We start from the raw sequence: 125638 nt of genomic DNA, 5'->3' as shown, positions 1-125638 counted from the left end.
CATCGGCAATGTTTCCAAGAAAAATAACAGAAGAAAATGATACGAGACAAATCATATTCCTCTGCTTGGTCACAAAATCAATCAGATCCCTGAGCTGGTTTTCTATGGAGGGCTTCCTACACTGGCATTCTCACCACACCATCGGCATCCTATGTTGATATGGGTCTCCTCACACTTCTTCTCTGTTATCCTACTTCACCTTCCCCCCCTTCCATCTTGACCCTCCCTTCTTTATCACACCCCATATCAACCCGGCGTTCCAGACTATCCCGTATCACACTCCTGTTGCTAAGTGATTCTGCTGGATTTGAATGGAATGGTTCCCTCATTGGAGGGGTGGGTAGAGCTCTCGGCTAGCAGGCTGTTGGCCCAGCGTTCGACTCTCCGGCTGGCCAATGAAGAATTAGAGGAATTTATTTCTGGTGATAGAAATTCATTTCTCGTCATAATGTGGTTCAGATTCCACAATAAGCTGTAGGTCCTGTTGCTAGGTAACCAGTTGGTTCTTAGCCACGTAAAATAAATCTAATCCTTCGGGTCAGCCCTAGGAGAGCTGTTAATCAGCTCAGTGGTCTGGTTAAACTAAGATATACTTTTTTTTTAATGGAATGGAATACAGAATTTAGGCCAAAGGCCAAGCACTGGGACCTATGAGGTCATTCAGCACTGAAAGGGAAGTTGAAAGTAGAAGGGCTTGAAAGGTGTAACAGGTGGAAAACCTCGCAGATGCACTATGCAGCAACAAAAATGGAAGAGAGACTATGAATGGAGGTACAGTAAAAGGAATGAAAGGGGTTGCTGCTAGGGGCCGAAGGGACGTTGCAAAGAACCTTAAGTAATGCTTACGGGGGTGTTGGATTTGAATACAAAGCAGTTTAGTACCTTGACATAATTTCAACTTAAATTTAATTCCCGATAAGAATGTGGCCCATTTCCCTCAATGGATGAATAAAAAGCACTTCATTTCTTTTTGCTCATAACTCTTTCCCTTCTTTCAGCACGTCCACGGGGAGTGGGTTCCCTACATCATTCTGTTTGCCATTGGAGTCATCGGTTTCATCTGTGGGTCTCTCTTACCCGAGACTCTAAATGCCGACCTGCCACAGTCACTCATGGATGCCAACAATTTCCTGCCATCTGAGAAGTTCTTCTCCTACAAAGGAAAGCGCCTGTGGTCAAAGAAGGTGAAGGTTTCTTCACAAAATGGACAAGAGCTTGGACAAGATAATCCTGTGTCAGTGGACAATGATGTAAACAGCAAAGTTCATTAGACTACATAATGACTCCATTGTATATCACAAGTTGATAAAATATCATTCTCATCTTTTGTACAGTTCAGTTATTGAATATAAAAGCATTATACAGAGCATATCACATCTCCAAAAATAATAAAAGTTATATGCCTCAACACTTCTGACTTTCCAATTATAAGAAAGCATAGTGAGCTGTCCTCATTATCAGTTCATTGACGTTATAAGAACACTGACCTTCAATGGTGGCAAAGAAAGAAGCCACGTGAAATGAAACAAACATCTAATACAGATATGAATGAAATAAATGAATGGAATAAATATATTCACTAATATTAAGCCGCAACTACTGTTTGATGTTAGTTTCACTATAACTTTGGAGTAAGTTACACTCAAGGGTAATTATAATTGATAAATGCTTTTACGCATATATATATATATATATATATATATATATATATATATATATATATATATATATATATATATATATATGTGTGTGTGTGTGTGTGTGTGTGTGTGTGTGTGTGTGTGTGTGTGTGTGTGTGTGTGTGTGTGTGTGTGTGTATCACATGAGAACATATATACAGTGGTGCCTTAGCATTCAGACTTCATCCATTCCAGAAGGCTGTCCGAATGCCGACCAGCCCGATTACTGAGCAAATTTTTCCAATATGGAATAATGTTAACTGGATTATTCCATCCCAGACTCTAAAAAATACTAATACTGAAGTAATTTAATCTTGGAATCAAAATAAAACAAACAAAAAAACATAAAATAAATGTAAATTTATTCTCACTTTGCCTGTGCTTAAAAGAGGTGATGGCATATGTGGGAGGTGATGAAGAAGGTGAAGAGGAGGAAAGATATAACTATCTTGCCTCTTCACAAATGATGGTCTCATAAACACTATCACCGACTAACTGTTTTTGGCTTAGCCAATATTAACAACAATTTCTCAAACTCTTCAATGGTCTGAGACCTTTATTTTGTAACAGTTTTCACTCCCTTCGGAACATCAGCTCAATTGATGGCCTTTTTATATGTAATATTGAAGAATTGCAAATTTTGTCATACAAAGCTCCTTAACCAGATCAATGATGTAGAGACCACTTTCAGCTGTTGCTAAGTTTCTTTTTAAGCTCTATCAGCTGTCATCTATGTACTTTTCTTTCTGGTTTGCTGTCAGCTCTAACTTTCTTAGGCACCAGGAAGACTTATTGATATAAGAATTACCAGAAACGAAACAATACAAAGAAACATGAGAGAGCTTAGCGGAGTTGTGCACTGAGTGACAGCTACTGGTGAACAGTAGTTGCTGACCATTTAACCTTTCCTTTGTTTCAGCTTGAAACCATAAACACTTGGCACACTTAATCCAATACATTTTCTAGCTGGTCATGTTTGTTCATCTGAAAACCAAGCAAATGGATGAAAATAGAGTAATTCTTTACTATGTCATAATGTCAAAATACCGAATTATTCAGTACTGAGGTTCTACCATGTATATATATTAAATATATATATGTATATATATATATATATATATATATATATATATATATATATATATATATATATATATATATATATATATATAATATGCAGTGCTCCCCCTTTTACGTGGGGATAGGCCCAGAACCCACTGCAGAAATGCAAAAAACGAGGAAATGCAAAAATCCCCTCTAAAAATGCTTATAACTGACTTACAACTGCCAAATACCCTGTACCCCTTGAACTAAAATGCTTATAACTGCCTATTTTAACAGTTCACTGTCTAATTTAATAGTTCAAAAAAAAATATATTTAACAACATTTCAAACAAAAATACACCCCAAACCATCATCCCAAAGCACCCAAAGTCATCTTTACATCACCCTCCTACAATTGTTACTCTTAAGTATATACACCCCAAAAATGCTTATGATTGCCTATTTTAACAATTCATCACCCAAGTTAACAGTTCAAACAAAAATACTGTATACCTCAGATTATCATCCTAGAACACCCCAATATCATTTCAAAGTCATCTTACAACATTACATGCCCACCTACAACTGTTACTCTTAAGTATCCCCTATAATTCAGACATGTTTTATTTTGCCTAACGTAACTTTGCGCATCGTCTACTGCACTGCGCACAATGTACGCACATTTCAATGATATTTTGCTGCGCTGTAAGATGATTTTGAAATGATATTTATTGCACAGTAGGCATTTTAGGATAGTACTAATTTACAGGTATAGAGCATATCTAAAATAAGTGGGTAGTTAAGAACGACGGAACACGTCCCTCCAAACAGAACGCGAGGTTTTGTTACGTCACATTAGTATTTTCGTGATTACGTACAAATACATTTACAATAAAAAAAAATGATTTAGTATAGTAAGTTCTCGGTTTACGCCATACTCGACCTAGTTGTTTTGTGGTTAGTCCTCACCATCTCCCATAAATTTATTTTAAAAATCTTGTTCCGTCATTCTCTCTCTCTCTAAGTATACATATCCTTTAATGAAAATACACAGTAAAATATCAGTAAAGCATTATTTCACTTACAGAATCCATTTATACTGTTATTATATTGATCTAATCACCTTAAAAATATTTAAAATCCGAATTTCATACATAGGCTATTCAAAACCACCAGTAGCAAGTTCTCCGACAACAGAATCTCAGTTCTCTCTCTCTCTCTACCGTACAACAGTACTGTACCGTACATATCCTTTAATGAAATATCAATTACTGCACCATACACATAAAAAAATACAAAAATAAACAAACCCAGGAAGTTCACTACAAGTGAGTGCATACATACATACATGTTGCCATATTTTTTACTTTGTCTGGTCTATTGTATCGTATTTCATTAAAAGTTTAGTTGACTGTGATCATCACACATGTTATAACAGTACACAAGAGAATATTTTTCACTGTTAATGTTTCATCTCTAATCACCGTAAAAATATTTAAAATCCAAATTTCATACTATGCAACACATTCTTACTCTCCTCCCAGCTATAGTTTAACAGTACCTGTAAAGGCTCATCACCAGCTTGTTACTGTGCTTGGACTACAATGTAAACATATCAGTTCTCTCTCTCTCTTTCTCAGTATATATATCCTTTAATGAAAAAACTGCAAAATATTAACAATGTTATTTCACTTGCAGAAACCATTTATACGGTGCTCAGACTTTGATGCAAATGCCTGTTTCTCTCTCTCTCTTTCTCTCTCAATATACATATCCTTTAATGAAAAAATACAGTAATTAGTGGATACCCAGTATTGCTCTACAAAAAAAAGCAAATTAGTGATAACTTTAGAGATATGGTCCACAGAAAAATTTGCGAATTGATGAAAGTTCCCGCGTAAAATTGAAAGATATGTTCCACAATAATCCACAACAAAGTAAAGCGTGAAAAGGTGAAGCACGTAAAGTGGGGGTCCACTGTATATATATATTGCAGGAAAGCATATACTTTCCTGTGAGTGCTTCTATATTATATTTATACAGGCAGTCCCCGGTTTACGGTGGTGGTTACATTCCCAATGGCGTGCCATAACCTGAAAAACGCCATAAACTGGAACATCATAATAATAATGGGAATAAATGGCACTTCACTGTAAAACCTGGTACAGTACTGTAAAACTGCTTACGGCGCCATGAGCCAAGCGCCATAAAGTTGGAACGCCATGAACCGAGACTGCCATAACCCGGGGACTGCCTGTGTATATACATGTATATATTATATATACACAGAGAGACGAGCTGTGAGCGAGAGAGTACGCTGTGTTCGGCCGGAACGGTGTCCTTTGTCCCCCTACCCCCTTTGCGCTCCTTCGTCTATATTAATTAGTGAATTGGGAAGACTGCTAGTATCAAGACTTCTGAGTGTCCGTTGTATGCGCAAACAACTCGACATCCACGGTAAGTCCGATTCTTGTTCAAGCTTCGTCGATTGACTAATAACTTTTTTTCTGTATTTCCAATTTTTTCTTGTTTCATTCTCCAGCCACCACTTACGGTAGATGCTTTTACGAAGTCTAGATTAAGCCAATTTATTATATGGTTTAGCTTCATCCCATTTATTCCAGTAAGAGTAACTAGGACTTAGGGTAAGCAAGTCATTTTAATTCTTTATGCATTCTTTATGTTTAGAATCCATTGTTTGGAAGAGCCGTTGTGTTTCACCACCATCTTAACGCGTAGAGATTGTCTGCGTCCGAAGTTGGCGACGTTTATCGTAAAGTCTTTATTCATTGCATATTCTTTGTTGAGGTTAATTCCCCTTAACTGGCGACCTTTAGTGTTACACGACTGTCCTTGAGGTTAATTCGCAGCTTCATCGACAGGTTAGGCGTGTTCTTGGCTTGCAGGGCCGTATAAAAATTACGTAAATCAAGTAATAAACTTATCAGCCAAGATGCACTGTAACAATATATATATATATATATATATATATATATATATGTATATATATATATATATATATATATATATATATATATATATATATATATATATATATATATATATATATATATATATATATATATAATATATATATATACATACATATATACTGTATATATATATATATACATATAGTATATACATATACAGTAATACCTCACTTACGCAAGGTTAGGTTCAAGAACCCCTCATGTAAGGCAAGGATTTGCCTAAGTTTGGTACGGTTGTAAAGTTCCACTGAGCGGGTCTTCTATGACGGCGACCCGTTTTCTATGCCGCTCCTATGATAATGGATCACGCAGGATCAGCCATACTCAATCATTCAAACTTATCTATGTAAATGTATACCTGTTACTAACTTATTTTGCATATGTTTCTTTTGCTCATGTGTCAGAGTGTTGTCAATTTGATCACTGTCCATTTTTGCAGCTCACAGTGCATTTATTCATTGTATTTATTGTCAAGAGTAATTGACCTCAGGTCACCCTGGTTCTCATTGTATTCCTCGACGTGACGTCAGTCCGCTGCTATATAAACCACCTGTGTCCTCAATAAACTAGCAGTAACTTTTCTCCTACTCATTCTTTAGTACCTCTTAAATGGTCACTAGAAATGCTGATACATACAGTAAATGCTTAGTCCTACAGTTTAAACCCTAAATATGACAAAATCATGCTCCCAAAGCACTTTAATTTCATTTAAAAGTTAGTTTAATGCCATACTGTAATTCATATTTCATTACAGTACTGAGAGAGAGAGAGAGAGAGAGAGAGAGAGAGAGAGAGAGAGAGAGAGAGAGAGAGAGAGAGTTATTATTCTTACATTAGATATCAAAAGATGGAAATTCGTGATTTATGAAGTAGAGAGAGAGAGAGAGAGAGAGAGAGAGAGAGAGAGAGAGAGAGAGAGAGAGAGAGAGAGAGAGAGAGATTTCAGTATCCCTTGTAGGGTACATATTTTATTTGATTATCGAGTGGGCAACACATTTGACCACTGAATGGGCAACATTTTCTACCCTTCGCAGTCAATATGTCAAGATAATTTGACTGGGAATCGATATTATTCTTTTAAAATTTTACATATTTTACCTATAGAAATGCATAACTGTTGTAATTATAGCATGGAAAATATGAAAAAATCAACAAAAAGTACTGTAATGTCACATTTATCTATAAAACTACAGTATACAAAACAAACATATATGTCACACATACATAAAAATCACTCTCTTATCTCAGTGAGAGAGAGAGACAGAGAGAGAGAGAGAACAAAATATAACTTATACGTCAAAGCAAATATTAAAGTACCAGAGAGACAAAGAGAGAAGTTTATGTTGACAGCTGTGTTGTGATTTTAGTATCATACAATATTTATGTACAAAAATAAAAATAATAGAAATTTTTCATACCAATTTTACACATAAAAGCACGAAAACTTGTAAATTACAAAAAAAATTAAACATAACTACTACTGCAGGGTTTCTCGAGGATTTTGCAAATATCGCATCTGTGAAAAAATCGCATATGCCAACTAGTTAGGTTCCAATGAAAAGTTTGTGTGTCTATGAATTCGCGTAACTCAGAGCGTGTAAGATCAAGGTATTACTTTATATGAATTTCAAAAAATATTTTTAAAACTACTCTCCAATGGTTGGCAATGCTGTGTGGGTCTAAGGAAATGTTGGTAACACTGCTTACACTCATAAACAGGCTGAGAAAGGGTTTGGGGATGTGGGAGGCCAAGAAAAGTTTCCAGGGTGGAGAGGGGGGAGTCAGATTGCGTGGCACTATGGGAGGGGAGTGGTTGGCAACGTTGTGCTGGGGGAGTGAAGCAGTAGTAAGGCTGTTTACAGGAAGGGTTGTTGGGGATATGGTGGGTGGCCGGGGAAGGAGTTTACTGGGCTGGTAGGGAGAAGGGTGAGAATGCTGTGCAGAATGGGCGGAGAGGGATAGGCAAGCATTTGATTTCACTAAAGGTTTTTTATGTTTTAAGTTTTTTACGTTTATAATTTTCCATATTTTATTAAAGGATTTCACAGTACTGTACTGTAACTTGCATTGAAATAATCATGCACAATGCAAAAGAGAGAGAGAGAGAGAGAGAGAGAGAGAGAGAGAGAGAGAGAAACAACTGTTACCTAGATAAGAAACACCCTACTGTACACACGTACAGCCTATTACTCATTTATGTTTTTCACATTTTTTTAAAAGATATTACTATACTGTAACAAAATAATCATGCACAATACAGAGAGAGAGAGAACAAACAATACCGCAATAAGAAACACCCTACTTTACACATTTATGTTTTTCACACTTTATTCAAGGATATAAATATACTGTACTGTACGTTGTAGAAAAACAATCATGCCCAATGCAACATAAAAACAGAGAGTGCAAGAAAACAACTGATACCTCACTAGGAAACACCCTACTATACTTAGTTACACCCTATTACATCCTGTAGTACATTTATGTTTTTCCATATTTTATTAAAGGATATTTCTGTAATGTGACTTATGAGCAGGGATCAAAGAAAGTCAATTTGAACGGTAGCATTATGTAACTTATCTGAAGTATATTTCATCCGTCATGTATTTATTTTTAGAACAATTCTGAAGTCCTATGTAGTGCATGTACCTCTATCATGAACATTTAAATAATTTTCCATAAAAATATCAGGCAACATTACATTATTAGAATTGAATTTTTCTAATGTTATATATTGCATGATACCTCCCAGGGGTGATATGAAATTGTCATTACAGTTTATTTACCATAATGTGGGCTTTTAATCATATAGTGTATGTTCTACTGTATATTTCTTATGATAATCTGAAGTGATTTGCAATATTTATTAAGGAGCATGCAATGCATTGTTAAATTACTTAATAATCAGGATTTAGTTATAATATTGGTATATAATATTATTATCATTAAGTAGTTAAACCAGACCAGGGCTAACATATTTAGTTCTCAGAGAGCTGGCCTGTATACTGTATATGGATGAGAACATGCTCCCTCCATTACTAAAACTTAACTCTCCTTGGGTATTTCATAAATATAAAACAGGTATAAAATACAGACAAGTACATGTTTGATTATCAATATATCTCCAATACTGACAAGTGAATGTTTGATTATAAAAATATCTCCTTAAATAGTTTTCTAGCAGGCAAGTCACCTGCATCATTACCCACTGAATATTTACTCTCACAGTATAAGGATAATGGTGGCTCTGTTTTCAACCTGTTGTGAGCTACTTGGAGATAAAGCTTCAGTGCATATCCAAAGTCTATTGTTAGGATCCGTACCTACTGTCTTCAGGCCAAGTTTGCAGCAGGTCTGTGATCTTGAGTCACATAATCTATACAGCAGTTGCAAGACATGAATGTTAACTGAATGAACAAAAATGTTTCAAACGGGGAAAACATAATATACATAAAATTTAAGCAAAGTTTGAAATGGCAACAATTACTCATGAGAGAATGTGACTTAGAAACAGATAAAAGTTTGGTAGTTCACAACATACTCTACTCCAGATTTCAGAAATAGTACTGCTCAATAAAATGAGCCTAACAATCCAAAACATCTCTAAAGTAATGGAATACCAGAAATGTGATTCACATGCAACAGATACAGAACAGTTACTTCAAAAATACCAAAATGCTACACTACGATACACATCATATATCAGACTGCTATACAAAGGATGCCACTGGCTACCATATGGGTACACTGAAGATTCACAATGAATCCCAAACTGCTTAACAAAAGATACCTCAGCTCTGCCAGCTGATTTAAATATATTTGTTTGATATTATGATTCCACTTGCTACAAAAAGTTTAACCATGAAATACTAATGTACACATCATAACATTTTCCAAACTCTTGTAATGTGCAAGCATGTATTAATTTCTGTTTTCACAAAACTGTTACTGTTAATACAGATTTGTAACATCATCTACTATAGCTGCCAAAATAATAAAAGGGATACCACTGTACACAGTATTAATCTTTTATATTGCTTCCACTGTAGAGTGAAGTGCAAACCTTAATCATATCCCAAAGTTTTGCTCTGTTTATTTATAAGACACTCTTAATCACCTGTAATCAAGTACTTTCTGCTTCAACCAAAATATGTCAACTCTTTTTCTTATTGTCCTTACAATACTGAATCTACTACTATCCATACAAAATTCACTATATTAATGATGAGGAAGATGCCTTAGATTTTGTTGCAAAAGTTTGCTGACCATTGCAATTCCTTACAATTACTTGTACTCAGAATTCACCCAGCATGAGGACCAGCACTTATGAAGTTTACAATAACCAATAACTCATTTGACTGAAGTGAAAGGTTTAGTCAGCAAAAGCACTTGTATGACACTTTACCTAGATTTTGCTTGAAGCAGCAACCTGAATTATCATCTTTAAATAACACGAAATCTTTTGCTTATGACGGCTGTAGCAGCTGAGGGTATCAAAATTCAATGAAAATCTAAGGCCTTCATTTGGTTTTTATTCATTCATCACCTGTTTACTGTATTTGTAAACTTTGTATACATAATTTGTTTTAAGCACTTATGTATAACCAGTAGTTTATCTTTTATATCTTCATTTCCAAAACTGCTTTTACAAAAATTTTCCATATTTTTTCAGAAATGCAGGCTATGTGAGAATGGATTAAAGCATTTTCTGCTTATGGGGTTCAGTCTTTATTACTATACCAACTGAAAGGGAAAATTTCATAGCCTACATACTGTACTATCATTTGATCCTTCCAACTTTTCACATGTATTGGTTAAAATTTAAAATATCCAAAGACGATATATGTAAATAAATCTCACTAACATTGCTTCTTTAGATTCTTTTGGGTTACTCCAAAACGAAAGAAACCTACTGTTTATACAAAATAATATTCTGCAGAGTCAAAAGAGTACAAATGAGACTCGTCTGGAAACCCAGAGGACCACCACTGAATCAATAATAGAATCTTAAAGGGATTATGCAACAAGTATTAGCACAGCTTTACTACCCTGCAGCAGTTGAACCAGTTCAGCAAATCATTTTCATGTCATCTGGGCTGGCTTGATTGATTGTTCTTAATTGAAAGGTGAAAACTAATGCACAAAAAATCAACTTGGAGACCTATTTAGGAGACAAAAATATCTTTACTACTGCAAAGTGTACAATGTTAGCAGGCATCACTATCTAGGGACTGTAGCAACATAACATGAGAATGTATTGTCACTCATACCTTGGTTTTTTTTTTGTAATTATAAAATCTAGAAAAATTTTTTCTTAATAATGTAACATGTGACTGTATAGTCATTCATGCCTAAGTTTTCTTTTGTAATTATAAAAACCAGAAAAACATGAAAATACATTTAAAGATTCCAAGCATTTAGAAATGGCAAGAGAACTCTCAAATGTACTAGAAGGATTTATTTCTCTACTGTCTCATATTATGATTTTTGTACTTTCATCTCTTTTTGCAGTTGAGGGTGCTTATCCCTCTTTTCAATCACCTGCTGAACTAGCACGCTGCCATTTGTGGCAGATGGCACAACTATAGTTACTTTATGCCAAGCAGTGACCATATCAGCATACTGCTATTTTTGGCAGCTGGCACAATTATAGTTACTTTATGTTAACTGGTGACCATATTAGCAATGTCCTCAATCTTTTGGCTATGCTACAGCCTCTGTACCATGTTCTATCCCTACAGGGTTATATTTCTTTGCTTACAAATAAAACCAGGTGGCCTTTCTTGTCCTTCCATTTAGCTCTCCTTTACTTATTAATCTATTATCATTATCTACTTGTTATTGCAACTGATATTTTTTATTTTTAATATGAGCTCATTGCTGTTGTTTAGGATTAAGCCAGCCTTGTGCTGGCACAGGCTCTTGCTCCTGGAGCAGCCCGTAAATGGGTAATATGAGCTCATTTTCAACACTTCTCAATATTCTTTTCTTTATGGTTTCTACATGTAAAGACAATCTTGCAACGAACACTTTCCAGAAAATGAAGGTTGCTCTATTAATAAAACAGAAATACATTACACAATTTATATATTTTGTCTATTATACAATGGAACAGAAATAAGTAAGAGGCTTCTAGGAATAGAAAATGTAGAAAATAAACATCACTCAAAACGAATGACATTGGCTATTCATCATCATCATCACTGCATCCTCTGCTGCATGACGTGATGGGCTTCAAAGTCATTCATTTTAAGTAGTTTTATATCTATTTCTTTTATTATTGAGAAGTTGCTTACTTCTCTTTTGCTTTTAAGGAAAAAAGATAAACTGATTAGCATTTGTTGAAACAAGAACCAATCTTCCTTTTATATGAGATAAAAAAGTAACAGAAGTATTAAAAGAATGAATTACTGAAACATTAAAATCCTCTATACAAATACACTGGATCTGGAAAAACAAAGTAAAACAGTCTTGGCTTTCTTACATTAAAACTCCTGAGTTTCTAACAAGCAACTAAGGTATAAAAGCTAACTTTTCTTCATAAAGTCATCAGTTCAACATGCAACATTAAAAGAGCTTTTTGTAATGTGCCTTTTTTACATAAAAAGGATCAACAAATTGTGAATATGATAAAGAGAAATAAAATATGACCATCTAAAATAATCATCATAATAATTTCTTTAATATAAAGAAAGTAACATTACGACTATTTCCTGATAAAATTTAAATGGCAGGCATTACTTAGCAACAGTGAAAAATGACATTTCTACACATTAAAATACTGGTAAAAGAAAAACACAACAACACCCACTGACAAAACTCCAACAGTGATGGCAAGAGGCCTAAACACCAGAGCTTTCTTTGTTATCCACTTTTCACTTGCTATTTGTTTTTCTTTCATTTTCTGAACCTTTTTGGCAATAGCTTCTTTCTCTGCCTGTCTTTTACGTCGTCTCAGTTCTGTTTTGCTGATCCCTGGACTACATCTACCTGAAGTTTTATCTGTTCCTTCATCTGGAGCATTAGCATTTGAAGGATTTTGTGAGGATAACTGATAATTTTCATTTACGTTACTATCCATACAATAAAATGGTGACTTCTCTGTTGTGCTCTTCTCTAAAAGCACAGATTTAGACACATCACCTTTTTTGGAGAATTCATTGAAGATTACTGAGGAATCTTCACTCAAAGCTGAATCACAGAGTACCTGATTTACTGAATCAAAAGACACCCCAGAATCTTCCGATGCAAAACTTTCTTTCTCTGATGGATATACTGATTCATTCAGGTTCCCAAGCTTCTCTGAGAAAGGTATCAAATTGTCTTGTTCCTGTAATTTTACATTTTCTTTCACTTCTCCTGGAGATTCTATACACATTTCAGAACTAATGTTAGCATATACTTCAATCTCATTATATGTAGAATCCTTATGCATTGGTTTGGTGAATAAATGCACTGAAACATCTGAGCAGCTACAAGCTTCTTCCCCACTGTCTGGGACAACTACAGGTTCTTTATTAACTGAATGCTGTGGTAATTTATCTACATCATCTTGATCAGGTACTGAAACTTTGGTGTCAAGAGGAAATTCTGTTGAAATCTCTTCTGCCTCTTTTGGATGCACCATGGAATTATTGTCAACAACCCAATCAGGTTCATCTGCTGGATCCAGGGTGATATCTTTTTCATCACATGCTTCAGCAACTGTATCAGATCCACGAGTTAACAATACTTCAGGAAGTGCCAACACTGGGTCTTCTTCCTCTTTCCCAAGCTCCACTGGCAAAGAGCTGAAATCACCATCTTGGAGGTCCTGTACAAGCTTATAAACTTAATATACGGTAAAATTTTTATATTCAAGACATATTATAAATTTATAATTCCCTTCATATTCAATCTGCTAAAGAAATAATGTATAGAAGGTTAGAAAAAGGGCTCTAAGATGCTATCATAATCTGACATGATACCTGGAATGCAGGTAATCAATGAATGCCAGTGATACACAAAATTTCTAAAATCAATATCAATACTTAGGGCTGTGATACAGGCCACACAAAAGTTAGTAAAAGCACAAGTTATTTTTCTAAGTGTTATATATTGGTGAAATGAGAAAGTTCTACACTAGTGCCATGAACAAACTTCTACCACTTCCATACTTAACCTAACAGTAGTGACTTACAATCAAGATTTCCTTCAGAGGTATGAACAAAACATTCTCAACACAAACTTTCTCAGTGAAATTAAATTTAACATACAAGACTGAATTAAATTTACCAAACTACACTAGTCTATGTCCATTATTACAATCTGCTCTACTCTTCTTGATAAACATTCATTGCAACATGTAATGGCTTTTTCAAACAATATACCATTTACCTCTACACGCATTGTACATATACTCTACATTTCTACATGAAAGGAAACTTTAAGAACATCTGATAAATGAGGTGAATTTCTCATAATACATCATTTTTAAATACTAAGTTATTACAAACTCATTACTCAAGTAGTTTTACTCTGTATAGAATGCATCCAGGAAAACTAATTTGAAAAGTAAAAGAAAGATCTTCTCAATGTATGTACCAGCCAATGCCATCAGGCCACAACTTGACAGCACTACCAACTCTTGTGTGTGCCTTACGCAAAGTACAGATGTACTGCTATTAATACAGCACAATTAAATATTTTGTGCCACTTATGGTTTACCATTTCTTCTTCTCTTATTACCTTTTTGCTCTTATCCTGTTTATCTGATGACTGGTACAGTATTTATTGAGTTATTTGATTCGGTTTACCTTTTGGTCAGCATAGTGGAGTTTTGTCTCAATGAATTACTTACTGTCTGTTCAGTTTTCCATGTACTGTACTGCAGTTTTTTTTTTCTGAAAATTTCAGTAATATTGGTTTTGTTCAATAACCTTTCTTTGCCAATTTTGCTTTCATATTCATAAAATTCTAGCTAAGAGGTTTTCTCTCTTGCTGAGTGTTATTGCTGCATAGAGTGACCCTTACCCTTGCCTTGCTCTTATTAGGATCCTGTCTGCTTACGCCAGTAATGTTTGCTCAACAGATCTCCTTCGACAGAAATGGTTACCTTTGGTTCTCTCCTTTCAGTCACAGTTAATTACATATTACTAAATTCATGATTTGGAGTTAAGTACATTGTACTGTTTAGTTATTCATTTATGCAGTTTCACTACTTTTTCACTATGCTTCAATGTACTTGTAATGGCATAATTTATTTAGCATTTTTATTTTAAAGCAACCTTTATATAGAGGACAGTAGTGCGATCCTGAATTGACATGCAATATATACAGTGACATGCCATTTAGTCAATAATAGGTATGGGCAGCAATGTGCCTACTATTGACACTGTTCTACTTTGAATGTTGTCTGCTGGATTTGGCTTGTCACTGTGACTGGCAAGCCTTAGTTATCTTCATATGAAACTTCCACCTCCTCTATGTCCCTTTCTTCATAGCAAGCCTTACCCTCTATCAATGGCTATAGTATTTTTGCCTGAGAAGCCCCAACAGATGTCTCCCTCTCCCACTAGTTTCCTGACTACTCTCCAAGGAGAGACTTACCCATTGCTTTGCCTGTTGCACTGCTGGCTCTGCCTTAATGTCACCAGTTCAACTGCCTCCTCAACCTTCTGTTCAAGCTGGGCCAACCATACCTATTGCAGATGAAGGTTTCATCTGCATTGAGGGGTCAGTTTCTTGCTACATTCAATTCTTTGATAAAGTAGTTGTTTGGAGCCTCTTGCATCACCAATGCCACCTCCATCCTTTTCCAGCTTCTTTGCCTGTCATGCTGCTGGATTCTGTCCATCTTCCCATCACTGAACCTTTCCCTGAAGCTGCTTTTTGCCTTAACTTTTTCCTATGCAATCTTCTAGGTATCTTTCTTGTGCTTTAATGTCTACTTTATAAGATGCCATGTATGCTAGTGTTTCTGTATACCCCACGGCTTGTGTACAGCGTTCCTGGATCTTTGACTGCTGTGTTTCCAGCTATGCCTGCCTGTACCTCTGAGCCCATGACCAAGACTGCTGCAACACTCTCAACCTCAGCTCTTCCCCCAGCATCTGCGGATCCATTGGCTCCTCTATATTCTATTTCAGTGTATCCTGTTCATGCGTACCCAACAGCTGCAACTCTCACCCCTACTTCAGGAGTTTTATGAACCTCAGTGTGTAACTACCTTGACATCTTTGACCTATACTACGTAAGTACCAAATGTCTCAGAGTGACTCTGTTCCTGCTTTTCATTCTGTGTTTCTACTTACAGGCACTTCTGCTCTGTCTTCTTCCATTCTCCTCTCTTGCATTTCTGAATCTTCACCTGTGCATGTCCTCCCTACTTGGCGAGAGATTCTGCTGCCTAATGAACCTCACTGGGTGACTCTTATGATGTGCACCCCTGCCAAAGGATATTCTCAAGTTTCAGCATGAAGTCTTATCTCCCAAACCTTTGATCATTGCTGTTAAGCTGTGCCAGGATCCAAAGAATGTTTGTAATTGTCCTCTCAAGCACAACAGTAGCTTCCGTTCTCGATTTTCAGTCAGGGATTTGGTCCCATGTCCAGCCACCAACAATTGTCCTCCGGGGTCTTCCTGTCTCTCCACCAGTTCACTGCTTGCTGCTCATGACCAAAACTTGTGTAGGGGACCTATCATCTTGCTGAATATTTCTTGGATGGTTATCTCTCTCTCATTCAAAGTCGTCTTCTCCATCTGTTTCAGTCACTAATTCAGTTTGTCTGCTTATCCTGGGCAACTCTGGAAATGGTTACACTGCTAAGACACCCAGTTCTCTTCAAACCACAAGATTAGGCTCTCCTCAAAACCCAAGACATTGTTTTGATGGCAAAGGACTAGAATGAGAAGACTGCAGAGGCCTTTGGACACTCAAGGACAATTCATCCTTTGTATAAATCATCAACTGGGTTTGTGGCATTTTCATCATCAATAGCTCTGCTAGGAATAAAAGTACAGTTTCTGAAGCTGCCTTAAGACCACTGAGCTTTTGTTGGTGAACTCTCTTGACTCCATCCAAAAGAACATTATGCACATGGCTGGAAGCATTTCCAGTACAGCTTATGACAGACCTATCAGCCTGGAAACCATCTGGAAACCTGATGTTCTACCAAATCCAAAACTGCATATCTCAGGCTCTTCTTCTCTAACTACTCAAAGTTATAGCTAGGGACAGCCGCACATCCTTCAGATACTACTCTACTTGCTGGACTGCCAATGAAATGGACCCTTGCCAGCATTTTTGTAGAGAGACCATTGTGGTCTTGAACTTGCAGGAGTGTGTGTTCAGCACTACAGGTCTGTGTTGTCCTCAATTCTCAATATGCTGAGGACACAGCCTTGGCCTGCCTCCTGATCTTCTCCCTAGGTAATGCAGCCATGTTTAATTTTTGTTATGCATATTGCATTTTAGCAAAAATCATGATGAGGAAGAGAGATGTTGTCCTGCAAGATCTCTTCACATTGCTGTCAGCAGTTAAACTTTGTTCAATCCTGAACTTTGTTTACTCTGTCTTGGATCCCATGGCTCCTGATCTCTCCCTCAATGACTTGGTCCATGGGCTCGGGGACAGGGTGCATTGTATGGGCCTGCATTATTACTGATACCTGGATGACTTGCTAGTTCTGGTTTCTTCAAGTGAGGGGCTGCAGGGCATCTTAAAGTTCTGGATTTGAGCAGTTCCTTGAATGTGAAAGTAGATCTAGAGATATCAGACCTGTCTCCAACCATCTCCATCCATGCAAGTGGTTTGCCTGGCCATGAATATGTCTCTATTGTATGCCTCACTCTTGGATTTAACACTTAAAGTGTTCTGTCCAGTTCAGGCAAAGTGTTACATTTGAACTACAGGTCCTTGGTGGGTCTCTTGTTTACCTCAGATGTAAGAGTCAAGACTCACTCTTCTAGCAGATAGTCCTCTCCTGCATTCCTTTGCTATACCTGTCCTGCCCTCTTATGCTCAAGAGAACACTCATGGCTCTGAGAGCTCTTCAGTCTTATCTTTATAAAACAGAATCATACAGTATTATAACGAATTACTCTGGATGTTAGAAAGGTAAGAAGAAAATGAAATTCAGATTCATGCAACATTCAACAATTAGTATTTTTGCTATGCTTTGAAAGTTACGAACTTCGAGAGAATTTCACAGGAGCAGCATCTGACATTAGAAGTTCACAAAGTAAACAATGCACCCGCCATCTATTGAGAAAAATACATACTAAACATTTGCTATGGGGGAAGGAAGTAATGAAAATAGGAATTCATCAAAGAACGAGTTAAATTGGGAAGAGGGAAATAAGTAGGAATATTTTATTAGTATGAACAGGTATTCTCAAGATTGTAAGAAGAATACATGGCAGTTAATCACGAGAATACTTGGGATAATCAGGGAAGGGGTTAAAGGAACAGGCTATTCTTCTTCCTTGTGTTCTGTTCTTTGCAAAAATTCTTACTAGAAGAATGGACTTGCAAAGCAAAATATGAACTTACGGGTGGCAACGGGGAGAGCTCAAAACGCAATTTTAACTTGTGACCCTGTCTGTTTGTGTTCTCTGGATGTTTGTAACATGAATGTTTGTCAGTAGGGTGGTGAATTTATCATAATCTTCAGCTGCTCTCCTCCCTGCTTCTTCAGGGTTACCACAGATGAGAATTTTGCCTTGCAGCCTGAAGTAGTTTCCTGATACATCTGAAGAAGGAATTTTTCTACTACTTTTCAAACTGGTATGCCTGGATGTGTTTTGCATAGACTGCAGCTTAAAATGATTGAGTTTGTATATATATGTGTTTTGTCATAAAAACATCATATCTTGTCATAGATGAAATTCTTTTAATACTGTACCAGTACTATCTTTATGCTGCTTTCCCTTTTTCATAGCACATAAACCAATCCTAAAAACACTCCTTTAACTGCTGTCCATTGCTGCAAATGAGGCTGATGCCCACAATCTTATACTGGGAACAACACCCACTTGAATAAAAACACTTTGAAGAGCAAGAGAACTTCCATGAATCCTTCAAAATACTGCATATCAAATGAGCATAAATCTATGTCTGTACATCACTAGGAACACTGAGGGTCCAGAAGTGCCATAACCAAGATATGTGCCGAGAGCTTGGTAAACAGACAGTAGCAAGTGCTGTAGCGTACAAGTAGGGAACATCATTCTACTGCAGATGCTAATTCTTAATTACCATAACTGGCTAAGGAAATGCTCATTAAATAATGATCCGCATTTTATAAAATACTAGAACGTAAAAATATTTTAATACTGTACAGAGTATGGACTTGAATACACCTCAAACATACTCATACCAAATGGTCATGTCACTGATAAAGGTATTGAAAATGCTTATGATAAAAAACATTGTAACTTTTACCATCTATCTATACACAGTCTAACCTACAAGAGGAACTCAAAACTTTAAAGTGTAGTCCTGCTGCTTCTGTAGAACTGACCTTACAGGTACCAGGCCAATACTCTATTTTATTTCTTTTATATACTAATGTAACTGCAGTAACAGAAAACAATAGAAAACAATTATGGCTAATGTAAAATTATGGTTTGTTTTGGCACATAAACGTAATGGATTTAAATATAAAATGGATCTATAACCTTAATGAATAAAATTGGAGTTTTCAAAAAATAAAATTACTTTTCATATAAACCCATGAATCATAAATAGCCTTAATTCTCACTATCAAATTTCTATAACATTTAGCTTCTGAAGTCTTGAAAAGGAAGAACAAGTAGAAAATCAATCACTGAGAGACATGCACATGTGCACCTTTGACCTACTGGTAGATACAGTAAAAGCAGCCAGCATCCTTCACGTGTAAAACTTGTTAAACAGCCAGACCAAGGGTAATGGGAGAGGGCACTTCCTTACGACTGATAATTTTGTATGGAAAATTTTTATTTAAAAAACTGCAATTGCCTCAGGAGAAACCCATTAATCATAATTAACCTGAATGACTTTGGGTGGAAGGATAGGATAAAATTATTCTCTACCACAACAAAATTCTGACAGGTCTGGAACCATTTGAGGACAAAAATGATGAGGAACAGTGTTGAAAACAACTTGAAAGTGAAGCAGTGTTTTGTATCATGAATATCTCTCAACAAGTGAGCAATAGAGGAACTATCCATCCATGAGAGAATTAGCCACCTGTAACCCCCGTATGTCCACATCTTAGCCCAGTATAAGATTGGATTATGGGCCTGGCCAGGGCTAAGAACATATGAACAGCTTGTAAAGAAGTCAGCAGCGCGAACAGCACGACAATTTGAGTAACCAAGGATGCTGAAGAGGACTCATAATAAACACCAGCTTAGTGACGATGAAGTTGAATTTGATATACAGCAGATGAAAGAGATATAGCATTTGCAGCAGCAGTTCGCTAAATCTCTGACACCACGAAAGCCAGCGCTATTGCATATAAAATGAATATAAATATTGCTAATGAAGGATTACTAAAGCTAACTGTAGAATGCTGAGCACTAACAAACTTTACCTGGCAGTCCATGACAAATTTTAGTGTGCATTTAAACCGAAATATAAATAAAAATTATATACTGTAATTAAAAAATATATATACGTTAGAATTAGAGATGCTGTAATACCTTACACCAATGGAAAATGTAAAATCATCAACTTCTACAGAAGTCAAAAGATGATAAAACATAAACCCTCCTTAAATGCTATGTAAATGTTATCCTCTTGACACATGAAACAAAGTAAATGTTTACAGCTTTAATTAAAAAAAAAAGTTACACATTTTTTTAAAGATTACCTAAAATGGAAATGAACCTCACCTAATTACTATTTATATGGTAGTTAAATGGCAAAGAAAGGTAACTGACCAGAACACAGCAGAACAGTTAACTTGGTTATGATACTGAGCAAAAAATACAATACGGAATAATTAAAATAAAAGGTCAAATTATAGACAGCAAAAAAGATACTGAAATTAAATTGGTTCATATTAATTCCAACCTTTAAATGATTGGGAGCTATTGATTCTGTTGTATCCTACTATACAAGCAAAAGATCAATGTTGGCTGTCTATCTAATACTGAGTCAAAGGTGTGCATGATCATGCTGGCTAATTTTCTAGCTACAGGTATTCTTCAAAAGTTACATGTTTCGATACTGCAAATTAAGGATAATTATGATTGACAGGTTTGTTACGAACAATATTAGTTGTATATAACACACCATAAAAATTACTTGATTTAGTTTCCAAATACAAGGCAAATAAATTATTTACCTTCAGGTTTTCACATTACAGACTGTGATGGCATCTCAGAGATCAAATTACACAAAAAAATTCATAATAAATATATGCTCTGTTTATGGCAGGGTTCTCAAGAGATCAAATTACAATTGTAAATATAAAACCAATGTGAGTAATAAATATATACAATCTATTTATTGCCATGCATATCACAGTGTAGTATAAAATTGTATTCATTATGGCAACTGATAAAGACTACACTACAAATGGATACAAAATATTTCTAATCAGAAGAACCTACTTGTGGAGTGAGAAGTTCAGTAAGAGAAACTTTATTAAGTCTATCCTCAATCCACTGGAGTCTGGTTACTTTTCTCTGCAAAAAGAAACCTCCTTTATAATCATTAATAATTTTAAGATTTAAAAATACCAAAACAGACATTCATCAATAATTACCATGTACAAGACAATAAAAAACTAACAATAATTACAGATCAAAAGGCTTCCCACTTTCACCTTAACACCTATCCACATAATACCTAGGATCTGAACAGTGTAATGGGTTTTCTTTTTAGAGTAAGGACAATCAAACAAACTAAAATACTATAATTTTTATAATCTTCTAATGAACTTTGCATTAAAAAAATTGGAAGTTCAAAAGTCTATATTAAAGATGATTTACTAGCAAAGTAAGAAATAATAATAATAATAATAATAATAATAATAATAATAATAATAATAATAATAATAATAATAATAATAATAATAATCTTCTATATATATAAAAATGGATGTATGTATGTAATGTGTGTGAGTATGTTCCACATACACTCTGAAAAGCATTGAGCAATTTCAACCAAACTTGGTATACATATGACTTGCTATCTTGAAAAGAACAGTGTGGGTAAGACATCACTGGCACCTACGTGGGTTGTGTGAGAAGGGGGTGACATGTAAAAATAACCAAAAATGACAGATATTAGTGTCTAATCCACCATTTTTGAGGTTGCTAAGATGAATACTGACACTCCCAATGCCCTTTAAGTCCAAGTTCAGCCCCGATAGGAAGGGGGAGTGAGAAGGGGTGGGAAGAGGTTGACATGTAAAAATAACCTAAAATGACAGATATTAGTGCCTAATCAATAGTTTTTGAGGTCGTCGCTGAGATGAATAGTGATATTCTCAATGCCATTTAGGACCAAGTTCAGCCCCAATAGGAATCAGGGGGTGAGAAGGGGTAAAATATCAACTGTCAAAAATGCTGGCAATGTAACTAAAGCAACTATCTTAACAGAAAGGGGAGAGAAAGAGAGAGACTGAGAGGGAGAGGAAGTGAGAGAGAGAGTAGAGGGGATGTTGAGGGAGAGAGAAGAGGGGATGCTGAGAGAGAGTGAGTTTATTGGTTGTCATTCAGAGTTTTCCTGGGCAGTGCCGGGCTGGGCAGCTAGTAATAATAATAATAAGACAGTAGAACACTGTAAAGTAATTTTCTGACTAGTTTTTCAAATTAACCCATTACCATGTGCATGATTACAGTATTGCTAAAAACATTTTAACTAGAGATGAGAATGGGGAAATTAAAGTGGAAAACAGGTATAGTGGAAGTAGTAATTTGAAAATCTTCTTTATGAAGAAAATGAACATGAATTGCAGGATGTTGGCGTAACAGAGAGAATCAATAGAGAACATATCATTTGAACAGGTTTAAAACCCTTCTGAAAGATAAAAAATAAACAAGCACCAGAGCCTTCTGGAGTAACAAGTGACCTAATAAAAGCAGCAGGAGACCCAGTCATCCATGAGCTTAATACAATAACATCCCCAACTTAACAGACCTCAACTTAGACTGTACCAAATTATGAGTTTTTTTGTATGCTACTATTTTAAATGATACATTTTTACCTAATTCTCTTAAACTGAATGGTAAGAGAAAAGTAAAAGTTAGTTTCAGTTATGAATGATAAAGAATTGCTGTCAGACGTACGATATCTTCAAAATATTCACGTGCTGGATGCAATATACAGTCTTTGATATTTTACGGACTTTGCTATTTATCAGAAACACCAGACCCCCAAAGTCTATTAAGTTGAGGTGATACTGTATAATCTATGAGAAACCAATAAAGGCAGAGATAATACCAGAAGAGTGGGAAAAATGCTTTACAGATATGGTATTAAAGGAAAAGGGGGAGACACTACAATGAGAAAATTACAGGAATAAGATTACTTGAGCAACCTAAGAAAATCATGGAAAAGGCCTTGCCAAAAAATGTTCTAAAAACTCTTGAAATTAATAAATGTAACTTTGTCTTTGCACCAGAGAGATGAAAACAAAGCAGTCTCTACAATGAGGCAACTACAGGACAAGTACCACACATGGGAAAAGGTTACACCACCTATTTTAGATCTTCAAAAGGTATTTGGCAAAGTACAAGACAAAAAATTTAATGGGCATTACAAAAGCAGAAAATATCTGAAAGAATAATTACACTGATAAAGTCACTCTACAATAACACTAAATCTAGCATGACGACCAAGGTAGGTGTATCAGGAGAATCTGAGACAAATGTTGAAGCCAGTTTATCATGGAAATGGAAGGAGCTATGGGTTTCAGGGTATGGTCATCCCCAGACCAGCTTTTTTCAGATAACCTAGTGTTAACAGCAGACTCTAAGAATTAAAGAGTTGGTTGAAATGTTTAAAAGGTGGCTCAGTGCCATGTACAATGTGCAACAGATCATGCCAAATGAAGTGCCTAGGATTAAAAAACATACTTGGAGAGATTTTAGATGTCTAAAATGTATTTCACATGTAAAAGGGGAAGAGAGGGAAGGGGAGAATCTTGTTGTCAAGAGATAGACTACTAATATAAAATTGGTGTATAAGGCCGTACTGCTCAAAGTGGCAAACCTGGGCATAGCCATGGGAAATGGAGATTCATGGTTGGAGTCTGGTGGGAAGATCCTATTACAAAAGAGGAAATGGTAGAGTTACAGTGACTGAAGGCTGGAAAAAAAGACAGAACTCAAAGACTGAGGTGATTCAAATGTGATGAGAAGGGATAAAGAACAGCTAGTCAGATAAGCAGTAGCTATGAAGTGGAATTGAGTGAAATATGAGGTTTAGGTCAAAGGCCAAGCACTGGGACCAATGGGGTCACTCAGTGAGGTGATAGCTATAGAAGTACAGTAGTAGGCTAAAGATATGTTAAAAGATACATAAAATCATAGAAAATGGGACAGATGAAGATGCAGACATAATAAGATTAAGGCAAAAAATGCACCATACATAAGACAGTAAAGAGAACTCATTACGGTTTAATACTCACCAGTGGAGCATCTACTTTAAAAGAGGCCTTGTTAAAGACAACACCCGCCTCTGTTGCTTCAATTCCATAATGTTCACAGGCTTTCTTCATATTCAAATGGTCTGAGAAAAACAGCATTTTGGCCAGGTCATCCTTTTTGTATACTTGCCCTTTACAACTGTGAGACCGACTCATGACGGAGAGTGCTTTCCTGTTAAAAGTAAGAAAAAAATTAAAGACCATGTACTTTATCATTACACCAAAAATTACAATTCTGAAATCAAACTAATGTTTACAATAAAAGGGAATGCCTTTGGTCAATCTGATATGCAAATTTCTGAAAGACTTTGTGCATATTTACCTAAATTTGATCACTAGCTTCAAAATGAAATACTGGTGAAAACTAATAAGGATCTGAATTCGTGGATGAAAGGCACAGGTACCCAGTATGTATAAGGTACCTACGGACGGTAAAGTGAAGATAAGAAAGATCTTGATTTGTATAAAGCCTTATTGATAAACAGCATTATATTGCATAAGGACTTCTACAATGATAAGGAAGATGAACCGTCATATGGACAGCAAATAATGATTTGACAACTCTAGCCTTGATAATCTCGAGAACCTAAAGATAATGATGCAAGTTTAGTCTATGGAAGACTACTCCAAAAATGTTCTGAGCTGATTCTACATAATTACTTAGGACAAATATTTCCATCCACAAGAAAATATTTCACCGAGATGATGGTCCTTTTTTGGAGAAATTTTTCTGTCCACATGTGGATAGCTAAGCATAACATGTAGTCCACTGTAAGTATGATAACATATAACAAGGTTGTATATCATTACAGAAATTCCAATGAGTTTCAGTGGCAAAGTTTAGAAAATTCTGCCCGTCTACTGGCAATCTAAAACAAAGCTTGAGTACCAGTTCTGTTGTTACTGGATTGATTTCAAAAATGCCCAACTACAAAAGCCACTAAATGGTTGGTATCTGGAGAATCAAAATGTCTGTAAATACCACTTACTGGTTTCATTTCAGAGGCACTTGAATTTCCTTTTCTAATTTCTGAATTATTTAAATTCTTGAACTATCCTGCCTTGCACTGGTAATACAGGATATCTTCCATCTATGAATTATAGAAATTATAATTCTTCAAAACAAAATTAATTTATTCAATACAAACCAAACATTTACATTAGCCCACACTTATTTCTTTAAGAGCCCCAGACATGTAATTCCATATTCAAAAGATCATGTACCAGCTGGTTACCAACACTAAACATACTCCCAATGAACATGACATTTTTATGATAAAATGATGTTTCATTATACTTACCAAAACACTGTAAAAGCTTTTATCTCTTTAAAATTGACACGTCCGAGATATAAATTTTCAAACTTTGTTTGGAACGCTGATATAATTGGCGGGAGACCCAACACCACCGGATGCCGGTGGGGGTGGTGTGTCAGGCGACATACCCATGAACCAAGGTCAGTTTCATTCTCGGTATACACAATTAGTGAAAACCTGAGATAACGTCTCCCCCTGCGGGGAGGAGGAGGCCTTTACGTTACAGTGTTTTGGTAAGTATAATGAAACATCATTTTATCATAAAAATGTCATTTTCATTATAATGACTTACCAAAACACTGTAAAAGCTGATTCCACATTTAAGGTGGAAGGGCAGGGGATGAGGTACCAGTTATTGAAAGGTTACACATAAAAAAAAAGAAAAGAAACAAACTCTAACCATGGGTATCTTAAGGATCCCTACCAACAAAAGGGCAGGAGTCACCTTACCTGGTAGATGGGCTTTTGCAGGGAGGTACTGCTGTTGGTTGAAGCTCCATCACCTGCAGAGGCATTGGGCGTAAGCACTGCTAGCTACTCTGCTCCATAACACCCGAAGTAGTCAGGGAAGTACACCACTGACTAAGACAAGGGGTGACTTTCATTTGCTCTTGCCCTGAGCAATTGGAAAGCAACCAGACTGAAAAACGGGCCTCACCGCCTAACCTAAAAACAGTTAAATACATCCCCCTTCCCTATACCCTCAGCAGCTCAACTAGAATGGAGGGTACTCCAGGTGAACTGAGCACCCCCAGCTTCCCATTAACTCAGCAACCATAAAACCACAGGGGTACGCAACTTCAACCTCCCTAAGGTAGTGAGACGCAAACACCGACTTCGACCTCCAGAAGGTGCTCTGTGTGATCTGCGAAAGTGACTTATTATGACGGAAAGCCACTGAAGTTGCTGTTGAGCGCACTTCGTGAATGTGAGACTTGACTAGGCGTGCGTCCTCTTCGTTGATGTGCCTGTGCGTCTCTAAAATGAGTTCCTTTGAAGAAAGCCAGGGCATTCTTGGATAAAGGTTTGGTTGGATCCTTCACTGAACACCACAGGTTAGAGGAACGTCCTCTGATGCTGGCCGTTCTGGCTAAGTAAGTGTTGATAGCCCTAACGGGGCACAAAGAAGCCTCCAATTCTTGAGGGCCAGCCACTTCGGAGAGGTTCTGAATGGTAAAGGACCGAGGCCACGGGTTGGAAGGGGACTCGTTCTTGGCCAGAAAATTCAAGGTGAACGAGCAAACAGCATTACCTTGTGAAAAACCCACTTCCTTGTCAATGGCCTGTATTTCACTAACCCTCTTTGCCGTTGCTAAAGTAACCAGAAAAAGGGATTTCTTAGTGAGGTCCCTAAGAGAAAGATCTTCTAAAGGTTCGTACCTTGGAGACATCAACCACCTCAAAACTAAATCTAAATTCCAGGCAAGGGCAGGTTTTGGGGTCTTAGCTGTGTCTAAGGACTTGACGAGGTCTGACAAGTCTCGGTTATTTGATAGGTCTACCCCCCTATGGTAGAAGATGGAGGACAGCATAGCTCTGTAACCCTTGATGGTTGATGGCATCAATTTTCTTGAATCTCTCAGGTAAATTGAAAAATCAGCAAGTTGAGTTATAGACGTCGAGGAAGAGGAGATACTATTTTTTCTACACCAGTTCCTAAAGACTGTCCACTTGGATTGGTATAATTTGCTAGAGGAGTCCCTTCTGCACCTCGCAATAGCCTCTGCAGCCTTGCTTGAAAACCTCACACTCTGATGAGCTTCCTGACAGTCTGAAGCCTGTCAGAGCGAGAGTGGACAATCCCTGGTGGAACTTCATTAGGTGGGGTTGTTTGAAGCGACTTCCTTTGAGGGAGAAGCCTTGGGAAGTCTATCAGGAGATCTAGCAGGTCGGGAACCACTCCTTCCTTGGCCAGAACGGGGCAACGAGGATCAGTTCGACATTCTGATGGAATTTCACTTTGTTTATCACTTGCCTGATGAGCCCGAAAGGAGGGAAGGCATAGGCAAACAGGTTCGTCCAGTCTAGGAGCATGGCGTCCACCAAGTGAGTCAGTGGGTCTGGAACTGGTGAGCAGAACACTGGGAGACGATGGTTCTTGGAGGTCGCGAAGAGATCTATTATGGGAGTGCCCCACAGATTCCACAGATCTAGGCACACTTGCGGGTGCAGGGTCCACTCCATAGGGAGAGTCTGGTTCGACGGCTGAGTTGGTCCGCCAGGGCGTTCAGCTTTCCCTGCACAAACCGAGGAACAGGGCCACCCTGTTGCTGTCCGCCCACAGAAGAAGGTCCCGGCCAGCTTTGAACAGGAGGAGGAATGGGTACCTCCTGTTTCCGGATGTAGGCTAAGAGCCGTCGAGTTGTCAGCGTGAACAGCAACTGCTTGGCCTGAGACGTGGGTCGAAAAGTCCTGGAGAGCAAGGTGAATGGCCAACAGTTCCTTGACGTTGATGTGGAGCTTCTTCTGTTCATCCGACCAAACTCCTGACATCCTGAGGTTGGCTAGATGTGCTCCCCACCCAACATTGGACGCGTCTGAGAACATCTGCAGAGATGGTTGCCTTGGGAGGAGATCTAGACCCTCCGAAAGTCTTTCCAGAGATTTCCACCAGAGAAGATGCCCCTTGACGTCGGGGAACGTTGAAGACCGTGGAGTCCGTTTGGGTCCTTCTGTCCCAAGAGCCCCTGAGGAAAAACTGTAAGGGTCTCATGTGCAGACGGCCTAATTTTACAAATTGCTCCGCTGACAACAGAGTTCCCACGAGAGCCATCCACTGACGGGCGGAGCAACTGTCCAGGAGGAGAAACTTCCCCACCAGCTGAAGGCAGGAGGAGACCCTTTTGGGAGACAGAAAAGCCTGAAAAGCTAGACTGTCCAGAGTCATCCCCAAATAAAGAATCCTCTGTGAAGGAACTAAGCTCGACTTTTCCGTGTTTATCAGAATCCCTAAGTCTCGAGCTAACCTTAGGGTTCTGTGAAGGTCCTCCATGCAGCGGTCCCTTGATGATGAACGGAGTAGCCAGTCGTCAAGGTACAAGGAGATCCGAACTCCCTCCAGGTGGAGCCAATGACCTACCGGGGTGAGAATCCTGGTGAACACTTGCGGGGCTGTAGACAGGCCGAAGCAGAGGGCCCGGAACTGGTAAACTCTGGCCTTGAAAACAAAGCAAAGATACCTCCTGGAGTCCTGATGTACTGGAATGTGGAAATAGGCATCTTCCACGTCGAGGGTCACCATCCAACCCCCTCGAGTTAGTGCCTGAAGAACTGAGCGGTTCGTTTCCATGGAAAACTTGGCTTTCACTAAGTACAGATTGAGAACACTTACGTCGAGAACTGGCCTCCAACCCCCTGATGACTTGGGGACTACAAACAAGCGGTTGCAGAAACCCGGGGTTGACACGTCCTGTACTTCTTCGATGACCGTTTTCCCTAAGAGAGACTGGACTTCTGTCTCTAGGGCCGCAAACTTGACTGAGCCTCCTGAGTATGCTGTCAAGGAAATGGGAGAATTGGAGAGAGGAGGAGATTGGGCGAATGGAAGGCGGTAGCCTAGCTGGAGCACTTGCACCACCCACTGATCTGCACCTCTGTCTCTCCATTCCTCCCAAAAGAGGCTGAGTCTGGCCCCCACCGGCGCATGGAGGACAGGGTTCCTACTTACTGGCATGACGATCTTGTGGCTTCGAGGAGAACTTGTGACCCCTGGAGTTGGAGCGGGACCTTGAGTAAGGTTTGGACCTGGAGTTACGAAACGGATGCCTGTTAAGAGGAGATACCATCTTGGTCAAAGGAGCGGGAGCAGGCCTCGGTTTAGTGGAAGACATAGACAGGATGTGTGACGACGCCCTCTTATCCATGGCTGACAGGACGTCTTTCACTACTGCTTCTGGGAAAAGGCCCTCCTTGTCAAAGGGTGCGAACATCAACGCCGTTCTCTGCAAAGAAGTCACAGCCTTAGATAAGAAAGAGCACCAAGTTTCCCTCTTCTTCAGAGTGGCCATGGCGAAGAGGGAGGAAATTTCGTCTGCCGCATCATGGATAGCAATATCGGTGCAGGAAAGGAACCCCATGATTCTCTCCAAGACGTCTTCTGCGACATTAGCCTGCTCCACCTGTTTAAAAATAGCTCCCATTGACCAATCGATAAAGCTGACAATCTCTAGGAGCTTGAAGAGGTTCTTGGAAAAATGTTCTACATCTAGGGCAAAAAGAAGGTCTTGGCTGCCTTGAATGAAATGCGTCTTGAGGGGTCCACAAAGGGGCCAAGTCCCCTTGTGCTGAAATTGCGGATCCCAGTGAAGGAGAAGCTCCTGTGCTGTAATAATTTTGCCTCCTTTTCGACAGCTTTGAAGGAGGGTGCAAAGCGACAACTTACCCGAGGACCTCTTAGCTTCCAACCACGCCTCTACCTCTTTTAATGCTTTCTTGGAGGCGGTGGAGAGTACCAATTTGGGAAGGGAAGTGGCAGGACATTGTTTTCCCAACCGTAAGCGTAGGTTTTCGAAGAAGAGGGGGCTGTCGGTTGAAAATGTTGAGGGTACGACTGCAGCGAAAGCTGAGTAGAGAAGCGTAATGGGAGGAAGGCCCCGATTCACCTGGACCTCCCTCTTCACCAGAAAGAATCGGTTCCATGCCCAGACCGTCCAGGAGTTGAGGAGAAATGACTTCTTTATCCTCAGGAATACCAAGGACTTTGCGGACTACCTTTTCTAGCTTCTCTTCCAACAGAATAGACTCCTGGGAAGGTGAGGATATAGCCAAAGGAGCAGACACTTCATGTGTAGAAGGAGGAGTAAGAGGCCCGGGCACTTGCGGCGGAACTTCCTGGAGAGGGCTAGACCTCTTGACTGCCCTAGGTGACCTGGGAGGAAGCATCTGAAATGTATCTTCTTGATCGGATCCCCACGCTGAGCAACCAGGTATAGGGCTGCCTGTCCTTTTCTTGAAGAGTTTAGTAACCCTAGGGCAGGAATTATCCGAAGATTGGCTCTTTAAGGGCCGAGAGGTCTGATCCCACTTGCCGAGGAGGGGGGGGATCCGAAGAGCTGGAATATGAAGAGGCTGAAGATGAACTGCTGCTACTCTCACCTGAAGAACTTAACCTTAGGTAGTGCCGCTTCGACTGCGACCGCCTTGACAAAGCTTCTGGGGACACCATCCTGCGATGTCGGCGATGGCGAGAAGATCGACGCGTCGATGGAGAAACACTACGCGAGCTTACACGCCCCCGAACCTCCGGGGCCTTGCGAGAATCACTTTCACGTCTCCCTGAAACTTTTCAATGCTTTGAAGGCGAGTCAAGCATACTACTTTCGCCAACAGGACTAAGGCTTTCCTGTGCCTTAGAGGACGAGCCTGCTCGTGGGCAATAATTTCTGACCTTTTCGCCAGCGCCGGACTGTCTTCTAGCCTCAGAAGGCGGCGGGACAGTTGCCTTTGCTCAAAAGATTCAGAAAAAACGAGCAGACTCGCCACCAACACCAAACACATGGCGTCATCACCGGCGCTAACGCCGGACTACGGTGCGGCGCACTAAACTTAAGACCGACTCCATGAAACCGTTCATTTGCGCTTCCATTTGATTCCTGAAAAGAACGAATTCCGATTTATCAGCCTCGAGGCTGGGCTTGGCTTTAGGGAAAACATACTGGGAAGCTGGTGAAGAAGAGGGGGGAATATGAGAGGGGGGAAAGAGCAGCGGTAGAGGAGGAAGGAACAGCCGGTAGAGGAGATGACGCCGATGCCACCACCGAAGAAGAAGATAGCCTAGCTTCCTTACACTTAAAGGCTTTCCTATCCCTATCCCTAACCAGCTTTACCTGATGGGAACTGTACGTTTGCCAAAACTCCTGACTCCATCCCATACATTCACTGCATGTGTTCTCCTGGGAACACTCTTGACCCCTACATGCTGTACACAACGAATGGCGGTCGTACTTAAGTTTAACTAGTTTGGCGGAGCACAAATTCCCTGCGCAAAACCTGGATCCCGAGAAACTTGAATCCGACATAGCTACCAATTCACAGAGCTAGGCTAGCTAGATTAATAAACAGGAAATTGAGTACTTCACCAAGGAGAGACGCCACAACAAAAAATAAAGGAGACAAAGGAAACCAAACAGTTTGAGGCAGATGGATGCGAGATGCGTTCCCAATACGCCCGAGAATGAAACTGACCTGGGTTCATGGGTATGTCGCCTGACACACCACCCCCACTGGCATCCGGTGGGGTTGGGTCTCCCGCCAATTATATCAGCGTTCCAAACAAAGTTTGAAAATTTATATCTCGGACGTGTCGATTTTAAAGAGATAAAAGCTTTTACAGTGTTTTGGTAAGTCATTATAATGAAACTCTAGGTTTAGAAGGTTATTTCATGAAGGTAAGAGCCTCTTGTGTAGTCTAGGCAATATCTGCAAGTTTTCTTAAGTGGGCAGATTGTGCATCCCATGAAAAAGCCTCAGAATTAACTGACAGAAATAGAGGATCCTGCTTAAAGCTCTTGAGACTAAGACCAGCAATGGAACCCATAGCGTGGATGGAAAGGTTGTATCAAAACTCTCTGAGCAGTATGAAACTAACAATTACATAACTGAGTCCCTGGAGTACTCTTACATGAAAAAATGGAATTTGCTTACCTTCAAATGAAGCACGTATTAGGAATCTAAGTTCTACTAAGGGTATTTTTATGTGCAGGGTTAACCATCGCTCATAAAATGGCCGCCCCCATGCCAAAAAAGTGCATATGGCTGCCCACGTAGGACATTTCTCTCACTTTGTCCTTCCTGTACCTTTCCTCCTCTGCCGCCCAAATGTCTTGTGTTCCAGGTTGCCGCGAGAGAGCTGATGCAAAGATTGGAAGGAGCTATCGGAAGCAGTGGCCTGAGGTGCTCTGGCCTCCCAAGCTCGGCCGTGTGCACCTGGGTTCGTCCCCACATGGTTATTGGCCTTACTAGTGAACGGACGGATACTTCCCAATTCGCACATTTCACAGGACTGCCAACCCTTGCTCCACGTGTTGTATCTCAATTCAGGAAAACTAGATAGAGCCTTTGGATGCCTATGGTAAGCTGCGGACAAACTCAAGTATTTTGGCGGCCTGTTTCTCCTCCTACTGAAGTATTTCTTGACTTTTGTTAACGAACACCCCTCCAAGTCTCTTCTGTGATTCTCCACGTGTATTTCTCTCTCCATTCATCAGTAAACCCTCCTTTTGTTTCCCTAGTTGATCCTTTTCTCAGCCTGCCACCCATCATTTGCATGCTAGTTGAATTTCAATTTGTGAACAGTGCGATATAAGTGAGTTTCGAATGGCTGTGCCACTCATGGGCACGTTGATAGTTCATGAATCCTTATAAATTCAATTACATGGTATCAGGGCTTCAATTCTCGCCAATCCTATAGTTAATTTGACACCATTCTCTTGCAGAGGGATGCCTTTATCCTGAGTGACCCACGAAAATCTCAATTTGCCCTTGCATTCATTGTCCCCCTTAGTCTGGACCCATCTACATGAAATGAGGAATTTCATGAGGGGAGGAGGGAGGGCTCTGTCCATAATTACTGGGTAAGTATATATAAAACCTTATTTTATCATAAGAATGTCATTTTTATATAAGTAACTTACCCAGTAATTACTTAGCTGAATCCATATGGACAAATTCTGTTCCCATGGATTAATGATTTGAGATACTAGATATGTTGCCAGCATTGGATACAATGCTTGTAGTTCCTTGTTAGTTAAGAGAGCCTGCAGTAGAGAACTGTCTCTGGTTGTTGCTCAACATAACCTGTAGCAGTGTGGCGGTAAAGCCAGGAGCGCCTCTATGTAAGTGGGAGCTTTGTAGCCAAGGAGTACTCCAATTTCTAGCAAAGCATCAGTGGAAGTTATGCAGCTCAAGTTATCCGATGGCTAGCAAAACTTTAAAAAGTGCCCCTTGCCCTGGGCACAGCACCAGTATAAACACAACCAGATAAGACTGTCACTTGCACTGAAATAAAGACCATGACCCATCCACTGACAGTGATGGGTGCTCACAAATCTCAGCACCTTACTACAAGGTGAATAGATAGTATGAGAAAACCCTATGCTTCTAACTTTCTTCGAAAAGCGAGAAGTGAAGATCAATTACACTTCCAGAAGGTCAATTGTAGAATGGACGTCAGGGGCATAGAGTGCCTCAAAGCTAATGAGGTAGAGGCTGTTCTGACGTCCTTAGCTTCCCTTAAAAGGAGGAAAATGCTCTCCTACATCTGAGAATGTCACAGAAAAGGTCGATTGTAGACTGGGCATCAGGGGCACACAGTGCCTGAAAGCTAATGAGGTAGAAGTTGTACTGATGTCTCTAGCTTTCACTAAAATTAGGCCAACAGCTCTCCAGAAACTAAGAGTGGCCTCAGAAAACAAGTCCATAAGTTCTTAGATGGAGGGGGCTAGAACACTAAAGGTCATGAAAGACCCCTGTGCTTCCAATCCTGCTCAGGTCATACCAGAAAAACTCCAACAGAAAAAGAGCTTCTTACTCTTCCCCAGATCCAAAGATGCGGGGAGAGTTGGTGCCAGATGACCAGAAGCTGGCGCCGAGCACTGGGTGTACTGACCTGATGCCAGGCTGTAGGTGGGGCCAGCAAAGCTGGTCATCAGCTAACTAATCAGTCAGGAGCTGGTGGGCGCTCCTAGAAGCTCAGAGTAGAGCTGGCACCAGGCAAGATGGAAGACAGGTGAGGAAAAAACCTCAGGCTGATGGGTGCTCCTGGGAGCCAGGAGCACAATCCCTGGCTGTCAAAATCATCCTCTCTTCCATTAAGTTATTGAGAGAGAGAGAGAGAGAGAACAGATTCAGTCATGGAAGGGTCCTCATTCTTGGTTAAAAATTCCCAGGGTAAACGAGAAACCTGCATTACTGAGTCAGATGTAGCTCAATACCCCCGTCTGCATCTCTCAAATGTCTTTGTAGCACCTCTGAAAAAACATCTTCCTGATAAACACCCGGACAGCCCAAAGCCTGATCACATGAGAGCGTACCACCCTTGATAGTGTCTCTTAAAATGAGATTGTTCGAGAAGTTACAAAAGGTGGAAGGATTCTGGGAGAGTCCACCGATTAATCTTTGTGATAAACATGATATTTTTATGATAAAATAAAGTTTTGTACATACTTACACGGCAGATATATACTTGGCTATAGTCTCCGACGTTCCCAACAGAAATTCAAATTTCAAGCGCACACGCGACAGGTAGGTCAGGTGATCTACCATACCCACCGCTGGGTGGCGGGAATAGGAACCATTCCCGTTTTCTAATCAGATTTTCTCTTCCACCTGTCTCCTGAGGGGAGGCTGGGAGGGTTATTGTCGTATATATCTGCCGGGTAAGTATGTACAAAACTTTATTTTATCATAAAAATATCATTTTTGTACATGCAACTTACCCATCAGATATATACTTAGCTGATTGGCACCCTTGGAGGAGGGCAAGAGACAGCTAATAACTAAAAACGGGAAACAACATATGTTGTAGGAAAAACAAAACCATGGTTCTTACCTGATTGGGCAGAAGACTTCATGGATACTGTCTATGAGTCTGCATGCCTCAAGAGCTTCAGCGAGGAAGTGACCTATGACTGACAGCCCTTCTGGATCATATCAATGGGGAAAGACCCACTTACATGACAGAGCCTGTTATGGATCGTGTCAATGGGGATTAACCCACTTACAAGACAGAGCCCTCTACCTGAATCATATCAATGGGGGCTATCCCTCTTACATGACAGAGCTAGGTAATAAAAACTACAAGGAGCTAACAACCAAACCCGACCACCTGACCAAGCCTAACCTTGTTAGTGATACGAGATGAAAGAGAGAGTCCCTCAACACCCTCTTCCAGCCGACCATAAAAAACACAACAAATCATTAAAAGCAACAACCAAAAAACTAGACTAAAAAGGATTAGCTTCAGCTCCTTGACCCAGCACCGAATCCGCGGATACGTAAGCTCCTAGAGAGAAGCACTTCTCATACGTAACACGAACATCTCTCAAATAATGAGAAGCAAACACTGAGTTACATCTCCAGTACGTAGAGTCCACAATAGACTGGAGGGACCAAGACTTGTGGAAAGCCAGAGAAGTAGCTATGGCTCTCACCTCATGAGCATTCACTCTTAGAAGCTGTAAATGTTCGTCTTTGCATGAAAGATGAGCCTCCTTGATAACATCCTTAATGAAGAAAGCCTGGGCGTTCTTGGAAATTGCTCTTGAAGGATCCTTGACAGAGCACCAAAGACTTTCAGTGTTACCTCCGAGCTGTTTCTTTCTCTCCAGATAATATCTAAGGCTTCTTACTGGACAGAGAGTGTGCTCTAGCTCCTGTCCTGAAATATCGGAGAGTCCCTTGACCTCAAAACTCCTAGGCCAAGGTTTTGAAGGGTTCTCGTTCTTTGCTAAGAAGAGAGGCTGAAAGGAGCAGAACGCAGAGTCCTTCTTAAAGCCGACAGAACCTTCCAAAGCCTGTAATTCGCTCAATCTTTTGGCAGAAGCAAGAGCAAAAAGAAACAACGATTTTCTGGTTAAATCCCTGAAAGAGGCAGATCGAGGAGGCTCAAATTTATCAGACATTAAGAATTTTAAGACCACGTCCAAATTCCAGCTGGGAGGTCTAGGGGACTTGTTTTTAGAAGTCTCAAAAGACCTTATAAGGTCGTGAAGGTCTTTATATCGGAGATGTTAAGACCTCTGTGTCTAAAAACTGAGGACAGCATGCTCCTATATCCCTTGATGGTGGAAACCGCCAGGTTACACTGCTCCCTTAGATAAAGAAGGAAATCCGCTATCTCCATTACAGAGGTACTGGAAGAGGACACTTTCTTAGTTCTGACACCATCTCCTAAAGACTTCCCACTTCGACTGGTAGAGGCGCAAGGTAGAAGATCTTCTGGCTCTGGCGATAGCCCTCGCAGCCTTGGCGCGAAAATCCCTTCGCTCTAACCAGTCCTTCGACAGTCTGAAGGCAGTTAGGTTTAGAGCGGGAAGGTTCTTGTGATATCTGTCGAAGTGGGGCTGTTTGAGAAGATCGCTCCTGAGAGGGGGAGCGACCTGGGAAAATCTATCATCCATTCCAGTACCTCTGTGAACCAGTCTGGATGGCCAAAAGGGAGCGATCAGGGTGAGCTTGGTGTCCTTTGAAGAAACGAACTTTCTTAACACCTCCCCTAGAATCTTGAACGGGGGAAAAGCATAGCCGTCTAGACCCTCCCAATCTAGGAGAAGGCCGTCTATTGCTACTGCTCTGGGATCCGAGATTGGGGAGCAGTAGTTCTCCAACCTCTTGTTCCAATGGGTGGTGAAGAGGTCGATATGAGGTCTCCCCCACAGGAACCACAGCCTTTCGCAAACCTCTTGATGAAGAGACCATTCCGTGGGAAGAACCTGGTCTTTCCTGCTGAGCAGATCCGCTCTCACATTCCTTTCTCCCTGAACAAATCTGGTGAGGAGAACGATGTTTCTCTCCCCGCCCATAACAGAAGGCTTTTTGCTGCAACGTACAGGAGAAGGAATGAGTCCCTCCTTGCTTCCTGATATAAGCCAGGGCTGTGGTGTTGTCTGAATTGACAAGAACTACTGAACCCTTGACCAGAAGTTCGAATCGGGCGAGAGCTAGATGAATGGCTACTAGCTCCTTCATGTTGATGTGCCAGGACCTCTGATCTGTGTCCCAGGTGCCTGACACTTCTTCCGAGCCTAGTGTTGCTCCCCAACCCGACTCCGACACGTCTGAGAACAACACTAGGCGAGGGTTCGGCAGTTGCAGAGGAATTCCTAGACCCAGTTTCTGGGGGTCTAACCACCAACGGAGATGTTCCTTTACTTTGATATGAGATCTGAAAGGAGTCCGACAACTCTGGGACTTCTGATCCCAAGATTCTTTCAGGAAGAACTGTAGAGGTCTTAGGTGAAGCCTTCCTAGAGAAACGAACTGTTCCAGCGAGGAAATGGTCCCCAGCAGACTCATCCATTCCCTCGCCTGAACATCTGTCTTTCTCTAGAAAGTCTGTCACCTTTGAAGGCAGCGTTCCCTTCTTTCCAGGGAGGGAACGCTAGAAAACCCCGAGAATCCATCCGAATCCCCAGGTAGACAATTTCCTGCTGAGGAATCATCTGAGACTTCTGAGGTTCACAAGAAGTCCTAGAGACTGGACCAGGTTTAAAGTGATCGAAAGGTCCTCCAGACAACGGTTTTTCAAATTGGACCAAATTAGCCAGTCGTCGAGACACAATTGAAATCCTCACCCCTCCAAATGCAACCAGTGAGCTACATTCCTGAGAATGGTCGTGAACACTTGGGGAGCTGTGGAAAGTCCGAAGCACAGAGCCCTGAACTGAAAGGTTCTGCCGCCTACCATGAACCTTAGGAACTTCCTGGAGGAGGGATGGATGGGAACGTGGAAGTAAGCATCCTGAAGGTCCAGGGACACCATCCAATCTCCTTGACGAAGTGACGACAGAACCGAGGACGTCGTCTCCATAGAGAACTTTTTCTTGATGACGAACGAGTTCAGGGAGCTCACATCCAAGACCGGTCTCCACCCTCCCGAAGATTTTGGCACTAGAAAAAGCCGGTTGTAAAATCCCGGGGAGTGAAGATCTTGTACCGGTTCTATGGCAGCCTTTTCTAGCATTTGTTTGACGGCTAGCAGAAGGGCTTGCCTCCGCTTGAGGATCCTTGTATCTCGCAGATAACTCCTCGGAGTTGTTGTCAAGGGAGGTTTCGAAATGAAGGGAATGAGGTAACCCTTCCTCAAGATAGAGAGGGACCATTCGTCCGCCCCCTTCTGTGCCCAGGCTTCGGCGAACTTCAGAAGTCTGGCACCTACTGGAGTCTGGAGGACTTGCTTCTCACTTGGACTTCCTGGTAGGGAGTCCTGAAGGTCTAGATCTTCTTTCAGGCCTACGCCTCCTGATAGACCTGGATCCTCGAAAGGGCTCCTGAAAGGGGGCCTTCTCCTTCTTAGCAAGTGGAGCAGTAGGTCTCATCCTCTTAGACGACTGCGCCAGCAGATCCTGAGAAGCTTTCTCAGACAAAGAACGAGAGACCTCCTTCACAGCCTCTTGCGGGAAAAGATGGCTAGACAGAGGAGCGTACAAGAGGGAAGACCTCTGGAGAGGAGAAACCGATTTGGAGAGGAAAGCACTGAAGACTGACCTCTTCTTAAGCAGGCCAGTGCCAAACAGGGAAGCAATCTCCATAGAGCCGTCCTTAACAGCCTTGTCCAAGCAAGACAACACACTGCTGAGGTCCTCCATACTGACTGAGTCCTCTTCAAGACTCCTCTTAGCTAAGGCCCCTAGAGACCAGTCCATAAAGTTAAAAACTTCCAGCACGTGGAAAAGGCCCTTGAGGAAATGATCCAATTCACAAAGTCCCCAAGAAGCCTTGGCCGAATTAAGGGAGAGTCTTCTGGAAGAATCCACAAGCGAAGAGAAGTCTGAGCCAGCCGATGAGGGGAGAGCTAACCCCATCGGTTCCTTAGTCTCGTACCACATTCCCGCTCTGCCCGAAAGCCTAGAGGGAGGCAAGGAGAAGACAGTCTTGCTTGCATCCTTCTTCAAGAGAGCCACTCTCCGAAGCCTTTAAGCCTTTCTTCATGGAGATCGTAGGACGCATTTTAACCAAAGAGGAAGATTTCGAGGCCTTGGTGCTCGAAAGCATGGAACCAGGAGAAGGAGGAGAGCCAGGCTTGAGGGAATCTCCATACTCCTGAACCAGTAAAGCTGTCAACCTCTTGTAATCAGAAGCGGTGATATCCTTAGGGGATTCGTCCTCCAATAACGCCTCCAGGCCAGAAGGAGGAGGAGAACGTCTGGAAGTAGAAGGGCACTTGCCAGAAGAAGAGCGCCTAGAAGGAGAGGAGCCTTTGTCCCCTGGAGAACGACGATCCGGAGAGAAGCGCCTGCTAGATGACTGGCGCCTGACAGGAGAAGAGGCTCGAACGGAAGAGGAGCCCTTGCTGGGAGAGGGGCGCCTAACAGAAGAGAGGGAGGCTGGAGAGGAACTTTACCAGGAGAAGAACGAGACTGACGAGCAGAGCGTTTGACTGTGGAGAAAGCATCTCCAACAGGAGAAGACCGACGACGACGAGGGCGCGGCGCTGGGTGGGAGGCGCTATCCGCCGAAGAGCGCCTAGGAGAGAAGCGCCACAAGGAGAGGAGCGCCTACCAGGAGAGGAGCGCCTAACAGGAGAGGAGCGCCTACAAGGGAGAGGCGCCTACCAGGAGAGGCCTGCGGCTGCAAGAGAGAGCGCCTACCAGGAGAGGAGAGCCTGGAAGGAGAGGAGCGCCTGCTGCTGGAGGGGCGCTTAACAGGAGAAGAATGCTTCACAGAAGACGACTTGCTGGGAGAAGAGTGTCTCTTGAGGACTTGATCGGAAGAGAGGCATCCTTCCGACGAGAAGAGCTCTTTGATAAAGAGCCAGCAAGAGCAGCGAGCTGAGCCTGGAGGCCCACCAGGATCTGCTTGGTGGACTCCTGACCACCAGAAGAAGAGGAGGGAGATCTTCGAGTTCTCTTCTTTGCAACAGGAGAACCTTCAGGGAAGCGCTCAGGGCTAGAGTCCAATGCGTCTCCTCTAGGAGCCTTCCAAGTCCCCTTCAAAGGGCGCGACTCCTCAGCCGAACTCCAACCACGCTTAGGTGAAGAAGAAGCAGAAGACAAGAAACACTTCTTCAAGATCCCTTTTCTACGGCGATCTAAGGCAGCCTGGGACGCGTCAACAGGCGCTGCCGAAGGGACGCCTGACCGTTGGGAGCGCTCTTCATCCCCCTTGCGGCTGTCGACATTCCTCCTCCACTGGGTCTGGGAGTTTGGAAGAGGTCTAGGCCTAGGAGCGATGCGGAGCCGGTCAGACGCCCCCTCCACTACACTGGGGACACTACACACATCACTATCACTTCTCACTTTCTTTTCCTCCAAAGCACGCATCTGCAACTGCATCTTGCGGATCGTAGCCTTCATTGCAGCCATCTCCGACGACAAATCCACAGGTTCGACGAAGGGTGAAGGAGCTGAAACAACTGGAGTGACAGGAGAATCTGGAAGAGTGTTAGGTTCTAATTCTACCTCCTTAGAAAGAGACCTACTTGAGCTTCTAGAAGAAGCCTTCCTAACTCTATCCTTCTCCAACTTGCGCAGACATAAGAGTTCAAAGCCTTCCATTCCAGATCAGTGAGATTCTCACATTCAACACACGTGTTCTCAATAGAGCAATCATTCCCCTACACCTCGAACACACAGTATGAGGATCTACCGAAGCTTTCGGTAGTCTCACCTACAATCAGACCTAACACACACACGAAACACAGGTGCAACACTCTGATCAGACATTCTTACAGAAAATACCAAAGCCAAAATCAAAATCAATCCACAAAAGCATATGCCAAGCCAAAGATCCAATACGTCACCAAAGGTCAGTCCAAAATAATCCTCAGCAAGCTTAAAAATGAAATTCTAAGCAGAAGGAACCAACAACAGATGTTGCCGGAACCAGCGACAGAGAAAATCTGATTAGAAAACGGGAATGGTTCCTATTCCCGCCACCCAGCGGCGGGTATGGTAGATCACCTGACCTACCTGTTGCGTGTGCCGCGAAATTTGAATTTCTGTCGGGAACGTCGGAGACTATAGCCAAGTATATATCTGACAGGTAAGTTGCATGTACAAAAATAAATTACTCAGGTAAATTATGTAGATTTTGCAATTGCAGTTATAATTATTCCATGGAAAATATGAAAAATGAATGACAGAGTAACATCCGTTTTCCATAAAATAAGTGATACTCAGTCAAGTGATCGTTCCTCTCTCTTTCTTTCTCTCTCGTGCGCAGAAAAACGATAAGTAATGTTATTATAGAATAAAAAGCTAAAACTATACAAAACAAATAAACATGCTTCTCTCTTGCAGAATAAATACTGTAATTATAGATTAAAAATCTTACACTATACAAAACAAATAAACATATATATTACCTATGTATAAAAAAATATCAGGAACACTTGCTGAAAATGATCCTCATCTTGTCTGCTAGTTTATGCAATTTTTTTTTTTTTTAGAAATTTGCGTGTTGTCAGTAAGCAAAGGACTTAAATCTGGATGACGTTTATATCAATCATCGGTAAGCGAAAGGGTTAAAAACAACTTAAAAATATGACCAAAGGTACAATTACGTGAAGCAACAGAAACAATTGACCACGAGAGTTCAAACAAATCAGCACCAACAGGCAATAAAATAGCCTGTTAATGCTAGAAGGCCATCCAAAAAATACAGAAAATATCCATCACATAACTGCAAAACCTAACACTAAAATTGCAAACTGCAAAACCTAACAAAAATGCAATATTATACAGTATGACCATCCCAGTTAGGATAATAATATATAAATTTGCCTCATGGAATGGATTTACACCTAGTTTATTGTATACAGTTTAGCACTGCTATACTTAGCAAAGACTCAAAGATTATGCTTTCTATGTTTTCCCATGCACCTACAAGGAGGGTTAGAGTTAGGAAGGGCATTTATGCCTAATTCTGAGGCCATGCAAGGGCTATGACATCAAGAGGCCTTGTATGAAAAAAATTTGTTTTCAAAAACTTAGATTTTTATAACCTTAAACATAAATACAGTTCTTTCTCTTACCTCTCAACTTCTGCAATATGTGGATGAAAAGCACACAGAAACAACGGTGGCAAAAAATTTGAAAGATGGATTACTCTGCTGTAATTGTGAGTCAGCCAAGAAGTACCCATTTCTGACACTAAGGAGACTAGAGAAGAGCACCTGAAAGAGCATTTTTCTTAATACCTATGTAATAGCTTTATAAAACTGATTTGTCTAGAAACGTTATGAAAATTAATAAAAACAGCACAAAATTTAATACTAAAATGTTATATCCTTTACAACTTGATAAATATAATACATCTTGACTGTACATTACTTATATAAGATCATAACTGAACATTTACAAGCCTCAACTGCCTTAAAATACAACATACAAATACTAAACTTTTTATGTTACACACTTAAGTGTTCTATTCATTAGTTCCTCAGTGACTTACCATACCATAAATGAACTGATCCTAAAATTTACTCCTAAAAAGAGGAAAACTTCAAATAATATTTTTATATTCATAATATTATAGCATAATAGTTTACAAGACCAATAGTCACACTTCTAATCTCACAGTCTGCAAAAGGCACTAGTTCTTGAATGACAAGGTAGATTTCAAGTACTGTACAACAGCTTTATTGAAAAAGATCAATGGTAATGGTTGATAAGTAAAAGGTACAATATTGCAGCTGGGGTCCAAAGGGGCAATGGAAAGAACCTGTAGTACTACCACAGTGTGGCACACACAGCACAATGAAGGCAGTATGCACTTAAGGTAAAGATTAATCAAGAATTGAGTTTCACATATGTTTACCATAAGTAGTACTGGTAAAAGTAACAAAGGAGTGTAAAAAGGGTGTCACCGGGGCTGCTGTATGAAGATGACCTATTAGTTAATAGCAGAACCCGAGGATGATACTGTGGAAATGTTTCAAAATGCAAGAGTGCAATGGAAAGGAGAGGGATGAAAATCAATATGAGCCAAACAAGGCTTAAGATGGATGCTTAAGGCTTTTACTAATCTACACAGCAAATTTGGACATGTACATGGAAAAAGGAGATTTTGAAAACGTGTAGGCTATAGGCTGTTAAGATTCGTGGCCAGAGTATGGGAGGAATAGCATATCAGAATTCATATACTGGCAGAGGCAGTGGTGTTCACAGGCTGGAAAAAGCCTGAGATCTCAAAGATTGAGACTGTTTAGACATATGATTGACCAAGGATGAGGAACAGATGGTCAGTAAAGCAGTAGATATGGCAGTTTGACTAGTGTGTCACTTCTCAAGACTCTTAAGTGTTTGTCCGTATATGAAAGAAGTATAAAATTTAGGCCAAAGGCCAAGTGCTGGGACCTATGAAGTCATTCAGTGCTAAGAGGGAAACTGAGAGTAAAAAGGTTTTAAAGGGACACTGCACAGACCCTTAAGTAACACCTACAGTGTAATGTGTGAGGTGCACTGAAAGTACTACCCCACTATGGGGTTCATTCCTATAGGATAACTTTACACACAGCGAGGCTGAAGAATCCCATACCTGCAGTGGAATGGAATGGAATATAAAATTTAGGCCAAAGGCCACACACTGGGACCTATGGAGTCATTCAACACTGAAAATTAAGAGTAAAGAAGGTTTTTTAAAGGTGTAACAGGACAAAAACCTCACAGTTGCACTATGGAAAATTGTTAGGGGGAAGGTGGAATGTAAGATGGAGGAAAGAGATTATGAATGGTGGTACTGTAAAAGGAATGAAAGGAGTTGTAGCTAGGGGCCGAAAGGACAGAGCACAGAAACCTTAAGGAATGCCTACAGTACACTGTAAATTATACTAAAGGTGAATTGCAGCATCCCTTCGGGCTCGGCTACATTAATTTCTGCCTTTTAATTTCACATATTCCTTACTATACCTTCCCAACTGGCTGTCTAACTTCTTTTTATCTTGCTTTCAATTTCACATCTCATTTAAGAAAGTCCTTTGGCAAGCTCAATTAAAGCTATAAATGTAACTACTAAGGGATTCAGAACCGATGAAACACGGTTTTTCAGCAACAACTTTTTATCAAAGCATCGGATAAAGCTGAAAGTTGGCAAGTGTATATTTTATAACCCTACCTAATTTTTTTGCAAGTATTATTTAGACTAAGTTCGATAGTTTTGATATTTATAGAGTAAAATGAAGTCACCGATGCTGGACAAGAAAATCACAGACAAGGATCCTAAAACAATTCGTGAACGTAAACATAATATGACAGATATAGGCTTCGCCCATCCACCAGGTAGGCGGTGAATGGATATACTTAAAGAATTTTAGGCTTCAGACAAATTCGATAATGGCCAGCAGGATATGGAATTGTCCCCGTGGTTGCAAGACTGCATTTGTGCTGGACGGCTTACCACTTTGTATTGAAGCAAGAAGAAGACCTGTGGCAAGATTTACTCTAGTGTGAATAGGTAATTATTTCTATGGTGGTAATGGTTACTTGGCAGCCTAAAAGTGCAGGCAGGAGCTGTTAGACAACACGTCATTTTGAGGAAGAGTACTTGAAATCGGACATTATCCATGAGAGCGTGGGACCAGTCATTATTGATCTCTTTAGCGATGAAAACGTGGATGATGACCTCCGAGAGTGACGATTTATCGAAGACATTTTGTAAATTAATTATGTATAGTGTTAGATGTTTTATTTGTACCTCTAAAACATATCTATTAAAACACAGTGATTATAACAATATGTTCCTCATTCAAACTGATTTCAATATATTTTCCTTTCCATGCATATCAATATAAATCGTGTTACATTTGATTGATATTGAAGCAGGTAAATAATAACTTGAGCTTGCCCTCAAAATCTTGACTCCTACCGGTACCTTTTATTTGCAGCATAAGAGTATACAAGCGCTGTTTAGGTGTTATATGATATAAATAAAAACCAAGAAAAATAACAATGGGTTACATTAACTGAAATAAAACAATGGCATTGACTTTACAACTCTAACAATTGAGGGAAATGAGGCATCATTGCTTTTCATTTAAATTCTACTTCTAGTGACCGCTCCTGACATGCTGCAAACAGAAGGCTATAGTGTCAAAACCTGAGATAAACAAAATGGATTGTCTTTTTGTATTCCCGCCCTGAATAGATGTAGATCTAACAAATGAGCTATAGACTGGTTCATTATGTGGATGAACTACTTGCACTGAATTATTTGTAAAGTAGAAACATTACGAATATCAAGAAAATGGAAGAAATCCAAGCTAACAACTTAGTCCTAACAACTGCTGTGGAAGTTGCAATGAAACCTCCACAAAATAATAATAATAATAATAATAATAATAATAATAATAATAATAATAAAATTATTGAGAATGATAGTGCTATCAAGGGGACGATGACAAATCCTGCTCGCCATCATTGATATTGCTGAAGCCTTGTATGGGTATTAAAAAGGCCAAGAGAGACAAGGTCTACCCAATTGGATGTCGTTGCCTCCTGCCTGGAGTAACTATGAAAGGCGATGACATATCTTCGAGGTACATGCTCATTGCGGCAATTCACCTGCTGATGCAATAAGGAAGTAGACAAAGCTCCACCTACATGGGATATTTGGGGAAAGTGAGCAAACCTTCCTTTCTCTTGGCCTTGGGTGCTAATATCAATTAGTGAATATGCCATCGCCAAGTAGTAGAGAGCCACAGTGAAGAGACGTTTTCCCATATGTAAACCTCTTCACTGTGGTGGAGCCTTATGACGTCATAGGTTAACGTCATTATTGTGTTCAAAACCCTTACCTGCGATTTTGATGGCTCTGGCATAGAAACCCACTTTTACTCTGGTAAGTACCAGAACTATTGAACTTAGGTAGTAAATAACACTTGCAATAATTAGGTAGGGTTATAAAATATACACTTGCCAACTTTCACCTTTATCCGATGCTTTGATAAAAAAGGTGTTCGAAAAACCGTGTTTCATCGGCTCTGAATCCCTTAGTAAGTGGTCTTATTAAACAAAATTGGGAGACTTTAGTAATGTCTAGTGTGCCTTGCAGGACACTAAACACTAAGTGGTAACCCTTATGGGTTGTACTCTATTAAACAGCACACATGGGTATAGGCTACTGCATCCTTTAAAACTTTGGAAGGGAAAGGCACAGAGTTCTGTGTTGAACAGAAATGTGAGGATCTCATTACTATTTTTTTTTTGTGAAATAGGACTAAGGACCTACCATGGGTGGTGTACATTTGATTCACAAACAGAGACTCAAATTCATTTTAGCTACTAACTACACTGGACACAAATTATTATAAACCGGAATATCACTTGGGTGTATGAATTTCACATATACAAAATAGCATAGATTATAACCTCCTCCCATGAAATTTCCCTTTGACCTAATTTTACATGTGACAAAGCATTCAGTTTCCACTTCTGAAATTTAATGTTTTAGCAAAAATAATATATTATCTAACATCCCCATACATACTAATACTGTATGTAAAAAAGTTCTATTACTATACCTAATATGCTTTGGTAATGTGAGAGCATGACTAAGTGCTTCTTCATTACCAAAATTCACAAGGATGTAAAAAGCTTCAGCTTCTTCCCGAATGCTAAAAGCTTCAATGTTTCCATAATTTTTTCTTGGTTTTGATTCTGTACCAATTTGGTTAGTGTCATTTTCAAACCCTGTTTCCTCGTTGTCTTGCAAATCTAGGTTTTGGAATTTTCCATTCAAGCCCGCAGCAGTAGCTTCTTCACTTGACTCTTTCTCATTTGTCAGAGCATCCTTCATAATCTTCTTTTCACTTTCCTCACTCTCTTCTTCAGTCCAATTTCCTTCATTTTCACACTGTGGTTCTGCAGGCTGTTCTCTCACATCAGGGGATTCCATTTCCTTATCTAAATCTCGATACAGTGCTAAAATTAATGTTAGTGTTTCCAGTAACACTTTCTTGTTCAAGTAGGGGTCAAAATCAGCAAGTTCATCTTCACACATCCTGTAATCAAGTTATATCATGGTTAATTTATTACAAAATAACAGCTGATGACATAAAATATGTTTTTTAAGTCAAACACTTTCCACATACCCGTAAATCATAAACTGTGAACAGCTCCAGTCATGCAAACCTGAAAGCTCATGCCAGAAGACCAACTGACCCAAAAGAGACAAAGTGTCATTCCTCCACATCAGCCTCCATCTCAAACAGTATGGGAAAAGGATGAGGGTTTAGTAGAAAAAATTGTTTTTACCTAAACAAAATTTGTTCTTAATAATGCCTTTATTGGACAATCTACTCTCTTATGGCTTCTGCCAGTGGAGCAATACTGGAGTACTCAAAATCAATGGAGCTTCTGTAAGTAATGGAATTGCATTGGAAGACATGATCCAAAGTACACTCATCATGTATATGTGCAATAGAGGGCAACTCAGGATGATGCACCTTTCTGAGTGTGCCAGATACATGAAGGATGAGCTGCTGAAGAGGATGAGGTTGACAAACCTGGTTCCTTCCAAAAAGGTACAACATGACATACTACAACAATCAGTTTCAATTACTTAACATCAAGGTATTTATGTGTAATGCCACATAATTAGAACCTGGTGAAGTGGTTGCTCTTAAAATAACAGAAAGACCCAAACTTTATGAGCCTGGATCTAAAGTTAAGATGTCCTCTTGTGAAATCTTCAAATACTCTCAGGGTATAACCTGCTAGAGACAATTCAAGATAAAAGTATTCCAAACTGAAATAGTCCAGCAACTTGCGAAAAGTTAAAGACAAGAAGAGGATGAGCTGAAAGATTAAGTCCCTTAGAAGTACATCCTGAAGGCTCTCACCAGGCAGAGAAGGCTATCTTCAGGAAGAACAGGAAAATGTATAGAAAAAGAACATTTATAAAAGATTTTTTTAGCTATAAAACCTGATGCAAAGGGAAGACTCATCAAAGACCAATGGCTGGAATAAAAGACTTCCCACCAACAAGGGATGGTACTCACTGAAAAGCTTAGAAGAGTTAAGGGGATCCAAGGCTAGTAAAGACTGAGCAGCAGCTATGCATAGAACCTTGCATTTAACATCAGTTACAATAACCCTAATCCCAACTCCGTCACATCTGGAGCAATCAGTATAAATGGGAGCAGTATTGATAAGATGTTAAGTATGTTTTAACATGATAACAAGCTGCTCATCTTCCTCTAATATATTGTTACTAACAAACCAAAACATTGATAAATTTCAACACTTTGCAGTTTCCTAATGGAATATCAGAATATTTGTATGGCAATACTAAGGATCTGAGCAAGTTTAATTTTCTAGCACCTCAGATGCTCTATAACCTGGTCAAAACTTTTTATTTCTGATTTCGATATCTGTTAGTGAATTTGGAATCTATGGAACCAACCCAAGTTTGGAAGTAAACTCTTTAACTTTTAACAGTATCCACTAGCATGCCATTAATTGGAAAGATCTGGGCTAATGTTATCTGGGCTATAAAAATGCAATCTGGGCAATCTTCAGATGATAAGTCTTTTGTTTTGCCCATAATAAATACACAATGGCCACTTTACACAGTGCAACATGGTGAAAATGCAGGAGGACAATAGAGCGGTCACACGTGAAATGCTATCCACAACGGCTAGCACCCTCAAACTGAACGATAATACAGTAGAACCTCGGTCCTCGACGCTAATTCGTTCCAGAAGAAGTGTCAAGATTCGATTTTGTCGAATTCAGAGTTAATTTCTCCCATAAGAAATAACTGAAAATGGATTAATCCATTCCTGACCACCAGTCATTACCCCAACCTTGCCTTTTTATACAAAAACTTTACACAAATTACAATTAAATAAGTTCAGAGTTGAATAACTTACCGTATCAGAAGCACTTTTTACATTTTTAAATGCATACTGTATCAAAAAAATTGGCCTATGACCAATGTTGCTTTTGAAACCGATGATAGACCGAAATATAGGCTAGGATAGGTAGCCTATAGGCACTACCAGAATGTACTGCAATGGGTACACATGAAAACTGTTGTTAATAATGATAACATTGAAAAACAAGCCAGATTATAACATTAAATTAATAATACAGTATTTATAAGCTGAATTACTGTATGTCTGTTATCATAAAATTAAGAAAAATTTCTGGGTTACGTCAGAACTCTGCAGCTTGTGGCAGATGTAAACAAACCACAGCGCCACCCTGGTGGTGTCCCAAAAGGGTACTACTTACATAAACATTCAATATTTGCCAAAAATTTCATACAGGGTCTATTGGAATAGTGTAATGCAAAATCACTGTAAAACATCTTCCAGTAAATATTTACTGAAAGATGTTTTACAGTGATTTTGTACACTATTCCAGTAGACTCTGTATGAAATTTACCATAAATATTGAATGTTTATGTAATTAGTATGCGATACACCACCAGGGTGGCGCTGTAGTTTGTTTACATCTGCCACAAGCTGCCGAGTTCCGACGTAATTTAGGAAATTTTTCTTAATTTCATGATAACAGACATACAGTAATTCGGCTTATAAATACTGTATTATTAATTTAATGTGATAATCTGGCTTGTTTTTCAACAGCAGCAGCAGCAGCAGCATGTGTGGGCTTTAAATGCTTTTAAATAAGCATGGGAAGAACGGCACCAACAACGCCAACTAGCGGCAGCCGCCCGAAAATGATATTTTAATGATAAAATAAGGTTTGTTCATACTTACCTGGCAGATATATATATAGCTGTATTTCTCCGAAATCCGACAGAATTTCAAAACTCGCGGCACACGCAGTGTGGCCAGGTGGTTAGTACTCATTCCCGCCGCTGGGAGGCGGGAATCGGGAACCATTCCCATTTTCTATTCAGATTTTCTAGTGCCACTGTCTCAAGAGGGGAGGCGGGAGGGCACTAAAGTATATATATCTGCCAGTTAAGTATGAACAAACCTTATTTTATCATTAAAATATCATTTTGTTCATGACACTTACCTGCCAGATATATATATAGCTGAATCCCACCGTAGGAGGTGGGAAGAGACAGAATAGGATTTAGAAACAAATAAATGTAGGCGAATGACGCCTTGGTTCCTTACCTGTTAGCATAGCTGACTTCGAGTTTATCTGTCACCCAAGCCTGCTGCTGCTAATCCAGAGTCTCCAGCAAGGTAGGGACCTATAAAGCTGGAGAGATCCAGATGACCTGTCCAAGGGGGCGTGACCACAATAGGACTAGATCATGTTACCATACAGAGAGGGAGAAGGAGCAACGACCAACCACCTGACCGCCCTATCTAAGGTAAAAGAACCTAGCATAGGCTAAAAAATTGGGATGTCCACCTCAATGGCCACCCAACAACCAGAAATAGACAACAACAAGATTAAAAATACTACCTAACCCCTAAAGGATAGGATGAGTATTGCCTTCTTCTCCCAACATAGTGTCTGCGGAAACGTACGGTCCCAGCGAAGAGCAGTCTTCAAATGTCGTCTTCACATCTCGCAAGTAATGCGGCTTAACACTGAATTACTTCTCCAGAAGGTAGCACCAAGAATATCACTCAGAGACATATTCTTTTGGAAAGCCATCGAAGTCGCGATAGCTCTAACTTCATGAGCTTTTACTTTCAGAAGTCTCATGTCACCTTCTAAGCAGGAGGAATGAGCCTCTCGAATAACACTTCTTAAAAAGAATGCTAAGGCATTCTTGGACATGGGAAGATCAGGTCTCTTCACCGAACACCACAGATTGTCCGATGAGCCTCTAGTATTCTTGGTCTTGGCTAAGTAGAACTTAAGAGCCCTGACAGGACACAAGACTCTTTCTGACTCTTGCCCAAGTATTTCCGTCAAACCTTTGATTTCAAAAGATTTGGGCCAAGGGTTTGAAGGATTCTCGTTCTTGGCTAAGAACAAAGGATTTAGGGAGCATACAGCATTAGGACCCCTAAAGCCAATATGTTTGCTAATAGCCTGCACTTCACTGATCCTCTTAGCTGTCGCCAGAGCCGTTAGGAAGACAGCTTTCCTCGTCACGTTTTTGAGGGAAGCCGAAGACAGAGGTTCAAAATCACTAGACATAAGAAACTTCAGGACAACATCCAGATTCCAAGAAGGTGTCCTGAGTTGAGGAATTTTGACAGTCTCGAAGGATCTTAAAAGATCGTGAAGATCCTTGTTATCGCACAAGTTCAGGCCTCTGTGTCTAAAAACTGCCGATAACATACTTCTATAGCCCTTAATCGTCGAGACTGCCAGTTTATTCTTATGCCTCAGATAAAAAAGGAAGTCAGCTATTTGTGGTACAGAGGTCGTGGACGAGGAAACTCCTTTACTCCTGCACCATCTTCGAAAAACAGACCACTTGTACTGGTAGACCGTGATTGAAGAAGGTCTCCTGGCATTGGCGATGGCCTTTGCCACAGATCTCGAAAAGCCTCTTGCTCTGGCCAACTTTGAGATAGTCTGAACGCAGTCAGACTCAGAGCGGAGAGGTTTTGGTGGAACCTCTTGAAATGCGGCTGTTTGAGAAGGTCCACCCTCAATGGAAGCGTTCTTGGAAAATCCACTAGGAAGGACAGGGTCTCTGGAAACCAATCCGCTGCTGGCCAGAAGGGGGCTATTAGAGTCATCCTTGCTCCTTCTGACGTTGCAAACTTCCTTATCACTTCTCCCAGGATCTTGAAGGGAGGGAAAGCGTAAAGGTCAGAGTCCTTTCCAGTCCCAGAGGAGGGCGTCTATGGCTAACGCTCCTGGGTCTAGGACAGGAGAGCAATAAAGGGGAAGTCTTGCCGTCCTGGACGTGGCAAAGAGGTCCACTAGAGGACGTCCCCAAATTCTCCACAACTCTAAACATACCTCCTTGTGAAGAGTCCACTCGGTCGGTAGCAGCTGATTTTGCCGACTGAGAAGGTCTGCTCGAATATTCTCCACTCCCGCAATGAACCTCGTGAGAATAGTGACTCTTGAGCATGAGTCCAGAGCAGGATCTCCTCGCAAGGATAAACAGGGAACGAGATCGAGTACCCCCCTGTTTTTTGAGGTACGCTAGAGCTGTGGTATTGTCCGAATTGACCTGGACAATTCTGCCTGCCACTTGGGCTTCGAAGAATTGAAGAGCCAGAAAGATAGCACCCAATTCCTTGAGGTTTATGTGCCAGGACACCTGTTCCCCTCTCCAGGTGCCTGACACTTCCTCCCCTCCTAGTGTTGCTCCCCATCCTTCCCTGGACGCGTCGGAAAACAACACTAGGTCGGGGCTCTGAAGGCGAAGAGAAACCCCTTCTGCAAGCTTCAAGGGGTCGAACCACCACTTCAGATGATCCTTGACAGAAGGAGATATCGTCAAAATCTCTTCCAGATTCTCCTTGTCCCTCCAGTTCTCCGCCAAGAAAAACTGGAGAGGTCTGAGATGGAGCCTTCCCAGGGAAACAAACTTCTCCAGCGAGGAAATGGTCCCCAGCAAACTCATCCATTCCCTCACCGAGCATGTTTCTTTCCTAGAAAGGACGAAACTTTGCTTAAGCAAAGCCGTTGCCGTTCTCGGGATGGAAAAGCTCGAAAAGCCACTGAATCCATCTGAATCCCCAGATAGACGATGGACTGCGCCGGGATCAGATGGGACTTTTCTTGGTTCACAAGAAGTCCCAAGGACTTTCCAAATTCAGTGTGAAAGTCAGGTCCTCCAGACACTTCTCCCGAGAAGAGGCTCAGATGAGCCAGTCGTCTAGGTAGAATGACACTCGAACACCCGCCAGGTGAAGCCACTCGCAACGTTTTCATGATCACCGTGAAGATCATGGGAGCGGTGCACAAACCAAGCAGAGAGCTCTGAACTGGAAGACTCGTCCCCCAGCACAAATCTCAGGTACTTCCTTGATTGAGGATGAATGGGAACATGGAAGTACGCATCTTGTAAGTCCAGAGAGACCATCCAGTCCCCTGGTCTTAAGGCCCCTAGAACCGTCTGAGGCGTTTCCATCTTGAATCTGTCCTTTGAAATAAAACGATTCAAGACACTTACATCTAGGACCGGTCTCCACTCTCCCGACTGTTTCGGGACTAAGAAAAGCCTGTTGTAGAACCCCGGAGAATCCAACTTCAGAACTTGTTCCACGGCTCTTTTTTCCAACAACTGCTCCAGGAGGTCCAAAAGAATCTGTTGCTTCTCTCGGTGGTAAGACGGCGACAGATCCCTGGGCGACGTGCAAAGGGGTGGAAACATGAGAAAGGGGATCTTGTAACCTTTCTCTAAGACAGTTAGAGACCATGCGTCCGCCCCTCGTGTTCTCCAGGCTTCCGCAAAATAAAAAGCCTGGCTCCTACCGGTGTCTGGAGGTGAAAGAAGTCACTTTTTTCCCTAGGTTTAGAGGGGCCGCTCCTCTGGTAAAACCTCTCCCTCATGGAGACGATCTAGAGGAAGAAGTTCCTCCACGAAAGGGCTTCTTCTTCCTGGATGACAACACTGAAGCAGACGAAGAAGAAGAAGGAGCTGGAGGACGCCGAGAAGAATGAGCCAACAGGTCTTGCGTGGCCTTCTCCTTAAGACTAGCGGAAATGTCCCGAATCAAGGACTGGGGAAACAGATGGTTGGACAAGGGAGCGAACAATAATTCTGCCCTTTGCGAAGGGGAGACAGACTTAGCAGTGAAGTCACAAAACAAGGCCCTCTTCTTTAAGAGGCCCTGTACCAAAGTGAGACGCCAGCTCTTCAGATCCATCCCTAACTGCCTTGTCCATACAGTTAAGGACACTAGAAAGCTCCCCAAAGTAATAGAGTCCGAGCTTCAAGCTTAAGATCCAAGGCTCCCAAGCACCAGTCCAAGAAATTAAACACCTCCATGGTGCGGAAGAGACCTTTGAGATGGTGGTCGGTCTCTGACAAGGTCCAAGAAACCTTAGCAGTAGGCAGATGAGACCACGGGAGGCGTCGACAAGACTGGTAAAATCCCTTGAGAAGAGGAAGGAACTCTAGGGCTGAGATCTTCTCCCCGTCTCATACCACATACCAGCCTTGCCTGAAAGCTTAGACGGAGGCACAGCGAAAAGAGGTCTTGCCATGGGACTTCCGTTCCTCCATCCACATGTTGACTTTCTTGAAAGCCCTCTTGGTCGCCAAAGAAGAAGTCATCTTCAAAACTAGGAGCTCTCCTAGCTTTGGAGGAAGCTAGCTGAGAAGGAGGAGAGAAGAGGAGCCGAAGGCTTAAACTTGTCCCCGAACAAGTCCTTAAGCAAGCTGGTCAAAACTTGGTAGTCCGAAGAAGAGGAAGCAGACGAGAGCTCGACTTCAGCAGGATCCGATCGGCAGAAACCTCTCCCGCCACAGCCGGAGAAGCAAACGAGTCACCCAACACTTTAGGGGAAGGCCTTGAGGTCCAATCCGAAGAAGGGATCTCCTTTTCTCAGAAGAAACAGAATGCTCCGGAACGTCCTGAAGAGCAACCGAAGGAGCGCCCAGCGGAGCGTCTTGGAGAGCGCCCTGAAGAGCGTCATCACAGGCGTCACGCCAAAAAAAACGGAAGAGCGTCCGACGGCGCCCTGAACAGAAAAGCGTCCTGAAGAGCGGCGAAGCGCCACGGGAAGAAGCTCGCGGCGTCCTGTTGACGAAGCGCCACGACGAGGAGCAAGAGAGCTAACAGGACGACAAGGCGGCCGAAACAGGAGAAGGAGACGGCGAGCGAGGAGCAGGAGAAGGGACTTCCTTGATCTCTTGACAGGCAAAGTCAAGTCCTTGCGGCGGCGAGGAGCAGAGTCTTTCTCGGCAATAAGAGAAGACAACTGTCGCTGCATCTCCAACAAAATCTTCTTAGCAGGCGAAGAATCCTGTCTGGGAGGAGAGACAATCCTATGGGGAAGACGATGGGCGAGGGGACGCCTTCTTCTTCCTCACAGGAGCAAGAAAGGTTCTCTCCATAGAGCGGCTGGGGCGCTCCGAAACATCCTCATCAGACGAAATCCTAGACTTCTTCTGCGGTGGAAAGGCATCAAAATAGCTAGCCGACGAAGAAGACTGACGAGCAGCGTCCTCTTGAACACGACTCCTCTTGAGAGGGGACGAGTCCTTACGAGAATTCCACCCCTTGGCGGGAGGACGCCTCGGAGGACGAAAAGCAGTCCCTGAGAATGCGCTACAAGCACGATCTCTGGCAGCCTGGGGCGACAACAGGAACTGCCGAAGGGACGTCAGATCGGTGGGAAGCCCCCGTAACCTTCTTGCGGCTTTCGACATGCCTTCTCCCTGAGTCCTGGGAGTCTGACAGCGGTCCAGGCCTAGAAGCATTATGGGGCCGATCTGACGCCCCCTCCACAACACTGGGGGGAGCACTACACTTCACAGCACTTTGGAGAGAAGTCACTTTGTTCTCGAGCGCACGGATAGAACTCATGATCTGCGCCAGGGCCGAACCCTCCACAGACACAATATCAGGGCCCGAAGGCAAAACCACAGGGACAGGTGCAACATCAACTACGTTGGAAATATCAGGAGAGGAAATACCTGACTCTTGCACACACTCCTGGAGGAAGACCTCCTAACCCTGTCACGCTCCAACTTATGAACGTGCACGAATCATACGACTTCCAGCTCGCATCCGATAAAGGTTCACACTCCTTTACATCGATCATCTATAAGACAAACATGCCCCTACACCTCAAACAAACAGAGTGAGGGTCTACCGAAGCTTTGGTAGCCTCACCTTACAATCACTCATACAACATACATTTGAAACTAGCAGAACTAGAACCAGACATAGTTAAAAGAGAGGTCATAAGCAAAATCCAAAACAATCCAGAAAAAGCGTGTGCCAATCCACAGTCCAAGAATCAAAACCAAAAGTCAAGAGAATACTTAAGTGGGAATAAGCAAGTTAACGAAATCCAGAGGCGGAGGTACTGTAACAGATGTTAACAGTACCGGCGACAGAGAAAAATCTGAATAGAAAATGGGAATGGTTCCCGATTCCCGCCTCCCAGCGGCGGGAATGAGTACTAACCACCTGGCCACACTGCGTGTGCCGCGAGTTTTGAAATTCTGTCGGATTTCGGAGAAATACAGCTATATATATATCTGGCAGGTAAGTGTCATGAACAAACTCTTTTTTCTACAAACATCATATGATTCATCGGGTCGGATTCGGGTTTGTTGTTTGAGCTCCGACGCAAAATTTACTCAACATTTCGTGTTGAAATCCGATTATGTCGAGTTCTAGTACAGTCGAGGACCGGGGTTCTACTGTAAATGGAAATGTCAAGCTCACTAAGGATGCACAAATGTCACACAGCTGGCGTATTAGCCTGTCTCAATTTATTCACCCTCAAAAATACCATTCTTTTTTTTGCCAGAATAATAAACCAGGTGGCATTACCTGGTTTATTATTTTGACAGTACTGTATTACATATCTTTGGTCCTTGGTCCAGGTGTGTTGAATACTGTAATGCTGTTCTAGATAAGGAAAATCCAAATAATCAAGGAATTGCTGTACTTTGGTATGTCCACTTTACAAATCTAATTGCCATTTCATCCAAACCATTATGTGTATGTGTGTGCAGGGCTTATCAAAGTATATATATTTTGGCAATACTGTTATTTATTTGGCATGGCAAATAAAAACTTAGGAAATCCCTAAAACATTCAAAACACGTCATAAGCTACTTGAACTTCAGCAATTGTTCATCATTACTGAAACTTGTGTAAATACATAATGCTCTATTTTTACTGATTAAAACAATTATATTAATAATTTCTTTCAGGGATAAGTTCACCAAAATTTGCAAAAAATAGCAAATCACAAGTTAGAGAGCAAAGTAGTAAACAAACATCTGTATGACTGCATAGGAAGTTACAACTGACATGTAATCAACAAATGAACAGACAACTTTTACACATGAATTTGATGAAAGCATATTAAAAAGTTACCATTATCCAAATTTACAATGAAACAGAGATGGAAGGAAGAATGAGAGAAATTTTTACATGACTGCTATCCTGGCTCTGTGGTATCTTGTAGGCTATCATATTGTGTCTTTGTTATTTATTGGGAGGCCAGATACCTGAATTATCCAAATAGTGGAGATGATACAGGTCAATGCCGAAATTCATCCCACAAGATCTTATTAGCTCAAAAAGGCTCCCAACATGAAAGGAATTTCTACAGCTCATTCATAACTGACCTAGGATGAACTGCCTGGATATGACTTGACACTCAAAAGTGTTAATGGACCCTTGGCCCATATAGATGAGGTCCAAAATGAAGGACATATCTGACACAAGACTTTCCCCAAGCTACACCACATCAGACACTCAAATTTTACATGGAGGCAAGCCTACTGTGCAACTTCATCATTCACACGGAACTAAGGATGACCAAAATTAGTTGTGTATTTGCAAGTCATCCAAAATAACATCAATCATGACACAAAAGCAAGAAATACTGTGGTAAAGCAGAAAAAAAAAAATTGGTTACATCAGCTAGAGTAACAGATGTCCACATATTGTTGGGGCAGCTGCTCTCTAATGTACCCTATTAACAGAAAGGTGCTAAAAGTTAGAATAAAGTAGGCGGTAAATCAACTTGTACAGAGAAGCACTGCTTATAACAGACAGTTATATGGCAGTTCCAAGGCTATGGTGTCTACCCAGAAAAAAACAAGAAAATTTCAATGTTATCAATTAAGATATATCCCAGAATATATATATAACTCTAAATTAATAAATTAATAAACACCACAATACAGCTAAAAGTGAGAGAGCCAGGCATGTTGATATCTTGTTTTCAAGGGTAGTCCTCACTTCCTAAAAAAAAAAAAAAAAAAAAGCGCTTCTCTACATACATTCTAGTCAATACTATCTTTAAAAGTACAACTGATTTGTAAATTGTATAAAAAAAAGGCAATTGTATTCATCACATTCCATTTTTGATTCATAAACCTTGTAGATGGAAAAGAACTGAGACATAGTGCTCAAATGGTTGTCTGGTCCTTGCTTTGAGCCATGCAATCAGTTCCATTAAGAAACCTAACTAGTTAGACCCTTTTTCTGGTTGCTTTGGTAACAGTGAGACGGGCCAGTGAAAATCATGCTTTGGATAAAAGTCGGCTTCTCCCAAGGGAATGCAGAGTTCTTTTTCCCTGCGATTCTTGGCTAAGAATGAGACACCGTCTAAGCCCTGGCCCCGTTCTTATTATATAATTAAAAGCATATAGAAAAGCCTTACAATCAATATCACCGCTTGAATCAGTCAAGCACAAACCCCGTAAGCCAACTAGAATTCAACACAAAAACAAGAAAAGCCCAAAATTCCATGATACTACACTTGCAAAAAATTCTTCTTAAAATTTAGTACTCAAAACAGAAAATATGAACATTCATATTCAATTTTTAAAATGTATTTACAATTTAGTAAGGCAACCTTCAAGAACAATAGCAGGTAGGGGTGGTAGGCAGTAAGCCTTTTGCTCAAATTGCTCATGTCCTAAATGGGGCATGGCATTCATGCTCTAAATAATTCTGATACTGTACTTAAATCAATAACTTTACCTGTAATGTGAGTAGACATGAAACCTTACAGAAGCAAGATGTAATTTAATACAGTCTAAATTCCTTACTCCTTGGACGCACAAATCCTGCCTTACTGCTCTTAAGCGATCACTGACAAACTGGTATATTAAAGCCCATGATACATCTGTTCGACAACAGGAGCTGCAACAAAAAGCAATACTGTATTAACATACAAATTATGGAAATTTCTTTTTAATAAAAAAATATAAATTATCATGATAAAAATGACATTTTTATATTGAAATAGAACTGTATATATACCTACCCAGTAATTACATAGCTTACAGTTTCACTCATTTGGCAGCTAAATTTTAAAATTCATGGGCTGCACTAGTTTGTTTTGGGGTAGGTGACTTGCCCTGCCCACTTTCGGGGGAAAGAGAGGAACTTAGCAAAGAGCTTCCACTTGTTTATGCCCTCGTGTCCATGCAAGGGGAGGAGGGAGAGCTCCGATCATGTAATTACTGGGTAAGTATATATAAAACTTAATTTTATTATAAAAATGTCATTTTTATATGAGTAACTTAACCCAGTAATTACATAGCTGATTCTCACATTGACAGGAGGTGGGATGCGTGGACACATCTACCCCAAAACATTAGGAAATGGTAACGAATTTGAGAATAGAAAAATTTGCTAACATTGATTCAATATTTGTTGTTTCCTTACCTGATAAGAGAGCTGCTGCAGGTAGATATTGCATCTGGTTGGCGCTCATCTTATCGTGCAGAGGCAAGGAGGTATAGCCGTGAAGCGCCTACTACTTTAGTAGGTACTTTGCAGAGAAGGACAAATTCCAATGGCTGGCAAAGAATACAAGTTGCCCCTGCCCAGGGCACAGTACCACAAAATTTAAGGACAAGTATACAGCTACCTATACTACCAAAAATAATAAAAATCACTACCTAACCATTAAAAACTGGAATGGTACCCCAAGTAAACATAACCCCAGGCTCCCCTATGACTCAACACCCTATGCAAGGTGAAGAGATAACAGGAAGGATTTACTGCTTCCTACATTTCCTCCCCCAACACCACGCCAGCAGCAGAAAACGGACCCTAGGTATTGCACTTATCATAAATTGTTTCAACATCACGCATGCGACACGAAGCGAATACTGACTTGCACTTCCAAAAAGTCGATTGTAAGATAGATGAGAAGGATAAATTACGTTTGAACGCCAACGAAGTGGCAACCACCTTATTTCATTAGCTTTAACTTTACAAGAGGGAAAAACCTCATCTGCTTCTAAGGAATGGGCTTCCAATATAAGGTCTCTGAGGATGAATGCCAGGGCATTCTTAGACAGAGGGCATGAGGGGTTCTCCACTGAACACCAAAGAATGCTTGAAGTTCCCTTCGTTACATGAAGGTAATACTTAAGCGCCCTCACAGGACAGAGAGCTCTCTCTTCTTCATCTGGACCCAATATATCAGTTAGACTTTTAATTATATAATAAGAACGGGGCCAGGGATTAGACGGTGTCTCATTCTTAGACAAGAAATGCAGGGAAAAAGAACACACTGCATTCCCTTGGGAGAAGCCGACTTTCATCCAAAGCATGAATTTCACTGGCCTGTCTCACTGTTGCCAAAGCAACCAGAAAAAGGGTCTTTTTAGTTAGGTTTCTTAATGAAACTAATTGCATGGGCTCAAAGCGAGGACCAGACAACCATCTGAGCACTATGTCTCAGTTCCAAGAGACCACAGCTGTTTCCTTTAGTTTGGCGGTATCAAAAGACTTAATGAGGTCCAACAAATCTTGGTTAGAGGACAAATCCGTCCCTCCGTGTCAGAAGACGGAGCTTAACATGGCTCTGTATCCCTTTAGAGTAGAAGTGTAAAGACTTTAAATGTTCTTAAATATAGCACAAAGTCTGCTATTTCTGCTATACAGGTCTGAGTAGAGGAGACATTGTGTCCTCTACACCAGGCCCTAAAGATCCCCACTTGGCCTGATAGACTTTGTCTGAAGATTGCCATCTACATTTAGCAGACTCTGAAGCTGCTCTTGAAAAGCGCTTCTTTCTATGCAGTCTCCTGACAGTTTGTAACCTGCCAGGGCCAGAGTACACAAGCTTTGTGAAACCGCCTGAAGTGCGGTTGTCTGAGCAGCTGCTGCTTCTGAGGCAGCAACCTCGGGAAATCCGTCAGCAGATCGATGAGGTCTGGAAACCGGCCCTTCGCTGGCCAAAATGGTGCTATTAAAATTATTGAGACATTTTGGTGAGACCAAAACTTGTTTATTACTTGTCTCACCATACTGAACAGTGGAAAGGAATAGAGTTCTATATTCGACTAGTCCTGTACCATGGCATCTGTCACACATGCTAGAGGATCCAGGACTGGCGAACAGAACAACGGGAGACAATGGTTCCTGAAAGTGACAAGAAGATCCAATACAGGTTTCCCCTACAGTTTCCAGAGGTCTAAGCATACTAAAGGGTCTAGTGTCCACTCCATGGGGAGAACCTGTTTCTGGTGGCTCAATTCGTCCCCCAGAACACTGAGTCTTCCTTGAATAAAGCGAGTCACTACTCTTGTGCTGTTCTGGTCCGTCCAGAGGAGGAGGTCTCTCACTGTTTTGTATAGGAAGAAGGTGTGAGTTTCCCCTTGCTTTTTGATGTAAGACAGGGCAGTCATGCTGTCTGAGTGGACTGCCACTGTCTTGTTGCACACCTCTGATGTGAAGGATGGAAGGCCTAGGTGTATTGCCTTTAACTCCTTGAAATTTATATGCCAGGATCTCTGCTCCTGGAACCACGTCTGGGAGACTTCTTTGCTCCCTAGAAGAGCTTCCCAACCTAGATCCGATGCATCCGAGAATTCTAGGCTGGGGTTCAGAGTGAGGAGAGACTTTCCTTCCGACAGTCTTCTTTTGCAGTCCACAAACGTAGGTCTTTCTTTATCTCGGGAGTTATAGGAAAAACGAACATGTCCAGAAGATTCTTCCTGTCCTGGCTGACCCGTTGAAAAAACTGTAGAGGTCTCATATGGAGCCTGCCTAGGGAGATGAACTGTTCTCTGGAAGACAATGAGCCCAGAAGACTCATCCATTTGTTGGCTGAGCAGTCGTTGAGAGTCAAGATCTCATTTACCGTCTTCAAACAAGACTTAATTCTCTTCGGGGCTGGGAAAGCCTGAAAACCCTGAGTCTACCCTCATCCCTAAATAATAAATCTCCTGAGAAGGAGTCAGCAGGGATTTCTGTACACTGAAGCGAAGGCCCAAGTCCTGGGCTAAGAGAAGGGTTCTCCGAAGGTCCTCCGTACACTGTTCTCTCAATCGGGACCAAAGCAGCCAATCGTCGAGGCAAAGGGATATCTTGACTCGCATCAGATGTAGCCACTTTGCGGGGAGCAAGAACTCTGGTGAAAACCTGGGAGGGAGCCAAGAGAACGAAACACAGGGCACAAAACTGGAACACCTTGCCCTTGAAAACAAAACTGAGGTACTTCCTCGAGTCCAGGTAGATAAGGATGTGGAAGTATGCATCCTGCATATCTATGGACGTTGTCCTATCTCCCTGGCGAATGGATGACATGACTGTTTGGTTTGTTTCCATTTTGAATTCTGTCTTTTGGACAAAAACATTCTGGGTGCTAACATCTAAGATGACTTGGCGACTACAAACAGTCGGTTGTAGAACGCTAGAGAATAAATGCCCTTGACCAGCTCTATTGCTAACTTCCTGATGAGGGATGAAACTTCTTGTGAGCGGGCTAAAAACCTCTTTGAGCCTGAAGAGTAAGCTTCAATGCGACAGATGTGCTGAGTAAAGGAGACTTCTGCACAAAGGGTATGGTGTAACCCTCCCTCAGGACATTGGCTATCCAAGGTCCTGCTCCCTTCTCCTCCCAACGCTCCCACAAGAGAAGGAGTCTGGCTCCAAGAATACTGAGGACATTGTTCTCACTTTGTAGAGGAAGATCTAGAGGCGGACTTCTTAATGGCACCTGGTGCAAAATGGACGTTAGAGCTTGATCTAGAGTGAGTCCTTTGCCTGCCGCTCCGAAAGGGATGCATCTGTAGAGGTGTTGCTGGCCTGGAACTAAAAGCGGCCCTCTCTTTTGGGCGTCTAGAGAACATGGTTAGAAGATCTTGGGTACTCTTCTTTTGAAGATTGAAGGCAATACTAAGAACTGTAGCTTACTGAAATAGATGAAAATGATATGAGGGAGAAAACAGGAGCGCTGATCTTTGCGAGGAAGTCTCTCCCTTATACGTGAATGAGCACCAAAGGTCTCTTTTTTTCAATATACCCATAGCATAAAGGGAGGCCAATTCTTTGGAGCCAAATCTATCAACCTGGAGAAGCCGCCTTGGGAGGAGGCAGAAACTCCCCAGGAAGGAAATTCCCATGGCATAAGACCAGTGTCTCCCTCGATAAAGTCTGGAAGAAGGAAAACTGAAGACAGCTCTACCTTGGTCCCTCTTTACAAGCCATCCTTCCACTTCACTTAGAGCCTTCTTCGCAGAAGAAGAAAGTACCATTTTAGGTAATCTCGAGGACCCAGAAGTCTGAGACTCCATCAAAAAGGCAGATGCAGGAGAGGACGGTGCTGCTGTAGAAAAGAAACTTGGGTAGGTAGCAAGCAGAAATCTCAACAATGAGGCATAAGCCAAAGAGGGAATGTCCTGGTCCACCACCTCTTCCTTGTCAGAAGATATTGGCGACAAAGACCAGTCTGCTGGAGTCTGAAGAGCCGACGGAGCCTTCTTGAACAGGCTCAAAATATTATCCAGTATGCTCTAAATAAGGTCCAAAGGAGCTGCAGGAGCCTAAAAACTAGCAGCAGGAGCCTGGATAAGAGGAGTCACTTGTGCGGAAGAAGGCTCTGGGAGCTGCACTGAAGAAACTCCAACCAAAGGAGAGGATGCTGGAGTGATGATCAATGAAGTACGATGAACAGTTGAAGTTGGACATGCGGGTGCCAATGGGTACTCTGAAACCACTAGAAGCTCAGGTGCTACAGGGTGCATGGTCATCCCAAGGTGCTCGGGTGCTAAAGAACATAAAGATACACCTGGGAGGTCGGGGGCTAACGGACACACACCCACCACTGGAAGCTCAGGCACTAACAGACGCACACCCACTACTGGAAGCTCGGGTACTACTGTACGTTCAGGAGCCACCGGGAGCTCAGGAGCCACCAGGCACTACTGGGCATTCTGGTGCTGCTGGGTGCTCAACTTCCAAAGGGAACTTTGATACTGCTGGGAGCTCAGGCGCTTGTCGACACTTCTTAGAAGAAGCAATCCTAGAGGATGAAGAGCACTTGGGCACCGTATGCAGATTCTCTGCAAAGAGATTGTCCAAAGAAAAACACTCCAGACTATCCCAGTCACTACATGTGGGGTGCTCAGGATCCTTGCTCTTCTTAAAGGCACTGGAGAAGAGTGCGACACATCCATCGCACACCTTTTCAGTGGCTGTGATTTGTCCGTAAAGCGCCACTGACGCCTAGGACCTGACTCCTCTGAATTCGACGACATACAATGTACATCCACTGAGAAACCTTTCCAATGACTCTTGGTTGCAACCTGGATACGTCAACAGGCTGAACCAATGGGGTGACTACTCGTGGGTGGACCCCATCAACCTTCCTTAGGCTACCAGCTTGACTCCTCCTACATTTCAAGGAGTATGCCAGGGACCTTTGCCTAGGAGAATCAGCTGGACGAGCAGCCACCTCCTCCACGAACGCTTCACTAGCACTGGGCGCTCTGAATCACTCTTTTTGTCTATTAGGAGTTTCACTGAAGATGCTAACTGGGCAATGGATTCCACTGTCAACTCAAATCTTTTATCAATTTTCAACTTGAGGCTGGCCTTGGGGTTGGGTTCAGAAGCGTGGGAGCCGGACAAAGGAGAGGGTGGAACAGTTAGAGGGGTTGAAATGGGGGTCATTGAAATCACAGGAACATTAGAATCAGAATTGGCAATACAAGATTCCTGCCAGCTAAAGACTTACTGCTCTCTGCCCTAGCAGTCGCCTTTCTCTTCTTGTCATTAGCCAATTTCTTTAAATGAGATTCCAGTCTTCCACTTTTTAATGTCCCAATCTGCACACTCTTGACATCTTAAATCAACAGAGCATGCCTGCCCCTTACATTCTATGCAGTAATAAGTCAAAATCAGGAAAAAACGTCGTAATCAGTTGATAAAGGTCCCATTAAAGAAAATCTGCAACTAACTAAATATGCCAAAAATCTACCAATCGAAGAATACTTCACCAGTTGCCGATGAAAACAACCAGAAAGTAAAAAATTCCAAAAATTAAAGCTGCTGCCAACAACTGGTCTACAGCCATCAGCCAGCAGAAACAAAGTGAAGCTCTTTGCTAAGCTGTTCCTCTCTCTCCCCTGAAAGTGGCTGTCCTGAGGAGAGCAAATGGGCTGTCCTCTCAAAGTGCTCCAGTCTTCTTCAAAGCTGTGGCCTCCAGACGAGAAGAAGAAGGTAAGGGGGACCTCTTCGAAGCTTCTCCAGGTGTGGGGACTCTTGGGCCAACTGCACCTGTACTGGACCCAGGCCAAGTACTTGAGCGAGCACCGGCAAGGGGTGAGGCAGCACCTGCATGCTTACCTCCCTTCTCTCTCATAGTGCCTGAACCAGTCTTGACGATCAACAGGTGCTCCCTCTACCCGAGTGTCTGAAGAGACGTGTCGAGGTAGGCACTGTACTAGTCTTGGAAGATAACTTCTCAGAATTAGTCTCTGGTACTTGGGCACTCGACTTTCCCAAGTCACGGGGTCTCTGCAAGACCCGTGGCATGGCCCCAGTGTCTGAAGACCTGGGAGAGCCAGCAAGAGATCTCTGTGCTTCCCCTGTGGAGGAAGGCAACCCTTTGGAAGACATATGGCGGGACTTCTTCCTGGCAGAAGCTACATTCTTCTTCCTCTGTTTTTGAGCACTGGAAGAAGACATAGAGGAGGCGGCAGGCAACAAGGAAGACGACAAAGACGACACTTTCTGACTCCTCCCCTTCGACTTCTTCTTAGACACCTTCTTCAGTAGAGCATGGAGGAGCTGATCCCAAATGGAGGGGGGGAGCAGATGCAGCAACACTAGAAGGGTGGTCTACCACATGGTGGACGATAGCAGGGGCGTTAGGTGATGTCTTGTCTATTACGGCAAGGTTCATCAACAGAGGGGCTTGAGTGGTCACACTCGTAGACACTGAAGCCATAGCAGACATTGTAACAGTCGCAGTAGTCACTGTTACAGCAGCGTGAGTTATGGGGGGGCAACGCAGGTAGACAAGAAGCCCTCAGGTGGCTCAACAAGCCCTGCATCAAGGGAACTGGAGTTCCTCGTTCTCCTCCACACCTGAAATCCAAGTCAGGTTAGGGTGGGTTGGTAGTCTCCCTTTACTTCAAAGGGGATTCCTCCCCCAAGTGAATGGAGGCTACTGAACAGAAGTCATCACCCAACGCCCTCTTCCAAGTGACGAAGCAAGCGAAGACAACAAAGGGGAGATCGTTCTCTTAGGAGTGACAGCAAAGCGTGGCGGTTCCACATGAGGAAAGAAAGAGCAAGAAGGGTTGGCAACCAATGGTGTCATCGGGGGTGTGTTACCACTGGACGACACCTTGGAGGCCTTGTATTTCCTCCTCTGCGAGAACTTCACCTACTGCACAAGCGACTAGTCACAACACTCATCACACATGGATTCTGGGTCACAGTCATGCCCTCTGCAACTAGTGCAGGGGATATGAGGGTCAACATCCACAAACGGGTGGTAGTGATTGCTGGGTTTCGAGGCAGTAATGGGGCAGACACTTTAGGTACTGCCCTTCTGCTCTGGCTTAAATGATCCATGGGTCTGCATAATTCTTGCTATACAAAATCACAAACAAAATAAAAGATATATTCCACAAAGAAACACAGAACAATCCCACCAGGATAACTGAAGAAAAACAAAGTGAAACGGCAAGCAGGCCAGAGAGTAGGGAAACAACTCTTCATCACGCAGCAACCAAAAGCAAAGTGAACGCTTACTGTCTGGGTGGGCGGGACTCCTACCAGTCAGACGGTAGTTAACTACCTAACCACCTTGTTTAAAAGTTAAACGGCCATTTCTAACTGCACTGAAGCATATTCCATATGTAAAGACCAATGGTTTGTATACTGTGTAGGAACAACATATGGATGCTATCAAGTATAATTCAATATTAATGCAATCACACATATAAAACTAAATATAAAAAATGCATCCACAAAACAAATACAAAGTGATGATGTACAGTTGATTACATACTTGTAATCCTACAATTCCTTATAGATTCAGGCTTAAACTTAACACTGTTCGTATTTCATTGTTAAATGGACAATTTACACATGAAATAAAATGTTAGAAATAAAGTGTTAAGATAATACAATATAAGATGACAAAATCAAACAGAAAATTCTAAAATGTTATCTTAGACATTTTCAAACAATGTTACTCTGCCTATTAATTCCACATTTGCTACTGTCAGACATATGTTTTATATTTGCAAGATATTTTGATAGTAGATTTATTAGTTTTCTCAAATAAGGAAAGTTCAAAAACAAAATATCAATTACAGGAGGAGTGGGTGGAATATGTGTATAATATACATGGTATCTTTTGTGGGTTACAAGGAGGTAAGCTGAAGTGTTCTGAGCTTCGTAGATCTAGCCACTTTCTTTTTTTTATAACATCAACTTTTATGAAAATTCCTGTTTTATTTAGATATGTGCCAATAGTGACAATTTTTGATAAGGGTCTTGCAAGCTGTAATAAATTAAACCATAGATGCCAGCATAATAAAAAAATTATGCCATACAGTACCTACGTGTGCATTTGTTCGCTGATTTTATATAGGGCAGTTACTCTTTTTTTTCTTGCATTCTGGTATCTAAGCATTAAATAACTAATGAACTTTCCATCCAAATCTTTGAGCATGTGTGTGTGTATGTGTATGTGTATGTGTGTGTTGCAGAGCATAATAAAGTTTTGTTATTTATTTGGTATAGTATACAAAAATTTACAAAATCCTTACACTCCAAAGCCTGTCGTAAGCTACTTGAGCTTTGGCCATCTTAGATAACTGATTGCAAGTTAATATAGCTGATTACTTAATACTCTTATATTTGGAATTTTTGCTTTATCAAAACTTGGAGTAAAATAACAATACATACAACAAAGGGGCAGGATTCATATTTTCATTTGTTTAATTAAGTCTGAAAGGGAGCCAACACACTTGAAGGCAGACATAAAGTGATGGATATTAGTGCTAAACTAAATAATAAACATAAAACACTACCCTGATTTCATCAAGAAAACTAAATGGATGAACGGTTTCGAATTCTGGAACTATGTACATAACTGAACAGTTCTGAATTGTGGAACTATGTACATCCATAATTCTGTATTGTCAAGTAAATGAGAGAGCAAAGCTCAAAACTTCTTTTCCAAGTTGATGACTTATAGGCTTACACTGCATCAAAGCAAACACTATATGACAAGTAAAATATGTTTATCATATTACCAAAAAATAGTTATGCAAACCATCAAGACACATAAACCACATAATACATCCAAATGGTAAATATTCATCGACTCATACTACAGAATTCCAGTGAATAAACTCACACATTCAATCAAGTACAACAAATTCAAACTTACTTTGTCAATAGATATTTCACTGTCTTTGCCAAAACAGGCAAAGGTCTTATGTCTGATGGCTTAATTTCATGCCCTGCAGCTGATCTTGAAAATTCCTTCACCATAAATCTTTGGTTGCCATAATTCAATTTCTCTCCATTGGCATTTACTGCCTTTTCTAATGGATGTAGTAAATCTTCTGCCTGTCGTCTGGTGAAAATAAAAATGTAAAAATGTAAATATCTTAACTCCCTTGAGTTGTAAACTAAAAAAAAAAAAATACTTAGTAACTACAGTATTTGTAAAAATGCACGTGGACATGCATAAGGCTACTACTCATCTACTACTGTATTTTCAGACAAAACACTGCATGGTCTGGGAAACTGGGAGACCAAAAATGTGGGCTGTAGTACTAGAATGATGGGACTGTATGAAAAAATTAATTTCGTTTGAAAAAAAAAAAGTTACATATATTATCTAAGACAGAAAGATCAAATTTGTGTTTTTTGAATTGTGACCCAGAGAGAAGATACATCTGATTGCACGCAAGTACACTTACTACTCTGAGAGTTACGGGAGCTGACTACAAAGACAGTTCAAATTTGTGACTTTGAATAGATGTGATTTCTTAAAAATTTTTTCTCTGTGAATTTTCAAAGCAGGCCTGTAGTAGTAAAATAAATACAGTACTGATTTTTCAAAGACATTTAATCTTCTTTGCATAATGTTATTTTCTAGATTTAAAATTTTAAGAGTTCTCAGTTTATATTTATCTTCTGCTGCTCATAATCATACAAAGTCCAGATTAGTTGATGCTACTTTTGAGGATAATAAGGATTAGACATCCAAAATACTAAATATAGTACTGATTTTTCAAAAACATTTAATCTTCATTGGATAATGTTTTCTACGATTTTCAAGGGTTCTCAGTTTGTATCTAATCCTTATCTTCTGCTGCTCATATTCATACAAAGTCCAGATTAATTAATGCTATTTTTCAGGCTAATAAGGATTAGGCATCCAAAATACTACCTACCTGTAATTCTTTCAGTCTCAGTGACACCAGATACGAGGCTTTCTACTGAACTCTATCTATAATGAATAAGCACTGGAACCTATAAAAACAAGGACAGCTTAATGTATAACCACTTAGTGTGTTTAGTACATTATTATACTGCAGTATACTTACAATCTAACTTCTGCACTAGGGCACATGGTGAGACATGACCCAACCATAAAGTCTGGCATTTCCTTATCAGCACTGGAACCAGCCATCGTCTGTAAATAGGTCAGACTATTCATCAATACGGAAATGACTGATAAGCACAATATTCAAAAAGAAAAAATTACTAGATTATAACTCTCTGCCATATTATTGGTTTATACTATACAGTACACTAAATTGAGATATGAAAACTGAACAAGTATTTTTCATTAATATGAACAATCTTGCCGCAAAGTCTCTTCAAAATTTATCATGCTTTACACTCATATTTAAAAAACAACAACAGAGTATGGTAATTTACAAATTAAGCTGATGTTACTGCAAACACACTAAACATCTGAAAAAAGTCATACAGTATAACCTCCAATAAAAATTCCTAAATTTCTGGTTAGAAACATACAGGTTCTGAATTTTTGTCACAAACTCATGAACAATGAAAATAACAGGGATCCTCCGCCCTCAGCACAAGTACCAAACAATAAACAAAAAGCCATACTATTCCATCTCACTACAATCAGACTCAGGCTAACTGAATAAGTTTTGTGGGCATGAGAGGCTGTGGAAGGTCCAAGTCACATCCCAATTTAGAGGACAAAGCTCCTTCAGTAGGAAAGACCATTCAAAGCCGCTGTGAGCATGGGCAACTCTCACGAGGAAGAGGTCCATGCCCTTCAATCAAAAAACATGACTCAAGGCAGAGCAACAGGCTTTCACAGTAGGGACTGAAAAGAGCTTGTCTTGAAGACTGATGACAGGTGACAAATTGTAAATATCTCAGTAACAGTAAACTTGCAATATATTTCAAGATGCTTTTTGTATGAAGCATATTAAGGAGACTTATGAACACAGCAATGAACTCCAATATCACAAACTAGTATTAAAGCAAAAGTACAACAAGAGCAGAATTGCTGCAACTCTTAACCCATAAAATTTTTACCCTTAACTGCAATCAGTTTCTTTGCTGTTTGCTGGAATCCTTTGGGCTTTTTCTAACTTTCTATTTTCATTATTCTTTTGATTAAAGTTAATAAGGATCTTTTCCCTCAAGGTTAAACCTGTCATTTATCTGGGACTGACTGTTACCCTTTGAATTCCTACTTACCCCCAGGGTAGTATGCAGAAAGACGTGCTATGGCTTGTTACCCTTTGAATTCCTACTTACCCCCAGGGTAGTATGCAGAAAGACGTGCTATGGCTAAATCAGATGATAGAATCCTCTGCACAACAATAGGGTTGGAAATTTTTCCTCCTTTTTTTTTATAGTGAACCCTGTAATGCATCATTGTTTCCAATAGTTCTTAACCCTTAAGGGATGGACTAAATATATATTAAACACATCCCCAGACCTGGCAAACTTTAAGGATGGCCAATTTAAGAAAAAAACACGTCAATGGAAAGAGGAAGATATGCAAATGAATATGGTGTAAAAAAAAAAATTCTAAAAATTTTTCCCTACTTTCCATGGGAAGCTGAAAGCAACTATTTACAACCCTGTGTGGGGTCTCTTGCAAGGCACACGTGAAAAATCAGTTTTTTTAAAGTACATACAAACCTGAGGTCCTTTACTTTAGGTAAGGAGAAGCTAGAAATGGCTGTTAAACCCTTGAACAAGGTGGTTAAGCAGTAACTACCGTTAAGTAGGTGGGAATACCTGCCTGCCCAGATGTAAACATTCCAGTTTGCCTTTCGGCCCAGGTCCAGATTAAGGGGTGGCATGAGGTGGGCATAATATTATGATGTAAAGGACCTCAGGTTTGTATAGTTAGGAAAAATACAATTTACTTTACAAAATTTGTGCTTTGTTCCTACATGATATACAAACCATCGGTCCTTTACATAAGGAAGACTCACTGGTTGGAGGGAGGAATCTGGTCGAAAGAGTGAGGAGGAGTACAGCGCCTCTAACATACTAATCGGAGTATAGGAACTGCAAGATCAAATGTTAGACATCTGGAACTTTTCGAATGAGTGAGGAATCGTAACCCATACGAAAACAGGCTGGGAAGAACCTAAAGGGTTGGAGGCAATAAGGCAAAGACGTGAAAATGGTTTTCCTTATTGCCAGGGTCTCCTTCCTCCCCTTGCTAGAGGAAGGAGAGGGATTGTTTCTATGATTCCAGAGAGAAAAATAGAATGGGTACTCAATGTGTAGACTTACCACATCAGATGCCAGTTCCAGCAAGTGTCGGTTCGAGTCCCATTCTCAGCCCAGAGGAAGAGAGTCACTCTCGGAATCCTTCTCACTTCCGGAACCATACACCTTAGGCGAGATGCTACCTGTCCTCTTAAAGCAGCCAGGTAAGAAAACACAGCTTGTTGAGCAGCCACCATAGGACCAAGGAAAAAAGGTTCCAAGGGCCTGTGGGCAAAGACCCAAAGGTAGAAGACATAAAAGTGGTCTAATGAGGCCATATCTTGCTTCCAGACTGACAGACTCTTCCGGAATGCGAGGAATGGACCAGGCCATTGACTTCATGAACTCTTGGGCCGAGTGTACATGTGTCGTCGTCACCAGCAGTAGAGTACATCCTTCAGATCGCCTCAAAGCCAGAAGAAAGACGTGTCCTTAAACACTTCTTCCTTGGGTGAGTCAGTAGTAGTGAAAAAGTCGACAACATCCAGGTTAGGGATACCGAACCTTTTCAGAAACTACCGCAGCACCCTAACAGGACAAATTAGCGATTGATCCAAGGAAGAGGAGATCAAGAAGGACTCGAACCTGGCAATAGATGCTGATGGATTCAGAGTCCACTACAACAACCAAGATAGAGTCGAGGCATTTATCTCCATCCCCTGTAGGTCCATGAAGATCATCCATCCTCTACGCCAAGGCCGGAGCAAGATCAGAAATGATCTTGAGAGCCAGATCTCTGTTTGACAACTCTCACAAAGGCGTGTGCGAAGCACGAGACAGAAACCCTAAATGAGAGTCACATGCCACCCAGGGACCTGAGGCCTCTGGGACGGCAAGACCAATAGAGGCTTCTCATCAGTAGCTAAATCTCGACTGAGGAGAAAAAGGCTACTTTCAGACAGAAGACTAGGACAGATAGGGCCAAAGTCTTTCACAACTGAATCAAAGAGAAGCAATCCTCGGCGGAGGAGATGAGGAAGTCAGCAACCTGCTGAAGAGCGGCTCTGACCAGAGAAAAAGTCCTGTCAATGACACCAATCAGCGAAGGCAGCACCAATCCCTGGGTACTGCTGCAGAGGATGATAGATATATCCAGCTGTCTCCGTTGCCGCTAGGTGAGAAGCCTATGCTTGCAAGAGAAGCCAGATAGTCTCTAGTCGTGAAGGCACAAGGATTGTACTGCCTGATGAACCACTTCACGTGTCGCTGACAAAGAAGGTCGGGTCAGGGAGGAACTCTTCTCAGTGCCTTGGAAGCAGAGCTAGCAGGTCGGGCAAAAGGCGAAGTCTTCCAGCATTCATCTAAGTTCGGGGTGAACAACACTTGCTGAACACCTTGCAAATTAGAGAGAAACGAAGAGAAGATGAAAACGTCGAGGTTGTCCTACCGTGTCAGAATGCATCACAGTAGCGCTCCGTGGGTCTGGTATGATTAAGCAGAAGACCTGCAGACTCCTGTTCAACCAGGAGGCGAAGAGAAGGATGATAGGGAGCCCTCAAGACGAGCAACCTCTCTGTGAAGAACTGAGTGAAAGGAACTCTGTGTGCCCATCACTCCATGCCAGAGGCTGAGCTTGTCTGCCAATACATCCCACTGCCTGGAATGTATCTGGCTGACAGCTCTACAGAGTGCAAAAAAATTCACTGGAGCGCCTGCAAAGTCAACCGAAGCAACAGGAGAGAAACGAGACCCTCTTGTTTGTTGACATACGCCACTACTGTTGCCTAACAACACCCCTCCTAGTATCTCAAAACACCGATCCTGAAACTCTTGGAGGGCCAAGAAACTGCCTTGAGTTACAGGATGTTGATGAGAAGGTACTTATAGTCTCAGTCGCATACCTCGAAGACAATGGTCCTACAGGTGTGCGCCTATTCCCCAGTCGGTGCATCCGAGTACAAAAGTATGTCTTGAGGAGAATATGCAGACATATCCAGAGGTTCCTGCCAATCAAGCACCAGCCTAAACCCTCCCTCATTCTTTGAGAGAGGAAAAGAATAAGAGCTGGAAGCTAAGTTAAGTATACCTTAGTTTTACCAGACCACTGAGCAGATCTCCTTCATTCTCCATAAAGAGAATCAAAGGCGGAGCTGCCCGAGGGGACAGCTTCTGCAGCGACGACAGGACACTGAAGATGACCAGCTCTAGCCGGGCTGGCTGTTCCCGAGGTCTGGAACATGTGAGAGGAGATGGAACGGAAGTTTGATGAAAGGTGGCCAAGACCCAGAGGAAATAGATACTTCTCCTGAAGGATATCCACTGCCAGGTCTCAGCTATGTTGCTGTCATATAGTCCAATGACTTGACAGTCATTCCTTCATCAGGGTTTCAGCAGGAGGAGAAAGCCGTTCAGAGCATTCTCCCCTCCTCTCCTCCCTATGCCCTCTTCCCGATGGAAAGAGGATTGAAAGAGACACACGTATGCGCACTTTCCCAAGAAGAGAATAAGGAAGGCTGGGTTCTCTGTGAGTGCCCTTGGAGCCTGAGACTTTTTAGAGGCTGAGGAAGGGCTAGGCTGCCATTGTCCGGAGGACAAGGCAGATGACCTGGCACGTTCCTTGACTACTGCAGTATCTACCTACTCTATGCAAAGAGGGAGGTAGGACCAAGTAAAGGTCCATTCCCGAGGGAATGTGATGACTCAGGATTCACTAGACTGGAGATCAGCATCAGGACAGCTCATGCTATGATGAAGCCCATCCATTAAGGATCAAAACAGGTGTACTGTGGTACCCGGACTATCCAGTTACCCACTTGCAAGACTTTAAACCCGACCAATTGTAGGCCCAGTTAAACTAGGTTAAGCCCTAGGCCCATTATTTTTCTCAAATCTATTTACTGTAATCAGGACAAGGCAAATGACATAATTCATATGACCGCATATATCCACGCTCTGACCCATATTCAGCAATTTTTTCCTCTCCAGCCTCCAAAATTGTAGCACCTTGCATAAAAGCTTTTTATTATTTCAACATGTGACAGACTGAAAATCACAGAAACAACATTGTACCAACACCTCCCTACCTGTAAACCCTAAGATGTTGCGAATTGGCATGTGAAAGGTGATCTGAGTAAATCTCAGTCATTTCTGGAAATAATTAAATGTTTTCATGCCTAGCACTTCCACAGAATACGGGTAGAAAGCAGGTAGAATGCAGTGTGAGGGCTCCCCCCCTACACCCCCCCCCAGCCAAGTAAGTCTGGTTAGGTAATATTCTCTCTGAAATGCCAAGGATACTACCCCAGTAGCCCTAAGTCCTCACTCTGCATTCGCTCCCAGAAGGCAATGTTAACCTCACCCATCTCAACAAAGGTACGCAATTCCTTTGCCGTTTCTCATAAGTCCGAATGATGCTGTATGAGGTTTTTGCCTATCATTGTTTTGGGGAAGCCTAGGCCAGGCCATGTTCCCATAAAAACTTTACACCCATTATTCTACTAAGTCATTATTTTCACTGTTAATCTATAGCCCAGGGACACGTAGAGCAAAACCCCCCTAAACCTAAGTGAAGGAACAGCATCCTAGTTCAAGGTTAGGTTAGGATAAATAATTGATGAAAGAGGCCTTGGTCTATAGGCCTAGGGCAGTTGGAACAAATGCAGAGTACGGGGTCTGGGCTGCTGTAGGCCAAGTAGACATTTTCGTAGTAACCATTTCATTGGGAATATGATCAAACTAGGCTTAGGCTACCTTTACATAACCTAACCTTGGACTCCTCGATGTTTAGCAGTGCACAAATTCCTTATCTACCCAACTTGACCGACCCTAGAATGTAGGCTTGACTAGGCCTAGACCTACTCAGCTTCCAGCTTAAGACTAGCCTAAGCTTGCTTAGGCTAAGAAAGGCAATCTTCTGTAATAACAGATTATTAGGTAGAACTAAGCAATAGGTCCGGATGGGGTATTACTTTGGAAATTAAGTTTTTCTATAGTATTTTCGTTGCTTATCAAGAATTTACTGTTATTTTTCGTCAGATGACTGTAATTAACCTCAGAACCTGGAATGCTATCACACATGCGCAGTGTTATGGGGAGCTTTTGGTAGAGTGGAGTTTCCTTCACCAAGGGGTCCAGGGGGCAGAGGCCCCCGACTGAGGAACACGGCCTGCTAGGTTAAGTCAGGTTAGGTTAGGGTATGTTAGGTTAGTATGATTCATTTTATAATAGGCTTCCTTAGCCAATCCCTTCTGGAACATATGGCTCCCTAATGACTTGCGCATGCCCGGAACCACTCCATAACAACAACATGGCAGTCTGGTCTTTCTCCCGTTTTCCCCCCACCCAAACCCCGCGTTCCCAAAGGGTCCCCAGCCACGTTGGGTAGATATGAGGTTATTAAGGCAAAACTTTACTTCAGTTGCGCGGCCTGATTCCCACCAGTCGTCGACCGGGACGGGCTCCTCATACATAAAAAGACATAACCTTTCCTATAAAGCTAGATCCTGATCCAACCAGATCTTACCTACCTAACCTAACTTAGGGCAACATGCCCTGACCTGGCTGGGGGCGCTGGACCCCCCCGAAAAGGCTGTAACCTGTCCCGGTCGACGACTGACGGAGATCAGGCCGCACAACTAAAGTTTTAACGTTAATAATTATTGACCAACAATAAACACTACCACCTCCTTCATCGGCAACACTAAAAATAGGCTATAAGAAAAATCAATTTCCAATTTACCCTGCTTGACCGACCCTAGAATGCAGGCTGGACTGTAATGCTTAACCTGATCAACAAGGCAAGCAGCAAATTAGAAGGTGTGTCAAAAAACCTATCCGAATCAAAAAGATGACCTCAGCTATCACCTGACCTGCCACAGCAACGTAGGAACCTTACCCTTCGGCAATCCCGTCTTTTAAACTAACGAATTCTATAAATATGCAGCAACATATTACCTATGCATCCTCACACAATTCAAACCGTGTATTCAGCTTTAAGTAAAAAAATCACAAAATAGTTACCTTAAACAAGGTAAAATTGACAGGGTTTCTTTGGAAAGAAAACTTGAATGCTTCTGTTTAGGGATTTCTTGACTTCAACTACACAGGGTTTTGTATTGTGGTCTCTGGGAAGTAGAAGACGAGAAAAATGTTGTTTCTCCACTTTTATTTTTCTTGTGTGTTTAAGGAAAGAGCGAGATGCTATATGAAAAATAAGTCCATTTGCGTGCACGCTTTGCCACTTCAGTAAGATACGGATATGATAAACACACATTTAAATTGATATATAACTTTAATCACACTATCACGTATTTTATATATGCACATGTACTACCACGGGGAAATGAAACAGCCAGCATTTCATATTGCCTGTGGTATCTATCTATCTATCTATCTATCTATAGATAGATAGATAGATAGATACCACAGGCAAAATGAAATGCTTTTATATAGGCCTATGCACATGTATTACCACGGGGAAATGAAACAGCCAGTATTTCATTTTGCCTGTGGTATCTATCTATCTATCTGTCTCTCTATCTATCTATCTATATATATATGTGTGTATGTATGTATTATATATACTGTGTATATATACATATATATATAAAAATATATATATATATATATATATATATATATATATATATATATATATATATATATATATATATATATATATATATATATTAGTTTCCTTTAAACGTGAGCATATGGCGCATCAGCTAGAATTGTCTCACAATGTATCCTATAAACCAGTGACTTATTGGTTTTGCCAGTGATATGCTTAAGCACTAAATGTGAATTGTTTATTGTCAGTCATTCAGGTTACCTCTTTATTTGAGTGACTCTTGTCCTAAGGGTCTTAATGACTTGCTCCAGCTATGCAGAATTGTGTACAATTTTATAATCTTATTTCTTTCGCTAAAGTTCAGAAGCTGAAACACTTTTTAAATGTTTTTAAAGTCTCCATACCATTGTTCACCATTATCGTACGGTAACCAGGGAGACGTAATACTGAAAGTTTTCCCTCTGTAAAAGACCACTTCATCTTCACTTTTATTCTGTCCGCTGGCCTACTAACCGATCACTGTTGCCTTACGTTTCCAAAAATCGAAGACGAAACAAATGACAGTGACAACGGAGAAACATGCAAAAGGCAATTTAATAAAAATAATAATAACGTTGGCACAATAAAATGATAACAAGCTTTATGATAAACGTTACAAGAAGACAGAGAACATGAACGTACAGTTAAAAAAAAAAACTGCAACGTCTGTTGATTCTTCAGTGTTAGTTTTTTTTCATTTAAATACTGTTCTTTAACTTTAAATATCGCAGCCTTTTAGTCTTTGTATCTTTAATTCAGTATCCTCATTTGCACTGAATCCTAATTTACGTTGTCAGAGACCCTCTTATCATCTCTAGACGAAACTCTTTCCCGGTGCCGGATTAAGCCAGTTTGCGGTCAGGTTGTTATGCAGAAGGTCTATAGGCTATTATCGCAAAATACGCACACATCAAAGTACATCTGCAACTTACAAATCGTATTCATATTTTTCGTTTCCTATAAAATCGAACTACATAACGAATATGTGATTGGTATTAATCACATGATTTGAGTGATAAAAGAAATTTGAAAAACCCAAAAATCCGTATGCTTATGAAGGTTACATCTCAAATATGACACGAGTATATCTTTTTGATGAGAGGAAATAACCTCTTCACCCAGAAGTTCATGCTAACTGAGAATTACTGAGAGAATTTTCAGTCTGTGTTAACCCATGGTACCCTATAGTTCATTTTTAACAGTTTTGAAAAAGTTTTCCCTGTCAGATTCAGAGGTGCAGACAAGAATTGTGGGGGAAGAGCTTAGCCAAATGAGACCAGGAAAATTGCTTAATTAAAAGTGAAAGTGGCAACAATTAATTACGAAAGACAGAAAGAAGACTCAACTATTTTACCACCCATTTTATCTGATAAGAATATTACTGTATAATGGTTTTGAAGAGGATAAATGATAGCCTTTCACCACATTTTATTGTTTTATAAACATAATAATGTTATGTGAACGTATAAAAGGGTTAAGATATCGTAACAATCCACATATCTATTAGCATTAGTTTGAATAAAAATTGGAGCTTCAAACCATGCAATTACTTTTCACCACATTATATACATTGTTGTGTAAGGTACAGAGATAGCATTTGCAAGGTTTTTCGAAAGCGTATCTAAAAACTGAGGAAATCAAGAGTGAAAATACACACACACATATATATTATTACATATACACTGTATATATACACATATGTGTATGCATATAATAAATAAATATATATATATACTATATATATATGTATACATATACTATATATATATATATATATATATATATATATATATATATATATATATATATATATATATATATATATATACATAAGAAGTCCAAACTCCAGTGGGGAGGCTCGATTTTGCATGAATTACACAACGTGCGCTAGTTTGATCTTACTCACCTGTAATTGGGGTTTCCTCACATTTTGATCATCAGTTTGGTTTAGGCTTTGTACCTATCCAAAACTGTAATGAAATCAAGAAATTAAGAGATAATGGCTATTACAAATGCGTATACATCTGGTAGAAGTAACTATATATATATATATATATATATATATATATATATATATATATATATATATATATATATATATATATATATATATATATATATATAATATATATATACCGTATATATATATATGTTTATATTTATGTATTTATGCTTATGATAAAGCTGACGCGTGATTTATATATCTCTCATTATCACCAAGAAGATTAAAGACTGGGTGCGAATCCCAACTGGTTTCGGCTTTGCATCCAGTCTTTATTTTTCCTGGTGTTAATTATATATATATATATATATATATATATATATATATATATATATATATATATATATATATATATATATATATATATGTGTGTGTGTGTGTGTGTGTGTGTGTGTGTGTGTGTGTGTGTGTATATGACTGTGAAATATTTTCTGTTAAAACAGAGTTCCATCAAATATAAGGAAGCCCGTAGAAACGCCAAAATGTGGAATATAAAGGCTATATTTCAGAGACCATACTGTCTCTCTCCTCAGGCAAATAGTGAATGAGAAAAAGTTACAGAAAAGCTCTTCATGCCAATGACATCCCGTTGAGGACTTTGGTTAAAGTTTGCACCTTCTACCAGTTTGTGGAGCTTCATTATAAGTGTCCAAAATTAACAGATACTTTCATGGATATTTGCTTAAACACTTAAATTTTCGGGATATATTTCAGTCTTCTACCTTGACCTTTGACTTTATTTGTCACTTGTGTCAATATATGCAAGTATTGCCGAAAAGAATAATGTTTCGTAATAAGGAAGTTTTATTATAGCATGATTGAAGTTCCTGGCTCAAAGAACTAGTTTTCACAACATTTGTGACAGTGTAAAGTTAGTCACACTTACAGAAAAACAAAGATTAAAGAAAACGTGTTAATAATAGGAACTTGTTTTATCATTCTTAGGATAAACAAAGTGCGATGAAGGGTTAACTTTGCTTAGTTTAAACTCCTAACGATATTAAAGATATCAAAAATATCATTATTTCCTGGAAAAAAAAAGTCACATCTAAAACACTAACCAGAAAATACGTTGCGATAATCAAGACCAACAAAGCCTCTCTTGAAATCCTCTTCCATTTTATCTAAATGCGCCAGCCCCAAGGACCATTAGGCCTACCGCTGATTTCATAATAGGAGTCATCAGCTTTATTAGCTTCTTATAACGAACGAAGAGGAACAAGTTTTCCTTACAGTTGTGATATTTATCTACGGCCCTTTGTAATAATATTCACGTTTGATTGCCGACAGGTTTCACGTGAATCATAGTCCATAAATCTAACAAGCCATTGCGTTATCGTAATTTTTTTCATTCGTTTTACTTATATAATGTACCATTTCTTCTCAAAATCATCACCGTTGCATTCTCTGTCAGGAGCGAAGAAAAGCGTCCCGATTTCCAGCTCTAGGCAAGATCGCGTCGATAAATCTCGTCTCATCTTTTTCCTGAAAAACAGCTGCCTCTACGCCTGCGTCTCTCAGCCTCTATTTGGTATTGCTGCAAGGAAAGTGAATGCAAGGGTTTAGTCAGTTATTCTGAAACATTGTGTTTGGCTTTAACGCCAGAACGTTACGGTCTTTCAATGCGAAATGTTAGTTAGTACTACGTAAGTAGATAGGTTGGTAGGTAGCCATTATTATATTTAATTCATATCAACGATACATAATTTTCACTTTATATAACATTTTATTAAAAACTTATATAAGCATTGCTATTTTAGCCATGAAATAAAGCATCATAATAATCTATATATAAAAAAAATCGTGCTCGTAGTATTCATTACATTAAAGAATCCTGTGTAAATCACTTATGAAAAGGCAGACTAAAATTCTCAGCCGAGTAAGAAAGTTTTGACATAAAATGAAGAAAAGCGAAAAAAATCGAAAATTGCCATCCAATAGTAAAGCAAAATCTCGCATTAAGGCTGTACACGCGAATGAAAGAAAAATTAGTTAAAATGCAGCTCTTGCAACAGAAATCTTGTAGTGAAATCTGATTACATAAAGCACACACGCACGCACATATCTATATATATATGTGTGTGTGTGTGTGTGTATGTTTCTGAAAGAACGCTAATTAACACGATTACCAAAACTTACAAACACACGTTTATATTTACCATCTAGAATTCATGGCATGCTGCTGTCGTCTTGGATATTTTCTTTTTATCCCTAAATGAAGTACGTGAGCAAAATCTTCCTCAAATATATATATATATATATATATATATATATATATATATATATATATATATATATATATATATATATATATATATATATATATATATATATATATAAACCTATATATATATATGTGTGTGTGTGTGTGTGTGTGTATGTAATATATAATTTATATATATATATATATATATATATATATATATATATATATATATACATATGTATATATGGCCCTAACTAAACGTCCTCAGGAAATGAACTGTGGCATTCCATTGCCATTTACAAACCTCATTATGGTTTTTAGCTGTGACGTCAGAATGTACATTTACAATGCAAATGCAACTTCTTTCTCGTATTCTTTAAACTAACTAAGCAGTAGGAGATTATATCTACTTAAGTATAAGCTACATACACCCTCTGAGAGCAGATATTGTAATGATGCAGAGGTGAACCACTCTGCCGTTTTCTATAGTACTTTCTGAGACCTTCTGCACAACCCACTGAATTATTCTTGATTTCATTTTCCATTTTCAATCTTAGGGGGCCTTTGACATTGTTAGCATATGCAGCGAACTTTCCATTAACGAATAATAAACCCAGATATTAAGGAATTTAGAAATCCTTGCCAGATACTATTCAATTTCAGAAGAAAAATCACTATCCACTCGACCATGCCATTATGAAATATGAGCAAGGCAGAAAGGGGAGAAAAACTTGAAATAAAATGAGGTAATCAGAGCATAATGCAGAATTAAGTGTGAACACCCTTTAAGAAAGAAGTCTTAGTGTATTCACTTACCATGTTGATAACGCAAGACAAGAGTATCGTACGCCTGTGTATGTCAAACACTCTGGGGAAGGTGACGATCAAGTACTTATCGTTATCGGTTATAATGCTGCCCGTGTCATGAGGCGACGACAACGGTTTCACCTGAAAAGTAGCACCAAATATCAGTTGTAATATCTCTCTCTCTATCTCTCTTATTCTTCAAAATGTCTGGAGTTTTTTATTGTTATTAATGTCCAGGTTTTAAGATCAACAACTCTATTGCCGCCCTTATAATTTGGAAAGATCCTTTCTTTGAAGTTTCTATTTCTAAACCACATTTCCGTTTTTAGCAGTTACGCCAAAATGAACGGCAACGTAAATTCAGATTTTTCTTGTATCTTTTTCTTTATGATTATATGGATTTCACTCCAATTACCTTGCAGTTTTTGCTGTATTAGTTACACCGATTGCCTAAAGAAATTATGAATAATTTGTGAGCTGTAGTTGTTCATAGTAATGTTCTTTTAACTTTATGGTTGTAATTGCAACCCCGTGGCCTTGATAACCCCACAGATTTAACCTCTGTCCCAAGAAGACGTAATATATCTATTACTGAATTTATCTCAAAAGTTTTGTTACTCATTCAGAAAATCTAATAATATCGTTTTGAGAATCATCACAAAATTCTGTGCCTAATACAGGGTGCTCAGTGTTTTTCCATTTTAATTGGCAGTTTTGAGTTCTAATGGTTTACAATTCAGTCTGCTTCGTTTAAATTCCTTTTCTGATGTCCATTACATATCATGTTCTTATTGAACCGTTGTAATTTTTAGGACATATGATTTAATATTCCAGCCACTTGTGATGTTATTACTTCCAACTCTTGAACAGTACCAATTATTCTCAGAACCTTAATTTTCAAAACTCTAACAATTTAACCTTTCACTGCATCTCGAGATATCTCAGAAATTCTCGTTCGCTTCCCTCTTTTCCAAGTTCCATACCTCAAAGATCTTTTCCGCCATAAATAAAATTTAGATTTTATCTAATAGCCTCACAAGTTCAGCTCTGATTACCTCATAAGACCTCCGGGAACACGAACAAAATCCGCAATCGTTTTTGATCTTCTTGACTGAGCAGAAACTATCGCCGGAATTTGTCTTCAGAAAGAATACGGTGTTGATGTCTCCTTCCATTATTCCAAGGTAAGTATCTGGATAAAACTTCACAAATCCTTCCTGTGGATGAACATGATATTAAACACTTTATGTAAAATTCAACTGGACAGAAGATCAGTTATTAGAGAATGCCATAATTTTAAAGTAAAAAGTAACCGTTACCAGCTTACCAAATGGTAGTGGGCGGTTCTGCTTCTTGAAAATAATGAATTCATGCGACTTAAATATTATAGATTGCATAAACAAAGCTGCTATCAGAGGTATCCTGTTGTATAATACACTTAAACTTTATTAGAGAAATATGCATTATTTTATTGCATAATTGCTTCTGTATCTTTCGAGACAGGATTATTTATAAAGTAACAGTTTATTTTCTTATTTTGGAAATTAAAAAAAAAATCGACAAATAGAACTGAGGGAGAAGCAGGGCCAGTGGCTGCACGAGAAATGACGTATGCTCTCTTCCTTGAAAAAACCTTGAAAATAAATGACAGCGTGAGGCAGAGTCAATACTTATCTAACGAGAACCTTTAACTTTTCAAGCTCTCGGCTTCTGACCTTAACGTCTTTACATCTTGATCGATATCGAAAAATACCAGCAGCATCATTTTGAGATATGAAACATTTTGAGATTCGCAGTTCTTTCTACGTGAACTGAAGAACAGCAGTGGAACAGAAAATTATTATGCACTACTTTTTGAAAACTGGTATGATTTCGATATGTATCAATAAATTTGTTAGATCAGATTTCAAGTTTTGTTTTATTCTAATCATTTACTTGCAATACTGCAGTGGCAATTTAAATTTTAACTTTTTGAACCATTTACCAAATCACAAAATTTTAGTCTTGCCCCCAAAAACTCTTTTTCATAAAATTCAACAAATCACCTGGTTATAACTCCTCTGATGAACTACATCGTTCACCTATAAGATTTTAAGCTGTCGTCACCAGAGGCCCAGTTTCACCCGTTTCTCTAATGTCGATTCTGGTCAAGAACGCCAGTTCTTGAATGAGACAGAAAACGCACAAATTTCTTACTTTACCGTTCTTTTGTGAATGAATCATTTGCAGTGTACAGTACTACCTTTCCCTAATACCTGACAAATGTTTTCTTTTTATCTTCGTTTTTATCTTTAGATGAAAAAGACAAAGTTGTGTGTTTGTCCATGGAGACAAAAATAGGTGTCTGGAGTGTTACCTTCATACGGATTAGACTTATGAAATTTAGGTTGTCAAGCAAAGTACTGGGGCACTTTCGGTCACTGAGGTCTGAAAGCAGAGAAAAGAGGGTGTTGGAGTGGTTGGACAGCAAAAGAACGATATCTAGAAAATGAAAATTTTGGGGTACAAAGCTCTAAAGGTGGAACTGGGAGAAAACTCCACAGTTGCACTTAGAATTTAATAGTTAGAGGTGTTAGACAGCAAGACTGAAGAAAGCCAGCGGAAATGGAGGTAAAGTAATGGGCTAAAAGCTAGATGCAGGTAGGGGCCGAAAAGACTGTAAACACCCCAGTAGGAATGTGCGATCTCGGAGACAGTGCTTAAAGAAATAGGTAAGTAGAAATAAGTAGAAAATACAATGAACAGAATCAGAAAAAGTAAAACCTTTTAACGTAAGAAATCAGGAGAGTTAGAACCAATAAACGTCATAAAATACGCATGCATGACAGGACTTACTACATAAGAAACACCTCTGCAGAACCTCTGCCCGTAAGTTTCTATGTGAATCAGAGGTTGGTACATGGTCGTGGTGACTTTGAAGTTCATCTCATCCTCTTCGACTCCACAGCACTTATCTTCGACGGGAACCGATACCATGAGGATAGGCGTTCGTTCCATGTCTCGAATGACGTAGCAGCTGTCTGGAAAAGAGGATTAAAAGAATAAGCAGTCGAATGGAATAATAACCGACTGAAAAAAAGAAAAAAGGAGCTTTCAGTAGAGAATACAAATTTGGCAGTGAATGACCTCTTTACCTCTTTAAACAGTCTTGCATGACTTTTACTACAGGTTTGGATCTGAATCATTTGCATCGCGTGATTGGCGACACGGTTCTTGATAGAAGCAAAGAGTGAATATTTATGTAAAGCTTCGTGTTGATGTATTCCGTCTGCTTCTATAATTCACTGCACTGAATGTTTGCTTTCGCGACGATCTATTTGAATGTGATCGTGATGCACTAAAAGCTGCGCACATATTACTATATGTAATTCATCTAGCCTCTGTCTTCTTTCAACAAATTGGGTGTCGGTGCTTCGTTTTATTGCACCAAGTTCTTTACTTCATCCCATTTATTATGGAGTTAGGTTGGATAGAGCATAACGTTATTGTGAAAACCAATGAAAGTTGTAGTGGCTCCGTCTCTCGTGTGATAAGAGAAAATCGTTAGGTGACACGAGGGATTATCTACCTGCATATGGTTGCACAGGGACATGGGCATATGTTTAATATGACCATGTCCCTCTCACCCACCACTCTCCCCCGCCCATCCCTTCTAACATGAAAATAGAGTATCATGCACACACGCCTATGCGCGGCGTACACAATGCAAAGAAAAACGAGAGAATTATTTATGCATCCTAATAACCTCGGCTAGACTGATCCACTTAGCCTCCGGAATGTCCAAGTACCTTTCCAAAACAAATAAGAAAAGCGTATACGATATAAGGATTAAAATAGCGGTAGATAAGCTGTTCACTTCGAACTGTTCCATTCTACTCTTTAGTTTCCTATTTTCGTTACGTAACTTCCGGCAGCAAAGGAGATACAAAGTACGAATTTTGATGCAACAAATAATCAAGTGGTCTAGTATTAAGATCAAGGAAAGCCATCCCGAAAATCCCTCTCTGATGGGACTGCATCAGTTCAAGTAACAGATGATCTAAATGTACATTATTTTGTGAACAATCATAATTTTAATACACAAGTAAATATAATGTTCTAAAAAGGTATGGAAAAGAAAAAAAAAATTCCTTAATAATATCAACAAGAACGAAAAGTTTGAAAGTCATTTAAAAAAATTAGGAAGAAAGAAAAGGATAAAACAGCAGGATCCAGCTAGAAACGACGAAAACAGAAGAAAAAACTGTAATTCCTCTAGTCAAAACTAACCTACTCGAATGCTGACGGATACAGCCGGTACTGTAGCGAGGCGCTCAAGTGCATTAAGAGCCCATTGGTTGGCCAGCACTGATACTGAGCGAGGTACTCCAAATGGTACCCGAGGCCGAGATGCATTGGTTGGTCCGCGGATAGCGGAAGTTTTCTGAAAATGGAGAGAAAAACAGTTGCTTATTAGTATTGTGGCAAACTTTTCGACTTATGGTCCCATTACCCACATGTCCATTTCGGTATCTCTAGACTATCCTATAGTTAGGCATCATATTATACGAAATGATGAAGGAGTTCATTAATTATTTCTCTTAGTGCACAATGAAATAATAGCCATTAAATAAAAACTAGTACCCGAGGCCGAGATACATTGGTTGGTCCGCGGATAGCGGAAGTTTTCTGAAAATGGAGAGAAAAACAGTTGCTTATTAGTATTGTGGTAAACTTTTCGACTTATGGTCCCATTACCCACATGTCCATTTCGGTATCTCTATCTAGGCTATCCTATAGTTAGGCATCATACTACACGAAATGATAAAGGAGTTCATTAATTATTTCTCTTAGTGCACAGTGAAATAATAGCCATTAAATAAAAACAATGACGTAAAAGTGAATGTTTTTCAGTGAAGATGAGTTAGCTAGCCTGCCTCTCTTCAACCGAATTCTGAGCTCATAATAATCTTGGATGGGCGTGAAGTGCATCAGACCCAGTTTTGAACCTTGCGTCTGGTAGAGATGTTACATTTATTTCTAAGCCCACAGGAATCCCTATGAGATGAACCACTTTCAGGCGTCGTTCCCAGCTTCTTCTGTGATTAATATAATGCTTATCTTCAAAATCTCTCCATCAGTGTCAGTCCAAGAACATCTGTTAAACTCTGACCGAAATTAATATCTAATTTTGACTAAGCGGCTTTTATTTCCTATGGGAAAGTCCATTTCTCACATTTTTTTTTTTCTTTTTGCATTCCTGTACTTTGCAAACACATTGGGCACTAGTGATTGTGCATGATACTTTTCAAGAAGAGCCAAACTTACTACATCGATCAAGTCCTAAAGAGATTACGGGAAATTTGAACTCGTGCAAAATAATAAAAAAAAAAATGTGAGCATTTTTTCTACCAAAGGAAGGACTCGCAAAAGACCCTCATATGAATAAGACTCACACACATATGCTTCACCTTTTTCTCATAAAATCCCCGTAAGCAACAATATTAGTCGCACTGTAATAGTCCCAGACAGACTTACAAATGGATCTTCTATAACTCCACATCGGGTATTGATCTCAAGTGAAAGTATTTCTCGAAAAACGGAAAATCGCTTGCCACACGCGTACCGGTATTTGCTTGACATTACGTTCGTTTTTATTAAGAGTAAGCTCAGGCGTTGGAATTTACGAGCTGTGTAGTGAGGTTGTATTAACTTGCACATTGTTTAATAAAACCTCAGAGCTCTGTAAATCTGTAGGCCGGAATGAAGTCGTTATTTTGGAGGAAGGTTTCATCAAAGAAACAATAAAAATATATACATTTAAAGGTAAAATTTATACGTAAACTTTAAAATGATACATTTATTTTGGTGAAAAGTTTGACCAATGAAAAAATCTTTACACAGGTGGTAACAGAAGGCAAGAGTGGTGTGAATTTTATTGTACTATGCAGTGACCTCATGAAAATTGGAATAATGTAACAGTTGTGTTATAGCATGATGTATAAACTGGCAATTCCTGATGACCAATGATTTATTAATGTTATTTCGATCGACGTATGGATCAGATTTGCTGCCAACGTATGCACGAGCTTATCGTATACTATACGTTGCAACATAACCTCATCTACCGAATGGAAAAGACGAGTTTCCTTCTTCTTCTTGCTTTTGCAGAAGAGTATAAGAACTCCACAAATTGGGAAGGGACGAGAGGAAACGGGACAACAGATCAATAACTTGTTTTACGTTTTCTCCTGCTTCTAGTTTCCCCTGATTAGTAAAGCTCTCCATTTAGAAGGCTGGTTTAAGTTTACTTTACAGTTAAGCCAACTTTTCTTCTTCATTTAACCTTTTCGTGTTTCCCTCGGGTTTAGGACAGAAAAGGGTATTTTATTGCTCGAGGATTACTTACATAAATTGGAGAAGTATTTTCACATTATGTTGAGCGCAGAGTCCAACCGGACTGTCAGCTACATAAAATACCATTTTCTAGCCAAAACCCGAGGGAAACACGAAAAGGTCAAATGAAGATAAAAAGGTGGCTTAACTGTAAAGTAAACTTAAACCAGCCTTCTAAATGGAGAGCTTTACGAATCAGGGAAAACTAGAAGCAGAAGAAAACGTAAAATAAGTTATTGATCTGTTGTCCCGTTTCCTCTCGTTCCTTCCCAATTTGTGGAGTTCTGATACTCTTTTACAAAAGCAAGAAGAAGAAGGAAACTCGTCTTTTCCCTTCGGTAGATGAGGTTATTTTGCAACATGATATACGACTAGCTCGTGCATACGCTGGCAGCAAATCTGATCCATACCTCGATCGAAATAACATTAATAAACCATTGGTCACCAGGAATTACCAATTTATACATCATGCTATAACACAAATGTTACATTATTCCAATTTTCATGAGGTCACTGCATAGAACAATAAAATTCACACCATTCTTGCCTTTTGTTCAACCTGTGTAAAGTTCTGGTAAAATTTCTTTTTGAATTGGTAAAGTTTTCCACCAAAATAAATGTATAATTTTAAAGTTTACGAATGAATCTTACCTTTAAATACATATATTTTTTATATATACACACACACACACACACACACACACACACACACACACACACATATATATATATATATATATATATATATATATATATATATATATATATATATATATATATGTGTGTGTGTGTGTGTGTGTGTGTGTGTGTGTATGTGAGATGAGTAAGGTACAGTGTAGCCTACATGTTTAAATTATTAACGGAATGAAGACGTAGTACTAACACATTTAATTCTTGTGTCTGCTTATGCAAACATGACTTTCATCGTGTGGATCTTTACCGTATATGCTCTCATACTCATGATTCTTAAATGCCGTAAAACCAGCGTCCATAATATGCAACTTACGAAGACAAAGAAAGCCTCTCTGCCTAATGGCATCTCAAGGGTTTCTTAGAAATCTCCCGTAACCGTCACCTCTTCCAGAATACAAAGTACTTGCCAATTACCTACTATTTTTTTTTATAGTAGGCTGCTCGCCCTCTCGCATGAAATGTTCGTTCTCTAATCTCAAACAAACATGCGGTTGCACTTTCTCCTTCTCCTGTTGAGATACTTGAAAATACTTTCTACTAACTTTCTCTAAACATTTGGAATATTGTAACATTTCTTCGACTATCAATTTCCAATCTTCCATTCCATCTAATTTATATAATCCCATATAACCCCAACCTTTTGGAAATTCAGGGGAATCTTCTGTTGAGTTTTTTTTTTCTGGTTCTGATGTAAGCTCCAGTTTACCAGATTTTCTGCCCATGTCTTCTATTGACTTTTTGTTTCGGAAGTGACGCTCTGTTTCTCAGGTAAGCTGAAGGTGTTGCTATCTATCCTCCTTTTTCCCGTTTCTAGCGCTTTTCTTAAGAATCTTTCCTCTTTACCTTTTACTTCTTTTTGTTTTTTTTCAAATGGACTCCTCTTAGTCCATCTGGGCCCATTCCCTAAAATGTAGGCGATTCTACTCCCTACAAATTGTCTTCTCTTTTCAACTCTCCTCTACAACTAGTTCTAAGTGTAGCTTAATACTGATATATACCATCAATATTATTTTTACAGAGCTATTAAAAAATGTATAAAGATCTGTTTAAAGCTATCAAGAGAAATTAACTTCCCAAGCCCCTCATGTTTCCGTCTACAGTTCAAGACTTTGAAAACTCAACTCAGCTTACTACTTATCAGAACAGGTAATCAGAAATAAGTGACATTTCTCCAAACTATTACAAGCGAGAAAGCTGACAAAACTACTGTAAGAATTTAGTTTGCCTTTTAATTGGCCTCTTAGTAGCTTTTTAAGATCTGTAAGGACCGTTGTCTTTCCTCTCATCAGTTACATAGTGCCTGCTGCCAGCTCAGACTTATTACACCTTTAACTCTATCGAAGTCCCTTTTTCAGGACTTGGTTGCCGACACTGCTTCTAACAAGTTCAAGGCCGTTACTTATTGCATGTAACTGTCAGACTTCTAGTCATTCCACAGACATTAAGAAAAGACTTTGAATTTACTACTTCACCAAACAGATAACTCCTCCCTCTTGCTCACACTAAGGTAATTGGAATCTCAGTTTCCCTAAATGTCTCCAGGACGTTATAATCTACACCAGCCGTTTTTACATTCACCTTATTTCTTTAAAATTTACCAAAAACTACCGTTTCTTCTCGATGGCCTCAACATGGAAAATAGATGAGCATGCAAGAGCGTGCGTTCATTCAGATACTACCAAACATGAAGTATGCATGCCAATTTACTCATTTACACATTGATTCAGAGTTATTATGGTGGTACGGCTTTTCAAACATTAATTTGTCTTTCTATTCACGTCTTTCTCTCGTTCCTGTGTTATGCTGATTAGTTTAGTCACGTGTACAAGCACAACTTACAGCAAGTAATTGCGTCTCAATACAATGCCTTAACTGCTATTAACTCCCTGCTGGCACTCTTTATATTCTTTTTGGGAAGTAGATTTTATGTTGAAAACAATCATGTCATATATTTTACAGACAGAAGTTCTTTTTCTCTTTATTTATTTACTGGCCTTGTAGCCAAAGAAAAATTATAACAATCTCGCGTAAATTTCGTGGAATTATTACATAATAGTTCTAAAACTACCATTAACAGAAGAACATGTCACTTATATGCAGTATATATATATATATATATATATATATATATATATATATATATATATATATATATATATATATGTATATGTTTGTGTGTGTGTACATTTACATATGTACACAGTATATATATATATATATATATATATATATATATATATATATATATATATATATATATATATATATATATATATATATATATATATATATATATATACTGTATATACATACATATAATTTCAACTCTAAGACTTTCCCGCAAGAGCAACCTAGGGGGTGGCTCCTGAGAAAGGAAACACAATGATCCCCGCCACATTCATACTTAAACTGATGAATCATTGATGAGCCTCCCATGCAGGAAGCTTCCGCTAAATAAGCTGCTTTATACACCACTGAAAGCCAATCAGTATCACGTCGAATCCTAACATACAATGCATCATTCACCTGTATCTTGTTAGCTGAATGTTGAGGCTCCATCTTTTCAAAACCTCTTTGAGGCTATCTGTCTCACCCATTCTATATTTACCTCTCCTTCTTCCCATTAAAACTTCCGAACTGTATACTCTTTTCACCAACTTGTCACCCTCTATTCTTCCCACACGGCCGACACATTTCTGAACACTGCGGTCTGTCGTTTCACTTTTACCTTCCAGCTTTTTATCACACGTTACCTATTTCCATATTTCTTTTCTTTTCTGATCTCCTTATGCCTAGAATATTACATTTGTTATTCGTCTCTGCAGCTTCCATCTTTTTTTCTTCCATTCCACTTTAACATCACCACCTCACTTCCACGGAGGCGAGTTGGTTAAACACTCCTTTCTTACTTTCCAACCTTGGCTTCCGTAGACACTCCAAGATTTTGCACTCATCGTGATACCTCCTGCATTCACCTCTTTTGTAGCTCACCTCCTCTGTTTTCTTATCATCGTTCAGACTATTTTCTTCCATGTACATATATACATATATATATATTATTTATATTATATATACAGTATATACATTATATACACATATAATATGTATATTATATATACAGTATATATATATATATATATATATATATATATATATATATATATATATATATATATATATATGCTTAAAAATCACAGTAGATGAACGTGGCTTCATTGTATAAGCGAATCCCATAGGAAAATGACAGGCAGAAGTTCAGATGCAAGCGCTTTCACGTTTATTAAACGCATCGTCTGGGCACAAATGAGGCACAGAAGAAAGGAAGGTTACAAAGTAAACAAAAAGAACAAGAATACCAGATGGTCAATTGTCAAAGGGTAATAAACAGAAAGATAATCCAGGATAATCCGAGATCAAGTAGTCACAAACTAAAACATAGGCCTAACTACAAGAGATACGAAAGTTTAGCCACACAAAATCCAAAAACATGAATAAAATTGAATACCAGATGGTTAATTGCCATGGGGTAATAAACAAAAGGGTAACCCAGGAAAATCCGGGATCACGCCGTCAAAAACTAGAACCAGATACTTAACATAAGATGATGCGGAATCTTACCCATTCAAATTACAGAAACATGTATAAAACTGAATATTAATTTTGCTAATATTTATCAACAACTTTTCAAATTTTGCTTATATTTATCAACAACTTTTTTAATTATGAAGACATCAAGTTTAAACAAACCAAGACTTTCATTACTTGACTTGATAAAACAAGATTCGATGATATTCCTTTTAACTGTCGTTGCACGGGACTAGAGACCTTGCTTCACTCTAGTTAATAGGATGATCTGAATCTCTCACATGTACGAATAATGCATTCGATATTTGGCCAGTTCTCACAGAATATTGATGCTGTTGATTCGTTGTGAAAGTGATTTTCCAGTTTGTCCATAATATATTTTATCACATTTTTTACAAGAAATTTCATAGATGCATCCAGAAACATTTCTAGGAGAATTTTCTATTACTAAATTCTTAACATTAAAATTACTGAAAACAACATTTATGTTGGAAAGCTTTAAAGTTCTAGGAATTTGTAAAAACTTTTCATCAAATGGTAATTTGAGAATATTATGCTTGCTGAATTCAAGTTTGTTATTAGTTAAATAAAATGTTTTCCTGGCTCTTTTTCATGCTACATCTACAAAGGCCCTTGGGTATTTAAGTTTCAAAGCAACAACGTAAATAGCTTTATTACCCCTTGGCAAATAACCATCTAGTATTCAATTTTATTCATGTTTTTAGATTTTGTATGGCTAAACTTTCGTATATCTTGTAGTTAGGCTTATGTTTTAGTTTGTGACTACTTGATCCCGGATTATCCTGGATTATCTTTCTGTTTATTACCCTTTGACAATTGACCATCTTGTATTCTTGTTCTTTTTGCTTACTTTCTAACCTTCCTTTCAACTGTGTCTCATTTGTGCCCAGACGATGCGTTAATAAACGTGAAAGCGCTTGGTACTGAACTTCTGCCTGTCATTTTCCTGTGGATTGCTTATATATATATATATATATATATATATATATATATATATATATATATATATATATATATATATGTATATATATACATATATATATATATATATATATATATATATATATATATATATATATATATAATTCAACAACGAAAATTTATCCAAGTATTTATTGTTTCAGATATCACTCAAGATTACCCGTGGTTCCGTTACTTACCGCCATATTGGATTGAGGAGTAAACATATTAAATAGAAGCTGTAAAACAGATGTTCTCTGATGTTCGTCGGGAGGCTGGTTATCGTTATCAGTCACCTTCTTCTTCTTAGGTATTATCCTAATTTAGGGAGACAAAACGAGAAACACGGGTAAATAAATGGATGTATACTGAATTTGCTATCCAAACCTCCTGCTGCTATAATTAACAAGCTTTTCTATGATATTAATCGCTAAAAGATACAGGGCAACGGACTATAAGGTCTCAGAGATTCTGCCAAACTTGGGTTTCATAAAAGAGCTCAGGCAAAGGCTGCGTCCGTTTGTGATTTAACTTTATGGGCTTTATATCGACAGAATTATTGACGAGTCTTAGTACGATGTCTCCTGGAGTAGAAAAGTAAGCAAGTTTTTTCTTGTTCACCTTAATAATAATAATAATAATAATAATAATAATAATAATAATAATAATAATAATAATAATAACCAGAGTTTTTGTGGAAGACCACACATCTCCCCATTACTAAAGGCTTCTCTGTAAGGTCTTCAGAGACAGAAGCGCCGTAGTGGGGTAGTGCCGTCAGGGAACCTTACGTGGTGCACTGTAGGCATTACCTAAAGGTCTTTGCGGCGTCCCTTCGACCTCTAGCTGCAACCTTTTTCATTCCTTTTACTGTACCTCCGTTCAAATATTCTTTCTTCCATCTGACTTTCCACCCCCTCTAACGATTGTTTCATTGTGCAACTGTGAGGTTTTCCTCCTGTTGCACCTTTCAAACCTCCTTACTTTCAATTTCCCTTCCAGCGTTAAATGACCTCATAGGCCCCAGCGATTGGCCATTGGCCTAAATTCTATATTCAATCAATCAATAAGAGAGAGAAAATGAACTTTAGAAAGAATGACGAGAGCGAAGCAGACCTCATAGCCCATTTTAGTTTTAACGGTGCCTTGGAAGGTGTTGGTTTAAAGGTATCCAAGGCTTCTTTCATTTTGCCTTTGTTCGGTGGGCGACCAATAATAGTATATTGTTCTAGTCTTATTATCTAAAGCGATAGTATTAAGTTGTGAGATTATTAAGAAAACTGCTAACTGTAAAATATATCCGGTTCAGAATTAGCATTTCGACAGATTTTTTAAAAATAAAAAACAGAAACTTCTACGCGCATGTGCCCGAATCTTTTAGCATTATCTCGAGAGAGAGAGAGATGCAAAATTCTTCAAAAAAGGCGGTTTTGACGTATCACTCATCTTTATATGTAGCTTGTACTAAGTTAACCATAAAACAAAACACACTCACCTGTGATTAATTTGGCAAAAGAACCCAGCAGACGAAATAAGAAACTATTTATGGTTTTATACAAGAACTCCAGCACCATTGCCATGGTACAGCGTATAGTAGCGCGACATAGTTTCACAAAGAACGGAACTGTACTGACGTGATCAGTCTAGTGAAAGCAAGGGAGTATTTATCTGGGAGCTATGACAACAGAAAACAGCTGTCTGCGCACGCAAACACGTTTAGAATTTCATGGCGATTTTTGCGCTGAGTCGTTTGATTCGACGGCTCAATACAGGTGCGATGAATAACACATAAAGGACGGTATCTGAAACAACTAGAGTGTGATGCAGGGTATGTGTACGTTGTGTGAGTGCGCGGGGGTTGCTGCACGTATTGCATGTACGTCATACACTCGCTCACATTTAACTATGCATATTCTGCCACTAACATTCCACTATATTCACACGTCAAAAAGGGGAATTTCTATGCACTATTATGATAAACCCGATTCTGATCATTCAGAACAATTTCGGAGATATAAAGTTAAGATAAGATGAGAAAGCGCTTAACGCTTCGAATGTTAAGTGAATGAATCCCGAATATAGGGTTGACCGGAGGACTCCTACAAATAAATCAAGGTAAAAATACTCGTCTGACTTCAGATAGTTACAGGATCTTCATTCAAATATACTTTCAAACACCAGGGCTGAAAGATAGCGAAGAGTTATTCGAAATTAGGAGCGAATGTCAGATGGTGCCTGCAGAATAGAAAGAAGTGATGATAAGAAGTTGGGTTTCTTTCCCGGGATCTCGAGATCCCGGCCATATTTAGCCCAGTTTTGTTTCCCGGATTTGGTTTCAAATCACGGGATTTTCACTTTGATATTTTTTGTATAATTTACATTAGAATTTGCCAACTGTACAGCCATCCTCTGGTCGGATATCTTTAGACACAAAATGATGCTAACCGACAAACTTCAGGCAGCAATAGAGCAGGAAATAATTCAGTTTATTTGAGGCAACGGGAGAGAGGACACATAATTTGTAGAAGATATTTCAGGCCCTCCACTCTGTGCCACCAACTTCAATTGAAGCTGAAAAGGCTTTCTCAGCTGCTGGGATTTTCATTACCAAACTAAAAACAAGGCTGACAGACAAAAGTGTTGACTGCTTATGCTTCCTGAAAAGTTATTTCGTGAACAACAGAGCCTGAATTCACCAAAAGATAAGACAATCGTAAGGCCTATTATGCTCATTGTAGGGCTAGGGACTATTATCTACCATTCCCTATGAACTATGATAGGCTTAACTGGACTTACGATCCTCTTGTCCTTTCAGGTATTCCATTTCCACCAAGAATGTGCTAATGTTACTCATGCATTGAATAATAAAGAGACTTTGTCATGGTGCGTATCATTTCACTCCTTACTAAGTTAGTAAAGCCATATAATTCATATCAATCTCTGTTCAAACTTCCAATTTTAAACATGATAAAGTACAGTACATACTATAAAGATTTCCTCAACTGAATAAAAATGCGTAATATGTAGTATGAAATTCAGCAAGCACAAGGAGATAGTGATTTTCATACGGTATTAGTGATTATGCCTAATTCCGGGAAATCTCGGGATTTACCGGGAAGGATCAAACTTGTCCCGAAATCCCGGGATACTGAAAACCTCCTAAAACAAGGAACCCTAATCAGAAGGTGTATATTTAAGGGGGCCATTGATGAGCAGAAGAGAAAGAGTAGTTAGCGAAACAGAACTTTGAGGTATGACGTAGTCGTTAGAGCTTGGCAACGAACTCCAAACCTCGACGCAGCACTCATGTCGTTCCTCTGAGAGAGTCATTGAAATACATATTGTGGGAGTACAGGTGCGTTTAAATCGGACAGTGGAAATTGCAAGATTCAGTGATTAAAAAATTAGACGGTATAAAGAATACTTGTGAGGTAGTAGCAAAAAGGGAAATTTAGAATGCAATATTGAAAACAACACATTTGAAAGTATTACCACTGAAATAACAAATTTATTGAGGTAGTAAGTTTGAGGTCAATTGGCAATAACTTTTTTGCTCCGTTTAAGCATGCGGTAAGTATAATCAAGTACACGCACACCATACAGAAATACAGTTGTATAAGAACCTCCACATGCACTCAAAGTACTTAATTTTAAGTGAATTAGAAACAAAGTAAATGCATACACACACACGCTCACGCACACACACACACACACACATATACACACACACACACACACACACACACACACACACATATATATATATATATATATATATATATATATATATATATATATATATATATATATATATGTAAAGCTATGAGCTTTCCTTTCCTGGAACCCTCCAGTTTACACAGGGAATAGAATCAGTTGCAGTTTATCAAAATACCAATAACAGAAGAGGTATTTCTCGAACACAACTCTGTTATCGTGACTAAGATCACTGTCAGAATTGCAGTATATTCATAGCAACTCAAACATAACATGAAACCTCCAAAAGTAAAAGCAACAGATAATAAAAATGCCTCAATTGTCGACAAGCTATCTAAAGTATTCAGAGTCGCTTTCCTTTACCTCATATATGTCATGTTATTTTACAGTTCTTCAGATTTTTACTGCATTTTCCTCTTGATATACGGCATTTAGTCTCAGTTTTATATTGTTATATTCTCTCGGTATAATAATGACCGCTCTAAGAGTGTCTGCGGTTCAGTTAAATTTTTGCCAATTTGGGGAATTTTTAGCCTGTATTACTTTTTTGTTTTTTAGGGTTTTAATGTTGTTTTAGTTGCTAAAAATATATTGCAATTGTGTGTGAAATACCTGTAGTTATACTGGTACGCTAATAAACTACAACTGTACAAACTTGAGGATTCCAGAAATATATATATATATATATATAAATATATATATATATATATATATATATATATATATATATATATATAAATATATATATATATATATATATATATATATATATATATATATATATATATTTATATATATAAATATTTATACATATAAATATATATATACAATATATATACAATATATATATATATATATATATATATATATATATATATATATATATATATGTATATATATATATATGTGTGTGTGCATTTATGTATTTATGTGTTTGCTTATTTACTTAAGATTAAGAAATTTACATGTAGAGATATATATATTGTAGTTCCATATTGAGTGCTTGTACCAGATTACTAACCGTATACATAAATGGACCTACGAAATAACTGCAAGTTAACCCCACACTCTTATCATCGCGGAAAAGTGGTTAATGCAAAGTTATTCCTTTTCAGTGTCTGCTTTCAATGTTGTATTCAAAATATCTCTTTTTACTACTTCGCGAGTATCTTTGCTTAATCTGCCAACAACCATTTTTTTTATTTAGAGCACTTATATTTCGGCATATACTTCCTAATGACACCCTTAGAAGAACGAAGCAATTGTTGTGCTGAGATTCTGTGCTTGTTAGAAAACTGTTTCTAAGAAGTGTGCTAAAGGTCTTAAATCTGACCCGATAAGTGGTATTCGAAGGTAATTGGGGTTCACAGCCCGTAGAGTTGAAGCAATGCTGCACCGTATTAATTATACGACTGTTTCGAGCTACTTCCGCTGTGAATATCTGGTCCTGGTGTGTCGTTAAGTCAGAGAATTGTAAAGTTTCATCAATAAGCGCTGTCGTAAATTTGCAAGCGAATTTATGCAGTCTTTAATAGATATGGATTGGGTTTAGATTTTTCCGATAAATAGCACCCACCCTTTTGAACCCTAATCCTTATGATACTGTAGGATGGTGTTTGATTTACTTGGCCTCAAGTTTGCTTATATATATATATATATATATATATATATATATATATATATATATATATATATGAACTTTTCAGTCGAGAAACATGCCAAGTGCCATTTATAAAATATAATAAATTAAATTAAAAATACTTTGGCCCAGGACGGCGCTTGGCATGTTTCTCGACTGAAAGGCTCTATATATATATATATATATATATATATATATATATATATATATATATATATATATATATATATATATATATGTATATATATGAATGTCTTTTCCTGTAATACTACAGTGTAATATGAATATAAGAAGACCCATAAACACTATTTAAACGTTGAAACCATATATTTCGGGCACTAGCTTCTGTGCCCCTGTTCACTGGGACACAGAAGCTAGTGCCCGAAATATATGGTTTCAACGTTTAAATAGTGTTTTATGGCCTTTCTTATATTCATATATATATATATATATATATATATATATATATATATATATATATATATATATATACATACATATATATATATATATATATATATATATATATATATATATATATATATATATATATATATATATATACTGGGCCCACATATTGTTTAATATCAATTTAGTACGCCTTCGAATAGCTTACACCCAAGGCGATCTATTTTAAGTGTGTTATATCCAAGGATTTGTGAATTCATTATTGAGCGATTTTTGTGGTTTACTATTCGTATTATCAAAAATTCACGCGCGTGAAAGTGAAAAAATTCACACACACACACACACACATATATATATATACATATATATATATAATATTTGTATGTATGTATGTATGTATGTATACTCACACACACTCACACACACATATATAATATATTATCCAAATACTAAGAGATAAATAAAGAAATTCTGACTCCTTGGCAGAAAAGACAAGACAATAATCACTGAATTATTCATAATTTATATAGCTGCTAGATCAATGAATGGACCACCAGTGCAGAAAACTTCAATAACGTTAACTGCCTCATACATCTAACAGAGGACTTTACGCCCACTGTGCTATTTACCTATATCTGGCTTTCCCTTATTCGTCCTGCATGTAGAGGCCTTTCCTGTTCAGTGCATCTTTAACTCCATCTGTCCAACACATTTTATGTTTCCCTCTCCTCTCCCTCTTCCCTCTGACACATCTGGCTTATTCATTCATTATCAAACTTTCCATTCTCTATTCTTTCTACATGCCCAAACCATCTCTAAACTTGCTGAACCACACTTTCATCTAATAAACTTTCTTGGTACTTCTGCCTATCTCCACATTTCTGCTCTTTCATTTCTTCTTGTGCATCATATACATACTGCACAAATAATCTATTTTAACAACTTCAGCTTACTAATTTTCACGCCTATTTGCCATCCACATTTCACTTCCATTCGCCTACCCGCCATGTTAACATTCATCTCCGCAATTTCCTGGTTTTCATTTACCCTCACATCCTTACGCTTGTTCACAATTAGTATCAAATTGTTCCTCTGAGAACAGAATTACTTTCAATTTTTTTTTCAACAACACCTGCAGTTTCTCTTTATCTCCAGTGAGTATTAATTCACCAGCAAGCATTAAAAAATCCACAAGCTTGGCCCGATAATTAAAATGAGGGTGGGAGGACTCTTGAATGTCATTTAAGAACCCTCACAATTAGAGGCAACTGAAATTAGCTTAATATTATTGAGAAAATCAGAACATTACACTTTCTTGAAGTTAAATAGGCTGTTCCTTTCGTAACTGATGTTGTACTTTCGGGTATGTCTCATGTTACCTGCTCAAAGAGCAGCTGACCCCGTAGTGGGGTAGTGCCGTCAGTGCACCTCATGCGGTGCACTGTAGGCATTACTTAAGTTTCTTTGCAGCGTGCCTTCTTCGGTCCCTAGCTGCAACCCCTTTCATTGTTCCTCCTTTCATATTCTCTTTCTTCCATCTTGCTTTCCAACCTCTCCTGACAATTGATTCACAGTGCAACTGCGAAGTTTTCCTCCTGTTACACCTTTCAAACCTTTTACTTTCAGCGCTGGATGACCTCATAGGTCCCGGTGCTTGGCCTTTGACCTAAATTCTATATTCAACTCAATTCTATTCAAAGAGGAACCGAACAAAGTTCAGAACTTCCGGTACCTGATGTTACAACCATACATCTGGAAACGTCTGCATAATGTGCATTCTTTAATTGTCCATTAAAAGACGAATTGTTGCATTCGACTAGTAAAGTTCAGAGGGCTCCAGAACACAAGCCTTAACTGGTATGTATATAGTGTATGTATGTAGCCAATGCATTAAGATCTTCGAGTCTTTCATGGCTGTGCTCTTTTATAATCACCATTTTTAAAACACATTTCGATAATTTTATAGCATTCTAATAGTCCTAATACCTTTGTTCTCGAAAAATGCAACTTCCTTGACATGCAGTGTTTTTTTTTGCAATTAATTATTACTATCGCTAACTATATATATGACTTTAGGCTCAACATTTACTTATTTAAATTTGTGATTCTGAATAATCTTCAAGATCGTCTTATACTATTTTTCAGCATTTATTTCACTCAGATTCTTTTGCGAAAGCTGGCACCTGAAACAAAAATTTATACTCGACTAATCATTTTGCGATATTATTATTATTATTATTATTATTATTATTATTATTATTATTATTATTATTATTATTATTATTATTATTATTATTATTATTATTATTACAAGTAAGCTTCGTTGTACACTGCAAAGAATAAAGAGTGTTTAGCAAGAAACGAATGACACTGACCCAGGAATATCATTGGTATTTATTGTCATGGCACTGAACGCGTTGATAAATATGTTCTCTTTTTTTGTTTTGAAGAATTTATGTGCGTCATACATCATTTGCCCTACGTTACGGAACACAACATTAAATAACTGTTAAGGGCAAGTCATTTGGGACAGGGTCTAGCGAGTCTTGTCAATAGACTACAATTGGACCATTTAACGTTGACTTGTGGACTTATTGATCTTCTTTGATCCGGAATGTAAAATAAACCTCTGATTACACTCGCGTGTCTTGGCACTAATACTAGGAAGCATTCCAAATACACTTAAATTCACATAATCACCGTAGGTTACAGTGGTGGCTTCAGTGCAAAGCAAAGTAAGTTATACTCACGTTATTTCCCAGAAAAACAAGTTAACAGTGCTTTATCCTAATCTAACCTTCCCTAACCGAATCTATTGTAAATCTGAGAGAGATCTGGGACATCGAAACCCTGGGTCCCCCCAACATTACTGACCTGATTCAGGAAGTTTCTCTGGTATGACGTACACACAGCGTTCTGCAGTTTCATCCTCAGGAAAATAGACCTTTGGTTGTCACGACAGGAGGGAATGGATATTCAGACTTTCTTTCATTGCTGTTACTTCAGGTGAGGTTAGCCACAGAGAGGGGATAGAATTAAATATAGGATACATACTGGTGATATTCACATCGTTCAGACACTAATCTTCTGGGGGCACTTGTCCATTACAAAGAAAATACTTCTTTGTTAATTTTATGATGCATTTTCTATTTGTCAAAAGGATTTTTTTGTCCAGACATGAAATCTTTAAATAATTTTATACATTTTTTTTTTTAATTTTACTGTGCTTATCAATTTTGAGAGATATCTAACCTTCCTGTTATGAATGAAGAACTGAAGATAATGACATGCAAGCCAGCGAATTAAAGTGTCAAAGGAATTTGTGTAGTAAGATATCATCTCTTGAAGTCTGTAAAGAACGGGTAGGTTACAAGCCCCTCTTCCGTCGATCATCTGATGTTCTGCTGTCGATTATTGAGTGATTCAAGGAGCACGCCATTACCTCTTCGATTTATTCCATCAAGCTATTAGGACCCGGTGCATTGCTAAAAGATTCAGATAACTTCATCATATTCGTGAGATAATTCGTTAAAAGATTTTCCTGAAAACTAAATGTATGTGTGATTGTGTGCGTGTTTCTCTATATGTAAATAAATTAATATGTGTGGGCGCCGAAAGAGGTTAATAAAAAGTTAAACAGACATAATTCACATAGGCAGGCTGATGATAAGGAAGATCCTTGTAATATGCAATTACGAGCAAGAAATTATTTATCTCCTTCTAGTGAAACCATTACTTAATCCTTATAAATCTCAAAAATTTTTCATCTGAGTAATTCCCTACGACGTAATCTTCAGGGACGAGAGCTAAATGCAACAGAAATGAATCCCAAATTCGATGAGGGGAAATTCTCTAGATAGATTTAAATATGCACTGGTCATGTATAATCTTCACGGAAAATTAACTTATTTAATGTAATTCCAAAAAAATTAATACAATTATTCATTTGTCAATAGGGGTGGACGATGCCTGAGTGCACCACTCGCCACGGGTATCCCCAAGTCTAGCCTATATCCGATACATTTGTTCGACTGAAAGACAGCCAGTCAGCAATGACATCTGTAAAGGAAGAAAGTCCCAGACTTATTAATTTTCAAGTGTTATATTTCAAAAAACAGACAGACAGACGCATAAATATACAGTCTTCTTCTTCGTTTTAACGTGCTTTTATACCCATTTTTATATGGGGTAAGCACGGTGCCTTCTTTGAAGGACTTTGATTTGGCGGTGGGGTAGGCCGTAACCTCGACCGGCTGCCCTGCCTGACATCGCTTAGACCCCGGTACCGAACCGGTACCGAACGTGTACATGTATTACCGAAACCCCAGCTCCCTTTCTCCCAGCAGCACGAGGAGAACTGGGCGGGTAGTCCGACAGTTCGAGACGTGTGAGGTGTCTGTTATGTTTTTAGAAGATGTTGGAGTGGCTTTGTTTATGTGTGTATTAGTCTGTAACATCCATTTGCTTTCAGCAAACCTATCCGTTGATTACATACGTAATCCCGGGATGTCTACACGAGAGCAAAGTTTCCGCCTCTGACTGGTCGGCTGCGCGGGATTGAACCCTCGCCACAGGCTTCTATGAAGTCTGTGGTTGCCACTCTACCAACCAAGCCATCGAGGCTCTTTACAGTATGTATATACACACACACACACACACACACACATATATATATATATATATATATATATATATATATATATATATATATATATATATGTGTGTGTGTGTGTGTGTGTGTGTATGTGTGTGTGTGTGTAATTTTAATAGCCACAATGCCCTCTTAACTTTCCCGAATTCTTCACGCTTTTTTGGACACGCTTGTCACTACAAAGCCTTAAGATCCAAGTGCAAGAAATATGAAGAAATTCTGATGTGCGGTAGCGGGAAACGAACCCGGATCCGCTAATCAGAACGAGGTACTATTGTCGACATGACCACAGGAAAGATTTCTTGCACTTGGATCTCAAGGCTTTGTAGTGACAAGAGTGTCCAAAAAAGTGACCAGTAAATTCTACACACACACACACACACACACACACACACACACACACACACACACACACACACATATATATATATATATATATATATATATATATATATATACTGTATATATATATACATATATGTGTGTATGTTTAAATATATATACTGTATATATACATATATACACTGTATATATATATATATATATATATATATATATATATATATATATATATATATATATATATATATATATATATATTTCTTGTTAATATGATTTCACATCCTTCTTCAATTTATGAGCCTTGCTCATGAATAATTATTTCATATGAAGCAGCACCCCCTTTCTTCAGCCCACACATAAAAGTAATGAAGAATCTGAAGAACTCATAACAGTGTATATGAATTCATTGCCCATAACCTAAATCCTATTATTCATCAACGTTCTTAAGTTACAAGGCGTAATAATAACTGTGATGTAAAAATAGTTAACGGTCTCGTCAGAGTTTCGGATTAAATTTCGGATTAACGATTTAACGATAGAAAAGGGAAAGAAGAAGAAGCGCATCCGAATGAAGAGAGGCAATTTTGATTTGTTTGGGAATTTACAGTGATCTTACGCTTCACTACCATCTTACTCATGGCGTAGATGTACATCTACCGAAATGGTAGTGGTTTCTTTAGTTTGTTTCCGCTTCATTTTCAAATAATAGGGTAAGTTACGTGAAATATCTTTCAAGAATTAGGGATCGTTAGGGAAGACCTGTACCGCCAGGTAGCTTAGGGTAGACTAGTCTGGTTTGTTTTACAGGCTTCCTTTGCCTGGTGCATTGTTTATAGCTAAATAGACTAGTCTGGTTGTTTGTTTTACAGGCTTCCTTTTCCTGGCGTAATATTTGTAGCTAAATAGACTAGTCTGGTTGTTTGTTTTACAGGCTTCCTTTGCCTGTGGTATGGTTTATAGCTAACGGTATCCAGATTTGGCTACCTCACTGTATCCTGATTTCTTACGAAAGATAGACATTTTGTGTATCAAATTATAATGCACATGAATAAGTTTAATGCGTGTCTACTACTGTACTAGGCTAACACACAAGGCTATAATTATGTATGCCTAGCCTAACCAAGGCTTAGTGTAGGCTAGTACAGTAGTTAATGCCCAACCACCATCACATGCTAGCCTCAGGCTAAGGTTAGGCTAGAGCAACTCGAGGTAATACTGTAGGATAGTTGTGCGTATGTCATTTTGTTATGCACATTGTCTCAAGAGGGGGTTGCAAATCCCCCCAGTCCAGATCAGCTAAGGGGATGGGTAGGTTAAGCTACAGCCCTGTTGAAACTTCTCTGATCTACTTTTAAGCTGGATGTGACCTAATTCAAAATTTTTTATGCCTTTAGACTAAGGGTAGTAGGCTAGGCTATAGTGTGTTAATTAAATCACCAATATGGTATTTATTTATGAAGTGGCTTTTCTTACACCATTTTTTTTTCATTACAATAGGCTAAAAATTTTCAGAGATAGTTTGGTAAAGATTTACAGGAAGTGTTCACTCTACCCAAGGTTTTCTGGTAGTGTTTTATGTGATTTTGATGAATTTGATATTAATTTTTATAGGTAGTACTTGATTAACCCATTAGGATACTGCCCCTTTTTATCTAATATTGATTGGTAGCTCCACAGGAAACTAGAATTTTAAAGGGAAAACAATGATGTTTTTAACCTAACCTCACCAAGACAATTGAGTCCTGCCTGACTAGACTTCCCCCTTAAACACATGACCCTAAATGTATGGCTTCTCAGTGGGATTTTTATCCTTTATGAGACATGGGTGTTTATAATTGGTTAAGTATTTACAATAGAAGTGAGTCTCAAATTTGTCAGAATCACATCAAAAGTTATCAGAAGAACCATTTATTTTTACAGGAATACAAACCCTTATACAGGCATTCCCCGGTTATCGTTGGGCTCAGTTATTGGCGATCCGGTTTTTCAGCGCTTGTCTAGCAACAAAAATTGGCGATTTTTGGCACTGATAATCGTGTATTGGCGCCGATACATACCTAACAGAGGCGCTGAAAATTGGTGATTTTCGCTTATCGTCACACAGTCGGAATGGAACCCCGACAACCGGGACTGCCTGTATTTACTTAGAAGTATCCTTTGGCAACAGCTTGTTTGATCCTTGAAATCTGGCAGGTGGGTGAGTAGTAGGGAAACTGCCCACTTACCTGACTGTCAGTCCAGCTTTTTTGTTGGCTATCACGAAGTCAAGACATATCCATTTCCTGTACAGTCATGGATCTTGACTAGTAAAGATTATATTATAATACCTTTTTGCTCCTGTTAAAATACAAACCATCTTTTTTATGGATTACCTTTGGCAAAAGGTCTGGTCATTGAAGCTTGGTAACAAGGTAGTTAGGCTAACCAGTGGTAGGCGAGCGTTGATGGTACACACCCACTTAGTCAACTGACAGCCTCATTTTTTCCTCAGTCACCTTGATGAACAGATGTCTTGCACTCCTTTTCACCATAACTGTTGAAGTTTGCATAATATGCTGTATCTTTGTTTGGATGGTTGATGACTTTGGCTAGTTTGCATTTGATTACAGTTTTTTATTGTTGTAATAATGATGATACTTGATGATTCTCGTGCTTGTAAGAATGCTTAATGTAAATGTCCAGGATATGATAAGTTCATGCCCTTTTACATTGGCTCTCGTTCGTACTGTTCTAGCTGCAACGGTTAGGAGTGCACAAGTCTTTGAACTGTGTTGAGTGTATCATCTGGAGGTCTGCCTAAAGTAAGAAGTACAAGTGAAAGTAGAGTGAGACTCCATCAGTGTGTTCAGAGGGGCCTCTGCTCATCCCCTAATTTTCATTGGCTCTGACTCCTGCTCTTGTTGTTGGGATGTAGTCTGGTTGTTCTCCCTTTCCTAAGATGGGATGCGTAGACCAGATGGTGATTGATGTGGGCTCTCTCCTGCTGGGACTTCTCATTGGGTATGATGGCACTTCCTGTAACCCCATCTCTCTCATTTCTATTCCCACCTCTGCTTCTGCACTATGACTCTCAGGCATGCACGGTGAGTGAAGGAACAGATGAAGGCATTGTGACCTTCTTTGTTTATCCAGGGAGATCCTTCCCTGTTAACCTTTTTGGAGTATTTTTCTTATTCCAAAAGTCCTTTGCCTTCCTCAGTCTTGAGATGTGCAATGCTTTGACAGTCACACCCATGAGTGGAAGAGTTGGAAAGGCTCAATTTTTTAAGAACTTAAGTACCACCATGGTGCTTTGCTACCTTAGTCTTCTTTGACGTCTTCTTCTTCCTTTTTCCCTTCATACATATCTTCTCTATCTCTGGATCAATGAAAGTGCAGGAAGGAAAAATTGAAGGTACCCACTGCAAAAAGGCTAAGAAGCCTTCTCATGCCAAGAGTGCTGGTGCATGAGGTTGCCTGAACTAGGAAGAGGAGGTCTGACTGAATCTTCCTCTGCTTGTATATCCTTGGAAGCACATCCCCAGACTATCAGTTGTTTTAATTGCTTGGAGCTAGCTTGGTATGTACCTCACTCACTGGCCACTAGTTATGTTATCTACCTTATTACCAGATTCAGCCAGGCCAGCTTTTGCCAAATGTAATCTATAAAAGACCTCAGGTTTGTATGTCCAGGGAAAATGGGAATTCTTTTTATCTCATCTGATCATAATTGTTTATGGCTTGATAAAACATCGCCTTTTATATACAGTACTCATCTGTCATAAGCTGCCATTTTATTATTCAGCCACAGTTGAGGTAAGGTATCTTGCTGCACTCGGACTGACCATCAGGTTGAAACTTCTCTAGACTTTTATTATTGTATGTATGGTGTTTGTGTATTTTGTTGAAAACATTTCTGATTTGCATCTTAGATGGGTTCTCTCACAGAGGAGAGCTACTTTTGCAGAAGGTTGCAGACTTACTCATCCACTTTTATCGAGACAAAGACTTCTTTGTTCCTGTAGTAAAGCCTATTACTCTGCTTTGACCACTTCTTCTGATTGAAGAGCATAAACTTCTCTTATTGGTAGAATTATCCACTTTTTAAGAGTTTGAACAGTTTTTTCTACTTCAGGAACTTCAGCCTATGGAGTAGGACATGACTCTTGTCCTCAGCAGCCTAACTTAGGTGCTGTAGAACCCTTGGGAGAAGCATCAGATTTTACTCTCAAGACTTGTTCTGCATATCCTCACTTTCATCATAGCATGTTGACGGGTTGCATGGCCTTCCATATTTTATTTGGTGCTGGGGATTCCTATCAAAAAACTTTTTCAAGAGTTCTTGACAAAAACTCAGGATCTTTCAGTTTCTAATGAGAGACCTGAGAATTTTTTGGTTCTTTTCCTAGAAGAATTTGTTAGTGGGGAACTGGATTAGATGCTCTGTGCCTAATGTGAGCCTTGTAGCATTGTTTGTAACCTGACTCATAGGTCAGAGTGTCAAGGTCTCTTTGTATTACCAGAAGACACAAGAAGCAGGTTTCCAAGAATACCCTTTCTTTCTGGTTTTATGAAGCACTCTAGCAGACACAAAGTTAATACTGCAAGGAAGATGGTCACTTGGTTTAGGAAAAAGCTCACAAAGCCAGGGGCATTGGCTTGTTCCTAGCCATTCAGAAAAATTTTAGCCCCACAGGTAATGAGGTCAGGTGTCTGGCAGTGCCAGATTACTTTTACCTCGTTTTACTTCAGGGATATCTCCCACAAGTCCTTGGACATCATACTCCCAGGAATTGTGGTGGCTGCTGAACAGATTGTGTAGTCTCCAGCTCCTCTGTAACACAAAAGCATCTTACCTAAGGTACGTAGATGGGGCTGAGATAACTTAAGGTTGGAGATTGAATGGGTGTTCAACTGGTGCTCTCTCTCTCTCTCTCTCTCTCTCTCTCTCTCTCTCTCTCTCTCTCTCTCTCTCTCTCTCTCTCTCTCTCTCTCTCTCTCTCTCTCTCTCTCTCTCTCTCTCTCTCTTTTCTGTGCAACACAGGAGTCAGGCTGGGTATGTTTGGGATGGGCCTTGATACAGGCAGGTAGACTTCACAATTGGGTATCTTATCTCAGAGCTTCGGCTCATAAGGGGTAACTCTCTCCACTTTCCTTTTTAAAAAGGGGGTTGGTAAACTATCATTTTTACCATTAATTTATGATTGACCCGGATACCAGCTTCCTTCTGACTTTTATTACCCTATCTTTTGGACAGCGCTTTGGATTTGTGAAGTTTTCCTATGGTGATAGTTTAGACATATCTCATTCTCAGGTCTGTTTCAGTCTTGCATCCATACACCAGATTATATAGGAGGGTAGAGGAGTCATTGGTTCCCTGCTCACGATTATGATCACGATCATGACTTTTCTGAATGGAGATTCAACATGTCAGTTAGGATAGTCTCCTGTGTGCATAAAAGGTCATGGTTTGTATTTCTGCAGGAACACTTTCCAAATTTTTAAAGTGATTTGTATTTTTCCTAGGTATATATACTAGATCCTTTATCTTCATCTCACTTCAGCTACCCCACAAGGTCCTTGACGCTGAAGAGAAAAATTGCCAGCTTACAGCTGTTGGATAGGGGTTCTTTCCCACACCCACGTACATCTAATTATTGTAATCACCTTATTAAAAAGTTTTAACATTTTCTATCTCGTGCAGGTAAGGGCTTCCACATAAGAGGCTATGATTTGTATACTGAACCTAAACAAAATACTAATTACAGTACCTTGAAATATGGTATTTCAAGGTACTGTAATTTGCTCAATTTTTCATATATATAAAGTACAGGTAATCAAATTTAAAGCTTTTACTGCAATTGTAGGCTGTCATGGGAAACTAATTTTTTTCGTCCAGAATTTTTTATTGGGTCTTGTATCTTTCAGTGTCCATTGATTCAGTATTAATGAATTTTTCTTTCACAGGTCAAGATAAATTATGGAACCATTTAAAGTTAACATTAACAATAAAGTATTGTTTGATGGAGAAGCTGTAGTGAGAGTGTTGGAAAATGGTGCTTCTCTCTCTTCTGCATCTGCACGTTCTCTGAAGCTTTTGGTTCAACTAGGTGATAAGGCTGCTGCATCCAAAGTAAGTTTTGGAATACTGTACCTTATAAACTAGGGTGGTTGTTGTACTTGTGCTATAACTTTTTAAATATCCTGTTAGGTTGTAGGAACTGAAAACCTAATTTGTCAAAAGCTTTAAAACAATACAGTAATGTAATACTGTACTTTGTTCCAGTGAGAATAAAAACCTTTGTTTATTTGGATTACCTTCAGTGAAGCTGTTTTGGTTGTTGAAACTTTGTAACAAGATAGTTGAATAGTATAAGGTGAGTAAGGGGTTTGGTGGGTCACCTACTCATTTGACTAACAGCGTTGCTTTTTTCATTGGCTGCATTATTGAACAGGTGTCTGCTTGCACCCCTTTCACCTTGGCTGATGTTGAATTATTGCTAAGTATTTCTGTGGTTGATGGATGTTGACGTTTGCACTGATTAAAGTTTTGACTGTTGTAAGATAGATGATGCCTGATTATTTCCATGCCCCTAAGAATAATCATTGTTGACATCCATGGTTCAGATAGTGTGTGCAATGTTCATGTCTTGTTTTCATGTTGACCCTCAATCATGCTGTTCTTTCTGCAGGGCCAGGAATGTACTCCATCTATGAACTACATTTATTATCACAGGTTGTTGCCTGCCCACTGGGAGAAGTACTCATGTGGAGGATCCTGTTTGGTCTGTAATGATCCTAAAGGGTCTGAGGGTCCCTTTCTTACAGAATGACAGGAGGGTGAGTGGGAGAGGTCTTTCAGTGAAATCACCATGCTCATCCTTGAGTGTGTTGCTCTGAGAAAGTGAACAGAGATCCCCCTCAACACCTGTTGTTCTCTATCAAGCACACAAGGGTTTTTCCCTGAAGCTATGTTATTTTTCCATCTCCCATGGTCCCTGTTTGTGCTTGTTGTCATGGCAAAGGCTGATTCTCTGTTCTTCAGATCAAGATGATTCCTTCATTATCTCTGTTGCTATTACTAACAGGTCCTTCTTACTTTGGGACTCTCAAATTGGGCCTGTTTTGTTATTGGTTCATATTAGTTCTGACGTCTGAATGGATGCTGAGTGAGGACATCTTGAGTTTCTTCTCAATTTTTTGGAGAGTATTGGGCATTTCAGGTTGCTTTTATCCTTGGACTACCATTTCTTCCCCAGGATTCATAGATGCTGCCCATTCCTTTGTCCTGACTTCCAAGCCTTGGCTTGATGGATGGAAAGGGGTCAAGATGTGAGTGGTGCTGAGAAAGAGGAAGGGTAAAGTTCTTTCCCTTAGTACACTCCATCCCCTTCTCATATATTTCCATTAGATTTCGTTCTTTCTTTTAATTAGGAATCATAGCATATGAAACTTCTTGTCTTTTCCCCCCCCTCTACTAGTTTGCAATCAGCCTGGAATGTGTCAATACTGGGTATTGACTCATGGGATGTGTATGGTATGAAGTTTTGCAAGAGTATGACCCACTTCTTTTAGGACTCCACTACCCAGTGCCTCAGCTCTCACTTTTGAGGTATTCTCTGTAGATCCTCAAGTGAAAATTGCATGACTTCTGACCATCTTTTCAACTCGTTTTCACTTCCCATTTCTCATGGGAGGGAGGCACTTACAAGGTTATTCTCTTTTTTCACCAGTAGCCTCGCTCCTCTCCTCTGTTGTCAGGCTTGGGTGTGCAGCATCATTGTTTTCTTTATGGGTAACAAGATTCGGTGGTAAAGGAAAAGTTCATCTTCTCTTTCTTCCTTGCACGAGTGGGAACAATCTGTCTGTGTTGCTTTAAATGGCAAAGACTCCTTGATAACATCTTTCTTCCAGTAAAGCTTCCTTTCAGAGGAAATGATGCCAGTGAAACTTAACCATAGCTTTCAGGATATTTGTGGAAACATGTTCAAGATTTTCTCTACTTCACTCACTTGGCTAATTCAGCTTGAGTGTCAGAGTATCTCTTTTAGTTCCTTAGTTTCTTGCCCTGTTCTCCTTCCCATAGAATTGATCATATAACAAAAGGAACTGCTATCTCACTTAGCATCAGTCATCTGGATTGTAATTTTAGTACCTCTTTTGACCTTTTGTTCTGTAGCTGATTTTTCAGGTCTCTTTAGTGAGGTAAAGAACCTGAATCCTGTTCGCTTGTAATGCAGAGTTTCAGATTTGGATCTATCCTCATTCAGGCAGAACTTCGGTTAGGTTGAAGTTTGAAACCCAACTTAAACAACTTCCTTTCACTTCTCTACCGCAGAACACCCAGAGGCCTAGGTTTTTTTTTTTTTATCTTGTCCTCATATTGGTGCTCAGGTCCTTGTAACTTTCTCAGCTCCTACTGTATGAGTTTGAATTCTACCTAAGATTTATGATTGGGCTAAGTTTGGTGAAGAAATGCCTAGGGTATGGAGTCTTTTGCCTTCCTTTTCACCTTTTCTAGCTCTTAGACATCCCAACCTGTGTTTGTGCTGATCTGGTGGATGCAGGTGAACTACACGAGTAAGGACCTGTCCGACAAAGTAGGTCTGATGACGTGTTGTCTTTGTTTTTTCTTTAACAGTGGGGAGGGGGTTTGTTGTAGAACACTCATTTATCCCTAGTTGATGATATGGCTGTCTACCAACCTTGAGTTCCTGTTCTCTGAATGGGGAAGAAAGGATTTCTCTGAACCTTGTCCTAGATTTTGGTGTGACATGGTGAATAAAACCCTGGCACAGGGCCTTGTCAGCTTCTGGTATTAAATTCCAGGATTCATCAGGGGTCAGGGTCAATCTTCCTCTGTGCATACACTTGACAAAGAAGTGTCATTTCAGCTGGTGACAGATTGTCCCTCTAGTGTCTCACCTTTGGCAACATCTGTACATTATCTTACGTTTCAATTCCTTTGGAACAGTGCCAGCCATTTTCCTTCAGACCAGACCTTCCATCTCTTTATAAAAGACAAAAGTTTTGTATCTTTGTTGGAACAAATTGCAAAGTCAGGGTGATGTGATTTTTTCTGAATGTACAATCTTGAAGTATTACCTAATCCCACTTCTAACCATCCCTATGTTTGTCCCTTTCACTGAAGGAAGAAGTGATGAATTAAACAAAATTTAAAATCTGATCTAACAAATTTATTGATACATATCGAAATCATACCAGTTTTCAAAAAGTAGTGTATAATAATTTTCTGTTCCACTGCTGTTCTTCAGTTCACGTAGAAAGAACTGCGAATCTCAAAATGTTTCATATCTAAAAATGATGCTGCTGGTATTTTTCGATATCGATCAGGATGTAAAGACGTTAAGGTCAGAAGCCGAGAGCTTGAAAAGTTAAAGGTTCTCGTCAGATAAGTATTGACTCTGCCTCACTCTGTCATTTATTTTCAAGGTTTTTTCAAGGAAGAGAGCATACGTCATTTCTTTACCATTATTTACCATCTTTTTACCAAACTTCAACAACCAGACTATCAGTCATCCAAGATGCATCCATATAAAAGTCTACAGGTAGAGGCCACAGGAAAACCAGAACTACAATCTGGCAAAATATAAAATGTTTTTTGTGTTCCATCCATTTTACTCCCAGGATCCAGCCCTAGCAGACTTTCCTCCACCCAGAATTATAATCAACCTTGAAAAGACATCAATTTCAAACCATACAGGAAAATCAGGAGGCAAGCCAGCCCAAGTCAATGCCAGTCCCATGTCCTGATATTTAGGGAGGGCATCCATCTAAAAAATTTCTGCCAAAACCAATGATTAAATAAGCTTTTAGAAATAGAAACAGCTGGAGGATGCTCATTAAAAACAGCGACCCTGATTAGAGGTTAAACTGAGAAGAAGAGAACATGAGAACCAGGAAAATGTAATACAAGATATGACTTGCCATCCAGGAGATATTCCAAACAATGGTAGATGATGATAATGTAGATTAATGAAAGAAGCTGAATTTTTCTCCTAGTTATCTCTGGCAAGTAAAATTTACATGCTATAGTTGTCTTTTATCGTTTTGATGTAATTTATTTTCTGAAGTGTTGTGCAGTAAAGCCAGGTAAATGATGTAGAGGGGACAGGAGAAATGGTGATAACTTCTACCAGTTTATGGCAACTTGTTTAACCTCCAAATAATTCTTTGAAATGCTGCAACTAGTGGAGTTGCAGCATTTCAGCCCTAATATGAGAGTCAGATATTTTTCACTTCATACACTGAAAAGTAATATGTTTCCCTCAACTTGGAAGCTGGATGATTATATTTTCATTTTCATTTTGGTCCTTATTTCTTAGGAGTAAAATTATTTTGTATTAAGAATTGTTATAGCTAATTTATGAATCATACCAATTTTTACACTTTCAGGAGCTAATAGTCCGTTTAACTGATGAACAAGATCCATTTATGCTCTATACATGTGTTGTTTGTGAAGAAGATTATCAGTCACTTAGACAACATCAGGGTTTACTCATAGATTTTACAGCCTTTCCTCACAAGTTTGTGGAACTAGTTAACACTTGCATCAGAGAAAACCAGACCAGTTCTCCCAGGTAAGCCATTCCGTTTTATCAACAAATTCTTTAAAAATTGTATATATATTTTAGAAAATATAGAGGATATCCGCAAATTTGATGAGCTGAAAGACTGCATACTACAAGCTGCCAATCACTAATTTTACACATTACAGTGATCCCTCGTCTATCGCGGATAATGGGGGCCAGAACCCCCCGCGATAATTGAAATTCCGCGAAGTAGCATTGGCCCCTCCCTAGGGAGGCATATACTGTATATACATGGTATATATTTAAAGGCTTTACTGTATAGCCTTTCCCACACTGTTATAAACACTTCCTATGCACTTAAACACTGTATTACTATTTTGATCTCCTATCACAGTAATATGCATAAAAAAAAGATCGTCCCATATTTGCAATGTTTACGTTCTGAGAATCAGCTGACTGAAGCTGCTCACTACTAACGAAAGAAGTAGGAAAATAATTTTTTAGTTGCCAAAAGAAACAAATTTATCAATGAAATTATTTTTAATTCTGTGCATAAAAGATTATGATACAGTAATTCATATTTCATTGAGAGAGAGAGAGAGAGAGAGAGAGAGAGAGAGAGAGAGAGAAATGGTGTGTACTGTACAGCACAGTAGCTTGGGACGAGACTAAGTCTTGACTAAGTCTTGACAAGCTGGTGATGAGAGAGTATACAGTATCCTTGAGTTGCTTACGTATGAAATTCGGATTTTAATTATTTTTACAGTGATTTAAGATGAAACATCAACAGTGATAAGATATTCTCTTATGTACCACTCACGTGCCTTGTCCAAGTGCCTGTATTACTATTTTGATCTCCTATCACAGTAATATGCACAAAAAAGATCGTCCCATATTTGTAATGTTTACGTTCTGAGAATCAGCTGACTGAAGCTGCTCACTACTAACGAAAGAATTAGGAAAATAATTTTTAGTTGCTAAAAGAAACAAATTTGTCAATGAAATTATTTTTAATTCTGTACATAAAAGTTTATGATACAGTAATTCATATTTCATGAGAGAGAGAGAGAGAGAGAGAGAGAGAGAGAGAGAGAGAGAGAGAGAGAGAGAGAGAGAGAGAGAGAGAGAGAGATGGTGTGTACTGTACAGCACAGTAGCTTGGGACGAGACTATATACAGTATCCTTGAGTTGCTTACGTATGAAATTCGGATTTTAATTATTTTTACAGTGATTTAAGATGAAACATCAACAGTGATAAGATGTTCTCTTATGTACCACTCACATGCCTTGTCCGAGTGCCTGTGGGTATATCTGGCTTCCAGTCCTTGCGCGTCGGTCTCGCAAGCCGTTCTTCTCACGTAACATGATGAAACATCGCTGTTTTCCGCAATATGGCTGCCGATATGGCGGTACTTTTTTAATTTTAATTTTTCGATGAATATTTCTGAAAAATCCGCGATGCAGTGAAGCATCTTTTTGTTTAATTTCATTTTGTACTGAATTATATGTCATAATGCAATGAACCAACAGTACTAGCAGATATTAATAATTATTAATGGAATTAATGAAATATTTGGGTCTTCATATATCGCGACTATTTTTGAATTTTCCGGAAAATCCGCTATATATTTTCTCTTATAATATACATACGTAATGGAAAAAATCCGCGAAGTCGTGAATCCGCAATAGTCGAACCGCGAAGTAGCGAGGGTTCACTGTATATGGTTTAGAACAGAGAGTACACAGTACTGATTATGAACAATAGCATGCAACTCCACTAGTTTCAAAGCAGGCCAAGTAATACATCACCTTAAAAACATAAGAATTTTCATAATTTTAGTTGCCTTGCTTGGTCTGCACTGTCAGTTTTGAAATGGTTGGGTTGCAAATATTTTGTATATGGAACAGAGTTATGAAATGTTTTTGCAATTTTGATGGGTGGCTGAGTGTATTGCATACATTTTTGCCAGTTTCTAAACAGTTCAGATAATACTTGAACTTTTTCTTAAAATTAAGGCATGCCATTGTAAATGAATGCAAATTCATTGTAACTTGCAAGATTCTGGCAAGCTTAAGTTTGATAATAAATAGGGTGACGAGAAGACCAAAAAACATCTCTTCTATTTATTTGCATTAAAGTTTTGGAAATCCCTTCGAATCATCAGGGCTACAATAAAATCAATTTGTACAGTCTTATAAAATGTTCTTAAATAGCTAATGCTGTACTTATAAGATATTTAGTTACATAATTCAACAGTCTTTACCTAAAAGTAAAATAAAACATTACAGTGTTCATAAGCTACAAGTAAATTGAAATTGTACACAATTCAGGAAAAAACAGATGAAAAAGTGCACAATACAAAAAAGTGTTGCCAGACTTACTGTTCAGAGGTATGACAGGAAACTGATAAGGATGTGGAATGAATACTCAGACAATTCCAGAAAAAAGGTAGATTGAGAGAAGGAGAGGGAGATGTGAGTAATAGGCAGTTAGGCAATGTGTAATGGTGTGGAAATAGTGTGATTGTTTAAGGGAGGTGACATTTACTTGATGTAGAGAGATTCTACAAGGAGTGAGAGGCAGTCAGTAGTTTGAGAAAGTATTTTAAAATTACTGTACAGAATGTCAGTTTAACATGAAATTGAATAATTCCATATGGCTGAAAATTCTTTTGATTTTAAAATGCAACCAGCGTGATGACTAACACCCCTATGACAGTCGATGTGGAATTTTAGTAAGCACTGAGTAGCCCGATGTAATTTCCAAGATTAGGTTTTGAACAGGCCTATCTATAGACAGTGAAAGAGTGCATCAATTCCGGAAAGTGTCTTTGAATCTGAAGTCTGCTTTTAAGAAAATTAATTTTTTTAACAGACGTCCTCCCAATTTTACCTCAGTGATCATGTAATAATTTATTTTGGTCCAGAATTTCAGAATGTGTGTTCTTGTCAACTCTTAACCCAAGCTGCATATATAGTAGCATGCACTCTAAGTTAACAAAGATGTTTCTTACTGTGTTTTATTGTGCTGTATTTATTTGTATGTGTGATCAGGCTTCATGTCAGCAAAAACAATTTTTGTAGTATTCACCAACATTTAAATTCTTATTCAGACTACTTGACATATGAGGTATCATATTTTTAAAAATAATTTAGTTATTAGTAACTTTATCTTGAGCATGCAAATTATTTCTGTCGATGGTTAATATTTGATTTAATAATTTATTATTGCAGATTTGTTTTGGTATTGCGTTGTGCTGGAGTTAGTGAAGGATCCTCGAGTCTAGAAGTTGTTGAGGTTAATATTTTTAAGCATTTATGTCATTTAGCTCTCACTTTAGCACCGGCATCCACACAGCTAAAGCTCACATATCTAGCAGAGTGCTGTAAGAGCTTAAAGGTAAGACAAAAAGTATTTCCTTATGTTAAAAAAATTTATTATTTTGCATTTATTCTTATGAAAGAAAAGTGATTATTGCTCATGTTCCCTCCTTATGGATTTTGAGGTTGTAGTCTTCAGGTCTGTAAATACACTGGAAACTGTTTAAAGAGTTTTGGTTTGACTTTTTTTTAATAACTGGTTATCTGATGTAAACTAGATGAGATTTACCGGTTCTGCTAAACTTTGGTGTCTTTAGGCTCTTCGTTGGGTGAGCTGGTAGAGCTGCGGACTGTCACACGATGGACCGGAGTTCAATTCCCCCGGCCGGCTGATGAAAAGTTAGAGGAATTTATTTCTGGTGATAGAAATTCATTTCTCGCTATAATGTGGTTCGGATTCCACAATAAGCTGTAGGTCCCGTTGCTAAGTAACCAATTGGTTCTTAGCCATGTAAAATAAGTCTAATCCTTCGGGCCAGCCCTAGGAGAGCTGTTAATCAGCTCAGTGGTCCGGTAAAACTAAGGTATACTTAACTTAAAGTATGTGGGTTCGTTTTTCTCCAAAATTCAAAATATAGGTGGTTTTCTGGTATCAGTTCAAGATCGACATCACGCTTATACTTGGACTCTTGGATTTCTAATCATCTTCTCTTGTGGTTCCTAGTTCAGAATTCTTTTTCAGATATTTGTTCTGTTCACGATTGCTTCCAAAAGAAAACTGACTATATTCAAAACCTGCTATGTATGTGATTTTTTGGTCTCAGTGTCATCATTATTTGGCTTTCATACTCTGGTTAAATGGTTGCAGGCTTAAAGTTCATCATTTAACTTTGCATATACCTTGTTATTGGTTGCAAAATTAAACAGTTTTTATTAGACTGCTTTTCCTTTCCAGTATGTCATAGTTGTATTTGGAAGCATTACCATATAACATACGGGGGAAATGGGATCCCTTTCACTCTCATGTATGGGAGAGATAATGGGTCTGTCACTTTATTTATTACCATTGTGATGAGGCAAATTCTTATAAAGCAGAGCCTATTTCATGTATCTGGTGATCATGACTGCATTTCTTATTCTTGATCTTTTATTTACTTTTAATCCTTTTACTTATATCTACAAATTATCTTCACCTCCTGGATCCTCTAACTACTATGCATGTCTGCAGCTTCCTACTTTGCCCTTCTTTGGCATTTTTAGAATTCCAGTATGTTCATCAGGAATAGCAAGCATTTTAGTAAGAGTACTTGGAGAGCTTGTTGTTGATGAGCTGACCAGAATACATAAAAACCTAATATAGGAATGGATAGTACCAAAGGCATTATAATAATGATAATATATATAATTGTGGAGATTATATACAAATAAGGTTTCTTAAGCATGCTACTAAATTGTTGGAAAAGGGGCTGAAAGAGAAGCTGAGAACAAGATTAACTTTATGACATAGAAATCAACAAAAGAACCAGTTATTATAATTGAGCAAACGCAGGAAAAATACCATATGAAGAGGAGGAGATTATACTACATACAGATATTGTGAATCTTTAGAAGGTATTTGACAGAGTACCAGGACAAACAATTAGGTGGGCATTGTAACTGCAGTGGGTACCAGAAAGACTCCTGGAGATAGTGGTGATGATTAATTAGTGATAAAAACTAGGTTAATGAGAGAACTAAGCTAAGTTAGCGACTTTTCTCGACCATGAGACAAAGTCTAAAGTGTATACTGTGACTAAAGTATCAGAAGAATTTGAGATAATTTTTATTTCCATCATGGGTCAGGTCTGAATCCTTTACTGTTTATCATAGTAATGGAGAAGCTACAAAGGAGTTCAGAAGGGCAGGCCCCAAGAAGTTGCCATATGCAGTTGACCTGGTGTTACCTGCAGGATCAAAGGAAGAGGTTGTAGAAATGCTTAGAGATAAAAAGACTTATTAGAGGAAGGGCTGAAAGTGTAATGAAAACAAAACTTATGGTAACTAAAGGTAGGCAAAGGAAAAAGTACTGTCAGGAAAGTGGCCATGTAGATGCTGTGAGAAAGGTTAGGGAAGGGGTCTTGATTGCAGTGAGAGTTTTGGCTTCACAAGAGTTGCTCAGTGCTTAAAAATATACATTGGGTAAGAGATTCTTAATATCAAAGTTGTATAAGAAGAATGAATTAGGAATTAAGGGATATAATTTTATAAGAACAAATGGGAGAGAGGTGGAGCACCCTATTTCAGATGAAAGGCAGATCTTAGAAGAGGTAGAACATTTTTGTTTCTCTGAGGAGACACAGGTCAGTGAAACTGGTATGTAGTAGGTATTGAGGGGGCAGTAAGAAAAAGAGTAGCAATAGCCTGCTTGATGTGGGAAAAAAAATTGATGGATTACTGATATATAGAAGTATCCAGTTAGTAAACAGAGCAAAATCTTTTGATGCTTGCATAAAGCTTTAACTATAGAGTGCTAAGACTCATGGTTAGAATATGGCAGAAAGGTCATACTCTATTACTGTATGAATGAGGAAGTTGCGGAGAGATGTGGTGTCCAGTGACCAGAAAATAGACAGATCCCAAAGATCAAGATGGCTCGTTACTTGAGATAAGAAGGGATCAGGGAGCAGTTTATCAGAAAAATAGTACATATGGAAGTAGCAGGACAAAGACCAGTAAGACAGGAATAGAAGCCTAGACTAGATGGGTATCCAGGCAGAAAGAAGACAGACGAGAGTGGTGAAAACCTATTTTAGGTCTAATCCTATAAAGGGGAAGCTTGACAAAAATGTTAATAAATGATGATGACTGATGCACAAAATGTACTTGAATTTCCACATAAATTTGTTGCCTCAGTACTTTTAATTTCCTTGAAGTGATAACGCCTAGTATTTTAGAGATCATAATCTTGTTGAATGAAGAGTGTGGCTTCAGAAATCAAGTCAGAAAAATTATAATAAATGAATAAAGTGCACTTATTATGAGTTCAGTATTTTACTTACATATTACATACTTGAATGACTCCCAGGCAGAAGTTGTTTGCAAGGAAAGAGCAGCTGCTGAAAATGAGCTACAGTTGAAACAACAAATAAGGCATTTGCAGGATTTGGTAACAAAGTCATCTAGTGAGGCACAGCATTGGAGAACAAAATTGGAGCAGGAAAATGTCATATCATCTGAAAAGCATGCTAAACTTTTAAGTCAAGAAAAGGACAAATTACTAAAGGTAAGGAATATTTTGTAGGAAAAATTATACAATGCACTTGTAGTTCTGTATTCTTTGACTATTGCTCTTGTGTAATTTTGTTCACAAAGTGATATTATTTATTTAAAGGTAATACAGTATTTTTTATTTTTGCTGCTTTCTCTTTTTCCTCATATTTTGCACCTGCTTCCTTTCCATTATATATTTCCTTGCTTTCCTTCCTGCTACCTATGCCTACACCAGATAGTACAGAAGTGCATATAAAGTGAAACTTCAGTTTCTGACTCCAAAGAAGTGGATTTTACAAAATTTTGGGCAAAATTTCCCTTCTTTTTTTTTTAAGCAAAGATAACTATGACAAGAAAGTAAGATAAAAAATACTAATGTATAAAACTGAGCTTTTTTAAGATAAGAAATGGTATAAATGTACTGAGTTAAAACATGAAAAATATTTTAAGTCTTAAAATGTTAAAATGATAAATAATGAAAAAATATTAACCCTTAAACGCCGACTGGATGTATCGTAAGTCGACTAAAATTGTCTGTCGGGTGACGAGCGGACGTACTGTACGTCGACTACAAAAAATTTCAACCTTCGGTCAACTTTGACTCGACCAAAATGGTCGAAAAACGCAATTGTAAGCCAAAACTCTTACATTCTAGTAATATTCAATCATTTACCTTCGTTTTGCAACAAATTGGAAGTCTCTAGCACAATATTTAGATTTATGGTGAATTTTTGAAAAAAACTTTTTCCTTACATCCGTGCGGTAACTGCTGAAAATTTCAGAAATTCTTTTGTCATTTTGTCGTAATTTTTGCACCGTTTTATATTAGCCATTACATAAAGTTTTATATATGAAAATGTGCACAATTTCATGTAAAATACAACAAAAAACAACCCATAGTTGTAGCTTTTATCAGTTTGGAAATATTTTCATATAAATCACAATGTGCCAAAATTTCAACCTTCGGTCAACTTTGACTCAACCAAAATGGTCGAAAAATGCAATTGTAAGCTAAAACTCTTACATTCTAGTAATATTCAATCATTTACCTTCATTATGCAACAGATTGGAAGTCTCTAGCGCAATATTTCGATTTATGGTGAATTTTTGAAAAACTTTTCCTTATGTCATGTATGTAACTCGACGAACATCTCAGAAATTCTTTCGTCACTTTATCGTAATGTTTGCACCGTTTTATTTAGTCGTTACATAAAGTTTTTTATATGAAAATGTGCACAATTTCATGTAGAATGCAACAAAAAATAACTCATGGTTGTAGCTTCTATCAGTTTTGAAATATTTTCATATAAATCACGATGTGCCAAAATTTCAACCTTCGGTCAACTTTGACTGGACCGAAATGGTCGAAAAATGCAATTGCAAGCTAGAACTCTTACATTCTAGTAATATTCAATCATTTACCTTCATTTTACAACAAATTGGAAGTCTCTAGCACAATATTTCGATTTATGGTAAATTTTTGAAAAAAACTTTTTCCTTACGTCCGCACAGTAACTCAGCCGAACATCTCAGAAATTCTTTTGTCACTTTGTCGTAATGTTTGCACCGTTTTATATTAGTCGTTACATAAAGTTTTATATATGAAAATGTGCGCAATTTCATGCAGAATACAACAAAAAATAACTCATGGTTGTAGCTTTTATCAGTTTGGAAATATTTTCATATAAATCACAATAAATAGAAAAAATTCGACCTTCGGTCAACTTTAACTCGACCGAAATGGTCGAAAAATGCAATTGTAAGCTAAAACACTTACAGTCTAGTAATATTCAATCAATTACCTTAATTTTGCAACAAATTGGAAGTCTCTAGCACAATATTTCGATTTATGGTGAATTTTTGAAAAAAACTTATTTTTACGTCCGTGCATTACGAATTCATGCATTGTTTTGTGATAATATTTTCTCAGTGTTGCTTTGATCGTTTTACAATTTGTTATACTGTATACCAAAATCATCGCAATTTAGTGTACAATACAAAGAAAAAAAAATAACTCATTAGCTTTAACCGTTTTGCTCACAGCACGATTTGTATACAATTATATATGAAATTTTTTTTTGCGCTGTCATATATTTCAATATTTATATATGATAATGATATTTTTTTTCATTTCTGATGGTTGCATACTAAACTTCAGGCAATGTCAAAAAAAGGAGCCAAAAATGAACTCTTAATCTTAAAAACTAAGCGTGCTGTGATTTTTTGAAAAAAACTTTTTTTCTGCTTCGGCGCTAACTTGTGAATGCTGCCGGCATACAGCAGACACTTTTGTAAATAGAGGCTCAGCGTTTAAGGGTTAACAAATAGAAATAATTCCTGTACAATACTGAAAAATTAACTAGAATATTTTGTCAAAGATTTAGGTTTAATTAATACCTTACAGTATTGAAAGGTGTAATCTAAGCTAGAAATAGTTCCTTCTTAGAGCTTGGTAAATTTTTAAGCTTAGAAGCATGATAAAAAGATAAAGTATTAAGATTATTCAAAGGCTTAAAGTCGTTCCAATATAATCTAGTAATAAGAAATATATGACGAAGTAAAAATACTTACCTTAAAAATAGCCATGTTTACTTTGGCTTCCATTTTATTTCCTATCATGTTCTTTGATTGCTGGTAAATTCAAAATCCAACAGTTTTGACTGGATTGCAGTTGTGTTGTTTGTAGTGGAGAATTTATTATTGAGCCTCCAAAACATAAACATATTGTACTCACCATTAGTGAAAAGCTCGATTAGTTTGGTAGATTAAAGAAATATGTACAGTACCACGGTCTCTTAAGTGCTGAATATAGTATTACAAAACAAATGATTAATGATACAAAATGAGTGAAGGAGAGGGGCAAGATTCTTAGCTAGCTTCTGTTGTACATGTATTTTTTTCAAGATAAAAATGAGTATATAAGATTATTATTTTAGCGTATATATAATACAGTACTGTACTGTATATAAAATCATTAAAATGAATTTTTTATTATTAATGGAATAACAGCTAGTCCCCAAGTTACGATGGGGACGTGTTGCAATGGACCCATTGTTAGTTGAAAATATCGTGAGTCGGTGACAGCCTAGCCTATGCTATGCAGTATAACCTATACATATATGGTAGCCTAGCCTACACTATACAGTATACTCTATGCATATACAGTACTGTTAATTCTTTAATTCTTTTCATTTTTAATTGTTAAGATCAGCTAAGTCTGGAGGTTCAATGTCGATTGACTTATGATAATATAGTACAAACAAAGAATTTTCATAACACAAACAGGAATTAGGCATGTGCTGTACTCACCAAGATTCGGTCCATCTTCAGCATACTTGAACGGCGTCAGGCTGTTGATGGCTACATTGAACTAGTAAATATTGGAAGATGAGGATGGCGATGATAAAGCAGCAGGTTCATCAATTCATTCCTCTTCAGCAGTTAGTTCATGAGATGTAGAAGGTTGAGGCTCAAATGTGGTGGGAGGGGATGGGACTGGAATTGTCGTCTTAAGTAAGGCTTCCATTGTAGCTTGCACCGTGCCTTTTTTTCGTTCTTCATAAATAACTTTGTAACATGCAAGAACGTCTTGAAGTCCTCTCTCAACTTTAGCAGATCGTTCCAAATTCACATCCATTTTACTGAACAGTTTCATACAATCTTCAGTTGAGGCAAATGCCTTTGCCATTGTCTTTGTTGCAAACTCTTGCTCTGGCTCTTC

The 125638-nt window shown here is 39.1% G+C and overlaps 4 protein-coding genes across 8 annotated transcripts in view; 2 read left to right on the top strand and 2 right to left on the bottom strand.

Annotated features, from left to right (window-relative positions):
• LOC136848627 (carcinine transporter-like) overlaps positions 1-1410 on the top strand; it is a 55278-nt gene extending 53868 nt beyond the window's left edge. Inside the window, exon 10 of the mRNA XM_067121025.1 lies at positions 999-1410. Coding sequence (XP_066977126.1) covers positions 999-1271 — 273 coding nt within the window. The 3' untranslated portion in view covers positions 1272-1410. The remainder of the gene's footprint in view (positions 1-998) is intronic.
• Positions 1411-11786: 10376 nt separating this feature from the next.
• LOC136848625 (uncharacterized) lies at positions 11787-77138 on the bottom strand. 4 transcript variants are annotated; one of them, XM_067121021.1, is made up of 9 exons: positions 76823-77138; positions 69694-69782; positions 68526-68714; positions 58850-59011; positions 46835-47314; positions 42350-42490; positions 24326-24515; positions 21300-21374; positions 11787-13529 (listed from the first exon to the last, which is right to left on the bottom strand). In XM_067121021.1, the coding sequence occupies exons 2-9, from the start codon at positions 69777-69779 to the stop codon at positions 12483-12485; spliced, it is 2370 nt and encodes a 789-aa protein (XP_066977122.1). In that variant the 5' UTR covers positions 69780-69782; positions 76823-77138; the 3' UTR covers positions 11787-12482. The 4 variants fall into 4 exon arrangements, with proteins under 4 accessions (XP_066977122.1, XP_066977125.1, XP_066977124.1 ...); XM_067121024.1 differs by lacking the exon at positions 76823-77138 and adding an exon at positions 76757-76775; XM_067121023.1 differs by lacking the exon at positions 76823-77138 and adding an exon at positions 76542-76684.
• A 3198-nt stretch (positions 77139-80336) lies between these two features.
• Positions 80337-95691, bottom strand: LOC136848432 (uncharacterized). Its single transcript, XM_067120720.1, has 7 exons — positions 95556-95691; positions 94261-94378; positions 86696-86849; positions 85262-85446; positions 83482-83643; positions 82436-82567; positions 80337-80950 (listed from the first exon to the last, which is right to left on the bottom strand). The coding sequence occupies exons 2-7, from the start codon at positions 94285-94287 to the stop codon at positions 80888-80890; spliced, it is 723 nt and encodes a 240-aa protein (XP_066976821.1). The 5' UTR covers positions 94288-94378; positions 95556-95691; the 3' UTR covers positions 80337-80887.
• Positions 95692-105205: 9514 nt separating this feature from the next.
• Positions 105206-125638, top strand: part of LOC136848624 (spindle assembly abnormal protein 6 homolog) — a 56046-nt gene continuing 35613 nt past the window's right edge. Inside the window, exons 1-5 of one of the 2 annotated variants that reach the window (XM_067121019.1) lie at positions 105206-105524; positions 110761-110926; positions 115210-115394; positions 118582-118747; positions 121733-121930. In XM_067121019.1, coding sequence (XP_066977120.1) covers positions 110774-110926; positions 115210-115394; positions 118582-118747; positions 121733-121930 — 702 coding nt within the window. In that variant the 5' untranslated portion in view covers positions 105206-105524; positions 110761-110773. The remainder of the gene's footprint in view (positions 105525-110760; positions 110927-115209; positions 115395-118581; positions 118748-121732; positions 121931-125638) is intronic. The other variant, XM_067121020.1, reaches the window with a different exon arrangement.

The sequence above is a fragment of the Macrobrachium rosenbergii genome, chromosome 19 (assembly GCF_040412425.1).
Source record: "Macrobrachium rosenbergii isolate ZJJX-2024 chromosome 19, ASM4041242v1, whole genome shotgun sequence".
NCBI classification, from domain to species: domain Eukaryota; kingdom Metazoa; phylum Arthropoda; class Malacostraca; order Decapoda; family Palaemonidae; genus Macrobrachium; species Macrobrachium rosenbergii.
The sequence above is the reverse complement of the archived record's forward strand: the minus strand, read 5'-3'. Positions and strand labels throughout refer to the sequence as shown.

Coding starts and splice junctions, on each gene's coding strand:
- LOC136848625 (XM_067121021.1), bottom strand. CDS start 69,779: ATGGCTGGTTCCAGTGCTGATAAGGAAATGCCAGACTTTATGGTTGGG. Junction 68,715..69,693: donor CCTAGTGCAGAAGTTAGATT/GTAAGTATACTG, acceptor TATTTTCACCAG/ACGACAGGCAGAAGATTTAC. Junction 42,491..46,834: donor ACATTACCAAAGCATATTAG/GTATAGTAATAG, acceptor ATGCTCTTTCAG/GTGCTCTTCTCTAGTCTCCT.
- LOC136848432 (XM_067120720.1), bottom strand. CDS start 94,287: ATGTTTACTCCTCAATCCAATATGGCG. Junction 83,644..85,261: donor GCAGAGGTGTTTCTTATGTA/GTAAGTCCTGTC, acceptor GTTCATCCACAG/GAAGGATTTGTGAAGTTTTA. Junction 80,951..82,435: donor TGTCTTGCGTTATCAACATG/GTAAGTGAATAC, acceptor CTTTCCTTGCAG/CAATACCAAATAGAGGCTGA.